Source organism: Mustela nigripes, chromosome 14 (assembly GCF_022355385.1).
Source record: "Mustela nigripes isolate SB6536 chromosome 14, MUSNIG.SB6536, whole genome shotgun sequence".
NCBI classification, from domain to species: Eukaryota; Metazoa; Chordata; class Mammalia; order Carnivora; family Mustelidae; genus Mustela; species Mustela nigripes.
In genome coordinates, this window is record NC_081570.1 from 100,488,424 (window position 1) to 100,614,668 (window position 126,245).

The 126,245-nt window shown below is 43.5% G+C and overlaps 1 protein-coding gene across 1 annotated transcript; it reads right to left on the reverse strand.

The window, feature by feature from the left end:
• Nucleotides 1-17,066: 17,066 nt before the first annotated feature.
• On the reverse strand, nt 17,067-74,546 carry VTCN1 (V-set domain containing T cell activation inhibitor 1). The gene is made up of 6 exons (XM_059375856.1): nt 74,400-74,546; nt 41,473-41,537; nt 29,627-29,974; nt 26,353-26,631; nt 21,109-21,278; nt 17,067-17,944 (listed from the first exon to the last, which is right to left on the reverse strand). Exons 1-5 carry the CDS (start codon nt 74,429-74,431, stop codon nt 21,154-21,156), a joined length of 849 nt encoding a protein of 282 aa, XP_059231839.1. The 5' UTR covers nt 74,432-74,546; the 3' UTR covers nt 17,067-17,944; nt 21,109-21,153.
• Nucleotides 74,547-126,245: the final 51,699 nt, after the last annotated feature.

The window sequence follows — 126,245 nt, forward strand, 5'->3', positions numbered from 1 at the left end:
TTTTTTTTCCCCCCCCCCCCCCCCTTTTTTTTTTTTTTTTTTTTTTTGACTGCCCCATCCAGGCTTTTTTTTTTTTTTTTTTTTTTGAAAGAGCCTGATTCCTGAAAGATTCTTTAGTGCCATCTAGTGGAAGTAGCTGCAAAATAGAAGTGTGCACGGTCCAAGCTCTCTAAGTAGTATAGCAGCTACACTACTAAGAGAGCTTGGACCGTGCACACTTCTATTTTGCTTGTGTTGAACTGAGATGGACAGGAGAAAACTTGGTTATGTTGCATTATGGCTGCTTTGCGTTTTATCTAGGAATTCACTGTACCTTGAGATGTTTCTAATTGTGAGATCTAACAAGTATAAGTAGTTCCTTAGAAGTGGTATTTTATGTTAAGTGGGCAACTCTTCAGCCTTGAGAAGGTGTAGGATGAAATGGCTAGACTGATCTGAGGTTTGGAACTCTCCTTGTGTAACTTCTTTCAGGTTAAACTGGAACTAAATAAGATATAAGTTCCATTATTACTTAACTCCTCACACTTTCAGAAAGAATTCTTTCTTTAAGATCTTCTAGCTCTTCTCACTTGACTCCTTGTCTGACCAGAGGCTCTGTCCTGACCCCCAGCATTCCAGAATTGATAGAGTCAAAAAGCTGCACCCAATATTAGCTAGTTTAGCCTAAATATAAGCTATTCTTAGGCCATACTTTATTACATACTTTATTTATCTTTTTCTGTGAATTCCCTTTTTATGTTTATCAAATAATAAAGCTCATTATTAACCTTTTTTGAAATAGATGTTTCATAAAGCGCCTGATATATTAACATATTTACTAAAAAATTAATGTGGATAAATGCTTTGTGATTACATTATCTTTTATATAAATTTATCTTCCACATAAAATATACATAAGCTGGGTAATATAAAGAAAATGGCACATTCAGAGATTGGATTTTGTATGGCATATGGTGATAATTCTTGTGATTAAAATTAGAGCAGCAGTTGTGGAGTGCTCATACTGGTGTATTAGAGAACAGATATTAAAAGGCATGTTTTAAATGAATAAACAAGCAAAAAGCAGAATCACACTTGTACTCACACAGAACAAACTGGTGATTGCCAGAAAAGTGGGGGGTAGGAGGTAGGCAAAATAGGGGAAGGGGAGTGGGAGCTACAGGCTTCCAGTCATGGAGGGAATAAGTCTCAGCAATAAAAGGCACAGCATAAGGAATGTAGTCAATGGTTTTGTAATAGTGTTGTATGGTGACAGATGGTAGCTACACTTGTGGTGAGCACAGCTTAATAGTTAAACTTATCAAATGGCTATGTTGTACCCCAAACTAACATAACATGTGTCAATTACACTAAAAAAAATTAAAAAACAACAACAAAAACGGGGCTTCTGGGTGACTCAGCCAAGCGTCTGTCTTTAGCTCAGGTTGTAATCCCAGGGTCCTGGAGTAGAGCCCCACTTTGGGCTCCCTGCCCAGTGGGGAGTCTGCTTCTCCCTCTGTCCTTCCCCTCCCACTTGTGCTTGCTCTCTCACTAGCTCTCCTGCCCCCTCTCTCTTGTAAATAAATAAAATCTTAAAAAAATTTTTTTTAAAGGTTAATAAAAAGGAAGAAAAAAGACGTTTTGCACTCTTTATAATATTGCATTATAATTTAACTTATGCTATGTTTTTCTGATTTGTGTTTTCTTATTTCTTATTTGTGCTTAATGAACATGTCAACTTGCAAGATTAATCAGGAAAATTTAATTTAGGGGAGACCCTTTGTCTGGAATACATTTGCCTCAGATATCTTAGCTTGTTCATATGGTAAGTCTCTGAAGGCAAGGCCTATTATCTCTTGTATACTCTACGTATTCATGGTATCTAGATGCATGCCTAGCCCATAGTTGGAGCCCAATAAATATTTATTACATGGATATATGAGAAAATTGAGGCACAGCTAGGTAGAGACATGGCCTGAGGTCACATGGAATTTCTGGAAGAACTGGGGCATGAACCCATGTGTTCTGACTGCTGTTCTGTTGAGTGGTTTGGTGTAACACCTGGTCTCTAATCAGTACAGGTTTTAGTCCTGGCCACTGCCCTGAGCTCTTTGTTTTGGAAGGACCTACTTAGGCCCCTCTTCAGTCACATCCTCACCCAGGGACAAGGAATACTAAGTACATTATCCCACTCCACCCCCTTCACTTTGGCCTCAGAAGTGGTCAAAGGGCAGCTGTTGGGGGTGGTGGAGCTTGATGGAGTTTGTTGGGGTGTCCTCTCTTGGGTGGAAAAGAAAAGAAAAACAATATGGGCATATGACTTTTTTTCCTTTTGCTCATGACCCCTCAAACGTTAGGCGTGGCCATATCTCCATAGTAAATCTAGTTCTCCCTATGTGTTTAATGTTGTTTAAACACCTATATTGTACCTGACACTGTGCTGGGTATTTTCAAATATATTTTTTCATTTAAATTTGTTCTTAATAAGTCTCAGAAGTAACATGCTTAAGGACCCACAACTAATCAGGTGCAAAGCTAAATGCGTAACCAGTTTCTTCAGGAAGTGTAGAGTACTCTACACTTAACAAAACACTAATGTGTGTGCGAATATGTGTGTGTGCATATGAGTTTATATAGGTTTTTTAATTGAGAAAATAATGTTTGATAAAAAGGTGACTAATTTAAAAGAACATAAGTAAATAGTAAATCTCCTGTGCCATGCCCTGAGTCAGAAATAACCAGGTAACAATTTCTTTTGTTAAAGGTATCTACATATTTGGGACCCCTGGGTAGTTCAGTCGTTAAGCATCTGCCTTCGGCCTCAGGTCATGTCTCCAGGGTCCTGGGAACGAGCCCCTCTTTGGGCTCTCCCCACTCAGCAGGAAGCCTGCTTCTACCAGCCCCCCTGCTTGTATTCTGCCTCTTGCTGTCTCTCTCTCTCTCTCAAATAAATAAATAAAATCTTAAAAAAAAATATATTTACATATTTTAAAACTTATCACCAATAATTTTGAACTGTTTTATTTGGAAAACTTTAGACATAAGCCACACACATCGCAGAGAGTATAATGAATCTCCACTTATCTCTCATTCAGTATCATTTTTATTTCAGGTATTTCCCCCAACTTTTATTTACTTATTTAAAGATTTTATTTATTTGTCAGAGAGAGAGCAGAAGCATGGAAAGCTGCAGGCAGAACAGGCAGAGCAGGCAGAGGGAGAAGCAGGTTCCCTGCTAAGCAAGGAGCCCGATGTGGGACTCGATCCCAGGACCCTGAGATCATGACCTGAGCCAAAGGCAGACGCTCAGCTGACTGAGCCACCCAGGCCTCCCTCCCCCAACTTTTATTATCATTTTTCTTTGTTCGAATATTTCCAATTGAATCCCAGATATCATATCCTTTTATTAAATTTTATTAAGATTATATTGATACCTATTTGAAAACATTTAGCTGTCACGATAGAAAATATTTTGACTTTTCATGTAGAAGTCTTAATTTTAAGAATACCACACACAGGGGCACCTGGGTGGCTCAGTTGGTTAAAACCTCTGCTTTCGACTTGGGTCATGGTCTTGGGGTCCTGGCATCAAGCCCCACATCTGGCTCTCTGCTCAGCAGAGAGCCAGCTTCTCCCCTCTCTCTCTGCCTGCTTCTCTGCCTACTTGTGATCTCTGTCAAATAAATAAACAAAATATTAAAAAGAATACCGTACACTGTGCAATGCCGATTTTATTTGTTTTATTTTAAAATTCCCTCTTTCATTTCAAAGAGGACTGAGATGGGGGCTGGGCATTTAATAATGACTTCTGTGACTATAAATAAAACGTATACATATGCAGCTCGTGTTATAGCACTTGGTTTGCTTCTCAGGATTCTGTGGGACCACACGGGCCACTTTCTATTTTTTTTTTCTTTTCCCCTCTTTTGGAAGAGCTGTTCAAAATGATAAGGAAATAAATACCTTTTTTTCTCCCTTCTCTGAGTGACAGAACCTGAAAATGATTAATATAAAAGGGCAGACTGTGATTTAATGTAGTGCCTTTTTAATTCAAATGACAGCTAACTTTTCTGAGCTGAAGTGCACCCACATCTTGGTAATAGCATTTAGAGCATGAGCAGTTTATAATATACCATGGCTTATAGAGAAGTCTATACATTAATGCTCCTAGTTTTATAGAAATATATATAATCCCCACCAGATGAGACAAAGCCAAGTTATTTATTTCTACATTGACAGCAACTCTTTCTTTCTTAAGTACCTATTTTCTAGGTAGCACTTAAATCTGCACTCCATTTTAATAAATTCTTCTTCTTCTTTTTTTTTTTCTTTTGCACAGTGTGCAGAACCTGAAAGCTTTTCCTCCTTTTACTAATGAGAGGAGTACATGGTGTTTTCAGGAAACTCTGATGTGATAAATCCTTTATATTCTTCAGTGTTCAGTGCCTCTCTTTTAGACAGAGTCCCATCAGGAAGATCTCTAGAGTGATACTATCTGGAGGGCTGGCCTGCTTGTAAATAGCTATAAGAGGGGAGCTGTGAGGGGGCAATCGGGGTGGAAAGAGGATTCAGAGGCTTCATTGGAAACTGTACTTGCAGAGCAAATCTAAGTATCGTGTAAGTATCCAGTGGGGCTTGGTGCTGCCCCTGCTCTAGACTTGTGCTGTCCCACATGTGGCTTTTGAGCACTTGAGATGCGGTTAATTCAAAGTAGAAATGGTGAAATGTAAAATACATGTGGGTTGTAAAAGATTTGTAATGCGAAAAGGAAGGTAAATCATCTCATTAGTAATATTTTATATTGATTGCATGTTAAAATGATACATATTATAAATATATGTGTGTGTATATATATATATATATTTTTCTTTTTTTAATACAGACTTTATTTTTTAGAGTAGTCTTAGGTTCACATCAAACCTGAGTGGAAAGTGCAGAGAGTTCCCATATATCCCGTCTCCACACACATGCATGGCTCCCCACCATCAACATCCTGCACCAGGGAGTTAGATTTGGTATGCTCTAACCAGTACTGATACATCATTATCACCGAAGTCCACAGTTTTTATTAAGGGTCACTCTTGGTGTTGTTCATTCTGTAGGTTTTGACAAATATATAATGACATGTATCCACCATTTTAGGATAGTTTTACTCTCCTAAAATCCCCCATGCTTTATTTACTCACCTGTTCCTCTCCTCAAACTCCTGGCAATCCCTGATCTTTTTACTGTCTATCATCTTGTCCTTTCCAGAATGTCATATCATGGGAATCATACAGTATGTAGCCTTTTCAGATTGGCTTCTTTCACTTAGAAATAGACATTTAAGCTTCCTTCACATCTTTTCATGGCTTGATAGCCTATTTCTTTTTCACACTGGATGCTATTCCAAAGTGAATCTGCTACAGTTTATTTATCTAAAAGTGATAATATTTTAATAAAAATCTATAAAATAAAATCTACTATTAAAATTATTTTTACTCGTTCCTTTTTACTTTTGTAATATGGTTTCTAAAATAAAGTTGTATACAATGTTTACTTTAGATTTCTTCTGGACAGAGCTGCTGTGACCTTGGTAAAATGATGCTGTTGGTAGTTTATCTTCAAAACAGTCTTCTTATTCCAACATCTGCCTGAGTTTTGCTGCCTCCTACAAAGAGCATTCTCCTTCTCTAGGACTTGTCTGCTTTGGGTTGGTTCCTCCACTGACCCCAAGCTACTTGGGATTGCCATGGTCCTCCCCCTACCTTTCCCAACAGAGACTTACGCTATTTAACTCATTTTGTCAGTAAGGTGACAATTGACGAATTGGGTCCTTTATCACTGCACTAGGTTCTTTGGAGCATATTAATTATGATGTCTGTGGTTTATAATAAAAAAGTTTTTGTAGAAGATCTGACACAAAGCCTTAGGAATTAACTTATTTTTTGTTAGATATCTTTGAATTTATCTTGCTTTACATGTATTTAAGTGACTAATACATTAATAATTGTTTACAAAAACTAATTGGAATGGAAATTCATTCTATTATAATCTGATTTATGCCTCTCTATGTTGGATCTGTTTATATCATGCATTCTCAGTAGGAGTGTTAATGCCCACAAGTGGGCAAAAATTGGTTCTTGAGGTATGGAAATATCTTACTCCTTTTTTTTTTTTTTTTTTTAAAGACTTATTTATTTTAGAGAGAGAGAGAGCAGGGGTGGGTGGGGCAGGAGAAGAGGGAGAGAGAGAGAATCTCAAGAAAACTCACCATTGAGCAGGGAGCCCAAAGCAGGGCTCGATTTCAAGACCCTGAGATCATGACCTGAGCTGAAACCATGACACTTGCCAGATACTTAACCAACTGAGCACCCAGGTGCCCCCCAAATCTTACTCTTTTAAGTATATAAGCATATATATTACTTAGACATAATATATGTAACGTGTATATAATAAACACACACACACATTACAAAGCCAAATATACAGTATATCTGCATATATAGTTTCCTAAGAGGCAGTTAGAAAAGAAGTCTGAAAATGTTCCTTAGGGTTTGGTTATGAAACATGTTGAGAAATACTGGTTTATCTGGATAAGAAATTACTGCAGCTTTCACATTACAGCAGAATGTTTTTATGAACAGTTAGTTAACAGTTAAGTTAGTCTTCAAAGTTTCCAAAGTAGGGAGAGAAGGAAAAAAACTGCGGAAAGCTGTAGGAAGATTAGAAAACTGAGGAAAGCTGTAGGAAGATTTACCTTTACAGATTGGGAGAGAGGGAGCATCTGAAGAGTGTTAGAAATCTCTACCACCAGTTGATCACCAATTATGAACATTTTGCCTCTTCATTTGTTCATTCATTCATTCATTCATTTAATCTCTCCTCCCCACCAACCCTCAACACTCCCTGGATTATTTAGGTGAAAGTATATAGATATTCACTGCACTATTATTATTATTATTATTTTGGCTAAAGATTTTATTTATTTATTTGACAGATGGAGATCCCAAGTAGGCAGAGAGGCAGGCAGAGAGAGAGGGAAGCAGGCTCCCTGCTGAGCAGAGAGTCCGATGTGGGGCTCGATCCCAGGACCCTGGGATCATGACCTAAGCTGAAGGCAGAGGCTTTAACTCACTGAGACACCCAGGTGCCCCAGGTGTGAAAAATTTTCAAAATAAAAGCCAGGGTAAAATGCCATCCTAATCTTTACCCCCTCCTATACCCTGATTCTACACAAGGGGCCCTGTTGAACCAAAATTTCTTGGTGACATGTTTGTGACCTTTGATCTTGTGCATATATTGCTCCCTCTGCCTGGAAATACTGTGTGGCCTCCGTTTCTTCCTTTACACCCAGCCTTTGCCTGGATAACTCCCAGAAGTCTTTTAAGGTTTTACTTCCTCCAGGAAGCCTTTCGTAACCGCCCAGCCCCACTTGTCTAGGTTGACCATCCTGCATTTCCCTTTATTGTGATTGTCCTTGTTATTGTGCTTGTTGTATAATATACTTGCACATTGAACTTGTCTGCCCTCACTGGATTGTGACGTCCATAAAGGCGAGGGTTCTTTTATTCGTCTTTTTTTCCTTGGCAGTTACCACAGGTCCTCACACAATATTTACTAAATAAAGCAACAATTAATTTTTCTATGAGATGCATATTTGTTTTATAAAATTCCATTTACAAGGGAAAACAAGAAAAATTAGGGAAGATGCTGGTGTTTTATTTAGCTTGTAAAGCTTTACTGCTGATAACAGTATAATATCAGGTTAGACTTATATAAATACTAAAAATAACTCCCAGATCCCTATTATTACCCCTGTAAAACTCTTGGTGAGATGTCCCTGAGAATTCTGAGAAAAATTGTTTCTCTGAGCCCCAGTAGAGCTCAGTTTCTGCTACAATAGCATTCTGAGGGGTGGAGAGGGGAGATACACAAAGATAGGAAGTAAGGGTATCATTTCTTAAGGAATTTGGAGTTTAGTGAGAGATACAGACTTAGGAGTGATACTAATAGTTTTTCCTTACATTTGTATCATTTTTTAATAGCTTACAATGTAATTTCACATAATTTATTCTTCACAAAAGCCCTGGAAAATAGGTATTATTATTTTTTAAAAGATTTTATTTATTTGAGAGAGAAAGAGCATGAAGCGGGGGAGGGTCAGAGGGAAAAGTAGACTCCCTGCTTAGCAGAGAGCCTGATGTGGGACTTGATCCTAGAACTCCAGGATCTTGACTTGAGCTGAAGGAGGTTGGTTAACCAACTGAGCCACCAAAATACCCAGAAAGTAGGTATTAACCCCATTTTAAAGATGCTGCCAGTAAGAGCCAGAATGTGCTATGAAGCTAGGAGATTCTCTTGTTTATATCCTAGACATTAGGCATTTTCCCCCATATCTGGGGTCCAGTGATATTAAGTGGCTAGAACTTTACCAAATTCTGCACTATTCCTTTTGAGTAAAATTGTGTAGGTACAACCAGGCTCCAACGTCACCCTTCACAGTTAGGAGTTACTCTCTAATGAGCAATATACACCAAATTGAAAAGTCCTCAAGTGAAATGCATGAAATTAGGTAAGGTCAGGTTTATTTATTTTAGTAATCTCTAAACCCAATGTGGGGCTTGAGCTTACCACCCTGGGATCAAGGGTGGCATGCTCTTCTGACTGAGCCAGCCAGGTGTCCCAGGTCAATTGTTTTTTATAACTTACCACATCTTTAGATACATAATTCTATATATTTACCCAAGATAAAGACTGTGATTACAGCTAGATAAAATATGTATGCAGTGGGAAGAGACTAGAAGGGCATATACAGACATGGTAGTCATTACCAGGGGGTAGATTTAGAAGTAATTTTTTTCTTTAAAAATTAAAATTTGCCTATAATTTTTAGAGTGTGTACATAAGCAAGTTCTTTTGCGTATTACTTAAGGAAAGCTAAGGGTCTCCTGTCTTGAGTCCTAATAGATTCTTGGCTAATTTAACCGCTCAGTTGAGTAGCCATTTTTCCTCTGTCTTCCCTTCTTTCATCAAGAACATCTTCCCGTCTCCTCTCAAGAAAATACCTAGAACTCTGCCAGAATCATTGGGTCAAACCCCAGCAGCATGCGACATTGATCGGGAAAGACTTGTTCCTTTGTTTCTCAGCTCTGTCACTCTTCTGCTTTGAGTTGGATCTAAAGAAGTCTTGCTTTTTCCCTCTTGTTCAGGAGAGGTTAAGCTTTTATTCCCATCTACCATGTCTCAAAGGGTTGGTTCTCAGATCAAAATTCAAAAATCAAAATGAAACTGTAGGCAGAAAGATTAGTTGAGAGGCTGAGCAATTGTTCACTTGAGAAAAGATACTGAACTGAGGAACAATATGGATAAAGAACAGTGGAACAGGGGCGCCTGGGTGGCTCAGTGGGTTAAGCCGCTGCCTTCGGCTCAGGTCATGATCTCAGGGTCCTGGGATCGAGTTCCGCATCGGGCTCTCTGCTCAGCGGGGAGCCTGCTTCCCTTCCCCTCTCTCTGCCTGCCTCTCTACCTACTGTGATCTCTCTCTGTCAAATAAATAAATAAAATCTTAAAAAAAAAAAAAAAGAACAGTGGAACAGTAAGGATATAGAAGCATTTGAGCAGTATAATTGATAAAAAGTGAGGACCAATTAAGACTTAAGGGTCAAAGCTTTCAAAGACTGAAATCTCTAACTTGGATGACTTAAGTAGATAGTCTCTCACAAAAATGATCTTGTTTTGGGTATGTTTAGAAGGAGGTAGCATCAGCTGGAGGTGGCTGGTCAGTATTTGGGAACATGTCTGGATTGGGGGAGAGTGATGATAGCTGGAGATACAAATTTGAGAATCATCAGATTTTTGTTTGTTTGGTAACTACCAAAAATGTATGCAATCTTTTGGCTAAAGAGACCCTCTTCTTTTGGTGTGAATCACATCTGATCTACAATATATGTTTGAGACATTTTTACTATTTTCATAGTGTTAATGATAACATTTGGACCACCGTTTCTCCAGGGAGCAAATGAGCACATGAAGCAGAGAGGAAAGTCCAAGAAAAGACTTCATCCCTTGGTGAACTCAGAGGGCTATCTGAGTGTGCTCTGGGGATAAAAGATTTTGATGGCCTTCAAATGACACAAAGGAATTTAGAGATCCCATATTCATGATACTTTCTAGCAGTGTAACTCCAGAGGGTAATTCGTGTGGTTGGTGGTTTTAAAATCACCATTTGGGCCCTAATGCAAAAATAACCCAAGAGTCCTGCAGAGTCCTGGCTCTTAAAAGACCACATCTATGTGTGGCCACACCTACCTAGGAATTCTTAAAAGAAAATCAGTTCCACTTCATGCTGCTATTTCAACGGACCAGTGGTCTGATGACATTTATATGTAGCGAGGATCACCCTCCCTACAATGGCTCATACATATTCCTTTCCCTTGACTGGGCAGATGTGCCTCTGGAGGGTTCTGAAAGCCCTTGGGTGGAGAATGACCGAATACTAGCTCCTGCAGAGGCACCTTGGGAGCGCAGTAGGTTAAGCAGCTGACCCTTGTTTTCGGCTCAGGTCGTGATCTCAGGATTCTGCAATTGAGCCCCATGTCGGGCTCTGTACTCTGCTTGGAGTCTGCTTAACACTCTCTTTCCCTTTGCCCCTCCCCTCCATGCTCTCTCTTTCTTTCTCAAAACAAAACAAGTAAATCTTAAAAAGAAATATTAGCTCCTGAGCTTTGGGTGACCCCCTTTTTAACAAGGCCATTTCCTTAATTGGGGGCTCCCATGGCATTAGAGTTACCTACTGCTCTCTTGAGGAGGAGGGTCACTTTGCACTGTCATGGCCTTGGCCCTGCTGGGTCTCGGGCAGCTACGCCCTGCCTAAGCGGGCCACTCTTATAAGGGTGCAGAGGCTCGCTGTGCTCCTTCAAATCTGCTTGGAAGGTTTCTCCCCAAATAAGCCCTCCCCTCTTTTATGTTTACATTAAGTAGCACTAGGGGTAAGTGTATTTGTGTCCCTTTTGCAGGATTTTGGCTAGCACACAGCCCTTTTCCATCTTCAAGGATTGCAAAAAGGATTTTAGTGAAAAGGGAAGAAAAAGGGAAAAGGCTATTTTCTGTCCCGAGAGCCCCAGGACAGAAGAGATGGTGATCTCCCTCTAGCCCCCAGACAGCTTAGTACTCAGCAATTTAGTTTAGTGTCATGCAGCCAAACTGCCCCTATCACTCAGTTCTCCTCCTTTGAAGACTGGACCCACACTGGTTTTCTTTTTCATCTTTTCATGCTCTACGGTCTTTTGTAACATTTAAAATAGTAACCTATGGTTTTGGGGAGGCCATTAGCCAATTCAGTTCCCTTTGCTGCATCCCCCTGCTGAGCCATTGTGCTCTAGCCTTCAAGTATCCTCTGACCTGGTTGGAATCAGTAGCTCTTTGGACAAGGCTTTCTGTTGTTCCCGAGCTGCTCAAGCATTAGACATCTATTTTTGGTCAGAAAGCTCTTCACATGTTTCCTGTTATGGTTGCATCGATGTTTATTTGCCTTGCACAACACATGGACTTACGGATAGCTCGTTTTTATGAGTTCTTTCATACATGCCAGTGTCACTGTGTGAATTTATCCCCCCAAATTCACATATTGCAGTCCAAACCCCCAGTATTCCTTGGAATGTGACTCGTCAGAGATAGGGCCTTTGAAGTGGTAATTAAGGTTAAGTGAAGTCATATGAATAGGCCCTAACCCAATATGACTGGTCCTTATAAGAAGAGGGAGAGACACCGGGGATGCACATGTACTGAGAAAAGGCTTGTAAGGACACAGCGAGAAGGTGCCATCTGCAAGCGAAGAAGACAAACCTTGGGAGAAATGAAACCTGCTGACGCTTTGATCTGGGATTGCCAGCCCTCAGAATTGTGAGGAAACTAATATCTGTTGTTTAAGCGCCCCCAGTCTATAGTATTTTGTTATGGCAGCAGAGTCCTACAGCCAGGCAATGTAGTAACTGCTTTTCATGAATTATCTCTTTAATAGTTGCACTTACCAAATGGAGTAGGTCCTGTTGAGACAGGGACTCCCAATATAATTTTTGCCCACAGCAGGATCTCTGTTCACAGCAGGCTTGGCCCTGACCCTGAAGGTAGCTAAGTAAGTAGAATACTTTGGCTCATAAATGGGTGAGGTGGGGAGAGCAATTAAATGGAGCCAAGCTTTTTTTCTGACAGGTATATCTCTACCCTGAGTTTGTTTCCTCCTTGCTCACTCCATTAAGCGAGAGTGCCAACACCTTCCTTTACACCTGGGCAGATTCTTACAAGGGTTTAGTTACCGAACTGATAAGTCCCTTCTGATCATTCACTATTCATTTCTAATTTTCCCCTCTGTTTTGGTCTCTTTCTTACCCCTCTCCAGGGAACAGCTGGGAAGACTGTATTTGCATGTAACTATCTATTCGTTCTTTTTTCCTGTATAGACTTATTAAAATGGTAGGTCTCAAAGGTTTTTAAAAGTTTAAGAACAAGGGCGCCTGGGTGGCTCAGTCGTTAAGCATCTGCCTTTGGCTCAGTTCATGATGCCAGGGTCTTGGGATTGGCCCTGCGTTGGACTCTCTGCTTGGCGGGGAGCCTGCTTCTCCCTCCCCAACTCCCCCTGCTTGTGTTCCCTCTCTCGCTGTCTCTCTCTCAAATAAAATATTTTTAAAAAAAGAAAGAAATTTTAAAAAAAAGTTCAAGAACAGACACAAATACGTATAGGAACGTAATCTTTTAAAAACTTGGAGGTAAGGATTAATTCATAAATAGTATTGGAGAATTTGAAAAAACAGTGGTTAACTCCCTTACTTCACAGATTATACCAAAAATTAAGTTAAGATGGAGTAAATTTTTTTTTTTAAAAGATTTTATTTATTTATTTGACAGGCAGAGAGCACGAGGAGGCAGAGAGGCAGGCAAAGAGAGAGAGGGAAGCAGGCTCTCTGCTGAGCAGACAACCCGATGCGGGACTCAATCCCAGGACTCTGAGATCATGAACTGAGCCGAAGGCAGTGGCTTAACCCACTGAGCCACCCAGGAGCCCAAGATGGAGTAAAGTTTTAAATGTTAAAAATAAAAACATAGAAGTATTATAAAGATGGATACCTTGACATAATCCAGGGTTGCAGAAGGTTATATTTAAAATACAGAAACAGAAGTACTAAAAGAAGAAATGGAAGTTGTGGTGCCTGGGTGGCTCAGTGGGTTAAAGCCTCTTCTTTTGGCTCAGGTCATGATCCCAGGGTCCTGGGATCGAGCCTTGAATCCGGCTCTCTGCTCAGCAGGGAGCCTGCTTTCCTTCCTCTCTGTCTGCCTGCCTCTCTGCCTACTTGTGATCTCTGTCTGCCAAATAAATTAAAAAACAAAAATAAAAATAAAAAAAAAAAGAAGAAACAGAAGTGGAAAAACTGATAGATTTGATTATGTAAAAGCAGAGGAGAAGGGATCATGCGTGATCCAGTGCTCAACATTAGAGGATTTAAGGGAGAATTTACAGTAATTAAATGTGTTCTTTCCAGGTGTACTTGAGGCTGGACAAGAAAGAACATATAAACTGGTCTCAGAAGACATTTTGTATATGTGCTGCCGAAGCGAGCACTCAGAAGACATTTTGGATCAACTGTGAAAGACTTCACCTCAGCAGATTACAGTCCTCTTCTGAAGTCTCAGACGTAGTCCCGGAAGGACTGTTGAGAACACACAAGGTGGTGTCGCCAGAACCGGTTAGGAGAGGCTTGAGATTCCACTGCTAGACCCTCCATGACCCAGGGAGGGGCTGCGGTGGGAAATGGCCCCAAGTGTAACTGAGGCAACATCCCAGTCTCCCTCAGGCAGAAGAGCCGGCCGTCGTCACACGTAGCAGCGAATCCGCAGGAGCAAAGAAGCTGAAAGCTTCCAATGCCTCCTCATATTTTAATACATATAATTACATGGTGGCCAATATTTATATAATATTTTAAGCCTCTGATAGCACTTTTACACATGACCAGACTCTTTCAGAAGTAGTATGGGTTGGGATGACAGATTTGAGCTTAAATTCTGGTTCAACTTGCTGGTTGTGTGATCTTAAGTACGTTACTTAACCTCTCAGGACCTGTTTTCTCCTCTGTAAAATGGTGATGGTGATGGTGATGGGGCAAGGTGATACCCGCCACATAGGATAAGGCTTGAATGAGAAAAATATCTAGTATGATGTCTGACACATAGGAGGCACTCAATTTCCTTTCCTTCTCTAAAGGTAGCTATTTGCATCAGTTGACCTCAAACTTCCAGAGTAGTCAAATGTGTAGAAAGGTAACATAGTCTCTTCAGATCTGTCTCATGTCACACAGTGATTCTTCACTGCAGTGATGGGGGTGGGGGGAGTGATGTCTGTCTGGTTAAAAAGCCCCTGCATCCCCTGCCCCCAGACTTCCTGCTGAGAATCACTGGGCTACACTTTGATATACCAAGTATCTCTCAGTAATTTAATATTGTTGTTTGATATTTTCACTCATGGCTTTATTTCAATAAAGACTTGCCTTCATGGGAGGGTAAGACATGAAGCTAATGAAAAAGGTGGTCCATTATTTTTTTTTTAATTTTTAATTTTTTAAAAAGATTTATTTATTTGACAGACAGAAATCACAAGTAGGCAGAGAGGCAGGCACAGAGAGAGGGGAGGCAGGCTCCCTGCCGAGCAGAGAACCCAATTCAGGGCTCGATCCCAGAACCCCGGGATCATGACCTGAGCCGAAAGCAGAGGCTTTAACCCACTGAGCCACCCAGACGCCCCAAGGTTGTCCATTATTACCTTCTCATGTGTAGCTAGAGGCTGGGAAGCACTTTTTTTTTTCCTCCTTGGGCAGTGGAGGTGAGGCAGTTAATGGAAAGAATGGTGGAAACACAAAGAGTTGATTGGGCCATGTGGGGAAAATGGAAAAAGGGGAGGGAGAGGAAACTGAAGACAATTATTATTTTTCTCCTAGATCCTCATTTAGCAGGCTGTGACTTGGCTCCTTCTGGGGCACCACTCCCTCTCAATAGAAACTCTTACCTGTATGCGATAACACTATCATACTTCTAGTCTTACCTACCCTGGGTATGAGGCCTGGATCCACCACTGGAGTCCTGTATGGCTAACCTGAACCAATTAATTGAAGTCCTATTAAGTACCATAAAGTCCTGGAATTGTATCCGTCAGAACCTAAATTGTTCTCGCTAGAATGACACATGAGTAGTCATAGTGTTTGGTAACTGCAAATATAGAGGGCAAAGAGAAGGGAAATGGCCTCCGTCTGCTATGAACTGCTCACAGACCATATTAACGGAGCATCACTTTTGGCTTGTTATGAAGAAGGGATATAGGACCAAGGTATTCATAAATTTCCTATTTGAAATGTTGTTTAGAGTTTGGGGTAAGGGACCTTCTAAGTGAACCTCCTAAGGATACTCTTTAGGCCAGAAGGTTAGATTTGAACCGAAGCGGTAAAATAACACTGAAGGTCAAGTTATGACTTTTAGAAGATGCAGACATACAATTTTCTGGGGGAGCCAAACCCTTCAGTACACATAGGGGCTTCTGTAGCGATAAGTGCAGGGCCCCCTTCCAAGCTGCGATCTAACTGCTTTGCCTCAGGAAACAAGGCTTCCTGCGAGTATCTGTTTGACCCTCTTCTAAGAGCAGACTTCCAAGGGCTGCCTGCCTGGACCCCCGTCCTTATTTTGTCATCATCTTCAAGGGAGTCCAAGTACACAGCAGTGAAAACCAATAGACAAAACAGTGTGCGATTTGGTGCTAAATTGCGTGAATAGACCAAAAACCAAGAGTAAAATCATGTTGTATAAAACTGCTCAGAAACAGCTTCACGGGGAAAGAATTTTTGCTGGAGGGGAGGTAGAATGCGAAAAAAAAAAAAAAAAAGACAGTAGAGAGCATTGCTAAGGCTCTGTTTCTGTGACAGTTAATTCTCACTCATGGCTTTCATACTGAAACTCCTGGAGATGACTGATGTGAAAGAGGAAACAAGACAAAGTCAGAAGAAGCAGGAGCTCAGGCACCTTTTAAGACAGTCTGAATTAGAGCAGCCGGTGGGATGTGTGGAGACTTCCCCAGCCGGAGGGAGATTGGGAATTCCGTTTCATCAATAGAACCGAAGCATACCATGTATGCTGTGAAGCAGAAGCTTTATTATGCAGTATTGAACTGTGCACACCCTTTCCCTCTATTAATAGTGCACAGATTGAGGTCACTGTGCACTTAAAACAAATCTTCAAACAACCTGGGGATAGCTGGGAGCTGATACTTCACCTTGAAATTTGACTTGTTTGGTCAAATGTGCCTCTGGCATCAGATTTGAGCTTCTCCAGATGTTTGTGGTGTGTCATATTCTGGTTCTTGCACTTTAGCTGATACAATATGGTTGTCTAATGAATCTGCCATGTGCTCGTGGACAAGGCCAAAGAATGAACCTGGGTTGGGAATGTTTATTCTCTCACAGTTTGCTTTTTCAGTTTGGTTCAGCACTGGTCCCTTCTTGCAAAAGGCTGATTGGGACCAAGCTGGAAATACAGCAGGGAAGAGTTGTTCTGAAAGTCCCCTGAGAATTGGCCCTTTGCCAATTAAATTTTCTATAGATTTTATCCCTCTGCCAACTGTCAGTGCAATTTTTGGCAAGTCACATAATCTGAGGACTGCAAGTTACACACACTTCACCCTGGGCCTCTGGATCATCTGAAAAGTGAAAGGACTAGGAAAGATGATTTTGAGGTCCTTCGCCTCTAAGATTTGAGAATTTCTTAATTCCTGAATAGCAAACATCAGGTTTTTTGACACCAGAGCAATGGGTTTGTTTACCTGTATGTGTTCTCCCAAATGTTACCTGCCTCAAGCCACTGAGATCTTTCCCAGATGGACACACAGCAGGCTGGCAAAGCCTGTGGAGTTTCCATAAGAAAGTAGGCCCAGCCACTCCTATTTATTATCTTTTCATTCAACAAACATTTATTGAAGGTCTGTTACATGCTAGTTGCTAATCTTTAGAACTTGACCCATGGCTTTTTATCCATCTTATGTTTGCTTTCTTTGACAAACCAGGCAGACAACAGTATAGGAAATGTGCATTTAATCATTCTCTTGAATGGTCAGAACTCAGAAATCTTAAGTTTTCTATAACAAAATGTAATACAGTCATGGTGGGTCCAAAGTGCCAGGGAGGCAGACCTCAACATGTGAAAAGTATGGAAAGGGGGAGGGGTGTGAGCAATACATTCTTTTTGATCAAAGCTTTATTCCCCGGTCCCATTTCAAAGGTCCATTGTCCCTGCTTTCAGAAGTCTCTGTGTGTTTCAAGGAGGGGCCACGTTTTGATTTCCTTCATTGGAATTGTGACTGGGTCCTGAGATCAGAATTTGGAGCGAGAGACATTGAGATAGAACTCAGGCAGCTCTCACAGAACCTAATTTGTACCTTAGAATGAAGGGAAAGGAACCTGCTAGAGATGACTCCGTCAGGAATTCCTGGCTTCCTGAGCTCTGGCTCTCTGTGCTGAGACAATAGCCAAAGAGGCAGAGGAGAGTGCCTATCTGTAGGAAGCAAACCGGTTTTGTTAGTTCCCTCTTTTCTAGATCCTTTTGGAGGACTGACATTTGGGGCTGGGTAATTCTTTGTTGTGGGTGGATAATGCTGTACATTGTAGGATTTTGAGCAGCATCTCTGGGTTCTATCCATAACATTAGCACCCTCCCCTCTCCCCTGAGTTGTGCCAACTAAAATTGTCTCCAAACATTTTCAGATGTCCGCTTTGTGTGGGGAGGAGTGTGAAAAATCACACTGGGTGAGTCCCACCACTCTAGATGTTGTTGAAAGCTGAGGTTATCGCTGTCCGTGCAAGATAGAAAGTCGGAGCCTGACACTTCATGTTGACATAATGCCGTATACAGCGATGACGAGAGGTCCTTTCCCGGACCATTCAAGGATGCACGTCATCTGAGAAATCAAATGGCATTGGTTTGTTTAAAAAAGAAGATATTTGGATAATTTGGAAACCAGGGTGTCCCAACTACATGTTTTAAGTTACAATTATGACCGTGCCCACATTTCTTTAACATTTGTCAAGTGGGAGGAGATTCCAAGGCACTTTTGGCAGCATCCTAAGGACAGGTGAGTTATTTGACCCATCACTACCTCTAAATTGTGACGTGGCAACTAATTAGCAGCTTCTTACTATATATACTGAGGTTTAATTTATGGATTATAAAATGTGGAGGTATTGCAAGTCAAAACTTTCTGGGAACTTAGAGCAATATTATAGCAATATAAAGATGCAGAGACAAGTCAGAGGCAATATCCCATCCTCTCACTCCCTGGATGTTGCTGGCGGGGGTTGCTGGTTAGTAAGGGGAGGTCCCTGAGGTACAGAGATCCACTTGTCTCCACTTGCAATTGACTTAGTCCTAACACATATCCAGTTCAGATGAGTTATGTTCCCAGCTTTTAATATATGTCTTTGAAGGGAGATTTATCTGGTTCATATTGGAGTCTTCTGTGGGTTGCTTTTGACTTTTTTTTTTTTGCTTCTTGATCTTATTTGTTCATTCCAAACCTCTAGACATGAATTCATTTCCCCCCAGAAATACAAAACTAGGTCAGATCTTACTGTGAAATAGTTCTGCAGATTCCTGGGATTCTGAAAATAACACAAATAGGATGTCCTTACAACCATTCAGTAAACATTTATGGAGAACCAGTTGTCTCTGTGCCTGTATGAGGGTATCTCTTGTTCAGAGATGGGCTCATTTTTCTGTTATTTTGATGATGTTCTATCAAGACCACTTGCTACCATGGGTTGCTGGGGGATGAGATGGCTTGAGTCTCTTTTTCAGGAAGGGGATCATGCTTAGAGCAAACAGGAACAGAGAGATGAGCCAGGAGCAGTCTCCTGGGTAGAAGTAGAAAGATGACTTCTGCTTGAGTGTCCAACCAAAGAATGTATGTGACCTAAAATGTTGTGCTAAGCATCGGTTTGATGTGCAACCCTCCCAGGAGCTCCCTGGGAGTAGTCTGAGACCACACCCCCTTACTTGTAGGGCAGAGAGAGACAGAAGAAAGAGGCAGGCCACTCCAGGCCACTCCAGGTTGGTGGGTGGCAGTTTCAGTAAGCAAAGGTCATTTATACACGAGGCTTGTCCTGGGTACCAAGAAGACGAGTAGATCCTTGCAAGTCGTAAAAGTTAATATAGAGGTCATTACTAGGTTCGGTCACATATACTGTGCAAGGTGTTCTCAGCGCCACAATATTATCTCAAGGCTGTGTCCTTGGAGCAGCCTCTGGGAGCAAGACAGACAAGTGGGATCCTTGTCCCAAGGACAGGGGTGGAGGTGAAGAGCCCCTGATCACCTGGGTCTAGCTCATGAGCCAACTGACAGTCACATCTTTTCAATGACCTTCCCCCACAGTTCCTTATGGTTTTACAAGTAATGATAATGATCTACTTATTTATTTCTTAAAAATTGATTTAAGGTTATGCCTCTGTAGTTGTATGGAGAAAGACTTGGGGTTGTAGCTAATCTGATAATCGTATATAACCTATGTATGCTGTGAGTGAACATTCTTTACATGCACGTCATGGCTTTTAAAAAAGGCTGCCAATTACTGCTCGAAGGGAATACAAGATAGAGATGAATAAGCCATACTTTGTAGGTCAGATTATCTAGTTGCAGAATGTTAAAAATTCATTTATAGTGTCGTGGGGAATCAAGGAAAGAAGAACGTGTTCCTTTTCTGCTAGTGAGATCCTCAAGGGAGCGTTTCCACAGGGAAATCTCTCTCCGCTGAAAACCGTGGAGGTGGGAACCGGTGGGTTTCCTTATAAAGAATCCATTTTCTGTGCTGCACTGTTGTGTTTGGAGAAGAGAAAGAAGGAAACGCGGTCAACAGATCTTTGCCTGCCCTACTTAACAATCTGGGCAAGGATTATACGTGCCTTCGAGAGTGTAAGATATCATGAATTATTCATGCATGCCAAGGGGATATGGAAGAAACAGACCACTGGGAAAGTGGGCTATAAGCTGGGAAGCACTTAATTGAAATGGGTGAAGGAAGTGTGGCTTTGAACTGCCAGCAGTCTAGGAGACTTCCAGGAAGGGCAGTGAGAGAGGGAGCAAGGCCAGAGAGCGGAGCAGGCAGCTGACAGAAGCAGGAAGCGCAAGGAAAGAAACTCAAAGAGAGCTGTGACCACATGGCTGAGGACTTTGACACAAGAGTGCCCAGAGAGTCACCTTGGGTTCCAGAGCAAAGGAATGCTGTGATGAAAATAGCATTGGAATATATATATATATATATATATATATATATATATATTTGGCATCTTATTTCCTATCAGTGGATGCAGGGAGAGGAAGAAGCAAGTATAGGGTTTTAGAACTAGGCTGGTGTATGAAATAATGGAGGCTGGAATAGGGTCGGTCAGAGGGACAACCCAGGAAAATGCCATGCGGCCTTGAATGTCAAGGATAGAGGGGGATGGAAATAGCTCTAAGCTTGCGAGCCCGGATGCCTTGTGGTGATGCCGCTGAGTCATGGGGCAGTGCTGGCTGGAGCTTCATGAACTCAGCCACACAGACTCCGTACAAGACTATTCAGGGAGCAATATCCTACCAATAATTGGAGCCAGAGGACTGAAGTGACAGGCAGAAGTCTCAACACGGGGAGCCAGCTGGGGAGTCCTTTGTCAAACTTCTGGTCAGTAGGAGCTTTGTTGAGGGGCTAGGAGGAAGTCACTTGTGTGAGTGAGTGTATGCGTGTCCTGAGGCTTTATAAGATAACCGTGAAATCCAGAGGAACTCTCAGGGCCAAACATCTCTTTCTCTTTCTCTTTTTGCCTTGTGGCTAGATAACTTGGTAAAAGAAAAGATGTTTGAATTTGCACAAATATTTGACTTGCAGAGTTGTTTTTGCTGTAAGTGTATCGATGAGATCTACACTCTTTGTTCACACATATTTACCTTTCACAAGACTAGTAGGAACAGTGCCCACTGCCCTGGCATTGTCAAATGTTTCTTTCTGAGGCTGTTGCTGGAGGTTGCTTGACTCTTGTTAGGAACACAGCACACACAGATCCAATCCCCACACCATTCGTGATTCATCTCACCTGTCATACCAATGACTTTGCATGTTTCTGTGTGGCCAGAGGACATTATTTTAGCATCAGGTAAGGGGAGAGAGGCAGGAGTACCCAGCTGATGGCAAAGAAAGAAGAGACACCCAGGGACGCCTTTGAGTTCAGCAGCTGTAGGTGACTCCGCCTTTTAATCTCAGAGTCTGCAAAGGGAGAGAAAAAAGTTCAGGGTCACAGAGGAAAAGCTGGATGTCTTCTTCGCGTGGCTGCTTGGCAAAGAAAAGTTCCTGAAGAATAGAGTAAGTTGTTTCTAATACAACTTTTTACCCCCCATTTGGGGGCAGTTTTGTACCCTATTCTCTACCTTTCTGTAACTGGCTTAAAATCAGAGCTTTCTCTTTCTTCAAAAGAAGTTCCATTCTGTTATCCACTCCCATGAACACTCAGCCAAATGAGAAACTAGACCAATAAAGAGATTGTTACTGCTTACCAAAAAAAGAATAGGATAAGGGGTCATGGCCAGTCCTTGGTTTCAGACACATTTTTTTTTTTTCCTGTAGGCAGTGACCTTAACATTTCCTTCACACTACTACAAGGCCATGTGAAAGTATTGTTCCCATTTTGAAGCCAAGAAAGGGAGAAGTGAAGGAATGAGACTACTCTTCTTTTACTGTATTTGCTCCTTAGGCAATCTAATCTCATTTAATTCATTTCATTCATTGACTTTTATTAGGCAGGTTATTCAACTTAAACATGCCTCATTTTCTTTACCTAGAAAATAAGGCTAAGATGGTAATGGGCTTCACAGAGTTGTTTTGAGGATGTAAAGCCTGAGATACAACGGGAACTCGCATGTAATAAGCACCCAACAGGTATCACCTGTAACACTAAGAGGGCCCCCACTCGAGCCCAATAAGCATGACTTCCATTAAGCTGAGCATCTCCAAACCCGCCTTCTTAGTCTGAGCTCTGTCCTGAGTTCCACATCTAGATTTGTGGTTGCCACTGAATATGTCCATTAAAAATTTAATTACTCAGTAAATATTTTGGGGGCAACTGCTGTTGGGGTTCAAAAGAGTCCAGTAAGTGATACCCTTTTCCCCACCTGAGTTCTCAACCAATTAAAGGGTAAGACAAAACGAATGAGGCAATTGGAAGGCCAAAATATCACCTTTATCACTGGTTAAGTGTGATAATAAAAGCTGCAGCTTTATCTGCAGGTAGATGGGCTGCAGCCCAGACCTTCCCAGTGACGGGCAGCACCACACGGGGGCAGGCTTCCTGCTGCAAGGACAGATTCTGCTTCTAGGAACTCATGGCTTGGGGGAGCAGACTTTCTGAGGGTTAGCTGGAGAGAAAAGGTAAAAGAAAGAGCCAAAATCTTTGCGTCTAACTTTTACTAAGGTCACGAATCAGATAAATTAACTCCTCCCGCTCTGGAGAGGAGGGGAAGAAGGGAGACGAGAAAGCCTAGAAGGGTTACATGGATGAGAATCCTTTCTCGTGGAGGGAAGTATGTAGAGGAGGGTTGACGTTTATGCTGTCATATGCTGGGTAACGTGTTGTAAGCGTTGGACATCTCTGCCTGCGTGCACGATGGACGCCTCCAACTTCTCAGCAAATCCTCAACTTCATGTTGCTTCTCCTATTTTAATTTCGTTTGCTAGCATCACTAACCTCCTAAGCACCCGGGGTAGAAACATCAGACCCATTTTGACTTCCTCTTTCTCTTCTCCTTCATATTTGCGTCCTGAAGATGACTTTTTTCATCAGCTTTTGATTCTTCCTCTTTCTTTTCTATTGCCGTTCAGTTAAAGCCCTCATAGTTTCTCCCCCGGACCACTCACATAGGCTCCTGACTTCATACCTTCCTATTCTAACAAAACCATTCTCTTCTCCAAAGCCCACCTTGAACTCTGCCTCCTCTACTCAGCCAGTCATAATTAACTATTCTTTCCCCTAGACACCACATCTACACTGGAATCCGTTCCTCTTAGGACATTTATGCTATTATGCTATTCACCTCCGTACCATCGGACTTAAAAATTGCCTTGCACGTATTTGGCACACAATAGATACTTGCTGAATGAATGACCTAAATTAGAAGTAGAGTCCAAGAACATAGGATGTAAACTCTGCCATCTTATCCAATTGTTTAAAAAATACACTTACTTTGTATGTGGCAAAGCTAAATAAGTCGGAGTTGGACCCTAAGACTTTCAGTCTTTGGATTGAAAAGTCTTCTCAAAGCCAGGCTGGAACCAAATATTTTCTGAAATTTGAGCTATGTCTTGCTACCACATTGTATTTAGTCCTAGCACTGATACATGGGACACTTGTCCTGATGTATTCGATAAGCAGGTATGGAAAAAGAATCTGCTCACTGAATCAAAGATGTGCTCAATTTCTTTGGTTTGTTCAGTTATTGTCCTTTCCATTGGAAGGCATTAGTTATACAGTTTGGGGATACTTATTGAGATCTGAACTGAGACACTGCTGTTAACACCTATCCTTCTAAATGCCCAATGCTTCATTTCCCCCTTTTCTTCAGGGAAGGTCTTCCATCAGGTACTGCCTCATTGATCTATGTGTGGGCAACTGACCCAAGTGGAGCCTTTCTGAGAATGTGGAATAGGACTGTGGAATTAAGGCTCACTCTGGTTACTCTATTGAGTGAGAGAGACTATTAAAACTAGGAACTCTTCGGAATCACGTTCTGCCCTATAGACTAAAACAGAAGAAATTAAATTAGTAACAAGAGAATAAAGTAGAGGGTTGAAAAGCCCAGTGGAATTTAAATTCCTGGTTCCAGCAGGTCCTGAAACCAAATTGTGCTTCCTGTTCTTAGTTTCATGAAATGTACTAATTCTCTTTTATTGAATTCTCCATTTAGCTTAGGGTTATTTGAGTTGGTTTTTTGTTACAGTCAACTAAAAGCATTCTATTCACTAGTCAACAATTTGTTCCTTAGGATAGTGGAAGAGCTCTCTTTTTCTCATATGTATGATTTTTTTAATAGATACTTTTTTATTGTGATAAAAACATAAAATTTACCATATTTACCATTTTAAGTGTACAGTTTAATAGTTTTAACCATATTCACATTATTATGAAACATTTTCAAAATTTTTTCATTTTAATCTGAAACTCTATACCCATTAAACAACTCCCTTTGCTTTTCCCTCCCTCCCCCACAAGCTGCTGGTAACCACCATTCTACTTTCTGTTCCTATGAATTTGACGGCTACTTTTAGAGATCTCATGTAAGTAGAATCATACAGTATTTGTCTACCACTGGCTTATTTCACTTAGCATGATACCCTGAAAATTTATTCATGTTGTAGCATGTGAAAGAATTTCGTTCCTTTTTAAGGGTGAATAATATTCCATTGTATGTATATACCACGTTTTTTTTTTTTTTTTTTAAGAGAGAGTGTGTGTCTGAGTTGGGGTGGGGCTGGGGAGGGAAAGAGAGGAGAGCACAGAGGGAATCTCAAGCAGGCTCCCCACCCAACGTGGAGCTTGACCTGAGGCTCTATCTCACAACCCTGAGATCATGACCTGAGCTGAAATGGAGCCACCAACTGAGCCACCCAGATGCCCCAATATATCACTTTTATTTTATTCATTAATCTGCTACAGACATTTTGGGTTGGTTCTATCTCTTGGCTATTGTGACTCATGCTGCTATGAACATGGGTGTATGATTATCTCTTTGAGAACGTGCTGTGCTTTCCATTCTTTGGGTACTGTTAGATCATATGGTAGTTCTATTTTTTTTTTTTTAATTTTATTTATTTATCAGAGAGAGAGGCGGGGAGAGAGCAAGCACAGGCAGACAGAATGGCAGGCAGAGGCAGAGGGAGAAGCAGGCTCCCTGCTGAGCAAGGAGCCCGATGTGGGACTCGATCCCAGGACGCTGGGATCATGACCTGAGCCGAAGGCAGCTGCTCAACCAACTGAGCCACCCAGGCGTCCCGGTAGTTCTATTTTTAATTCTTTGAGAAATTTCCATACTATTTTCCATAGCAGTTGCAACATTTTACAATCTCATCAACACATGCAAAATGTTCCAATTTCTTCATATCCTCACCAATACTTGTTATTTTCTGTTTTGTTGTTGTTGTTGTTGTTGTTTTTGTTTTTTAGTAGTAGCTATCCTAACGCTTGTGAGGTGATACTGTGATTTGGATTTGCATTTCTCTGATGATTAGTGATATCAAACATCTTTTCATATGTTTGTTGGGCCATTTGTTTATCTTCTTGGAGAAATGTCTATTCAAGGCCTTTGTGCATTTTTTAATTGGGTTATTTGATTTTTTGTAGTTAAGTTGTAAGAATTTTTCATGTATTCTGGATATATGATATGATTTGCAAATACTTTCTCTCATTTCATAGGTTGCCTTTTCATATACATACTTTTAAATTAAAAAGTAAGCTGACAAAAATATGATTTATTCAGTTAAACTCAGCAAATATTTATAGGGCACTTAAATGTTCAAGGTATTCCGCCTGGTTCTGGGCTTGATATAAAACAGCAGTTCTCCTGACACACTCCCTCCACTATAGACTGAATTTAATTCAGCTGCAGTAGAGATGGTCTTAAAAGTCATAATCCTATCTGTACATTTTTTTGACACTAGCTCAACCCTAGCTTTTTTATACACTGAAGCAGAGAAACTAGGGTGCTGGGCCTCATGGAGCCCTAATCTTTTAGTATGGGAGGCCAGTTCAATCTGGAGCTTTCTTATTAATGCTGGGCCAATATTAATGGGATCGTGAGCCAGTCCTAGATGGGCTGAGTAAGTTGGAGTTGGAGCCCAAGATTTTTAGTCTTCAGATCAAAAGTCTTCTCAAAGGCAGGCTAGAACCAAATCAGTTTTGGGTGGGGGACTTGGGACATAGATCACTAACTGAATATATCAAAGATGTCAAATGATTGTCATTTCCCCCATTGCTTCACCAAAGCAGTCCTTTTGAGTTAGACAGGGCCACAGAATCCTAAGCACTGGTCTCTAGGCATCCATCCCCACCCAGTCAATGAGAAGGCTTACAAGATGAAGCCTCATTGTGATTTTTGACCTGTATTCCATAAATATTGTTTCGTGTTAGTCTTATGTATATCAGTCCCAACTGTAATTGTGATCAAGTTCTCCATGAAGAGGACTCTCAAGCTTTCTATGACCCAATACATAATATATCTGTTAAACCAATTAGATTTTAATTTGTATTTGATTTTAGCCCAATAAACCATGCAAAAATTGTGGAGAAACCCACCTGTCACTTTGATATCACCTGTGGCTTTGGCAATGTTGTTCTCAATCATACAGGAGTATGTGTTGTTGATTGTGACATTGTAGAGTACAGACACAACCTTCATGGTCACATTCTCAGGGTTCAGCTCAAAGCTGGTATTGGAGACCTCTGAGAAGTTGGCTCCCTGGTCAACTTGGGATGCCCAGACCACTGTAGGCTGGGGGAACCATCGGGGAGCCTCACACCGTAAGCTCTCTGAGCTGGCATTATAGTCCACATTCACCTCTGGGATGCTGAAGGCTGCAGGGATGAAAGTCAAAAGGGACAGATGTCAAGGTCATACAGATAAAATAATATGGCCTTTGAAGAGCTAGGTCTTAAAAACAGTCATTTCTACCACTGAAGTGACTCAGTACTTCCCAAATGGGCTGCCTGTGTATGGCCCATTGTATTATAGATGCAAATAATGACTTACACAACCCTTTGACAAAAATCACAAACTCCAAGGACCTAAGTTCTAGGTATAATTGTTATAACAAATTCCTCCAACTAAGAGGAGTTCCAATTCGTCCCTTAAAGATAAGGGATAAAGCTGATCACAGAATGTTTATGCCTTAAGGATTTGGGGCATTTTCTCAGGCACCTGAGAAGCTTCTTGGATGTTATGTATTTCTCTGCCTGGAGGATAAAGTTAGGGTGGGGAGGCAGAGGGAGAAGGAAAAAACAAACAGCATTCACTCGTCACCCACAGAAATTCCATACACGGGACTTGTCATCACGGGGGTTTGGATTTTGCTTGGGTGGAAGACGCTCCAGTCCTGGTATCCAGGGGTAGAGACAGTCATTTGTTTTCTTCTAAGATAATCCTCCTTACTGGGGAGGTACGTGAACTTTGAAATTGAGACTATTTTCCTCTGATATCCAGGCAATGAGACATTTGTGGGAAAATGTTAAGACCCGGACTTTTGACTATAAAATGCTTATTATGCCAAATGGCAAGATCCAAGTTATTAATTTATTTGGCACTTTTGTTTGCCTGGGACTGTGCTGGGACTGAGTGACTGGTGAAAGGAAAGCCCTGATTGCCCTTAGAGAATCTTCCATGTAGCAGGGGAGAGGAGACTCATCTGCTCACAGCAGGCAGGGAATGAACTCCTGGGAGATGATGTAAGTTGCTGAGAGTACATGATAATGAACCACCATTTATTGAGGGTGCATTCCTTGCCAGGTGCCAAATTCCAGACATTATTTCATTTGATCCTCACTACAGTTCTAGAGATCTGTCTTATTATTAGCATTTACAAAAACAAGCTTTTAATTTTGGAATGATTTTAGATTTACAGAAACATTGCCAAGATAGCACAGAGAGTTCTTATATATACCTCACTGTTTTCCCTAATGTTAATATCTTAACCATGGTATATTTGTCAAAACCTAGAAACCATCACTGACCTATAACTACTAACTCATCTCCAGACTTCATCTATATTTTACCAGTTTTTCCACTCACGTCCTTTTTCTTCCCAGGATCCCATATTGCATTTAATTGGCATGTCCTCTTAGGTTCCTCTGGTCTGTGTCAGTTTCTCAGTCTTTCTGTGTTTTTCATGATCTTGACAGTCTGAGTGGTCCAGTTCAGGTATTTTGTCGTTACCCCAACCTCTATTGGAATTTGTCTGGGGGTTTTCTCATGAGGCTATGGGTTTTGGAGAGAAGGCCATAGAAGGAAAAGTGCCCTTCTCATCATATCACATAAGAATGCATACTGTTGACATGACATTGATGATGTTAACTTTGATCACCTGGCTGAGGCAGTATTTGCCAGGTTTCTCTGGAAGCTGGACCTCACTAAGAAAAACACACCCGAAGTGTGGTCAAGGGGGAGGGAGGTTGTACTAAGCTCCACCTCCTGGAGTGGGGAGATCTAAATACATTATTTGGAATTCATCTGTAAGGAAGATTTGGGTCATCTCCCTCATGTTTATGGAAGTTGATAAAGTTGTTCACAAAATGTTCATGTGGGGGCGCCTGGGTGGCTCAGTGGTTAGGCCGCTGCCTTCGGCTCAGGTCATGATCTCGGGGTCCTGGGATCAAGTCCCGCATCGGGCTCTCTGCTCGGCGGGGAGCCTGCTTCCTCCTCTCTCTCTCTGCCTGCCTCTCTGCCTGCTTGTGATTTCTCTCTGTCGAGTAAATAAATAAAATCTTTAAAAAAAAAAAAATGTTCATGTGTATTTGTTGAATACTTGGAGTTCTCATTTACTACCATGCTGTTTGTTTTGTTGCTCAGATTGTTCCAGCTTTGCCATTGGAAGCCCTTTGAGTTGGCTCCAGTGTCCCTTTGACATGACCCTATTAATCCCCATTTTAAGATGAATAAACTGAAGGTCAGTGAATTTGCCTTGCCCAGGTCCCAGTACTTGCCCAGGTCTGGCTCTACATCTGTAGAAACACATGTCAGGAAGTGTCCAAGGAAGGCCTGTGTAGACTAGTGTAGGCCAGGAGGCCTCAGGTTACTTTCTGCCCATTTTGTAAGTCCTTTCTTAAATGCCAGATTCTCCATGGGGGCTCTCCAATCCCTACCCTCCCTATGCATCTGGATGTGATCCCTCTCCCCCTGCATCCCCAAATTACTCTGTATTTCTCTTAAAGCATTTGATAGACTTTACCGATTATAATAAGTATTTACCTATTTTTCTTATCTCTGCCCCAGCCCTCAACTCTATAGGCTGTGGCTTAACCCACTGAGCCACCCAGGCGCCCCAACCTGAGTTTCTTATACATAAATTCACCAAGCTGAGTTGATAAGGAAGGGTGAATTTCACTGGGGGAGGATTAGTGAGTTTCTAGAACAATATTGGTTTTGGTTAGTTCCCTTTGAACTTCTCCTAAAATGGGTTCCATTGCCATGAGTCCCTGGAGGTACTGATTTCAGACTTGGGCTAGGGCCTGCTTAGCGTAGAACAGTGTCAGGCCAGATCACAGGTTTCTCTTACCAGCAACAACAAAGGTGGTATACCATAAAGGAGACCACATTTATTTTGGTAAGATATTTCAGAGAATATACCTGAAAATCCAGAGAAGACTAGAATGCAGAACAGAAGATTTTAAGCCTAATCTTACAAGGGGGCTATTTTGGGAGTGGGTGTGGGTCTTGGACAGCAAGGATGGCTGCTGGCAAGGAAGGTCTTTGTCTTCTTGGTCGCTCATGAGCATAACATATTTCAGCAGCAACCCATTGTCTTTAGCCCCAAATACCTTTGGGCGCTCTCTTTCCCCCTTTCCAAAAGTAACTCACCTCCAGTTTTATACTCAAGATTAGCATTCCCCTTGCCTTTGGAGGTGATGATGTAACATTGGTAGGTGCCAGCATCTGTGAGTTGCACGTTCTTCAGCCTCAGAGAGGCATTGCCTCCTATCACTTGATCAGCAAACACTGCTGTCCGGCCTCTGAACATTTCATCTTGGTCTGACAGGTCGTCTTTGCCTTCTTTGAACTCATGTACCAAGCCTATAACACCTTCCTTCAGCCACTGTATCACGATATCAGAAAGTTTGATGTCAGGTTCAAAAGTGCAACTCAGGATTCCATCCTCCCCGATGTTTCCTGCTGAGGTCAGAGTAGTGACTGTAATGGAGTGTCTCCCTGCAATTCAGGAAGCAAGAGTCAATGCCCAGGGAAGTTTTTGAATGTCTACAGCCAAACCCTTCATTACCAAAGGCCAAACAGAGACTTCTGTAATAAACTGGAAATATAGAAGAACAGGAGAGGCATACCCCTCCTCTTCTTCACTGCATATCCAATCACAGAAGGAGCCTCTCAAGAAGATTCAGTTAATTGAATCACCCTCCTACAGGCATCCCCAGCCAGCAGTGTCCAGTGAGGAGAGAACAGTTGGCCGAGAGGCATAAAAAAAAGAAGACATAAGAACAGAAAGAACAGGAAGACAGTAATCTTGAGTCTACAGCAGATCTGCTCCTTGAGAACAAGCAACCCAACCCTTGAGAGGCACCAAGGAGAGAACATATTGAACTTGGAGTTTGAAGATGAGAATTCAAGTCCTGGCTTTGTCATCTGATAGCTGTGTGGCCTTGAAAAAGTCATGTAACCTATCTGGGTCTCAGAGAGATGGAGGCGGTATTATCTGTCTTACCTATCTTAAAGGGTTCTCGTGAGGATCAAATCAAATGGATGTGAACTTGATTTGCAAACTGTAATTACACACATAAGGTATTATTATTCTTAGTTAACCAGAAGTGGCCCAGAAGTGAAATCCCATGTTAACTAAATGTGGCTAGCAATTTGGAAGAATGCTAAATTCTAAAGGGCTGTTACTTATATCTCCATTTAAATGGTGAAGAAACCAACGACAAGATAAGTGTCTTGGTCAAGAGTATATTAAGAGTGAGGTGCCTGGGTGGCTCAGTTGGTTGAGCTACTGTCTTCAGCTCAGGTCATGATCCTGGAGTTCTGGGAGAGAGCCCCCCATTGGGCCCCCTGCTCAGCAGGAGATCTGCTTCTCCCTCTGCCCTTCCCCCTCTCATGCTCTCTCTCAAATAAATAAATAAATAAAATCTTTAAAAAATAAAAGGGTATATAGAAAGAGTGATGGCATAATGCAGAATGGTACTTAATTAAATTGATTTTTGGCTTAAGATAGAAGTCACTTCCTCCTCTCCAAACATACCACCAGGAAAAATATTAATTACGATGCCAGCCATGTCCACGACCTCTCCCTCAATTGCCCAGTGGATGGCCTGGATAGTCTGAGAAGCATCGGCCAACTGTTCTCTCCTCACTGGACACTGCTGGCTGGGGATGCCTGTAGGAGGGTGATTCAATTAACTAAATCTTCTTGAGAGGCTCCTTCTGTGATTGGATATGCAGTGAAGAAGAGGAGGGGTATTGGATGCCAAGACGAGAGTGGAGCAGTTAGAAAGAAGTATGGCGGAGAGAACATGAGAGAGAAAGATGAAGAGAGTCTTCCATCCCTGGAGCTGTCTTAGATCCCGAGGATTTTCAAGTCTAGTTCCTGTCCCAATTTCTGAGTATCCTTTATGCAAACACTTTCTATTAAAACAGTCTGCACAAACTTCTCTTTCTTACAACCCCAAAAGTCCAAATTGATGGGTCCTGAGTACTTCTCAACTGCACTTCTTAGCTTCCTTATTGCTATTCCTGCCTCTGATCTTTGCCTCCATCCAATCTCTTTTGTAAAATTGCATTAATCTTACAGGTAGACCATAAAATACAATCTGGACATGTCCGTTTTATAATCACTAATCTTCCACGGTTCCCAAGGGCTGGGGACTGAAGTTCAGACGCTAGCATGGCCCTCAAAGCTAAATGCGTCATGGCACAAATAGTGCAGGGCACATAGTGAATGCCGCATAGACATTAGTTCTTACTGTTACCTTTCCAGCCCCATTTCCTACCACATCCTTTCATAGTCTCTACTGCTTATAGATATCAAGTGATTTATTGATTTTCTGCTTTCACTGGAAAGAAACATAAGCAAAGCGTACCTGCTATTTTTCAGATTTCAGAGATAAACTTTATGAACATAACGATATTCTTGGGGTTTCACCCCAAGGGACTGGAGTTAATTGGCTCCCAGGCCTTTGTAAAGTAGGTGAAGGTAATGGATGAGGGACAGAGCTGGAGAAGCTAAGCCGGATGGATTTATTTGAGAAAGAACAGAGAGTTGTTAATGGGAGAAAAATTATAGGTTAAAAAAGAGGCAGAGGAAACAAAACCTGTGCATACGGTGGATTGGGAGAATGTTTTAGGGGCTTCAGAGCGTGGGGGAAGAGGGACTTTGGAGCAGCGGCCGTGCACGGTGGCTATGCACATGGGAGATTTGGGAGAGAAATTATGAAAGAGGCTAGGATGAGGTTTTGCTGTGTAATATGAATGCAACACACCCCATCCTCTGCCTTGGCATTTTTCTGAACATGCTTTAAAGATTGAATTTGCTTTTCAATTATTTTTACTTGACAGGCTAATATCCACGACATTCCAGGCTAGTACTGGTTATACAATTATACTATGCTTCTTCACACCCCTGTTCATCCTGCACCTACAATTTATAGTTCCCTCCTCTCCTTTATCACCAGTTATCCAAATTCTACTTATATTCAAGGCTGTTCAGATGGCAGCCCTTGCATGAAACCCTCTTTTGATCTGCCAAGACAGAATTAATAGATTTTCTACTCTCCCGTAACACTTTCCCTTGCCTTTATTATAGCAGCGGTCTCCTTCTACCTTGTGTCTAGTCTGGCCCTGGCACAAATTTGTAAGCTTTTCAAGGACAGAAACTGTCTTAATGATTTTTGTAAGTCATCTAATGCTACGCTGGTTCACTGTATATGTCAACTTGACTGAGGCCCTGGGATGCCCAGACATTTGGTCAAACCTTCAGAGGTATCTGTGAGGATGTTTCTGGATAAGATTAACCCTTGAAGCCATAGACTGAGTAAAGGAGATCATCCTCCTTAATATGGGGGAGGGGCTTATCCAATCAGTGGAAGACCTGAATAGAACAGAAAAGCCTGAGTGAGAGGGAACTCCTACTTCCTGACTGCTTTCAGCTGGGGTGTTAGTCTTTTTCTGCCTTTGGACTGGAACTGAATCTGTCTTCTTGGATCTTGAGCCTGCCAGTTTGGGGACTGGAGCTACACCCTTGGCTTTCCTGGTTCTCAAGCCTTTGGACTCAGATTGGAACTAGACCATCTGGGTCTCCAGCTTGCAGGCAGCAGATCTTGGGATTGTCAGCCTCCATAATCATGTGAGCCAATTCTTTCTAAATCTGTATTTCTCTCATATCACACACACACACACACACACACACACACACACACACACACAATCCTATTGGTTCTGCTTCTTTGGATAAGCCTGACTAATATGAATTTCAGTACTGAGAAGTGGGGTGCTGGTGTAAGAGATACCTAAGCATGTTGAAGAAGCTTTGCAGCTGGGTAATGGGTAGCAGCTGGAAAAGTCTTAAGGTGCATGCTAGAGCTAGGGATGTTAGGGGTGATTCTGGTGAGGTCTTAGGTGGAAATGAGGAACATGTTATTGGAAACTGGAGGAAAGGCCAATCTCTTATAAAGTGGCAAAGAACTTGGCTGAACTATGTTCTAGTTTTTGTGGAAGGTGGAATTTACAAGTGATGGAATTGGATATTTAGCTGAGGAGGGTCCTGCAAAGGTTGGAAGGAGTATCTTGGTTACCCCCGACTGCTTCTAGTAAAGTGTGGGAAAGGAGAGAGATGAATTGAAGAAGGAATTGTTAAGTAAAAAAGAACCAGGGATGCCTGGGTGGCTCAGTTGGTTAAAGAGCTGCCTCTTGGCTTTGGCTCAGGCCGTTATCTCAGGGTCCTGAGATTGAGCCCTGAGAAGAGCTCTGGGCTCAGTGTGGAGTCAGTTTAGGGATTTCTCTCCCTCCTCTTTGCTTCTCCCCCATACTCCCTCACACAAGTGCTCTCTCTCTCCCTGTCTTAATAAGTAAATAAATAAGTCTTAAAAGAAAAGAACCATAACTTGAAGATTTGGAAAATTCTCAGCCTATCCATATTGCAAAAAAGAGAAAGAGAGAAATCTGTTCTGGAGAGAATACTTGGAATGTGGCTGTACAGCCATTTGTTAAGGAGAGCACAGGTGCTACTCCTGGGCTTAATCAGCTACCTCAGCAGAAGCCAGGAATAGAGGTGGGGATTATACCAGCAGCAACACTACCAATGGGGGTCAGAAAAACTAAAAGGGATAGAACAAATGAAACAAAATGAAGGAAGCCTATCAGGTTTCTTAGATCCTGCAGGACAGAACAATAGAGCTATTCAGCCATAAGTGTATGCTATTCTTCCAGAAAAGGGAAGAATAACCCTAAAGATGATTCAGAGATCATTAGGGCTCCTGGAAACCTCCTTGGTTTCAAAGGACGGGGGCCACCGCTTCTGTTCAACAGGCCAGACAGAGGGCCACTGATGGTAGCCTTAGAGATGGGGCTCTCTGAAGGCTGGGAAGGACTTTCCAGCCTCCAGAACTGTGAGAAAATAAATTCCTGTGTTTTAAAAGTTTTTTTAATTTTTTAATTTTAAAGATTTTATTTATTTGACAGACAGAGATCACAAGTAGGCAGAGAGGCGGGCAGAGAAAGGGGGTGGGAAGCAGGCTCCCAGGACCCTGGGATCATGACCTGAGCTGAAGGCAGAGGCTTTAATCCACTGAGCCACCCAGGCGCCCCTTAATTTCTGTTTTTTAAGCCACCCAGTCTATGATCTTTTGTTATGGCAGCCTGAGCAAAGTAAGACAAGTGCCTCGTGCTCCATTTCTTCAAGGAAAAACAGTATTTGTTGAGTGAATGAATAAATGAAAGAATGCATGGAAATCAGTAGAAATCAAAGCACTATTTGAGATAACAGTTCTATCCAAAATGATTGTAGGCATAAGGAACATTCAGCAGGATTACCACAGCTAAATTTTGGGGAAATGTGAGCCTGTGAAAAGAAAGGCAATGAAAATAACAGAGATTCTCAATAAAATCATGGAGCAAACGTAACTGTGTTAGAGCAAGAATAAATTTGATCATAGTTTATAAAGTGCCATTAAAGTCGAATTGAAAAATTACTTTTCAGAAAAAAAAATACGTGATTAAAGCAGTTTATGGGAGGAATGAAATGGTAATGACATACCTTAGTTTGGTAATTTTGCTACCGAATTAATTTTAATGTGTTGGCCCTGAGCCCAAAGGTAGAGAATTTGCTGAAATATCTCTTCGAGAACTTAATGATTGAAAGTAGGCAAGTGTGGAGTGCCCCAGGGACATGCTGCAGGCTTGAGCCCATTTAAGGTTGCATTAAAGATGTGGCAGATGGAAGGAGTACCAAGTTGATTAAATCCTCTCCTCCCTTATCAAATCAAAAGGAGGAATAAAAGCCAGTGAGAACTGAAAAAACCAGGAGGACCCAGCCATTGCTTTGCACCCAGAAAGCAATCAATAAATGCTTGTTAGGTGAATAAATGATGATCAGGAGTGATTAAATGAAATGTAATTAGCAAACAGCAGCAAGTATAATTGCTTCTCAAAAAAAAAAAAAAAAAAAAAAAAGAAAGAAAGAAAGAAAAGAAAAAAGAAATCTGTGTTCAAACTTGCAAACAAATAGGCTCAAAGAACTATGTTCTAGGAAACAGAATCTGGCCTGGTAGGATCCTTCAGGCCTCTTAACCACCAGTGGCTCTTGTTTGATTTGGTGAGCCAAAGGGTTTGGTTTTGAGCCAAAAGAACCCTTTTAAAGGCTCTAGGAAAGGGGCGCCTGGATGGCTCAGTCAGAAGTAGACACTTCTTTGGCTCAGATCATGATCCTAGGGTCCTGGGATTGGGCTCTCTGCTCAGCGGGGAGCCTGCTTCTCCCTCTCCCTCTGCTGCTCCCCCTGCTTGTGTGCTCTCTGGCACGCGCTCGCTGTCTGTCAAATAAAATCTTAAAAAAAAAAGAAAGGCTCTAGGAGGTGAGTTCAAGGCAGTTACCTCATGACAGAATTCTGTTAATTGAAACAGGCACAGATTTGAACTTTCAAGTCGGAAGACCCACCTATTTACTGAAAATGTATTCTCTAGTCCTGGAGGGCTAATTAGTATGACAGCTCCAGTTTGCATGGGAAAAGAGGAGCAAGCAAAAATCCAGAGTGTTCTGTTTTCACAGGAGCTGAACGCTGGAGTTGCCCTGTGCTGTAGGAGCAGAAATCTCTTGGAAAGTGAGGTTACAGATAATACAAGGCAAGAATTCTAAAGAGATTATGAATCTGGGATGTCCCAGTAGCACGGGATAAAACCTGGGAAATGGGGGCGCCTGGGTGGCTCAGTGGGTTAAAGCCTCTGCTTTCTGCTCCGGTCGTGATCCCAGTGTCCTGGGATCGAGCCCCGAATCGGGATCTCTGCTTAGCAGGGAGTCTGCTTCCCCGCCCCCCACCTTTGCCTGCATCTCTGCCTACTTGTGATCTCTGTCTGTCAAACAAATAAATCAAATCTTTTAAAAAAAAAACAAAAAACTGGGAAATGAACTCTTCTGAGAGACTGAAGTTGCATAAGACAAGTCCTGTCTCCCGCGGCCTACAGAACATACTGGGCATGCTCAACAGTGGGCACTCAGCACCTGCTGCTCTGTACGATGCTGGACATCATAGCACAAGGCTTAACAGGGGTCCCATGGAGGCTTAAGCTGGCACTAGTGTGAGTGCCGCACCTCCCCAAGAAGAGAGCAGGTTTGGGGGTAGTAGTTGCTTCCTTGAGAAGAAATGAGGAAGGATGCTGGGCCAGGCTCGAGGAGGGAACAATGTGGGAAGCAGCTGGTGTTTGAGAACAGGTGTCAGGCCCTCTGGGTTCAAGTTTCAGCTGTGCCACTCCCTGGATTTGTGACCTTGGGCACGTTTTCTAACTTCATTTTGTAGTAGAGGGAGCCTCTACTATCATTAACATCTTCATTTTACAGATGTTAATGATAGTAGAGGCTCCCTCAGTCGGTCCCTGAAAGGACTAAACGCTACAACACAGGTAAAGAGCTTAACATAGTACCTGACTTACCATATGTTAAATCTTAATGGTATCAAGGACTGTTGCTATCTAGAATTATTTGGAAAGATTGCAGATCAGAGCAGTAGGAGGGAAGGAACAACTTTAGTAAGTGCTTCAGTTAAAGTGACTCGTTTTCAGGCTGGTAAAAACCATGAGAGGTGAGAATTATCATTCTACCCATTTTATAAATGGTATAAAGAGGCTCCGTGGGAGTAATGGCCACCTACAGCCCCATATCTAGCAAGTACCAGATCCAGTATTGAACACGATCTTGTCTGGAACTAAGCTTGTCCTCTTTCTCCCACGTTTGGCTGATAACCATGACCAGACTAAAATATGTAGAGATTGGTATCCCCACCTATGTAAAAATGAAAACAACTGAAGACCATAAAATAAAACAGCTGTTTCTCAGATGACTACAATTTTAAAAAATCTCTCTCTCTCTCTCAAATACTTTTCGAACAATTTGTTCAGTTTCCTATTTTGTTCAGTCTCCTATTTTGGTGCCATAAACACATGCCTGCTTGGCTTATCCAGTGTCCAAAGACACAGCATCTATTATGAGGAGTTTCCTGTGGCCTCCTACCCTGGCCTCTCTAACTTCAAAGGGAGTCGGCCCTGGTATGTCCAGGATATTGTGCAAGTTTTAGGAAGTGCTATATAAATGCGCTAATCATCACAAATTATCATTAATGGCACAGATGCTATTAATATAAAGAACAGTGGCAGCCATTTTCTCCGCTCATGCGGCAGGTACTTCACACATGCTTTTCTCATTTAATTCCCACAACGGCTCTATTTTACCAGTGAGGAAACTTTTCTGGAAAGTTGTGTCCCAAAGGACACATAATTAGTGTCAGACCTGAGATTAGAATGTCTCTGTCTGATTCTTAAACTCTTCCCTTACACAGAGCCATTTGAAGTCATGGACTGGGCTAAGTAGGGTCGGGGGCCTCTCCACGTGTCTCCCACCCTTCTCGAAGGGTCATTCACAAATGCTGTCCTATGAGCAGGGTTTAACGGGAGCCTCTCAACCTCTCTTCCAAATAGTCACCTCAAATGTATTTTATGTTTTATAGGGTCTATATTTAGTACTTCTAAGGGGTAGGATGGCTATGAGGAGGTGGTATATATGGCCTGAGGAGAGTTTCAAAGAAATTGAATGTTTTTTTTCTGTATTTAGGAATATCTCTTTAAAAGCTGTGGTCTCAGGCATAATGCCTACAAAGCAAATCAGAAAACACCCTTCTCTGCCACAACCCTCTATGAATGTTACTATTGGCACAGGGTGGTGGGGAGGAGTGTGGGTTCTGGAAGCAAATTACCAGGGCTTGGTACTACTGTCCCACCTGCTAGCTGTGTGCAACCTTGTACTTACCAGGTTGTAGTAATAATACTTATCTATTTGTTGTGAATAGTAAATCAGATAACGTATGCCGAGTTATTTAGTACAATGAAGTGCACATTGGAAGGATTCAAAAGATATCATCATCATCACTTATGTAATATCATTTCCTTAATTTCACTGTCTTGTGTATTAAGCCAGCTAACATTTTATTGAATTTATATGAATTGTGATAATATGATGCTCTTAGGTAAGGGTTATGGTCTTTTTAATAAAAGCAGTTGGGAAAAATCCAACTAAAGAGTGTTGAATTTAAATAAACAGCCCATTTTATCCCAAACAACTAGCTTTTACCCCATGAAATAGGAAGGAGGTGGAAAAACTCTTTATTGGTGGTAGGGTTTTCATATTATGGGGGGAATATTGCTGCACTGAATAGACTAGCTTTTAACTGTGTATTTACCTCTCCAAACATCCATCCACTAGTCCATTCAAAAGGCACTTAGGGAGTACCCTCTGAGCATTGTCTTCAGGAAACTGAGCTAAGTACCTGAGGTCACTATAGTTATTCAACAGGGAAAAGTGTGACTGGCAAAGTGTTGACTTTCACAGGGAAGCTGGGACAATGTGAAAATTCTTGCTAGGGTAGTCAACGCCCCTGACAAGCAAAACATAATTCCAGAGGGGCCCTGGTGCCAAAGCATTTAGCCCTAGGCCCCCAAAAAGTTAGTCACTAAGATTTAGAATGAAAGACAAACACTGGGGTTTTAATTCAAGGTGGTATAGAAGATGCAGAATAGGGTAAATTATAACTAAGGAAGAGTTAAGCATTAATGAGGAAGGCACTGAAATGTATGCACTGATATCTTTAAAAGTTAGCCCCAAATATTTGCTTTATCAATATATTACTGCTAAAAATATATACACACATACTTTCTATATTTGTAATATGTGTGTATATATGAGTGTATTAAAGTATAACATACATAAAAAATGTACACATCGTAACTGTGTAGTTGGAAGAATTATCACAATTTCATCCCATATAACTACCACCCACACCAAGAACTAGAACTTTATCTTACCCCGGATGTCCCCTCGCACTCCCTTCTAACTGGCTACCCCTCAGGCTTTCCCTGCCTTTCTGAGAGCACAGATTCTTTTGCCTGTTTTTGAACTATAAATACATGGAATTATACAGAATGGACTGTTTTGTGTCTGGCTCCATCACTCCACATTATGTTTTTCATATGAACATGTACTCACTCTCCTCAGTCCCCAAGAAACAGAAATTAAGCCAAAACAAGATTCCACAATATCAAGTGTTGGTGAGGACACAGAGCACAGAGGGTGAGGACACAGAGCTCTCTCATATGCTTCTGGTGAAGAGTAAATTGGTAAATCATTTTGGAAAACGGAATGACGGTATCTACTAAAAGCTGTTTATTGCCTTCCTTGGCATATTCTTTTCCAAAGTGCTTGTTTTAAGGTTTTAGAAAAAGAAAAGACAGCAAAACAAAGCAGAAAGTGGGACGTTAATAAAGATAAAAGGCAAAATTAATAGGAAAACAATCAGAGAAAGTAAAAATCAAACATAAACCCTGTTCTTTCAAAACTACTGTTCTGTTGACTTCAAACCTGCTTTATGATGAGACACACACACACACACAAACACACACACACCCATGCCCAAGATTAGCAATAGGTAAAGAGATAACAAAAAGGAAAATGAACTATAAAGGAATATTAGAATGAAACAGGCTAGTACATTCAGAAACAGATCCATATACATTTGGATACTTGATTTCCGACAAAAATGGCACTTGGCGAGAAGTTGGGGGAAGGGCAGTGGTTTTAACAAATGGCGCTGGGTCAACTGGAGAGCCACGTGGAACATGTGCATTTTGACCACTATCTTGCACCATGCCCCAAATTAATTCTGGATGCTAAACAGATACAAACGTGAGAGGTAAAACAATAAGGCTTCTACAAGATAATCTAGAAAAAAAATCTTCATGACCTTGGGATAGGCAAACACTTCTTAACCTAACAGGTTATAAAAAGTTCCCATATAATGGAAAAGATGGATAAAATGGACTAGATTGAAATTAAGATCTTCTGTCGCTTGAAAGACATCAACATCACTAAGAGAGTGAAAAAGCCATAGAGAAGAGATTTTACATTGTATATAACCAAACTGCTTCCAAAATATATAAAGAATTCCTACAATCAAAAAGAAAAAGATAACCCAATTGAAAATGAATGAAAGACAAAATAACTTTTTAAAAAAGATCTTATTTTTTTAAGAAACCTCTACAACCAATGTGAGGCTCAAACTTACCACCCCGAGATCAAGAGTCATATGCTATACTGACTGAGCCAGCCAGGTGCCCTGAAATACCTATTTTTGATAAAGTGAAGAAGGGGACTAATGCCTTTTCCAGGCAAGCACATCTACCATGTGTTTTCTTCATTCAGGCTTTGTGACCACGATTTGGTGGCGTCACATCCACGGCAGAGGAGAGGAACAGAGAGAAAAGGCAGATTATAAAAACTAAAGTTATAGAGTGACAGGGCCACAGACTAAGTTAAAATAGAAATGTCAGGTAGTTTAAGGGAAATGGAGCAAACAGGTTGCCTCAGTGAAGACAGCTGCTGGCCTAACTCAATGTGTCTTACTGGAGGTGGCTTCCGTAACAGATGCTTCCAAGACAAGGTCCACACAGACAAGGAAAGATAAGACTCTTCCTGTCGCTGACATCAGCTGTGCTCAGAAACTCACCATCCACGCACGGCGGCACCTGTTCCCTCCACTGGTCACAGCCGGTATTCTCTTTCCCTGAGGCCCCTGTGTGCAAAGACCTGATGCTTCACTGCATGGGAATCATCCCTCTGGGCCAACCACAGGTAGGATGGCTCAGCTGCAGCCCTTTCTCTGGGTCGCCAGAGTGACCTCCGCAGCGCTGACTGGTAGGCAGAACTCTCTGATAAACAGCCCGTGGGGTTCTCTCAACTACCTGGTCACATGGACATTATTTCCCCGCCTTATCACTGAGGAAACGGAGTCCCAGGGGGGGAAATGTAATTCAAAGAGAGCAGAGCCAATGAGCAGAAGAACCAGTGTTCTGAGATTTTCTGCACTCTTTCCATTTGGGCCCATCAAGTGGTTGGGACGTAACGGCGAGGGGTGAGTGAGTGAGTCACAGGAACGCGAGAAATCACATACCTGAAATACCAAAACCGATGATAAGGGCAATGGCTCCAGCCAAAATAATGATGATGCTAATAACACTATGGAGAGACAGAGAAACAGGAAATTACTCTTCATTGTACTCGACATGCTGCTTTGCAACTGGGGTTTCTGTGTGTTATCTATTAGAGGTGCTCCTAAAAGCATCTTGACCTCTGTCTGCACCATGAGCCCTTTCCTAGAAAGCAGTGCCTTAGGCAGGATTCTCAACAATCCCCATCTCCCCGGGGTGCTGGGAGAGATGACAGGAGTTCATGACATGACGTATGTCATCTTGACTATTTCCAGATCGGGAAAGACTCTGTACAAAGATCGTTGGGGCAAAACTGATGATACCTCTGCAGTGCCAGGCGTGACTTGAGGGGGATGGGTCCCGTACTCAGTCCGCACGGAGCATGAATGCCCATCATTGACCTACCTGTCTTGTCTCCTTCCATAGACTTTACACTGAGGACGACGGTTATGTCTTTGTCCATACCCACTCATCCCTAGTTCTCCGAACCCTCTCGATTCTCAATGGAACTTTGCTTTCTCTTATTAAGAAAGTAATACAAGGGCGCCTGGGTGGCTCAGTTGGTTAGGCGTCTGCCTTCAGCTCAGGTCATGATCCTGGGGTCCGGGGATTGAGTCCCGCATCAGCCACTCTCCCTACCTGTGCTCTCTCTTTGTCAAATAAATAAAATCTTTAAAAAAAAAGTAATACATATTTCTTACAGAGAGTTTAGAAAATACAAATAGGTTAAAAAAAAAAAAAAGGACGCTAAAATAACTTGCAATTCCATCACCCAGACACAACCACAGTTAGCTTCTTGAGATGTATCCTGCCCTTTCTCAATGAACAGATTAACAAATGACATTTGGGGGAAAAAAATAAGGAAGTAGTGTTTACATTTGCTGAGTTCTAGAATTACTTGGCAGACATGTTCTAGGCACCGTTTATGGATTATATCATTTATCTATTTAGTAACCTTACGAGGCAAACACATTTATCATCCCCGTTTTACAGATGAGGAGATGACACAGGAGGTTAAGCATCTTCCCTACATGCGTATTGTTGGTCAGTGGCCCAGCTGGGAATAGAATCTGTGTCTGGAACCTGCACTCATCTTCTCCCTGCACTGCCTCCCAAGAGTTGGGGGCTCGCACATGGGGCACAGGGGTCCTCTCCAGGGGGACCCATGCTCCTTGAAGGGCACCAGCTCTAGCTGCTGAGAGTGACTCAGAAACAGAAGGCCCACGTCGGTGCTGTGGGGTTGGCAGAGCAGTTCCTGGGAAGCCGGCCCACTGCTGCCCGCCCTTGCACGCAGGTCCTCAGGCGAGTGTCCTGGGCCACACTCTCTCCCTGCTGGCAATTCACACAGTCCCCACACCCACACTGATGTTACTCAATAGCAGGACAAAAGAGAGGCACAGGGAGGCAAAGAATGATACCACACAGAGAAAAGGGAAGCACAGGACATTTTCCTTTCTGCCCTGAATAGGCTCATTGTACCCAGCTCCCCCTGGCCCAGGGATGGGCCCACCGGAGAAAAAACAACAGACGTCCAAGAAACCATTTGAGTCAACAGTTTCCCTGGAGGTCAAGCCCTTGCGAGTGTAGCTGTAGGGGCAGCGAGTGAATTAGCCTAATGCTGCTTCTAATGATGATCGGGTACCTGCCACTGATTCTAAGAGGAGACTGTATCTGACCCTTTCCCCTCTCTCTATACCTCGGGGCACCCTCAGTTCTCACTGCTCCAAGTGTGTGAGAACAGCTACACCATCTCAGCAAGAGGTACCGACCACTGAGCCGGAGAGCGGACTTGACTTTGGGACCCCGGCTCTCGCTTATCTTCAATTACTTCATGTCTCTGAGACTCAGTTTCTTTATCTTTAAAATGGGAGTAAGAGGGGACGCCTGGGTGGCTCAGGTGGTTGAGCAGCTGCCTTTGGCTCAGGTCATGATCCCAGCGTCCTGGGATCGAGTCCCGAGTCGGGCTCCTTGCTCGGCAGGGAGCCTGCTTCTCCCTCTGCCTCTGCCTGCCATTCTGTATGCCTGTGCTCGCTCTCTCTCCCTCTCTCTCTCTGACAAATAAATAAAATAAAAAAAAAAAAATGGGAGTAAGAGTAATTCCTGCTTTACGTGCTCTAGGGGTTAGGGGTTGAAGTGTGTCCCCCCCCACCACCAAATTTACATTTGGAAATCCAAACCCCGAGTCCTTCAGAATGTCACTTGATTTGGAAATAGGGTCTTTGCAGATGTAATTCATTCGATGGGATCATATCGGAGTAGTCCAATAGGACTGGTGTCCTCATAGCAAGGGGAAATTTAGCCACAGACATGCAAGCACACTCAGGGAAAACACTGCATGAAGATGAAAGCCGAGATTCAAGCGAGGAACATCAAAGATGGCCCACAAACCACCAGGAGATGGCAGGGAGGCCTGGAGCGGACTCCCCTTCCCCCTCCAAAGGAAGTGACCCCACCGACCTAGGAGCAGACTGCTCATGTCGGAGCTGTGAGAGAGCACGTTTCTGGTTAGACCACGTTTCTGGTTAGGCCACCTGGTCAGTGGGTCTTTGTTATGGCAGCCAGAACAATGAATATGAAAGGGTTGTTTTCAGGTCAAAGTAGATAGCAGCTATGTCATAATCTGTAAGGGGCTATTTATATATTGCTTTTTACCATCAAAAAGTTTACCTGCAGCTGTTTGCAATACATTTGTTATTAAAAGCTGATTTGGGACACCTGGGTGGCTCAGTCGGTTGATCATCTGCTTTCAGTTCAGGTCGTGATCCCAGGGTCCTGGGATCGAGTCCACATCAGGCTCTCTGCCCAGCAGGGAGCCTGCTTCTGCCTCTGCCTGCTGCTCTCCCTGCGTGCGCACGTGAGCACGCTCTCTCTCTTTCTCTGAGAAATAAATAAGATCTTAAAAAAAAAATAACAAAAGCTATGACTTAATCCTGGGGACTGGTAATATTAGAAACGTTACAGTATTTTGACACATCAAAAATACCACCCACCGGGCTCGGGGCTGATGCCCAATGAGCACTTTCTCCTTTGAGTTACCAAGTCCTGCTGAGTAGCTCCTTCATGTCTCTCACACCTCTTCATTCCTGTCCTCACTGTCCCCCATCGCCACCATGTCACCCCAGCATTTTTCCAGTGCCCTCCTCACAGTTTTCCCTGTTTGCAGCCTGGACGTCTCCCACCCAGTCCTCCCACTGCCAGCATTAGTGTGACTTTGGAGGGACCACCTAGTGGCAAGATGGGGAGAAGAGACAGGCTGAGGTCCCGAGCCTGGCTCCCAGAGTGAGCCCACATGGGTTTGAGCCTCAGCGCCCCCGGGGTTCCAGCTGTGTTTCAAGTTCCTGTTCCTTCTTTTCAGATTAAATGAGCTTCCACAGCGTTACCCCAGGTTGGGTGATTTGTAAAATCACTTAGGAGAGTGCCTGGTGGGGCGCCTGGGTGGCTCAGTGGGTTAAGCCGCTGCCTTCGGCTCAGGTCATGATCTCAGGGTCCTGGATCGAGCCCCGCATCGGGCTCTCTGCTCGGCAGGGGGCCTGCTTCCTCCTCTCTCTCTCTGCTGCCTCTCTGCCTACTTGTGATCTATCTGTCAAATAAATAAATAAAATATTTAAAAAAAAAAAAAAAAAAAGATCGCCTGGCACCTGGGAAGCTTCAGTAAGTACTAGCTATTCCCCGTCTTATTTTTCTGCTGTGGTGAGGTAACAAACATGTTTCTAAGTTAGAATATGTGTTTCCTTGCTGGTGCCCATGGTGTGGGGATGAGCCCCCCAGCCAGCTACTGAGCTCTTTGTGAGAAAGCCTACAAAACTGTAACAGAGTCAGCCCAGTCCTCTGCTTAAAACGGAGCGCCCTTCCATCTCCCCTGGGATAATGACTCACAGAGCCTCTCAAAGGGGCACCTTCCCTTGTCCGCAGTCTTTGCCTCTCCCCATGTTTCCCCTGCCACAGGCCTTCACGTATGCCATCCTCCACCCTCTCTCAGAAAAAGCAAAGACACAGAACAGATACCTGGCCACACACCCAACAGGAGGGGGACAATGGAGCTTGTGTGGACCCATCAGAACGGCCTCGCCCAGCTCTGTCCCCACAGACCCACATGCTTCCCTAATTGTGGAAGCGGAACCCTCCTGGCTACCAGCCCTTTCTCTAAGTGGGAATCACCTTGAGGTTTGTTCGGAGCTGCTGTTCCCTTGGGAAATAGCTCACCCTCTAGAGCCTTGGAAAGAGAAGCAGGAACTCTCGGAGCAGCCAAATTAAATCGTTCCTGTTTTGCTGCTTATTAATTTTTTAAAAAGCTGAATAAAATATTCACATAAGGTGTACTTACAATGGTTTTTGGTTTTTACTTTTCCAGGATAATTTCCGGTAATGATGCTGCAGGAAATTGTTAATGTGAAACTGTCTTTTAACCACTACACTGGAATTCACAGGGCACATTTATTAGACACTCCCTACAAAGGGGCCCAGATGCAAATCAGTGCTTTTGGAAGATTTGCTCATTTAGGAAACATTTATGAAGTATTTATCACGTGAAAGATATTGTTGGGAGGACATTATAGAGATTAATTGTCAGCCCTCAAGGAGCTTTTTTTTTTTTTTTTAAATATTTTATTTATTAAAGAGAATGAACAGGGGGGAGAGCGAGAAGCAGACTCCCCGCTGAGCAGGGAGCCCAATGAGGGACTTGATCCCAGGACCCTGGGATCATGACCTGAGCCGCAGACGCTTAACTGACTGAGCCACCCAGCTGCCCACCTCTAGGAGCTTATAGTGCATCTGAGGTAAAACACACACACATGCATGTATAACATGCACAGACATGCAGACACACACACACGCACACACACACATAGTAATAACACAAGACACATGTGGTCAGGGCTTCAGTAAAGAGAGGAATAACTTCTCACAGGAATTCTATGGAGAAGGAGGTATTTTAAAACAGAGAATTAGGGAGAATCAAAGTGTATTTCCATGGACAAATTTCAAATAAAGAGAAAGTCTTCACTGAGAAATATGTTTGGCTAATTCATGCTGCTACATGCTCTCTAAGGCAGAAACCCAAAGAAAAGTGGCATTTTCTGCCACATGGACAGGGTTAGGACCCAAGCATCCTGTCAGGGCTCTGGGCTCGGAGAAGGGGCCTTCAGGGGCTGCAAGACTCAGAGCCTTGCAGGGGATGGACTTGGATTCCACCTAACACATAGTATGGACTCCCTGAGGGTGGCCTTGTTCAGTTCCCTCCGTGTCTTCGCCTCTATTGCTGCTGCCTTGAAAGAAATCAGGCGTTTGTGAAGATATGTGAAGACATGTCTGTGAAGACACGTAGGTATGTTCTAGAAAAGACTCATGCTGTAGTAAATCACACAGTAAAGGAGCTGGGCTTATGGGGGAAAAACAGGGTTAAGGACAGACCACTCATGACCTAGGTGACTTTGTAATTGGTCTACTAACAGAAACAATACTGGGAGGTAACTCGGACCTCCAAAGTGGGCATCTCAGTAGGGCCAGAAGCTGCTTCAGGGGATATTAAAAATGCACAGAAACAACTGAGCAGACACTGACTGAGGGTACTGTGAGTCTGAGTTTTCTGGAAAGGTGGATGTATGGGAAGGTGAGCCTAGGATGGGCTTCTCTGGGGAGGGAGCTCCAAGGGCAGATGTTTATTTAAAATTTAAAAAAAAACCCAAAACCTGAAAGCCACACCGAGCCACAAAATTCCCATGTGGCAGGAAGCCACAAGGTCAGAAGCCTCCCCTCATCCCCACCGCTGCATATCTCCTCTAGATCTGTTTCCAAAAACAAGGGCTTTCTGGATCTGCTATGCCATGTGTAGAGCACTATGTCTGGAAGACATAAAGCGCTCTTTGTTTTATCCAAACATTAATGGTTTCTATGTTCTCTAATTTCTGCCTCCTGCCCCAATGCTAGCAGAACCGAGAGATGCCACATTCCTTCAGATTATCAGCTTACCTTCACTTGAATAAACAATAAATGATTAAGACTCTGAAAAGAAGATTGTTAGCACACGTATGATTAACCTGAATAAATTATACTTTTAAAGTAAATATACTTTTTAAAATGAAATATTTAAATTTATAATATAAATATAGAAATATAAACATTTTATATATTAAATAAACATATATACTATATACTATATATACTATATAAAAATAAATAAAAAATTTAAATTAAATATACCAAGCTTACTTAAATACCAGAATATTTGAGTAAATCAAGTAAATATTTGAATAAATCAAACATATTACTTTGTTCATAAACTAACCAAGCCACTGAGTTTATAAAGAACGCTGACACTGGAGACGTTTACTTCAGCCTATCCAACACGTTTCTCTTTTTTCACCCCATCAAAGGTGAAAAGAAATTATTTTGAAATACTATGTGGAACAGAGCATTGGGCTTAAAGGCAAAATTATCTATTTTCTGGATATTGATTAGTACAGGTTTTAAGTTTCTGAGAGGCTTAGATTATTGTCTCCTCAACACTTTTCCTCCATCTCTACAGTCCCCTGCTTTATCTCTTTATATTGGTAAAATCAAGGCCAGTATTGATCCAGGGAACTGCTAGCATGAGCGTTTGCGAGTGGTAAATGGAGGGTCAGGAAGCAATTGGCAAGGGGGAGACTGTTATATGGAGCTTATGTAAGTGTGTGTGTGCGCATGCACGCACACATGTGGGTGACCTTCCGGGCAGCCCTGCCCTGTCACGCTGCTCTCACAGTAGTGGACAGCATAACTTTCACTTTGGGGAAGACATTTTAGAAAATTGCATGGGAGAGACTCAGGTGCTTTTGAGTATCATGTTGAGACATCCTGTCTTCCTTCAAGCTGCCGCTAAGAAACATGACACGATATTCTGGGGGTCCTCCAAAACATAGGCCCCACGATTCCATCCTATCTGGGCCTCAATGCCACAAAAGGAGATATGGCCAGCAAATGGATTACCTCTCGCTTGCCAGCTGCTTCTGAGTGATCGATCGTAATGGCCTTGGGTATTGCGTGGGAGAAGATTGCAAGGCTGCCTCAGGGCTCAGCGGCGGAGAGTGCCCCCATGATGAGAGACTTCTGAGTGAGTATGTGCGCCCCGTGAGTGCCTTCTCTGGGCCAACAGCAACACATGAAAGGCGGCTTGAACTGGCCACTTGCCACCAACTACCACAGTCCTAGGCTAAGTTTACGGAAAAGTAATGACGGTAAAATGGCAGTGTTAGCGGACTCTCGTCTGTGCACGTTTTTGGCCTGCCCTTTAAGAACAGCGATGAATGTGCTTGCTTAGGACAGGGCTCCTCGGGCTCAGCACTATGACTATCTGGGCCACATAATTCTTTGCTGCTGCAGACTGTAGGATCCCTGGCCTCTGTCTTTTCGATGCCAGCAATAGTCCTGCCCCTCTTGGGGCAACCTAAAATGTCTCTAGACAGGTCGCTTCTGCTGAGAACCATTGATCTAAGAGAAGGGGGACTGGCGACGGTGATGTGATTAGAAGTCATTGCTTTTGAAGGGAAGTTGAAGGAACGGGGGTAGTTTAACTTAGAGGAGTCGAAATGTAGTAACGATCATTTCAGAAACTGAAAGGTGCCTTAGGGGCCTCTTCTCTATCACCCTAGAAGAAACAGAGGCAATAGGTCAAAGTTCTAGGAGGTTAGATTGAGATTCAGCATGCAGAGGAACCTTCCAGCAGAGCTCCCTGGTCCTGGCTGGAGGCTGCGAGTTTCCACGGGACATGTGCGTACGGGCACATGAGTAACTACTTAGGGACAGAAGTGGGGAAGGAAGTTTGGGGGCACTAGTTAGGGAGTGGAAGAGTTTTGACAGCCCCTATCAAACAGTGGGATGATTCCGTAATTCGATGTTCCTCGGCCTTGCTCTTGCCACAGTTGCGTATTCTGTCTCTGCCTCCTAAAACCTTTATTAATAACATAGAAATGACAGCTGATACTTCATGAGTGCATGGCCTCATTGATCTCACTTAATTCCCACAACAACCCTATTATCTTTCTTTTTAGTGTTAAGGAACTCATCCAAGGGCTCACCCCTAGATTATTAAATTAGAGCAAGATTAGACTTCAGTCTAATACTCCATGGCCTTAATTATTAAACTCTATGTTATATAAATCCAAAGTTCTCTAAATCTCAGGGTTCAAATCCGTTTCCAGGCTCATGTTTTGTGCAGCTGTAACCTCTGGACGGACACCATGCCCGATCTTCCTTAGACTGAGGAAGCTCACCTCTCTACGGGGTATCTTTGCATTGAGACTCTGGAAGGAAAGCCAAAAGGCAGAGTCATAACTCTGGAAAAGTTACTACTTTCCACTACAGGTGGAAAAATACCGAATGTGAACACATAGACACCTTTCCCTAAAGAATATTTGAATTTGCAGCAAACCATTCTATTTTATTCTTCGGCCCACTCTATTTATAACCGTTCCCTGACTGCCCATGAAGCACGCGCTAGCATTTCATCAGCCTTGCGCACGCTGCTTTCCAGTGGTGCAAGCAGAGCAAGACAAAAGTCAATATAAGGTTGATTGCTGGTCTTTTTTTAATCATACCTGTGTTTCCCATTCTTCCCTATTCTCACTGCAGAGGGGGGAGAAAAAAACCTTTCCAGAGGAGGTCTCCCGCCTTATAACCGATCCCATTCTGTTTAATAACAAACACACTTGAGACTGTTGAGGAACCGCCCATGAATGTCTGTCTATATGGTCAGAAAAGCCGGGCAGCCCTTGAGCAGTCTGTGTGGTCTCAATGGAAACAGCCTAATTGGAAGTCTTCCAAACCGTAGCTTGGGAGAGATTTGCAGGGGTGCTCACAGCACCCACAGTGAGATTGGGCCGCTAATAAGGACATCCTTGCCGCGACGGGCGGTTGTTTTCAGGCTGCTGTGCTCCCACACACGGCCTCCGTCCCGCCTCGCCCCTCCTGCTCCAGCCGGATCCAGAGGAGAGCAGGAGCACTGCTCCGTGACAGCCTGGTCATTTCTGAAATGGATGGGACAAAGAGAAGGTGCTTCTGTGCGTCTCCCCTTATCAACTCCACGGAGAACCTGGTGTTCTGTTCCTAATGAAGCCTTCATGGGAGCAGGGGGCTCGTATAATTGAGCGACACTGCAATTCATCCTCCATGTCCACATTAAGCACTACTATGTCCACAGAATCACTGTTAGGGTCAAAGAAACAACTATGCTTTCTATAGATATTAATTATTGTTTTTAAATTATTAATGTTAATTCTTATTTTTAGCCCTTCTCTGTATCCTCCAATTTAAGTGCTTTCTCATTGCTTGTAGATCAAGTTCAGATTTTATCCTAAAAGGCCCCATATAATCTAAGCGACGCCTCTCTCCTTCTGGAGCCGTGAATTCTCAGCAAACGGATCTGTTCGTTGCCCCCTGTTGCCCTCTGCCTATAACATTTTTCTACCACTTCTCTAGCTGTGAAAGGCAGGCCCCATTCAGAGCCCGGGTCAGCTCTGCCTTGTCTCTGACCCCTTTCCCGAAGTCCCAACCCAGAGTGTGCTCTTCTTTCTCTTTCCTTAGTGGATTTCAGGGGGTAAGGCAAGGAGGGGAGCCTCAGAGGGCAGGGACAGAGAGAGAGGAGGAGGGCCAGGCACTGGGGTTCAGGAGGCGAGGACGCAGGAGCTGGAACCGAGAAGCTGGATAGGGGAGGGCAGGGCAGTCTCTCTCTGGGGCAAGCACGTTTCCTGTAAGCCTCTCCCATAGTCATGGTGACCTGGGCTCTGACGGATGGAGCACAGACGGAATGATCTGGAGTCTAGCTTCCCTTTTCAATAGCTGAAAGCCACAACGACTGTGGTGACTTTTCATTCCTTTCTTGCCTTCAGGAAACCCGCACTGTCACGGAAGAGATTCAGAGAAGTACTTGGGCTGTCTTCTCTCAGAGATCCTAGTCCGGGGATCGGCTCATTGTCATTAGGAAAGCCGGAAACAAGTCTATCTGTTATCCTCAGAACTTTACTGGAACACGTACCTGTCAGGTGGTCTGACGTCTCTGTGTTCTGCAGTGGGATCTAATGTCATATTTGTAGCCCCCAAGGCGTCTCTCATTCACTCTCTTTTAGTCATACCAGGAAAGTCCCCAGTGAAAAGCAGACCAGTGTATGCCGGAAATCAAAAGGGATACGTTGTTCTTTCTTCCCAAAGTCCGACCCTGAGTTCCACCACAAATCCTCCCCCTAGGACCCACATCTCCTTGTGTAGGTGCGGGTGGTCCTGCAGGTGTGGCCCTAGGAAGCTCGGGAGGTGGGCGTGTGGCAGTTAGCTTGACCCATTCCTTGAGGGCCTGGCCTGCCAGAGCCATGCCCCTCAGCCACTGACCCTGGGCTGTTCTCTCTCACACACGACAGGCTTTGGCTGCTCACTCCAAGGATGGGAGGGAGACACACGCTGCCCCAGGTTCCACAGTCATCTTTGAGTTAAACTCCTCTGTGAGACAAAGACCATTATCACATGATCTCACTGATATGTGGAATTTAAGCAACAAAACAGAGGAACACAGGGGAAGAGAAGAAAAAAATGAAACGAGGAAACCAGAGAGGGAGATAAACCACAGGAGACTCTTAATCTCAGGAAAGAAACTGAGTATTGCTGGAGGGGAGAAGGGTCGGAAGGGGTTAACTGGGGGGCAGGCATGAAGCACGGCACTGACAGAATGAGCACTGGGTGTTATATGCAACTGATGAATCACTGACTACCTCTGAAACTAATAATACATTCTATGCTAATTATCAAATTCAAAAAGATTATAAATCCCTCTGTGCGCCTGTTCATCTGTAACAAACACAAAGTTTCCCTGGTCTTCCAGCCTAGAATCTGTACCCAGCCTGTGTCCTGGAGCTGGGCTTGAACTCAAGGCCTCCTCGTGATTGTGGACCAGGCTGCTTGGTCGTTTTCCCCTGCTCCAGCCTGACTTCCCGGGCATTAGTCTCAGCTTTCTCCTGTAGATTCACAGTTCCCGCATTCCCCCAGGTCAGGACTCCCAGCCAGATACTCTGTGCAAGAAGGTTCTGCTGTGTTCTCCCGTATCCACCCCTAACTCCCACCCCAGACCCTGTGGGCCACCCTAACCCATGGCTGGCCCAGGGCTTGGCACTAACCCAGGGATTAATTGGTTACAGAACTACTAGGAGACACAAAATTTCTGTTTTATCTTCTGATGTAGACTTCTACATATTCAAATACCATATTTTAGTAAAAGCTTAAAATTTAAATCTAAATATAAAATATTGATTTGAACATAAAAAGTAAGGAACGTGTATGAATTCTGAAAGTTTAAACAGTTCCAACACAAATACAAGCTAGAGAAGAATTTACATAAATGTGTGGATACGTCTTTCCATTTCTTGCCCCATTTCTGGCCCCCTACTTCCATGTTTCAACTCTTCTAAACTACTCTGGGCCTCTAAAGATGCCAGGCTGTTTCTTACCTCTGCGTTTTATTCCTGCTGTTCTTCCAGTTCTTAGAACATGGTAGGGACTTAATAAATGTTTGTTGAATAAATGCTTTGCCTTGGAGAAGGCCTCCCTCAGAGTACCTAGCGCATAGTATTTAAAAGTTGTTAAATTAATGAATAAATCAAATATCCATGCTGTGTTACTAAGGGAAACTAATGCAGTTTTAGCTTTCGAGGAGCCTTTTATGGGAGAAATTATCATTTATATTCCTCTCTAAAGGAAGATAATCTTTTTAAAAATTAGGGTCTATGAAATCTTGCTGGTGCCATGAATTCTAACGCACTGCCTGGGAGGGCTGGGAATAGAAGACCTAGCTGGTGGGATGTGGGGAGAGGACAGGAAGCGAACCTGGAGGTGGAATTAATCGGTAACAGCTGTGCGTGATAACTTGTTGAACTTGGGTCCTTTCCGTCATCTCTTTCTGCGAGTGACTTACAAAATAGAGGTGTCCCTCTAATAAGAAAACGGAACTTGTTGGGAAAGGAAAATGTAAATTTCCAGCAACAGTGGCTAGAAATATCCTTTAAAAAAGAACAATCTTACTTTAAAAATGCTCTGCATGCTGAATCAAACCAAAAAACGCCCACGTGTTTTTTGAACACTGGTTTTGCTGGCAAGAGAGTAGAAGTTTGCAGAGTCAAAGGCTAAAAACGAAGGAAACTCCTGAATCCAGACAGGTAGGAGGCAGCACTGCACTGCGCACAGTGGTTGTCCATGACTTCCAGTGGCCAAAAGTTACCAACCTAAGAGTGTGCAGAAGATAGTGACAAAGCTAAGGGGCCACAGAAGCTGGGGACTCTGAATTGGAGATTCACATAATCCAGGACCCCTGTTCCTCCAAAGCATGACCACCTCATCTGGTCTCGGTTTTCGGGGGAAGAGAAAGCAACCCTACCCTGAGATGGTGTGTATACCAGCCAGTTGTCAAGCAGGTCTGCGTCCTGATTTCACAAGGCCTCCAGTTCCCAAGGAACCTAAACTAAAGAATCAAGTGGAAAGGGTTCCTCATTGCTAATGGACCAAGTCTTCATAGAAACAATGGCAAACCTTCTCTGAAGATATATGCTCTCAGTCCAAGCCTCAACGGATTTCATCTACTGAAATTCCCCCAACTATATAAGCTTGTAATGAAAAATCACAAGGAAGAGGTGCCTGGGTGGCTCAGTCGTTAAGCATCTGCTTTCAGCTCAGGTCATGATCCTGGAGCCGTGGGATCGAGTCCCACATCAGGCTCCCTGCTCACGGGAAGGCTGCGTCTCCCTCTCTCACTCCTCCTGCTTGTGTTCCCTCTCTTGCTGTGTCTCTCTCTGTCAAATAAATCAATAAATTTTTTTTAAAAATCACAAGGAGAAAGTTACCATGAATAAAAACTGGTAGAAACAAGCAGCAGATTTGGAGTGAAAGATGTCAGATACTGAAAACACGGAGTACAGAATATAAAATAAGGCTTTTCAGTGTGTTCAAATGAAGGAAGGAGGGAATGAGATGCTTGAGGAAGGAGCAAGAGATGCAATCTGACCGGATAAAGGTTTGAAAGACAGCCATACAGAGTGTCTAGAAACGAAAAACAAATCACTGAAGCTTCTTAAGTTACGACTGCATACAACTAGAGGGGAGACTCGGTTAAGCACGAGTGAGAATTGAAGAATTGTCACATGAGGCGGTAGAGGGAAACAACAAGATGAAAAATGTGCAAAAGAGGGTAAGACACTCCAAGGCCAAAATGAGAAATTTTAAGATATATCTGATCGGAGGTAAAGAAAGGGAGAGAGAGGCAATACCCGAGGAGAAGACTGAGTATTTTTTTAGTATTGATGTAAGATGCCAATTTGAGGATTCAGGAAGCTCAGTGAAGCTCAAGTAGGGCTAATAAAAGCTACCGGTGACTTCATAATGCCTCTGATGAGCAAAGACCAAAATGGTCCTAGAAGCGAGAAGAGAGAAAAGACATTTACCCGGAAAGGAATGACAAACTAATAGCTTGCTTTCTGAAGCCACAAGGGATGCCAGAAAAAAATGATGGAATGATATCTTCAGTGTGCTGAGAGAACAGGAAACGCAGGATGGGAAGAATAGCTCTAGTGCCCAGCGGATATTACAGACACGGATATGACTTGGAGGGAATATGGCACCCAACATGAAGGCTTCGTGCCCGATTGACAGATTAGTAGATGATGCCACGAAAATGGAAAAATAAGATTTATACTTCCGCTGCGGGGTAGAATCAGTCTTCATGGTCATCCAGAGAATTCGTGTCGGGCAACATTGAACTAGTTAGAGAAACAAGTGACAGGGGTCCAAGCTAGCAGAACGTCCAGAGATGGGCCAAAGCAATCTTTATTGGGCAGCGCCTAAAGCCCAGGCAGTCCTGGGTTCTTTGTGAGCATGACCTTGTGGCATCAGCACAGCCGGAAGGGCAACCCGTCCCTCCTACCCCTAACCAACACTCACAATGGGACCAGAGATCAGTTAAGTTTCAGTGTGTCCTTCAACCAGGAACGCTGGAGGGAAGTGGTTTAATTTTAACTTGTATATACATTTGTGTGTGTGTGTGTGTTAAGGTTTTGTACCTTTGGTACTTTGAATTACTTGCTGGTTGGTGGGGCATTAGTGGGTACCATTACCATCTTTTTAATGCTCTGAATTCAGGGGAGAAATAGTTGAAGGCCAGGGAGGGAATGACCTTCTTCCCTTGGTGACTTTCTTCGTAGTATATATAACACCTATAGGATAGAGTCTGGCCTGTAAGAGCAGAGGATCTAAAAATATTATAATCCTTTCCTCTCCCATGAGGCCAGGGCCCACGTGCAGAAGAGGGTGATGGTGATTACAAACTGGGTTGTTCTCCAGGTCAAAGGGGTGGAGGGTGGAGTCAGGAGAGGAAGGTCTCCTGCGGGGACAGTTAGAAGCAGATTCTGTTGAAGACCAAGAATCCTACCAGGCCTGGGGGAAATGCCTCCCCGATTTATCCCTTGGTCTAGAAACTGATTAGCTTTGTTTCTCAGGAGGCTAGATGGAGATGAGAAAAGGAAGTGATGTCAGATTCCTTAAAGCTGCACCAGCCACATCGACCTTGACTTAGATTTCAGAAGTCAGGATAAGAAACTAGCCTTGTTTGTTTCATATTTATAATAGCTTCTTAGTTTCTTCCCCCTTTCTAGGCATCTCTGCCCCAAATCAAGGATGGAAGATCACATTTCAGTCAAATAGGACCATTCCGGTGGCCACCAGAGCTGAGAAGAAACTCAGGATGGCCTTGGGGATGGGGCAGTGCAGACCGGGGTGGGAAGGGGCTGCAGAAGACAAGAGGCAGGGATGACTGGTGGAGATGTAGGAACTTCTCCATCCGGCCGGGTTTCCTACTACGCAGTGAAAGCCAGCACCATTCTCCCAGAGGAGGTTTCCAGAGGCTGCCAGAGGAGTCCGAGTCTAACGGGGTTGGGGATACCCTGGACATGACATTCTGCTTCACTTCTTCTAAATGGTCTCGGGTTGTGGGGGCGATCCTTCCTAAAATGGGAACAGTGGTTTGACATGTATGAGAGGTCTGAAAGGGGTAGTATGGATTCATAAGGACTTGAATTTCTGGGCTGTCAATGGCTCGGAGGGACAAGAGTTAAAATAACTAAAAACATAACTGGCCTGTGGACGTGTGGCCATGGTGGGGTGTTCTCAGTGTGGGAAGTGGATTGGACCTGTTTGGACAGCTGAATGGGACGTTTCCGGGGTTCTGGACTCAGAAGCATAAGCTTCAGTGGAGGCCCGAACTGCTCACAGCATCCTTTCCTCTTGCCTCAGCAGCCTTGGACAAGCAAGCTCATTCTTAGCTGTTCAGTATTTTCCTGAGAATTGTGTATCGCCAGGTTTTGGGTTGGGGTTGGGGGCTGAGAAAGTTCGATGAGCTATTTATTGCGAAGGAAAAGAAAGAATTGGAGGGGAGAGAATGTGCAGAGAATGAGAAGGTAGATTCAGAGGACAAGGGTGTTTATTGGCCTTCTCTACCGCTGGCAGCCGGGGCTGTGCGTGGGGAGACATCTCCTTTGCGTTCACAGATGTCACGGAGCCGCCTTGGCCCCAGAACCTGCCCCGTGTCTCCACTATCTCAAGGCAGATTCCGAGAGGATTACTATTTTTACATTGGGCTGCCATGATTTCTGGGCCTCCTTTCAAACACTTAGAAAAGGATCCTCTTCCTAGCTACTTTAACCAATTACACGCTATTTCTGCAAACCTGTCATCTTTTTCATTTCGCCAGGCACTTGGGCAATGGGAGGACACCTCAGTAGCTTTTGTTGTGAAGCATGAGGTTCCCAGGCGAACACTACGTTCTTTGAGCTCCCATGTAAGCCACATGGACTCCTCATTCTTTTGCGTATGGCTTTCCTCCAGATAATGTTTGAGGGAAAGTGGCGACCATTTGTATCAGAAGCTGTCTCCGTGTCCTTGCTGTCCCCAGTACACGTTTCTGTCCCGATGCTTGTCACATCACATTGAAATGATCTGTTTACACATTTGTGTCTCCTCTGGCCTCCACCAAACTTCTCAATAGCAGGCACTGTCTCTGGTCCTTTTTGCATCATAGGACGTTGAGTTGAAAGTTTCAGCTGGGGCTCCAAGATACAATAGAGACAGAATACCAAAGCAAGATCCCACGCCTCTCTGCAGATTTTTAAAAGGGGAGCATTGATAGCCAGTTCCATGATTCTGAGACACCTCAATCAGATGAAGGATATAAAAGGGGCTCAGATTCGTGAGGTTGTTTCTGAGGACATAACTCCTGTGCATCATCAATGCACCAAGCACACAGTTGGTGTGTGCTGGAGACACCATGAGCTAGACCCTAAATCACACTTGAGAAATTTAATGTGGTCTAGAACAGGTCAGTGAGGGAGAAAGAGACAGAGACAGGGGTTCACATAGGGAACATAGGGGGCAGAAGGAACACAGGGCTGCATTTGGAGGTCATTTGCCCTTGTGTGAGGCAAGGCCTACATACGTAAGTTTGTCCATCAGGCCAGATACCCTGGAGTCATGACGAGCCCTCACCGGTAGAATACTTGGAGGAGGGCAGGGGAGGGGACCTGAGCATTGAGTCATGTGAGAAGTGCCCCTTCCCAGGACCGGGGGGCTGCGGGCACATCAGCCCACTGGGGAAGAGGCCAAGTTTTCATCGGAGCGCTCGGAAATTTCGTCATGTATTTCCCTACTGAGTGCACTTTAAAAGGTCAGAGAGAGAGAAAAATAAAATTTCGCTTTGATTAGAACCTACTGGTCATGCTGAATCAATATATCAGTCACATTTATTCCCCTAAGTGTCAGACACAGGGCCTGACTCATCGTAAGCATTTGATAAATACCAGACTGAGCTGTTCTGATTTTGGAATGTATTTTTCTTCTACCGAGCCAAAATACGTCCAGGAGGCAGCCCAACTGAATGGCAGTCCATATTTTATTTCAGGGTTATCTCTCCTTAAATAACTTTTTGGGAAAGATTTTATATGAATAATTAAAATGAGTAGCTAAATATAAATGCACATTCAGAAAGCAGCTTTTCATTATTACGCATAAATATTGTCTCATTCCAAAGACACGAAATTTTTTCATCTTTTTTTAAAAGCAGGCTCCTCTTGGAGCCTCACATGGGGCTCGATCTCACAACCCTGAGATCAAGACCCCAGCTGAGATCAAGAGTCAGACACTTAACTGACTGAGCCACCCAGGTGCCCCCAAAGACATGATCTCATTATAACCTATGGAAAGCCCAAATATCCTGTGATCCAGTTTTTGGCAGTGTCACCATCAAAGAAATACCAACCCAATGGAAAACTTTCACTGAAACCATTGGACATCCAGGAAAACATCAAGGGCATTACATGGACAATGCATAGCAAAACTTCTTTTAAAAAATCCTCTTTTGCAACTTCTATCCTCTTTATGAGCTAACCCAAGCTCTTCCTTCTTGAAATTTCCCTGAAACTCTCTGAAGTCCACTCCCTGGTCTCTTGTCCCTCATTACTTTAAGTCTATTCTCACCAGCAAATCCTCCCTCCTCTCTCTTAGACCTTTCTCAGTGTTCTCTGCAGGGTTGACTCCACTGAATTCTTCATGAGCTGGAGGGTTGGGGGAGACTCAGCAGAAAACACCCAAGATTTTCCTGAGGGGTTGGGTCGAGAAGGAAGAGGCTGTGAGTATTTCATGGTTTCCTCTGTCACTCCACATGAGAGACTTGGCAAAGGGCAGCCCTGGGGGGTTAGGGGAACAGCTGACCCTCTGTTTTACCACCTCTAGGGCTTTCTCTACTCCACAGTCTGTGCCATCAGTAGCTTGATAATAAAGTGAAACCCTATAAGAAATTTAGCCCTTTGGTTTTGTGCCTGATTAAAATGTATAGTATAATATTTTATCTCATTAGTCACTGAGACCTGGGTGTAAATGAGTATTAGATATTTTATTGACAGTAGGGTCGGCCAGTAAATTAAGAAGGCGGGTAAGGCATGAAAAAGAAAGCCTCAGAAATGGGAAAAAGTGGGAACATTAGATACAAAATTTGACATTTTCTTTTTCAAAACATTGGCAAGTGTTAGTGCTGGTCCTAGAAAAGGCCTAGGCAGACATTATTATTTTGGGGAATCTAGATGGCTGGCAGGGGTGTGAGTTGATGCACACTTTAGGGTGAGGAGGGGGATAATTTGTTCACGTGTATCAAAAGCCTTACAATGTACCTAGCAAGCTTCCATCCAGTAATTCAACTTCTTTTTTTTTTTTTTTTTTTTTTAAAGATTTTCTTTATTTGACAGAGAAAGAGACAGTGGGAGAGGGAACACAAGCAGGGGAAGGGGAGGATTCCAGCCCCCACTTCCCCAGCAGAGAGCCCCATGTGGGGCTCAATCCCAGGACCCTGGGATCATGACCTGAGCCGAAGGCAGACACTTAGTGACTGTGCCACCCAGACGCCCCCAGTAATTCTACTTCTAAGAACTCATTCTAAAGAACGAAAAAGATGCATTCTTAGAGATGGCAACTAAAAGGTTAGTTAAAATTAACACAGTAATTGCAGGCTAGTCATTGAAAACAACCTACATGTCCGAGAACAGAGAACTGAGTGAATGAATTAATTTTCATTATTAGAGGCGATATTATGTAGTTGTGAAGAATCACATCACCCAAGAATATTTATTTATATGAGACATATTCCCAAAGCCAGTAAATAGAAAGTAGTTTTCTTGGGGTGCCTGGGTGGCTCAGTGGGTTGGGCCTCTGCCTTCAGCTCAGGTCATGATCTCTGGGTCCTGGGATAGAGCCCCACATCGGGCTCTCTGCTCAGCGGGGAGCGTGCTCGTGCTTCCCCTTCTCTCTCTGTCTGCCTCTCTGCCTACTTGTGATCCCTCTCTGTCAAATAAATAAATACAATCTTTTAAAAAAGGAAAAAAAGAAAGTAATTTCTTTTTTAAGATTTCATGTTCTTTATGTAATCTCCACACCTGGCGTGGGGCTTCTACTCATGACCTTGAGGTCAAGGGTCGGATCTCCACCCATCGCACCAAGCAGGCGTCCTGAAAGTTTCTAAGATAATATGCACTGTATGATATCATTTATTAAATACAAATAATGAGGAAAGAGACTGGAAGGACACAATAACATTGATTATCCCTCAGTTAGAGAGGATACGGATTTTGATATTTTTTTCTTCCATGCTTTTCTGTATTTCCCAAAGTTTCCACACTAATCCCACATTGCATAAGTAAAACAAATAAGGAAAACACGTTTTGCAAAGAAACCACTATTTTCTTCAGGTTTGACCTGTCTTTCCGACAGTGAGTGAACAGTCTTTCAATGTGATGCCATTAAAACAGAAACAGTTAAAACAGTTTCATGGGTCAGTGGTTTACACTGGCAGAGTCAGAGAGGGGACCCAGTGCATACGGGCTAGTTACCCACAACTGGTTTGCCTTCATTTTAAGTGAGCAGATGTGTTCCTAACATGATCGGCTGTTCACACCTGCCGGGCACGATGGCTCGAGAACAGCCTCAGTTCTAGGAAGCCCAGGTGGGCAGCAGCACCAGGAGCCCCCAGAATTTTCAGATAAATAAAAAACACTTCCTTCACAGTTTGGCCTCTTTGGGGAATTGCCAGAGAAAACCCAGCATCTTGCAACCTACTACTTTACAATTGTACTTGCCTTAAGGGTAGGAAGCTAGCAAGATCCTCTATACACGTATCAAACAGATTCTCTCATAGACCCCATATTTTTTGCCTTGGAAAATTAGCATTTACATTCAGGTAACACTTTTATTAGAATAAATGGAATACGTTGGGGTCAGTATTAGGGCAACGACAATTACCTATTTGCTAAATCTATGAAAGTCGAGCATTTTGTTGATCTAGGAATTTGTCTATGAGAAAATGACAACCTGGAAACATGAGAAAACAGCCAGATTTATCTTTTCTTTTCTTTTTAATTAACACATAATATATTATTTGTTTCAGGGGTACAGGTCTGTGAATCATCCTGCTTACACACTTCACAGCACTCACCATAGCACATACCCTCCCCAATGTCCGTAATCCAATATCTTTTTCTTTTTTCCCCCAGTTTTGGTCATGGTCAAAAGCTTTTGAAGTTTTTTTTTCAAGATTTTATTTTTAAGTATCTCTACACCCAGTGTGGGACTTGAACCCACAACCCTAGAATCAAGAGTCACACGTTCCACCAACGAAGACAACCAGGCACCCCAAAACTTTTAAAATTTTAATCTTCTCCTACAGTTTAAGCACAGAAGTTTGGGGGGACCTGTTTAAGGAAAAAAGTACAAAAGGACCAAGAACCTGATAGCTTTACAGTATCAAAACACCTCTTCTCATACCAATATCCCTCATTGCTGACATAGTTTTATTTCGAAGGACTTTTAAAGAAAGACAGCGGAACATGGCTTTTGAGGTTTTGACATTGAGGCTCCTGGGGAGCTGGGCTCTGACACAGTATAGCCATCAAGTCTTTGGACCTAAAGGGACTGACCTCATCAGAGTCACCTGGCCACCGGCCCGGGGCACCCTGACTTCTCCAGTTGCTCCAACCGCTTATTCTTAGCATTAACAATAAAATAAAATTTCTTTCTAAATTAGGAAAGGGTATAGACTTCGGAGACAGATAGATCTAGAATCTGCTTTCAACTCCCTTTGTGTATATTATATTCAACAGTTGTGATAATGGTTAAGTAGTGAAATTCACGGTCCCTTGCAGAAAGGATCAGTAACGGGCCTCAAACAGTCCTGCCGTTAACCAGGGGCTTCCTGACCTCATGCTGTCTTCTCACTCATTTGAAAACCGTTCTCATAGGTGATTTGATCTCCTCTGCTGGTTTTGCACATCTTCTAGCCTTTCCCCCAAACCTCTCCCTTTACTTTCTCACAGCACCCTAAGCCTGAATTTACTCAGCTGCAGAATGGGAGGATAAAAGCCAACCTCTTCATTTGTTGAGGTTAGATCTAGCCCGCGCTGGTCTCTCCAGGGGCCGCTCTGGCCCCGGCTCTCCCTTCCCACTCGCCTTCCCACCTGCTTCACCCCGTGGACCTTGCACTTGGCCTGGATGTTCTTCCCACTTCTCCTTGCTTCACTAATACCCATTCAGAAGCCACGTTCTGATGCTCTCTAATAACCAACACTGGATTAGAAGTCGATTTCAAAGCGTTCTGAAACTGGTCTGCAATGGCATGTCGAGTACTGTATTTAATTATGTGCTTATCTATCTGTCTCTTCTCATCTGTACTCTGAGTGATGCTGGTACATAACTGTAACCCTAGGGTCTCTGGCACCAAGTACAAAAAAGATGATCAATAAATACTTGTTAAATTAATCAGTAATGTATGCAGAACTTGTAGAACTGTATTGACACAGGAAGAACCCAACACAGGAGGCCATGATTATAAGGTTGTGGGAGTGTAAGGTGATCCCACAAGAAGGCTGCCACCGGAATTGACATAGTTGTCTGAGAGAGCCACAGTGTGGGGCTACATCCCTAACATGGACAGACTCTTTGAAGGCTGGATCCAAAAGGAAATGAACGGTAAGTCCTGTATGACCGTTGCTGTTAATATTTCTGCCTATTTTAAAGTCCCCGGTATATGGGTCTTGGTGCTTTTTAACAGTTATCTTCTTGGGGCGCCTGGGTGGTTCAGTTGGTTAAGCATCTGCCTTCAACTCAGGTCATGATCCAGGGTCCTGGGATCAGCTGAGCTGGGAGCCCACTTCTCCCACTCCCTCTGCCTGCCCCTCTCTGCCTACGTATGCTTGCTCTGTCAAGTAAATTAAAAAAAAAAAAAAAAAACTAATAAAAAATAAAAGTTATCTTCTTCAAATGGGTGAGGCAACTTCTAATGAAAGATGTAGACATGTAAGTAATGCAAGAGAGCTATGTGTTGCGGTCAATGTCACTGTTATGATAATCTATTGTGCCTAATTACCTTTGATCCCCAAGGAGGTTTGGGGCTGTCCATTTGTTGTCCTTACTTAACAGGGGAAATTAAGTGACCGGCATATTGCACAGTATAGATTTGGAAAGGGGAGCCGAGTCAGGTCCCTCTGGTTCTAATCCCACCCTCTTCCTTTCTATCATGCAGCCGAAGAGAAGTGGCAGCATCCGTGCCCCTTCCCATCCTGCCGCTCCCAGAGCTCCCCAAATATTACGAAGGTCATTTGACTTCTACGGGTAGAAGACAAATGAGATGTGAGGATCTGAGAGACCATGTGGCCTGTTCAAGCCTTACCCGTGTTTGCTCTTTCAGCATCCTTAAATCAAAGGCTTTTGTTTTGAGTTACATCATGAGAAATCCAAAAGGCTGGTTTTTACCCTTCCTGGCGACCAAATGTTTGTAGTGATGCCCCCGACAGGCTAAGCACTGCTTTTGTAAGCATGCCCACTGTGGGCCGTGTCTTCCATCACAGGACACAAAACCGTCAGGGCCCCATTTAAGGTCACTTAAGTCCCGCCAGGCTACAATTAATAACTTTAATGAACTCTCTCCTCTCCTAGGGAAGCAACACCCTACTATCAACTCTCCTCCTCTTCCCCAGAATATTAGATAATACCTGCCTGCCCCTAACACCTGCTAGATGACCGCAGGGGCTGACAAATGTCCAGAAACCTCGTCACTCCACGGAGGGTTGGTCACCGTGATGGCCATTAGGTAGCATACAAATGACTCAGGGGAAGAACTCCAGACAGTGGGACAGGGGTTGGGGAGGATGGAAGCCCCTGAGGATTTAGTCCTGGCCAAGCCCGTGTACCCTTTTCTACCCGAATCTGCCCTGTCCAGGGAGTTCATCCTCTGTCAGGGGCATTTGGCTCTGGCGCCCAGAGAGCAAAAAATTCAAACCTGGCTAAGTGCCCACTTTCTTTCTAGAGCGTATGTGAGATGCTCCCTGGGGCACCAGCTGCCGGGCTGAGACTCATTCCCGTGTCCAGATTAGCTGAACTCACCTCACTGTTGTAAGCAAATTAGATGAACACTCCTGAGCCAGGACGATGATATACCCGGAAAAGATGAACTAATTAATAATTATAGTAATGAGAGGGCAGTCAAAATAATACCCATGATTATTTAGTATCTGTCACTTGAGGAATATGGGGTGAGCCATTGATGTCACCTCATGAGTCCTCCCTCTACTTTAGGAGGAAGCAAAGGGCAGGTGTCAGTTACAAACAAGTCTATTTGGAAGAAGGTTCATCAGGGAAGAATTAATGTATAAGGGGAAGGTCTGAAAAATAGGACTTTGAATATCAAAGCTGGGCGGGCATTCCCGGGATGGAAAATACCAGCCTATTCTTTTCCTCTTGTGCATTTGCTCAGCCCTGATGCTGCTCCCTAGCTCCCACGTTAATGTGCTTTTTTCTATTCATGACTTCTGTTCTTTCCTAATTACTCTGGCCCCTAGACTCCCAAAGTGTGTCCTGATGTTTATTAATAAGTATTATTTTCAGAAGGATTACAATTTCATAACATTGCATCAATCATAATCAAACAGATTTCTTTACCTTTAGGACTTTAATGTGCTACTATGCCTAAATGAATGTCCCAGAAGAGTACATTTTAGGTTGAGCCTTTTGAAATTACCATTTCATGTAGATCAGAAACAATGGAACATTGACAATTTCATATGATCCAGCCTAATAAGATTCAGCACTTCCAAACTTGCTGGACTACAAAACTCTTCGGGGGAAAATTTTGTTGCTGTATCAGTGTCCTTTGGCCTCACTTTGGGAATCACTGTATTAGGTACTTAAACACAGAGATTATGAGGTGTTTGAGTCGTGCATGTTGCTTGGATTCCATCTTGCTCTGATGCGACAGGATAATAGGTTGAGCAGAATGAGAAGCAGGCATATGGGGGAATCCTGCTAGGCACTGAGGCTATTTCCAGGAAGGGTGGCCCATTATGGCCATCTTCCTACAGAGCACTTGCTAGTACACGACTTACCTTAGCATCTTTATGGGACTCTACCCCAATCCCGAAGCTGATGCCAGCCCCTTTAAAGGATGATTGTCCCTATACCATTATATTTTGTTCCTGGACCCTGAGGCTTTTTAGCAGAGTAGAACCAATCATCAAGTATCAGAAATGACTGAAAGTCCTCATACCAGAGCAGGTTCCCGGAGGAAGATCCTGGTTGATTTCCAGTTGCATGGGGCAGCAGAGGAACTTGTAACCATCCCAAACCAGGACTAGGCATTGAAAAGCAGAGGTGAACCCCAAGAGACCACACCAGTATCACAGAGGAAGGAGGGTGTGAAATCAGGAAAGTGTAGTATCATGGAAACCAAGAAAAGAAATCCAAAAGTAGGTAGTGGGACATCTGCATTGAATGCTGTTGCGAAAATAGGTACAGAGAAGTCCACATTAGGTTTGGCACTAACAGAAGCAATACCTTGGTATAGAGGGGACAAAATCGTGGTTTACAGTAAGGGTCTGCTAAGTGCTCTATACGTATTAATTCACAAAGTTCTCAGGTCGTTTTATGCAGATTCTAACATCACCCTCGTTTTACAGAGGAGGAACCCAGACACCGAGAGAGAGAATCAATAACCCGCCCAAGGCCACATTGCTAGAAAGTGGCAGCCGGGCTTTAAGTTGTGCTGGGAACCACATCGTATTCCTTTCGTGACACCGCAAATCTCAGATCAGTAACTCCAGACAGTGCTTCCGGCAAGATTGCTAAGAAGGGAAAACAGACCTGGGGTGGGAGCTGGAGAGGCTGTAAGGCTGAGAGAGGCTTTCCCCTCGAAAGTAGCAAACGCTGCCTGTGGGCTGCATGCTGACAGGGATAAAAGAAGCGGGGAAGGAGGGGCTGGGGGGTGGAGGACAGTGGATGCTGGCTGGCAGAGGCATTCTCGAGCAGCAGGCGAGATCCAGATGGATCCCATGGACCCAGGGCACAGAGGGGTTGCCCTTTGATAGGAGCTGAGGGCACAGAGGGGTTGCCCTTTGATGGGAGCTGGGCTCATCCTCCGTATCAGGAAGGGAGGCAGAGAAAAAGGGCACAAGTGAGTATAGCCTGTAGTTTTGGGAATGGAAAGATGAGTACTATCTGCTGACTCCTATTTTCTCTGAAGGATACAGCAAGATAATCATCTGAGACTGGGGCAGGAGGTGGCGGGGAGGAGGGGACCTGCAGGAGGACTGAAGAGAAGAGAGGTATGAAATGGCCATTCTGGGTTAGGGGTAGGAGACAGCACAATGAGGAGCCCTTAGGAAGCTAAAAGAGACAATTCAATACCCTTAAATTTTACGGATGCTTCTCTCTCCCTTTCTTAAATCTTTCATGGTTTTTATTCTATGAAATTTTTCATTTTAAATCTGCGGAAAAAGAAAGAGGGGAAACCGTCTGCCCTTTCTCCCATTACTGCTGTGCTGGGAGTAGTAGGAATACATTTGGAAGTGATGGGCTAGTAAATCCGAGATGGTCCGGGCAGATGGTTTGGGATTGCGGAAAGCTAATATAAAGAGAAATATGACCTGGGTTTCTTACCTGCAGAAACTTCATGTTTTTCCCTTTGTTTTCATCAAGGCCCATCTGTCCCTCTTTAGGACCTTTCTTAAGGAGGAATGTGGGATGATAAATGATTGCAGGTGAAATTTATCTCTGCCTGGGTTAAATCCTCGTGCTTTCCCCGAGGGATCAAGGAGCACAGACAGAACGCTATTACAGCTTCTAGAGCTGATCAACATCAGCTGGGTGGCTTGTTACTCCACATTGCTGGGGCCCCACCCCCAGGCTGTGAATCAATAGGTCTTGGGGGAGCGCTACCGAAAATAATTTGCATTTCTAACAGGCTCAGGTGGTGTTCCCACCACTGCTGTCTGGAGATTGATTTGGAGTGTTTTGTAGAGTGTGTTGTCACTGGGGTGGCCAGGGATGTTCCCATATTCTCACAAAACAAGGACTAGGAAAGAAGGTATCTCCAGTTGACTCAAACCCCAGAACAATTCAGATGCTGAGGTCCCTTAAACCCATCTGCTACTGCCGGACGTGTCCTTCCTTTCCCTCCCTCCAAATCACTTTGTTATTCTGTAAAAAGAGTAGCAGGGAATAATTGAGTAAGAGTAACTCCTACATAAAGCGCTAACCCTTCCAGGGGTTAGCACAACTGTGTGAGGTAGGTACTGTTATTAACCTCAGTTGAATGGGGAGGAAATGAAGACACAGAGGGGTTAAGTGACATAACTTGAGGTCACACAGCTAAGAAGTGGAGAGCTGAATATGAACACACATTAGCTTAATTCTAGTACCAACATTATTTCTACTCCTTCCATATGTCAAAGGTAAATGTGGAGGAAGCTTTGGTCCCCCCAGTTCGGGGAGCCTTGCTGTTTGTGTAAATCGTGGTTGGCTGCCATCCAACCTAGGGACACTGAGCAATACAGGATTGTTGAAAGAGCTCTGTTGTACTCACTTTTCTAAAACTGCATAACCCTTGGGCAAGTCACGCAATTTATTTTCATTGTCTCGACAATAAAATAAGGGGGTGTATTGTCTGAATTTTCAAGTTCTGAAAGCATGAAATTCTCCCTGAGTTTTAGTCACGTTTTCCTCCTCAGCTCATTCATCTAGAGCTCAGGTAGATGTGTGCTACTTGAAATAACACAAACCAGGGACGCATAATCCATGGGCGCCAGCCTGCTCTGAGGACAGCTCCTTCCTCCATGGTTAAGAACCCTGGCAGTCTCTTGTCCCAGAGGAAGTGAGCTTTGCAGTACGAGATGGGTTTTGCTTCAAGTGGCAGAAGAGTAAGTGCTAATTATAAAGATACTCTTCTAAAAACAGTCAGTATGGAGGTCCAGTGGGAACCAGTTGGTTCCTGCCATTGGCTGGCTGGGAGACACTGAGCAAGTCGTCTTGCCTCAACATTTGGATCTGTGAAATGGAGATAATTAGGAGTGTGAGGTGGTTTAGCTAGTTAACCATTACCTAGTGCTTAGTCAGATCTCCATAGCCAGACATTCTCAGGTTGAAAGACGGATTATGTATCAGTCTCATAAACAATAGAAGGCGAGGTGGTCTTGGTTTTTTTTTTTTTTTTTTTTTCAAAACAAGAATCTAGAAAACTCTGACCATTCTCTAGAGTGTTGTTAGAGTTAACTGTCTTTGGAGGATCCCATTCATGATTTAGCCAAAGTATAATCTTACAAGAACATCTATTCAAGGGACAGGAGGGCCAGTGGGGGTCATGGAGTTGAGGTTAATAAGGTCTTACAGAGAGCTAGTCATGTATTGAGCATTGTGGAATTGCAAGTAATGATTCTAGCAATAGCTAAGATTTATAGAGCTCTTAGGATGTGCCAGACATACAATCATCACATGTCATTCACATAGCCCTAGGAGTTAGGTCCTACTGCCATCCCATCTTACAGATAGGGAAATTGAGATTTATAGAGGCTAGTTAGTCAGACTAATTCCAGTGGGATAAGCATTCAAGGTGATAGGATTTGAACCCAGATTCATGAGGGAGCAGGAGGCTGGCTGAAGACAAAGCAAAAGCTGGCGCCTTGCACCCCTCTCCACCAGCTCCCCTCCATATGTGTAGCATTCCTCAGGCACCCCTGACTGCCATAAAACGATAAATAGTTAACTTGCAGGGATCGCAATCCTGCAGAACAGGAATCTCCCTTGCTCTACCGATGTCCTAGAGACCTAAACAGGGAGGTTACCTTATCAATAGCACAAATTTCCAGAGGCAAATAACTCTCAGTTCCTGAAGCCCTAATGTCTCCCTCCCCACCATAAACTGGAGGAGGCTGAGATAGAAGGGAATGTAAATGACAGCAGGATCATAACACCCCACCAAGAATCTCCCATCCATTCACACCCCCGAACGGCAACCTGCCATCCCTCAAAACCCGGGGCAGCAGCTCTTCCTGCCCATGGGTCCTGTCCCTGTGCTTTAATAAACCACCATTTTGCACCAAAGATGTCTCAAGAATTCTTTCTTGGTCATCAGCTCCGGACCTCAGCCCACCGAACCTCACCTAGGTTCTAGAACTTCATCAAGATGGTCTGATCCCAGAGCCCAGATATGTAGCCATGGTGTTACATTGCCTTCATACAATGGTGAACAAGACAAAGGCCAGACCCTCAAGGGGCCAACCGTATGGAGCGAAACAGATGAGCACCAGGAATAGAAATCCATCAACATGGCCAACCACGAACATAAAAGGAGCAATTGACTGCAACCTGAAAGATCCAGAAAGACTTCAAAGTGGAAATACCACTTGAGCTGGACACTGAAGGAGAGGGGTGTTGAAGAGGTGGAGATAGGGAAAGAGGGCCGGCTCAAAAGCATGTACTTCTGATAGGGGCAGGAATACAGGTGCCTGTTTAAGTCTTTCTTCTAATGTGCAGTTTTATCTCATTTTGTAACTTCCTGTTCTGTTCATGGGGGTTGGGGCCTGAAGCCTTAGATTTTGTAGGCTCAGAGAGTCTGAAAGTTGGGCCCATCTCATCCCTCAGTGGGGTTTCAAGTATCATCATGCCCTGTGCTGAGATCTTCCCCAAGCCAGACCTTTCACGATTTTCTCATCAGGCAAACTTTCATTGTGCTGCCAAACGCTGTTTTCTCTGGCCATTAACGTCTGGTATGTTTGAGCCAACCACCAGCTTGAAAACTCAGGGACAATGGGAAACCAAGACTAGAGAGCAAAGCTGCTTGGGCTCTCTTATTCTAGCCTCCCTCATTTTGTGTTTCATGCACCTTTCTCTGGTAAAAAGATTCCTGCTCTTTCTCCATTAGTAACTTCCTTCCTTTGACAGGTCTTCATTAATCCAATTGTTGCTGGTGATTTCCCCCAGTCTTCTAACGGAAGAGTCAGAATAAGACTAGATGAAGAATCCAGGGAAAAGTAAAGAAGGCAAGGAGGGAGGAGAGGGGAGGATGGCGGGAGGGAAAGCAAAACAAAAATGTGAACTTTGTCCAGCTGAGCCGCATTGCTGCTACAGTTGTGTCTCTGATTTCAGGAAGGACAGCTATCACATGCTCCAGCTATCTGGTGTTCTCTGCTGACTGGGCACCCATGAGCTCTTCTTCAGGCTAGACTGAGAGCCGTTCCCGCCCCTTCTTGGCCTCGTTGGGGTGCAGGGTCTGCTTGGCAGTGTGTTCTCTTCATTGTCTGAGCATACCCATGTGCGTTTTGCCGAAATGTTGCATAGGCCGTATTTTTATCAGGATTGGATCTCTATCAGCACCAGACCTTACTGAGCCTAAAGGACACCCCTTCCAGCCCCGGGACCTCTATGAAACTTTTCTCCGTTGACATCCCTGAGACTTATCTATCCTGGTCTCTTCTCTACCTTTCCCACCATGGACTCCCAGTTCTTTCTTTGACTCCTCTTCCTCTGCCCACCCTTAAAATTTGGTTTTCTTTAGTTTCCCATCCCTGCCTCCTTACCCCTCTCTATGTGCTTTCCTTAGAAGACATGCCAGGTGATCGATCATTCCCTGCCTGGGAGTCCTTGACTCTCACTTGCTATCTCCAGGCCTGGCTTCTCTTGGTTTCAGCTGCATGCCTTCCACTGCCTGTTGAACATCTCCAGCTAGAGGTCCCAGGGGAACTTCAGATTCATCATATACCCGAGTTAGCTAACTCTCATCTCTCCTCACTCTTCTCTATTCACTCTGTGCAGTACAAAAACGGGGGCGGGGGGCATTCCAGACTCCGCACTTTGCCTCACCTACTCCTACTCTGCACCACCCTACTTGTCCCTCCATTCATTTATCATATATCACTGATTTTAAGTTCTAAACCTTCCTGGAATTGATCTTCCCCTGTAGCTCCCCGCTATCATTCTCTACTTGAAGTCCTCATTATTTCTTATACTTTGGACCACAACTGTTTCTCCTGGCCTCCAGGCTCAAGGCCTTCATATCCATTCTCCTACCACAGAGGTATCTGGAGTAGCCCACCTAAGAGGAAACCCACCAAGATTCTCCTGCTTGAGAGCCTTCATTGGCTCCTCATCACAACAACAAATTCCTAACTTTGAGCCTGGCAGATAAGGCCTAAACATGACCTGGATCTGCCTCTCCTGTTTCATCCCAGAGCTCCCTGCCTCATGCTTTATACACTAATGATGATGCTAGGAGAGTAGCTTGTAGCTTTCCAACACCCCATGCTGGCTCATGAGTTCTATTCTATTCTATTCTTTCCTCTGCACAGTGTTCTTCCCACCCTTCTTCATCTGGATCACACTAACTCATCCTTTAAGACTTAATCCAGCCATCACCTGGCTTAGGAAACCTTCTCCCAAACCTCAGGTTAGTGAATTTCTGCTGTTGCCTCCTGCTCTTATTATCTCTTGACCTATGAAGAGCAGGTTGGAATGATCTGTCTGGGAATCCTTCTCCTCATTAGGCTATAATCTCATCAAGGTCTTAGCTCCTTTTTCCCCAGTCCCTAGTCCAACACCCCACATATAGTAGGTACTCAGTTAATGTTGTTGATCAGAACATAACCTCAGTGAGCAGGGGTCATGAATTTTCCACCCTTGGACTCCTAGCAGGTACTCAACAACTGTCCCATGGGCAAATGCTGTTCCTGTTGACAGCTATAATGGGAAGAGGGGAGGAAAATTCTGATCACATAGTGCTTAAATATACTAAGGAGGTCAGGCATAATAGAAACCGCACATCGGTATTTCATCCCAGAGTGGCATTCATCTTTGAGCCCGAGATTTGAAGGTATTAGGCTCTCCGGTAATTATTTAAGAGAGTAATCTACCATCAAGCCCTCTCATAAGCTCTCCCACATCACCAACGGTCATGATTGCCTCAGCAAAAGGAATTATTATGAATTAAGAAAATTGTGGCAAAGAAAGAGGGTTTGCGGGCCAAGAGTAGACCCTGGGTTCCCTCAAGTGGGCTCCCATGGTTCCCTGGGATGAATTCTCCAGACCCTGCTTCCCACCAAGCCCACCCATTGACCCTCTTCCCAGTAGCCTCTTTGCACAAAAGCTCTGCTGCTCCATGGCTTGTCATTGCTCTTGCAATTGCAGAGCATAAATAGCTAATGAGGCATGCTGGGGCCAACAAGAGGAGCCTCTGTGGATTCCATTTGGTCTCTGAAGGGTGGGGGAATATGCATTTTGAACACCCACTTCCTGCTAATCCTCCCACCAAACCAGTCAGGCTGGTTGTAATGTATTATTAGAAAGCCCACACATCCATCTTTAGAACAACAGAGTCACTTGTTGCATGAGGAGTGTTTCACATCTATAGAACCAGAATGGAGGAATGGGGGTGGGGGGTGGGGGAAGCTGGGACAGGCAGGTCAGGGACGGGGGTGGGGACAAGCATGGCCCAGAGGACAGAGCTTGGGTTTCAGAATTAGGTAGAGTGGATTTAAATGCTGCCCTGTCCCCTGCACGCTGTGTGGCCTCAAGCCCATGACTTAACTTCTCTGAGGCAATGATGAACTCTCATGGGCTCTGGTGAGGATTAAAGGAGGCTTCTGTATGGCACCTAGCCCAGGGCATGGAGAAAAAAGGTGCTGGCAAAATACCAGTTCCTCTGACGTCAGTGCTTCCTGGGGTGTTCTTGCAGGGCAGAAAAGCCCCAATGGATGCCCTCCACGACCTGCTGCTTCTCCTGGGAGCAGAGTGTTCTTACCAGCCACAAGAAGGGAAGTACTGCCCAGCACCCTTACTGGCCACACAGAGCCCCCCAGCCCCAACCCCTGTTGCAGGACTAGCTATTCCAGATAGACACAAGGGATGGAGCTGCCATTCTGTTTGAAGGGAGAGAATTTTCCAGGCTGCACTGCAAAACAATATTCCTTCAACATCTCGACAAACTTTACTGTTCATCTGAGCTTTCCTTTCCTCCTTCCCTCTGTTCTTTTCCCTCTCACTAGAAAAAACACCACGAAATGAGAGGACTGGTCTCTCTAACAATGCCCAGAACCAACAGGTACCAGCCTTCCTGTCTTCCCAAACACCATCATGAGTTGTGACGAACAATGAATCACCAACCCTCTCAGGAAAACCCTTCCTTCACTTTCCATCTCTTTCTTTGCAGAAAAGGAAGTGATGTCCTGAGGGGAAAAGAAGCAGCTAGAGGTAGCTAAGTGAGAGGAGCAAAACATAAGGGACAGGCTTTCTCCTTTCTTCATGATGGGGGTCTAGGCTCGCCCCTGCTCTCAGCTTTGGATTCTCCAGTCCATCAGCTCTACTGCCTTCTGCATTTGTGCCTCCAATGCTCTTTCTTCCTGTGTCCTGCCTTGCTCCGCCCCAGCCCCCAGGGTGAGCAGACTCTGGGGCCTTAACAAAGGCCTGCATTCTCAGCAGCAGCTGCAGGGGTCTCCTCCCCAAGGAGTCCCCAAAGAACTAGGGACCCCATCCTGGAGCTGGGGGTGGAGGGAGGGTGTTGGTGCAGGTTACGCAGCAGTACTGGGAAGTCACACCCCCAGAGGAGGTCAGAGAATGCTCACCTGCTTCATCCCAGGGACCGCATAGTGAGCTCCCCTACATCCCTCCCATCATTAGTCACTGGTGTCCTTCCCTCCCAGCACGCAGCCCCATGCCACCCTGCTCAGTGCCCCCCACCCCCACCAAGAGCCTCGATGTCTCAAGGAGCGCTTAGCCCGAGAGCTGCTCGGGTTCCCTGATCCAGAGCTGCCTGCGCAGGCGCCAGCTCTCCATGGCAGAAAACCAGCCTACCCCTGAATAAGTGCCCTGAGTGGTTGGGGTGTGATGCTCAATCAAGTCCGGTGAGGCTCAGGTCTGGCCAGGCTTCTTGCCAGCCCAATGCTGGGTCGGATAAGGGTACAGGTAGCCCAGGAGTCCTCAGCAACCCTGCTAAAGACCTCAGCCCTATTCCCTTCACCAGCTAAGCTAGAGAAGAGTACACTACCTCCAGAAGATGATCTGCCCCAGGGAAGCCATGGTGAGGGGAAGGGTCCCTTCCCTCGGTGTGCTGGCTGCTGGGGGACGTGGAGCTGCTGCTGCTCTCCCGGAGCTGTGACTCACAGCCAGCTCTCGTGTGCTGGCCTTAAATAGTGTGCTCAGGCCGGGAGTGGTGCGTGGCGGCAGACGGCTCAGGTATGAGGAAACAGGGCTGCCGGGCAGAAGTCCCCGCAGGCGCAGAGACTGCCTGCTCCCAGCCAGCCTGGGGAGGCTGAGCTTGCAGAGCTGCCTCTCTGGGCCCTGACCTGGCCGGAGGGGAAGAGGCAACAGCTGTCTGGACCCCCGGCTTCAGGGTCTTTATGCAGCACACGTCTTCTCCTCCTGACTCTGGAAGGGAGCAGTAGGGGTAATTTAATCTCCAAATAAGAACGGCCTGGAATAGCTCAAAGTGTCAGGCCGTGCCAGGAATCAGGGAGGATGGAGTCCCTCTCCTTGGGGGCAGTGGATGATTAGAAAGAGGCTGGTCACAACCGGTGTGGTATCTCCAGGAGGGAATTCATGCCAAGAGACTGCAGGAGGGCTGTGAGTGGGGATGACAAGAGGGCTGAGTTTGTTGCCGAGGACGGAGTTCCCCCTCGGCCCCTGAGACAGCCCAGCTGGGATGGCAGACGTCTTTAGGCTTCTTCTCAGCAAAAGGGGGAGAGGACCTGCCCTGTCCACCTCACCGTGACTTTCACACTCCCAAGAGACGCTGACTGACATTCCCCAGAACCTAGTGCTGTTGGGAGAGTGGGTGAGAAAAACTGATCTCCGACATTTAATCTAGCCCTCAGATTTGCAAGGAGGCAGGAAGTTCTTAAGGCATAAAGCCCTTTCTCTTCCTCTTGTCCTATTGTTTCATCCATACCCTGAGTACCCTGGAGAGTAAACACCCACTGCCTACCTGACTGCTGATTTCAGGGTAAATCACCCCGGGATTTCAGTGTTGATGCACTGGCTGCTGGAACAAGCATGGAGGATGCCGGGAAAGGAAGGCAGAACCAGACAGGAGGTTGGGGGGAGACAACAAGGAAGGGGGTCGTTTAACAGTGGAGAGATTTTTTTTTTTTTTTAAAGATTTTATTTATTTATTTGACAGACAGAGAACACAAGTAGGCAGGCAGGCAGAGAGAGAGAGGAGGAAGCAGGCTCCCTGCTGAGCAGAGAGCCCGATGCGGGACTCGATCCCAGGACCCTGAGATCATGACCTGAGCCGAAGGCAGCGGCTTAACCCACTGAACCACCCAGGCGCCCCAACAGTGGAGAGATCTTAAGAGTCACCCAGAGCCAGGTCCAATTTACTTTTAGTAATCTCTACACCCAGTGTGGGGCTTGAACTCATGACCCCGAGATCAAGAGTTGTGTGCTCTTCCAACTAAACCAGCCTGGTGCCCCCGCCTCCCAAATTCTTCATTAATCATGCAACTCTGGGCAAATTAGCTTTCTTCAAGGCATCTTGAAATCCATGAGAGGAGGTCCATGTGTCTTCCCTTTCCCCAGAGGAAGTAAAGGGAATGCCTGGAACCAAGGAATTGTCCGGGCTAATTGGATTTTCCCCAGTCTGGGCGGCTGAGGTAAGGGGGAACGGTGATTTCCACAATTCCTAGACATCTGAGCCCACCCCGGAGGCATAAGTTTTCTGCCCAATTCCTCAAAAAGCCTTAAAAACAGCAGCGTCACCTCCAACACCCTGGAGAAGGGCCACTGAGTCTGTGTCCCCTAGTCACCCATCATCACTATGGGACTGACCGTAAGAAGGCCCTGAAGGGAAAACCAAGAAGGCGTGCTGAGATGCCCCTGCAGGAGAGAGCGTGATGAAGAGGCAGCTTCCATTTGGGGGCTGGCTGGAGGAGCATCCCTGCCACCAGGGCAAGCACTAGCAGGCAGGGGGCTGGAGCTAAAGGCGTTCTGCTGCCTCTGGAGAAGCAGACAGACATTGCTTTGACTCTGACTCGAAAACCTGGAAAGCAATGCACATAAAATAATGGAAAAATCACTGCAAAGCAACAGACCAATATTGCAAGACAGTAGAACAACATAAACGTGTGTGTGTGTGTGTGTGTGTGTGTGTGTGTGTGTTGTGCGCGCGCGTGCGGTGTGAAGGAGTAAGAGACAGAGACTTTGAGACATTGATCTCTCCAGGATTCCAGAGCCTCTCTTGACATTTTCTTCTCCTGGAAATACAGAAGCCTCTCTCTCTGTCCTGTGCCCAGGCCATCCTTCTTCCTGTAAGGGGTGGGGTTCTCTGTGATTCTGGCCTCTGCCTTCTCTTCTCAGAGCTCACATGTTCCCTGGAGGACCTCAGCTGTCCTCTGCTTCCGCTGCCCCTGTGTCTGAAGATCCCATCGTCTGGACCCCCTCACCACCCCCACCCCCGCTCCTGTGTGAGCCCAGCCCCACACGTCCAGGCGCTTAGTGGGCATCTCCATGCATTGCTCTATAGGGACCACGAACACATCCCAGCCAGAACCGAATAAGTCCCAGCTGGAATGCTTCATCTTCCATCCTCAACCCCACTGCTCCACCTCTGTTAGAGCTCTTGGAAAGTGGTGGCATCATCTGCCAGGTGGCCAAGGCAGAAACCTGAAAACCACCCTCTCCTCTCTTCACTGAAGCCCTACATCCATGTCCCCACTCCCCCACCCCCACCAGGTCTCCCAAGGCTTCCTGCCTGTAATTGTTTGCTCGGGTTGCCATAGTGAAGTACTACAGATGGGGTAGCTGAAACCATAGAAATTGATCATCTCATAATTCTGGAGGCTGGAAGTCTGAGCTACTGTAGCAGCAGTAGCTCTTCTTCTGAGACCTCTCCCCTTGGTCTGTAGAGAGCTGTCTTCTCCTTTGTGTCTTCACGTGGTCTTCCTTCTGCGTGTCTCCACGTTCTAATCTCACAAGCACCACAATTGGGTAGGATTCGAGCTCACATTATGGCCATGACCTTTAACTTTATCATGTCTTTGAAGACCTTCTCCCCAAACACAGTCACATTCTGAGGCACCAGAGGCTAGGACTTCCACACATGAATTTTTCCAGGGGAGAACCGAATTTAGCCCATCACCTTGTATGGCTTCCAATCCACCCCCTTCTCTCTCTTCCCAGTAGTATTACCTAAATTCAATCCCTCATAATTTCTCATTCGAAGTGAACTTTAAATAGTTTCTTATGTCACTGTCTTGCCCCCAGACTGCCCCTGTATGTGCTGATTTACCCACCTCTGCTGGAATGACCTTTCTTTCTTTCTTTTTTTCTTTCTAAATTTTATTTATTTATTTGAGAGAGAGAGAGAGAGTGCGTGAGAGAGAGCATGAGTGGGCAGAAGGAGAGGGAGAAGCAGGCTCCCCACTGAGCAAAGAGTCTGATGTGGGGCTCAATCCCAGGACCCTGGGATTATGACCTAAGCCGAAGGCAGATGCTTAACTGACTGAGCCACCCAGGCAATCCTGGAATGATCTTCATAAAATGCAAATCCAACCAGACCACTTGCCAGGTTAAAATGATCAATGGTTCCCCAGTACCTGGGGTCTGGCCTCTGCCTACCTCTCCAGACTTTGCTACTTAACTCTTGCCTTCTCCCTGCTCGCTCTGGGTACCAGGCATGCTGAGCTGCTTTGGGTTTCCCCAAAATGCCACATTCTCCCAAGCCACCCTGCCTTTGTGTGTGCTGCTCTGTCTGCCTGGAATCCACACCTTGCTTTTCCTTGTTGGATATAAATACTCCGGGAAACTTTCCCCGACTGCTTCAATCTGGCAGGTGCCAGACCCTGGGCTCCCATGTGAACCTCGTGCTTGCTTCTGTGTTCCAGAATGGTGACTGTTGACTCATCTGACTCCTGAGCTAGACACCCCTTAAAAATAGAAAAGGCATTCTTATTCTTTTTTTTTTTTTTTTTTTTTGCATTTCACCCCAGTATCAGGCATGCACCACAGAAAGGATCATTATGTGTTTGTTGAAAAATGCACATTTTTCTTCCACAGCACACAATGATAGTGCTATTTCCTGTTTATGCATCTATCTCATCGCTAGTCTGTGAGCAGCTAGGGGATAAAAACTATGCCTCATTCATCTTTGTGTCACCGGGTCCTAGCACCGTGCCAGACACATAAAAAGGACGTGGTAATGTTTGATGGATGGGTGAGCAGGGATCAACCTGAGGTGTGATCCGTCAAACACTTTCTGGAGATGTCTTATGAGCTGGATCGACACTATCCAAGCAGGAGAGAACACGTTGCATTTGAGCTAGAGGAACAATTTAGAATTAGCACAAAAGGAAAGCAGATGTGTGAAACAACAGACAGCCTCTGTTTTCTCCTTGTCTATCTTGGGGAGGGAGACACAGAGACCAAGGCCAACTTAATGTCTCTCGAAGATTCTCGTGAATTTTTTAAAAAATTCATTCAACAACCCAGTCTCCCAGACCTCTCTTTTGTCATTGAGTATCTGCACATTTCCCTGGGTACCAGCTTAGAGTTTTTCCCTCATAGCCTCTCCTGGCTGACAGACTACCCACAGATGACTTTGTACTTTATGAGCTCGTGGGAGCCTTACCATAACACTATGGGGTGAGTTTTACAAATGGGAAGCTGAGGCCCAGGGATTTGACCAAAGTCCATAATTTGGGTTTCCCCAGGCCGACTCAGCTGTGTGTATAGGTGGGACCACCGCAATAAAAGTAATAAAGGGATCGTTACCTTCTACGACAGAAGCTCTGGATGTCTGCAAGGGTTATCTTGGAAAATTTCTGCACCTTTTACAAAGGTTCTCAGGAAAGCAAACTGTGGCAGATTCTTACACTGAAAGGTCCCCAAGGAACCAGGTGTTGGTGCATCTAAGCCCTTGTGCAAGCCCCTCCCACACAGGCTTTGGGCATGGCCACCGTGTGATGTAAGCAGAGGTCGGAGAAGGGCTATTGCAGCGGCGCTTGCCCTCTCTGGCTGCCAAAGACTCTTCTGCCACCTTGTGATAAAGTCTGTGGAACAGAGGAGAGCCAAACCAGCAGACATTCCCGAACATCAACCAGCCCCCACTGACCGACCAGCTGGCCACTGCCACGTGAATAACCTTGGGTGACTAGAAGAATCACTCAGCTGAGCCCAGCCCAAATTATTGACCCCCATAATCATGAACAAATAACATGGTGGTTTCAAGCCACAGTTTAGGGGGTGGTTTGTTACATCAGCAATAGACAGGCTCTTCTTTCTTCTTCTTCTGCTCCGGGTTTCTTTCTGGCGATGGCTGCCTTTGGAGTCCCTTCTGATGTCATCTCACCATTTACTACTGCCGGGACCTGTGGAGTCAACAGCAAAAGGGGCGTCTTGCTTCCAAATTGGAATGGTGTTTCATGGAGCACCCGGTATGCTGAGCCATGTCACACACGTGTGCACACACACACACACACACGCCTCAGATTTAACATACAAGAGTTTGCTGTTGAATGTACCATCAGGAAAGAAAGAAAGAGGGGCCCTCAGCTACTCCACCCACACCTCTGGGCCTATTCACACCTATTTCCCCGATACTACACTAGCACGCGCCAAGACCTGTTCTGAGAGATACTTTATGGCTAGTGGGGCTTTGGAATCTTACGATACTCAGCTGGAGGCAAAGAGATCTCATAATACTCCACAGAGCTGGGGAGAGCAGATATTGTCATCTTAATGCAGAACACTTCAAAAAGGATAATTGAAGGGGATGCTGCCATCTGGTAAAATATTAAGGAGTTATCATTTTGTTGGAGACCTGGACTTTCTCTTGCTAGTTGCTAGTGCTGTCTTATTAGTAAAGAGTTGGTTACTTTCTCACTGGGCAGGCTAGGGGCCAGTATTCCCGCAGATGCCATGCTAGCTCTCGGTGCTCCCTCCTTTATCTTTCAGCAAAGCCCCTGTTTTCATGGCCAAGGCTCAATGTGCCGGAGCCTGGATGCATTTCCTGACCAGCTGACTCCAAATTCAGCACCATTCCCCCCTCCACGTTCACAGACAGCCTTGCTAGATTAGCGTTGCTAGTCTCGTGTGGCTCCAGAAACCCTTCCAAGACAGCATAGAGGAGGCCCCTCCCAAGCAAATGGAGATCTTCCTTGAGTTTGTTTGCTCGGGCTGCCATCACCAAGAACTGTATTATGCAGCAGATACGAATCATCTCATGATCCTGTAGGCCGGAAGTCTGACACTAAGGTATTGGTTGGGTCGGTTCCTTTTGTGGGTTCTGAAAAAAGGGTTTGTTCCAGGCCTCCCTCCTTGGCTTGTGGATGGCTGTCTTTTCCCTGTGTATTCATATCATCTTTCCTTGTTACAGGTGTGTGTCCAAATGTCCCTTTTTGTAAAAATACCAGCCATATTGGATCGAGACTCATCTTACTGAGCTCATTTTAACTCGAGCATCTCTGTAAAGAACCCCTTCTCCGAATAAGGGCTGGAGTCAGCACTCCAATATATCTTTTTAGGGAGGACTTACAACGGTCCCCTAGGTTAGGCCCCCTCGACCTCCTTTCTGTCCTCTGCTGCTCTAGACTATACTCGTGCCTTCCTATCTGAGCAGATACAAGATCTGGGGACCAGATGTTGGGATGGGGCTCGTTTGCCTCTGGGAGGTGTAACAAGAGACTAGCAACCATGTTCCTTCACTAGCTGGTGAGATGCGGTCCCCAGCCTGCTTCGGGTTCCATGGGTGTTTCTTTCCAAATCTGCGCATTAGCCAAAAACACAATTCTGAAATACTGAAATGTTGTTCCCAAATATTTACTGTCCCTCCTCAGGAGAGGATCCCATTGACATCAAGATTGGTTGTGCAACTTGTGTGAGCCAATGAAACAAGAGTGGAAGGGATGTGTGTGACCTCCGAGAGGAAGCTGGGAGAGGCCGTCTGTGTTGGATCATGGTCTCTCTCCTGCGCAAGACTGGGAGTATTCTAGATGGTGGACGGTTCATCAGTCTGGGCCCATGTGAGCAAAGTTGGTGTGGAGCAGAGCTTATGCCAAACCCTGACGGACATCTAACATGAAATAAATTTTTCTTGTTAAAAGCCGCCAAGATTAAGATTTGTTTGTAATTGGGTACGACTTGGTCTATCCTGACTGATACAGCAACCTTCCCAAATAGAAGAGGACTATTTGTTAGTTAGGAATATAAATGTGGAGGCCTTGGCTGGCTCAGTCAGTTAAGCACCCAACTCTTGATTTCAGTTAAGATCTCCATCTCAGGATTGTGAGATCGAGCCCCACGTTGAGCCTTGCACTGGGCGTGGAGCCTGCTTGAGATTCTCTCTCCCTCTCTCCCTCACCCCCACTTATACTCTCTCTCTTTAAAAAAATACATATATAGGGGCACCGGGGTGGCTCAGTGGGTTGGGCCTCTGCCTTTGGCTCAGGTCATGATCTCAGGGTCCTTTGGATCAAGCCCTGCTTTGGGCTCTCTGCTCGGCGGGGACCTTGCCTCCCCCTCCCTTTCTGCCTGCCTCTCTGTCTACTTGTGATCTCTCTCTCTCTGTCAAACAAATAAATAAAATCTTTTTAAAAATACATGTGTATATTATATGCATTATATATATGTAAAAATGTGGAGTGAACACAAGGATAAATTTCAAGTGAATCAAAGTTTAAATGTAAGCAATGAAGTCATAAAAGAAGAAAATAAGAATTAACCTTAGAGTGGGGAAGGACTTTCTACCAATGACTCAAGATTCAGAATCCATGAAATTGTATTATATAAAAATTTAAAACTGTGTAGAAAAACAAACTGACAAGTAGTAACACCAAGATAAAGAACCAAAACCCCAAACAAACAAATCCCATAAGTGTGGTAGATTATTTGCAAAAATGGTCACAACTTTCTTCCTTTTATTTGTTTTTAAAGATATATTATTATTTTCAAAAGATTTTATTTATTTAATTGAGAGAGCGAGAGAGAGTGAGCGGGGGAGAAGGGGCAAGGGGAGAGGGAGAAGCAGGCTCCCTGCTGAGCAAGGAGCCCAATGTGGGGCTCGATCCCAGGATCCTGGGATCATGACCTGAGCCGAAGGCAGAAGCTTAACCGATTGAGCCACCCAGGTGCCCCTCTTTTTAAATATTTGTTTTATTTATTTTAGAAGAGAGAGAGAGAGAAAGAGTACAGGTGGAAGGGAGAGAGGGAAAGGGAGATAGAATCTCAAGCAGACATCACACTGGGCATGGACCCTTTCACAGGGCTCCATCCCAAGACTCTGAGATCAGGACCTGAGCCGAAACCAAGAGTTGGACACTTAACTGACTGTGCCACCCAGATGCCCCAAATTTCTTGCCTTTATTCATACCCATGGCTATTCCTTTCCTACCTTGACTCTAGCCTTAGCCATGTCACTTGCTTTGGCCATCAGGACAATAACAAATATGACACAAGTAGAAGCTTCAAAATACCTGGGCATTGGTGCTTTACTCTCTTGCTATGTTTTGGAACCTGTGACCACCATGAATACTAAGTTAGCTTGCTGAATGGCTAGTGATCTCCATTAGCTCTACAGATAGTCAGTCAATCACCAGACCTGTGAATGAGGGCATCAACCATTGGGTGACTTCAGAGCATAGGTGAGTCCAGCTGACACCTGATCCAGCTACAGAGATCAGTGGTTTCAGTGGAGGCCAGACCTTAGCATTATGAGAAAATAACTGCTTGTTGTATTAAGTCAACATGTTTTGGGATGGTTTCTCTCTCTCTCTCTCTCTCTCTCTCTCACACACACACACACAAACACACACACACAACTGATGCTACAAGCAAGATCAAAAGGCAAATGACAAATTGAGAGTTATTTGCAACTCATACTACAAATGAAGGGCTTCTACTTCTAACATAAAATTTTCCTTACAGAAATGTCCTTATTATAAATATCAAAGTTCAACAACCCAATGGAAAAGGGGCAAAGGATATGAACATACAGTTTATAGTAAATAAAAGACAAATAGCCTTTTAAAATTATAAATGCCTAAAAAAAATAAAATTTTGAATGCCTGCTTAAACTCATTTATACTAAGATAAATTCAAAGCACAGCTACAGTGAGATGCTATTTTCATCTGTCAGCTTGGCAACAACCCACGGGTTTGACAACAATGGTTGTCGAGGGTTTGGGTGAACAGGCACCCCCAGGCATTGCAAGCAGGAGGATAACTCATCAGAGGGCAGTTCAGCAGGTTGCCCTTCAGGTTGATTCGCTTAGGCAAATGGAAATTGGTTAACTTGAGGGCAAACCCAAAGTCAAGTTGGAACCTCAAGCTGAAACCATGGTTTCAAGTGACTATTTGTCACTCTCTGAAATCACAACCTTAGAGCATTTTCTTTTGTCCATCACAGCTGAGACTAATGACCTCTGCTGGAACCTTGTAAATTGTTTTCTTACTTCAACAATAATGCCCGTAGTTGGTTTCTCAGCCTGCCGTTCATGAGCTACAGGAAAACAGACTCCAAGCTGACTCGCATGATGTCATTCCTCCTCACAGTGGTAACAGTTAGGTAAGAGTGTCTGCTTGACCCAGCAGCTAGGTTGGCTAGTGACTCTCATCTCCTATTAATTAAAGAAGGGTGAAAGCAGGCATCACATAAAGGGCTCTGGCAATATTTACTCAGATGTTAAAGAGGCAAGGGGTTGTGTGTTTATCATTAGGTTTTACTTCTGACGCTGATCTGCTGCATGACTCTGAGGAAGTCCCTTCAACTTTCTGGGTCAGTTTCTTCATCTGTAAGGTTATCCTAGTGAAGATCATTACATCCATCACCCTCCTCCTCTTTTCCCACTATGAGCACCAGTCTGTGCTACACATGGAAGTTAAAATACACTGCTTGGTGCCATGTATGTTTGTGCTTTTGTTTCTTTCTTTTTCTCAAGGGCAGGGATCACGTTGCTTTTAACATTATATCCCACAGAGCGTCAGCACAAGGTATTCCTCACTGTAGGCAAATGGAGGACTTTAGGCATTGGCCTGGTTTTCCTTTCTTTCCTTTTTTACATGTCATGAACTCTCACCCCATCTATTCTTTTCTTGGATCTCAATGACTTTATTTGTTCAGTTCACTGAGTCTTATAGTGGGTATTGCAATATGCCTCCCAGATCTTCCTTCAGAAGTGAAGGAATTATATCCTCAGCTCCCGAGAGTGTTACTGGTACTAGACACTCAGCTGTCAGCCCGCAACTCAATTGCTTAGCTGAAGAGCCCTTCCTCCAAGGTCATGCCCCCTTCCTAGGGCAACCCCATGAATGACTGATCTATAGGGGCTTACACAGACCCAGGCTTGTAATTTTGTACAATTTAGTACAACTCTGAAAGACTGTCCCAGCTTGAGAGTTTCACACTGGGTTGACTAAAGAACCTTCTCCCTCTGACCAACTCTGTTTCTTTCTTTTCCCTTTTATAGCTGTTCATCCCAAGAATACTCCCTCATAGAAGTCATGCACAGCAAACCCTATCTCAGAGTCTGCTTCCCAGGGACCCCAGCCTATAACAAGCACCAGATATTGTTCTAGGTAGTGGGTTTAGAGTGGTGAACATGACCAGGCCTCTGTCCCCATAGAGCATTCACTCTATGGGAACAAGACAGATGATAAACAAACATGCATATAAGAAGTTAGATGTCATGAATAGAATAAGGGAGTTGGAAAATGACTTGGGAAGTGGATGAGGAATACCATTCCTGAAAACTAAGGAGTAACTGGTGAGCAACAATCTGAATAAAATAAGAGAAAGGAACAAGATATTTTGGGAAAGAGTACTCTAGGCAGTTGGAAGAGCAACTTCCAAGACTTTAGGCCAAAGGAGCAGTGAGGAGGATGATAGCAGATGAGAACCAAGAGTCAGGTCAAATATGTCCTGATAATTCATTGTAAGGATTTTGGATTTTACCCTGCATGAGATGGGAAGACATTGGAAGTTATGAAGAGAGAATTTATGTGAGCTGACCAAGAAGAATCACCCCAGATGCAATGAAAATAATTGATTGGCTGGGATATGAAAGAAGAAGCCAGGAGATCAGTTAGAAGACTACTTTTTAAGTCCAGGAGACAGCTGATGGTGTATGGGACAATTATAGTGACGGAGATGGTAATGGGGGTTCAAGGGGAGTGCGGCGGTACAAGGATGGGATGGATGAAGACCACAGAGGATGATTTACATTATTGTCAACATTCTATTTTCTGTATTGGGCTGTGGGTTCAGAAGTAGTTATTATATTATTTAAAACAATTAATAAAAATTTTAATGAAGGCCAAGCATTGACAAAACATGAGTGTGTCATCAACCCAAAGGTTATGATTAATTCATTTCTATGCCCTTGACATTTAAAAGAAAAAAGAGAGAGAAAGAGAAATGTCCATTTGAAATCCAAGAGGAGATGTTGAATACATGAGTCTCAAATTGAGAGCCTGGATATAAATTTTAGTCATCAGCATATAGATGGGATGTAAAATGTGGGAGTCAGTATGACAGAAAAGAGATGTTTGAAAGCAGAAGTGGGAATATTCCGAAAATAATTGCTGATTAAGAACCAGCAAATGTGATTGAAAGGAGGGGCTGAGAAGGTAAAGGGAAGGAGGCATGATTCCCTGGGTCAAATGACTGCTTGACAGGTCAAGTAAGATGAGGTCTAAGAATTGAATTTGGCAAATTGGAGGTCATGAGTGATCTCAAAATTGCAGTAGAGTGGTAGAGATGAAAGTATGATTGGAGTGAGAGCAAGAGAGACAAAGAGGATAAGAAGTGGAGACAGTTAGTATAGAAACAATGCTTCTCTGGATTTGGCTATAAAAGGGTGATGAGGAATGGGGTGATAGCTGGAGGGATTATAGCCAAAAGAGGGACAATTTGAGTTGGGAGATATTATCCATTCCTCAATGAATATTTATTAAATACCTGCTAAGTGTCAGATACAAAATTATGCATTAGAAAATTTGTACTCAGCTCCTTCAGCAGATGCTTTGGCCACACAAAGGCCACCCAAAGGCTGTTCTGTTGGATGGCACTGTGCAGGTTGCCAGCACCCAAGCACATGCCAAAGCATCTCTTTGCTTTCCTGCTTAGAGCTTTCTCCTAACCCAATCTGAATGCTGCTGGGAACCATCCAGTTGAGAGGAAAAACTGGTGATGCAGGAGAGGAGTCAACTGCAGGAGTAAAGTCTATGCTAGGGGCTGGGATACCATGTACATTTGGAAGAGTCAGCCTTGGATAGAAGCTGAGAGAAATTGTCCTTTGTGATCGTGGAAAGGAACAAATATGGGTAAGTTTACAAGGGTGTGGCTGCCTTTGCTATAGGAGTAAGTGGATATTCTCTTCAGATTAATTGTATTTTCTCTTTTTTAAAATTTTATTTATTTATTTGAAAAAGAGCACGAGCAGGGGCAGAGGGAGAAGGAGAAACAGACTCCCCTGCTGAGCAGGGAGTCTGCCGTGGGGCTCAATCCCAGGACCTTGAGATCGTGACCTGAGCCGAAGGCAGATGCTTAACCTACTGAGCCACCCAGGTGTCCCAATTCTCGTTTCTCAGTGAACTAGAAAGTTGAGTGTGAATTACAGTGAGAGAGTCTGAGGACTTTGGTATGAGGAAAAAGTGTGAAATACTTGTCCATAACATTCACTGTACATGCTATGTACCAGACTCTGTTCTGGGCTCCTGGGATATACCAGTGAATAGAACAGAAATCCTTGCCTACTTAGAGCTCACACTCCAGTAAACTTACTAGAGAAATGTATTCAGACTGTCAGTTGGCACTTAGAATCCACCTGAGATTTGGCATCAGACTATAAATAAAAGAGGTCACATGATTGATTATTGGTTAGTTGTTCAAGGGCATTGTTGAATGGTCAGTGTAAGGGGCAAAAGGACTTCCTTTACCCTCTTAGGTTCTGTTCCCAGAACCTACAAATTAAAATGACAAAGACAGATTAACAGGAGAAAGGTTTATTTAGTCAGCACATGGGGTTTTCCAGAAAAGAAGTGAAAGCCCAAAGAAGGGGTTAGACCCAGGGGTTTATATACCACTTTAGCAAAGGGTGATAAATGGTGGTAAAGTGACTAGACAAAGGAAAGAAGGGGGCAGTTTGGGCTTCTCGGGGCAGTAAATTGTGGGAAGTTAACTAGGAAATGTGTGGTAGATAAAGGCTGTTTACTCAATAAGGTTTGTTATGAAGACTGAAGTTAGTGTTGTCTTCAGTGATAAGAGTCATCTCCAGTGATTAAAAGTATCCTCCTCTTCCTGGTGCTAACAGGGGAGACATCTTTACAAATGGAAATTTGTGCTTCCTTTACAAAGAAAAATTTATCCCCTCCTGTTAGCCAGTAAAGGGAAGGCAGAGAGTTCCTCCTGTGTCTGCAATTTTTTAATTGCCTTCAGCTGAAGGCAAATCCTGAAGCCAAAGTGGCATATTTTGGGGTGTCGTATTCTGAACTCCACCATCAGCTAAGGAGGTCCTGATTTCCAACACAGTGGTGTGTGGAAACTATAAAGTAGGAATAGATAAATTAAACATAAAATGAATACTTTTTAATGTCTGTCTAAATGGAAGAAAACCCAGTTTTATTTATGACTCTACCTCCTACTCCCACCCTTCTTTATATCTCCGTTGCTACTGCTCTAGTTCAAATTATCCATTCTTGCCTGGACTATTTCAAGAGTTTCTTGACTTATTTCTCATTTCCATTATTTCTCCCTTCAAGCCAGTCTACAAAACCTCATTAGATTACTTTTCTGTAAATATAACCATCAATGTGTCAGTCTCCTGCTCGGAAGCCAAACGCTTCTCTATCACTACAGGATAAAGTCTACACTTATTTTTATTTTCAAGGCTCTTTTCAGTCTGACTCCCAATTTATCCATGCTATTCCTGCTTCCCCTATTCCCATATCCACATATCCTGCTCCATTAGACTAATTGGCTCAGGGGCTCTTAAACATTGCATGATCTTGACACATACCATGCTCTTTAGTTGGAAAACACAACCTCTCTGTCTACCTTAAGCACATCTCCACACTTCATGGACTGCTCAAATAGCATTTTCTCTTACCCCTCCGTCCCGCCTCACCTAATATTGCCAAGTGTTTATATCACTCTTGCAGCTCCTACATGTTACCTAACTTGCTAATTATCTTTTATGCATCTATTTCTCACCTCTCCAGCTAGATTATAAATTCTTAGTAAGAAGAAGCCGTGCCTCATACTTCTCTGTCTGACCCTGGGTACTTTTGCTCTTGGAAAAAGTCAACCCTTTTTCAGCATTTAATGTTGAATGCTGATCCAGAGACAAAAAAGCCTTCCATTAAGGAGCCCTCATGCGACACCTCTGATTGGTGGTTCCAATTACAGGAAGATCGCATGAGAAGCCACCCCCCATTTGTTTTCACTCCATTAGGAAATTCTTTGTGTTAATTCAACATTTTGTCCTATGACCCATTAAAAAAAGTTACTTTGAAAGCAATTTAATTAAAACCCTTGTGATTTTGCAAGATTGCCAAAAATGCTAGTAGCTCTGGGCAGACCTATGACTTATAAAATGCAGCATTTTAGTTGTCAGCATAGCGGTGGAGGAGCCTCGCAAATCAGACTTGTTCAAAGATGAAGTTCTGAGAAGTTCCTCCTACATCAGTTGAGGTCATTGGCTGGTAGAGAGCTTTTGCAAATGTAGCTCACTGTCAAAAAGCTGCAACATCGAAAATATAGCCTCTTCTTCCCCACACATATACACACATACGCCCTCTCTTTCTTTGCCTAAATAAATATAATAGCAACCCGGGTGTGCCATCACAGCCCAAGCAATTATAGTTAAAAACAGCAATTACCACTTTATAGCATCTAAAGTTCTTGGTGCTCCAAGTGAAAAGTCATGCCATTGGAAGCGAAGTTTTTTCTGCACCCAGAAAATAGTCATTTTCCCAGCAAAGATCAAAAGTTTATAATTCACCGAAGGTAAATGGAGTTACGGTAAGCAATGCAAAGAAAAATAAGACCTGGGTTCTGCGCTCAGGAGTTTATAATCTACTAACGGAAGGCAGGAAATATAAGATTGTTAAACTCAAATTCAGGTGCTGAACTTCAGGTATTACAGTGGTCATACACAGAAGGAAGGATAACTTGGGTGGAAGGGGCAAGACAGGTCCAGAGAGACTTCAGAGGGGATTTCTTAAAAATGCTCAACCCACTGTTAAACAAAAAATTACCATAGGGTTCAGCAATTCCTCTCCTGGTTTCATAACCCCCCAAACTGATAACAGGTGCAAACAAAAACCTGTGCACAAATATTCATACTAGCACTATTCACGAGAGCCAAAATGTAGAAAAAACACAAATGTCCATCAACAGATGAGTGGGTAAATAAAACATTGTCTGTTCATACAGTGGAATATGATTTACCCATAAAATGTGTTGATACACTCTATGACATGGATGAACCTTGAAAACATTATGCCAAGTAAATGAAGCCAGATACAAAGGTAACAGATGGCATGATTCCATCGATATGAAATATCTATAATAGGCAAATCTCTAAAGACAGGAAGCTTAATGGATTCCAGGGGATGGGGCTGTTGGTGGAAATGGAGAGTAACTGCTTAATGGGCACCAGGTTTCCTCTTGGGGTGATGAAAATGTTCCGGAACTAGGTAGTGATAACAGTTGCACAATTAGTCAATAATAAACACACTCCTACAGTTGATGCAGGGATGGGGAAGGATGTTGCAGGAAGAGGGAGTAACACACAAATACATGCGGGTCTGAAACGGCCTGGTAGGAGCTTTCAGGAGACTGGATGTGACTAGTGCCAATAGCGTCTCCCAGTCATCATGACAACCAAAAGTATCTCTGTGAATTTCCATCCCTCACCGCCATCCCAACGGACTGTGTCTGTAGTCAAGAACTGCTGATTTAAAGTTGGTAAGAACTTTCTAAATTAACTGCAAATATGCCCTTCTTGATTAACAGTGTATTTAAATTAGAACTGCTTTCCAAAGGAGGATTGTAGCTTGTTGGCTCAAGGTCATTAAAAACAGACAGGGCATTACTCTAGCGTGGTATTAGCTGTGCCATTGTAAGTCTGCATAGAACAGGCAGATTGACTGCTTAGGAATTATTACTCTATTAGGTATGGCATGTACTAAAATTCAGGAAATTGTATGAAAATATGGGTGGAAGGTAGTTTGTTATGTCAAGATAAAACATCTTTATGATATTTTATTTAAAGATAATCTTATGACAACACAAAATTGGAATGTGTCCCGTTTTATGAGATGCTTAAAACTAATTTCATGGGCCACTCTGAAAAAGATTAAATGTTACACATATTGAACTACTTCTTCTTTTTAAAAATTTATTTATTTATTTATCTGACAGAGAGAGAGAGAGAGAGCGAGCACAAGTAGGCAGAGTAGCAGACAGAGGGAGAGGGAGAAGCAGGCTCCCTGCTGAGTAAGGAGCCTGACACGGGACTCAATCCCAGGACCCTGGGATCATGACCTGAGCTGAAGGCCTTTGCTTAACCAACTGAGCCACCCAGGCACCCCATATTGAGCTACTTCTTTAAGGTTCTATCCATCAAGTGTTAATGGATCCTGTCAGTTGGAATGCGGCAAGCCTTTCACAACCACTTTTTGGACCAAAATAGTTCAAAGAGGGCACAGATGGGTGGAAACATAAGGCTCACCTCCACCTAGAAACACACTTGTGAGAAGGGCAGTCCACCAACATCTCAGTTAGGAAGTAGCCTCAAGCTCTTCTGAAATACACTTTATATCACAGGAAAGGTAATGTCCACTTTCATTTGTTAAGGCATGACATGGGTCAGAATTCCTTTATTCCGTTCTTGATTACCAGGACATTTAAATTAGAATCATTTTTCAAGAAAGTATCTCAGCTCATCGATTCAAGGTCTTTAACAACCTGCCTCGAAGAACGGGAGAAAGCACGGAATGAGAGAAGGAAGAAGAGAGCGACAGGAGGAGGGGAGAGAGGGAATAAGGGAGACCATGGCTTTAGCAACTGTGATTTGCTGGCATAATTATGTGTCCCTGCAGATATGAACATGTTTTCTTCCTAACAGATGCTACTCTTGTGAATCCAAACCCCCACAACTGTGTAAGCACGAACACTCACCTACACATATTCACACACATCCCTAGAGGAGGTTGAAAAAGAATCATTTAGCATGTAATTATGACACTTCTTCCAGTTGTCAGTCCTTATTCAATTGTCTTGGAACCACCCAAGACATAAGCTCCTCCCGTCTGTCATCTGTGTTGGCTCAGCCCTACCAAGTCCATTCTGCACAATTGACCTTCCCGGTTGCCTCCATCCACTGTCATTTCCTGGCCCCCAAACTGCAATTTCCTCTATGTCCATCACCTGGTTAGTAATCCACCATCCCACTGCCTTCCAGCAAACTCTTAACTCTACCATCTAGTGGCTTTTTCTAGTCCTCATCTTCTTAGCTTTTCTGCAGCAGTGAGTCTTTCAGTAATTCAAGAAATCTTTTTAAAAAGATTTTATTGATGGGTTGATTGATTGAGAGGGCGCAGGGGTAGAGGCAGAGGGAGAGAGAGAATCTCCAGCAGACTCTGCGCTAAGTGTGGAGCCTGATGCTGGGCTCTATCTCACAACCCTGAGATCACAACCTGAGCTGAAACCAGAGCCAGACACTTAACTGACTGAGCCACCCTGGTGCCCCTCATTCAAGAAACATTCGTTAAGCTCTTACAGCGTGTTGTGATGGTTCAAGGCATTAGGGATACCAAAACCAAAAAGACCTGGCAGCCCAGTTCCTTTTTATTTTCATACTATGTCATCTTCATCACTTAAATTTTAATTGTTTCTTCTACCAAAAACCAAGTAAAAACCCCCACACCTAGAAATTTCCCTCAGATCTCACAGCTAATCCATCAGCAAGTTATGTCATTTCTACCTTATGACATGTGTCAGGTTTGCCCTCCTCTCACCATATCCGCTGCCACCATCCATGTCCCCACCACCATAACTGCCACCTGGACCCCTTCAGTAGCCTCCTTGCTGGGCTCTCGCTTCCACACCTGCTCTCTACACTTCACAGCAGGCAGAGTGAGACTTCCAGAAAGCCAGTCAGCTGCTGTCATTCTCCTATTCGAAGCTTCCAGGGATTTCCCCCCGACACACTCTGAACTCCCAAATCCTAGCCCTGGTCTACAAGGGCATGACCCAGCTCCTGCTTGCTTCTCCATCCTCATCTGCTACTACTCCCCCACTCACTCACTCTGTGCCAGCCCCACTGTACCCTGGCCCCACAGCCATGCTCTGAACACACCGAGCTGCTCCCAGCTCCTAAACTTGACACATCTGCATTGCACATTGTAAGCTTGACACACGTGCCTATAATGCTCTCCTCCCAGAGCATCTCAGGGCCACCTCTTCTCCTCAGCTTTCCACTTAGGTGTCACTTTCTGAGAGCTTTTCCTTATTGAATCAGAGTTCTTCCCACACTATTCTTCCCGCCTCCCTTCACTCCCCCCAACCTCATCACTCTCTAGCTCTTATTCTGCTTCATTTTCTCTATGGCTCTACTTAAAACCATTTAATTTCTGTGTATGTATTCTTTTACTTTAGAAGCTCCAAGAAGGCCCACCTTTGATCCCAGGACATGGAGAAACAAGTGGCATGTGGTAGGAGCTCCAGTGGGCAGATTCTCCAGCTCATTTCCTTAAATAGCCATTCTCAGCCGCCTTTTATTCAGTGCACACTCTCCAGGAAGTCCCTAAGTCCACAGCACTGTTTCCTCAAGTGTGATCAGTACACCACACGCATCCAAATCGTCTAGGATGTGACTTGAAAAACACAGATTGTTGAGTCCGAACTTAAATCTTCCTCAATTTCTATATCCACGGGGCAGAGCCAGAAATAATAAGCTTTCCGAGTAATTCTTCTGCTTAGTAAGCTTGAGAACCACTATTCTATAATTTCAATAATTACCTGCACTGACTTCCAAATCTGTGTTTCCACTCTTGTCTCTAAAGGATCCCCTGGGCTTGTTGACTTGGCTTTCTTAGCATCTCTTGAATCTGTGTGCTCTATTCACACCAGTCTCTTATGGTTCAGGCATGTAAAGTTCATTTGAATCACTGTAGTCATTGTTGAACTGGTGTTTGTCTGCTTTCTAAACCACTCAGCTAACCCGTGTCACGTCCCCTTTTCTAAAACCATCAGTGGTTTTCCATTCCCTCCTCCTTGGGACCCCTTCCCATCACTTTCTGCGTCTTGATTCTCCAACAAGGAACAGCTCATGCACCAAAATCTCCAAGAAACTTCTCTTGTCTCAGATGAATATCTATCTTTTCCCCCTCCTTTGTTGCCCGAAGGACCCATCATCTCTCATATTACTCATTCATTCTACCTTTAGTAGGGTTGTTTATTTATCTATTCTATTTGCTGCATCTCATAAGGTCCATGAATGCAGGAAAGGTGGTTTATTCATCTTAGTATACTCCAGAGGATTCAGCCCAAAAGTCGGTACACAATAAATGTTTGTTGAATGAATGAGCTCGTGTGTGGTTCAGTGTATGTGCTGCCGAAGTGAGCGCTCATGTTCAAGTAATTAAAAAGGAAACCCACAACATAGTAATTCAAAAAATTTGTATCATTCATTTCTGTTAGAAGAAAAACACTGACAGCCAAATACCGACATCCATTTGTGACAATGATCAGTTTAGGTATTACAATGAAATTCAAAAACAAATTTATTATAATCAAGGTACATAAAACCAGTTACTAATTATAACAAAGAGCAAAAAAACCTTGGAGTTCTCAATCATGGTCCCCAAACGGGATTCTGAAACAAAGCAAAGACAAGCAGTCTGTTGTGAATATTCAGTTTATAGAATAATTTAAAAAATAAGAATGGGGGGAGTTGACATTCACAACTCCACCCTTCTAGGTAGCTTTTCCTTGTTCCCTAGCTTGGAACAACTTTGCCTCCTCTTAGGCAGATGTCAAGACGGAATGAACTTGGGGTGGCTGGTACCACCTGTCCCCAACTGTCCCCACTGCAGCAGATCTGTGTCTCCTGCTGGTCTGAGGGATGTACGTCCATGGTGTCCTATCAAGGAACACAGGATGGATTTTTTTTTCCCCTAAGAAAATGGTTCTATAAATGAGGATAAGCATATCAAAATAATGCTGTTATTTGTCTTTTTATATTATATTTTGGGTTAAATAGCTTTGAGGATCTAGCCTGAGAAACAACCATATAATGCTTTGGGCAAATGGATTTTGAATTCCAACCAACATATCCACTTTTGCAATACTCTCTTTCTTCACATTTTTAAGCAGATGAAAAGTCTTCTCCTCTCTTTAGTCCTATTGACCTTGCAAAATGTCTCTAGAGCTTGTGGCCTCTACCCTCGGGGTGTGGGAGATATACACAAATACACACATCATGTGCTGAATGACAACTGACACTTCATACAAGTGGCATTGCTTAGAAAGTAAGAAAAGTAAGACAAAAATGAAACTGCACATATAATGAGGTGCTGAAGATAATTTTTGGAATGTTCTTTCTGAGATTTATTGCCATTGTATGCTATTTGTGCAATGAACAATTGATTTCTTACACAGTTCACTTGAAACCTATGTTGTTGTTCTCGTCTGCCCAGAAGTCATAAACTCACAGGTTGGAGGAACCCTCAGAGATCATCAGGTCCAATGCCTTCACTTTGCCTACAAACAATGAAATTGCTTTGGTTTTATCTTTATCATAAATTCTATATGCCACGGGGCGCCTGGGTGGCTCAGTGAGTTAAGCCGCTGCCTTCGGCTCAGGTCATGATCTCAGGGTCCTGGGATCGAGTCCCGCATCGGGCTCTCTGCTCAGCAGGGAGCCTGCTTCCTTCTCTCTCTCTCTGCCTGCCTCAGTGTACTTGTAATTTCTCTCTGTCAAATAAATAAATAAAATCTTTAAAAAAAAAATTCTATATGCCACAAATGTTCTGAATACTTCCTCCAAGTTCCAAATGTAGTCTACTGGTTTTTGTATTGAATCAGCTTTGTTTATAAAACTGTGTGTGTGGCGGGGATCAAAACATGGTAACTCTTTGGGTTCTACTAGACAAAAAATGGTATGAGAATCAACTATATAAATTGAAATTCTGGAAATAAAAGACCAGAGACCCAAAATTTTAAACGAAGACTCTGCTTGCTGGAAGAATAAATGGGAGGTGACCCAATAGCAATGGCTTATTTCCCAGACTCCTTGGCACTTTGGAGATGCACTTACAATTTCATGTAACTTTTTGGAAACTAGCAAACAGCCAGAGGCCACTCTATAAGAATTGTCTTTGTGGTTAGGAAAGTAGGAAAGTATTCCACTTTGTATTTCCTCTCTTTCACCCCACTCTGCCTCTCCTCACCCTCCTTCTCTTGGCACTGACTGATTTAAGTTCTGTCACTCCAGATTAGTTTACATTTTTAAGAGTTTTGTGTAAACAGAATCCTATAGAATGTTCTGATTTTTGTCTAGCTTCTTTCACTCAAGTTGGTTCATGCTGTTGTGTACTCCTATAGTTCATTCCTTTTTATTGCTGAGTAGTATTCCATCATCTCTGCCCTTTTGCTTTGTGTAATTTTTACTCTTTCACTACTATCTTGTTATCTCCAGTAGAAAAAAGCCTGGCCTATGGAAGTCCCAGGATTTACCTTTAATGTCTATCTCCTCTAAGAACTGCCTGGTTCTTGTTCTGGTCCCAAGTTGAGATATGCCTAAGAAGGGCTTGGACTGACCAGTATTGGGTGAGATACTTAGCTCTGGGCCAAAGAACTATGATTGGAAGGTCAGGGACACATGAAAAACATGGCAAGGCTATGAGAATCTTCTGGATGTTTTTGATTACAGCTTTCAGCCCACATGGGACCATCCTTCCTTGTCCTTCAGGGTCACACTGAATTTGTAAAATAAATTATACTAGGATCCATACCAAATGAATCAAATATTGAATGTAAAAAAATAAATCCTAAAAGGAAAGTTCCTGTATAAACTTAGAGAAGACCTGTCTAACTATGTTACAAAATCTAGAAGGCATAAAGTAAAGTATTTAAAAATTAAATTTCATAAAAATAAAAATCTTTGCTTAGCAGAAAAATCCTTGAACAGAGTCAAAATACAGATAATAAATTGGGAGTGAATTATTTGCAACTCATTTCACAGACAAATTTTGATGTCCTTCATATTTTGAGACAAGCTCAAGTTCAAACTACAATGGAATACCATTTTTTACTACCAACTTAGTAAAAATCTATGTGTATTCATGCATGGTATTAGCAAGAAAAGGGGAAATGGGCATTCTCCCATGCTGTTCCTGCAAACAACAGTTGGTACCACCAATAGGTGGGCAATTTGGTAAGAACCATCAGAACTGGTTATTCATTGTAGTACTCTTTGCTATGGCAAGAAATTGGCAACAGCGTAAATGTCCACCAGTAGGGGATTGGTTATATCCACTATAGTGGGTCCTTGTAGTAGAATACTATGTAGTTGTAAAAAGAGAATGCGGGTAGTTCTTATGAATTGAATTCAAAGATTTCCAAAACGGATTCTGAAGTGAAAAAAAAAAAGTAAGCTACAAAATAACACATAGAGCACGCTTTCATTTGTGTAGAAAGAAAGAGAATGCATTGTCAATTTGTATTTGCTTGTGCATGTATTTAAAATCTCTGGAAGAATGCATAGGAAATACTGACATGATTACCAGTTTGGGAAGATGGGATGGAACTGGATACATTGAGGACAGAGATAGAAAACAGACTTTGATGTATATATATTTATTTAAATTTGAATTCTATAAATGTATTATCTACTTACAAGATTAAGTGGTTTTTGAAAAATTCTATTGCTTGTCTTAAACTGAACCAAGCTATTTTCTCCTAAGTTGCCTTCTAAGAAATATTTAACCTTCATATTTGCCTTAGTTGAGGAAGCCAACATGCTTCTTTTAGGTTTGGCTTCACGACTTCGGTGTAAGTCCCTGATAGCTATACTTCTAGAAAATACAGATAATTCATATTAACAAGCAAAATGGGGGTAGACACTATTCATCGACATGTGTCGACACTATGCGTCAACACATGCCGATACTCATCTAGGTCGCATATACAGAACTCCAAAAATAGAGTTGAATGAGTGGACATCTCTATAGAGGAAGAATGTGGGTCTCAGGAAGTGTGCTTTGGGAGGCTACTGGAGGGGGAAGAGAAGGTAAAGAGGCCGAGGGAGGAAGGGGTACAATAGAAATGGGATTCTGTCCCTTCCGGTCTGTTGTCATGATCGCTACAGGTGCCTGCAAGCGGACGGTCTTCTCTGACTCAGCAGATCTCAGAGCTGAGTCACCTGGTTCTGCATCATCGTGGGGCTCCTCCAGGAGTGCCCAGCCGGCTCCACCCTGATGAGTCCACATTCTGCATGCTCTTTAATTTCATGCACATCTTCAGAGCTCCGAGGACAGCCAAAAACCTTCTGGGCACATTAAGACCTATGAGGACCACTCCACCGCCTGCTCCTGATAACCAGAGCTAAGACCAGAAGAGAATGTCCACTTCAATGATCCCATTTCCGGGGCTGAAGGGATCACCGTGGCACTGGGTCAGATTCAAAAGGACTCCTCCCTTCAGATTTCCTTTGTTGGCTTTATGGCCTCGGGGGCTAGAATCTTCATTCCTGGCTCAGGCACAGGGTGTGTCTCTTTGAAGCTTCCGCCTCATTTTCTGAAACACCTCCCTTGTGTCACCACTGGAAAATGTTCTCAGCCAGGGGCTCTGCTCGCCTTGGAGTGGGATCTCAGTCCTGTTCTGGAATGCTTTCAGCTAAACAGGAGAGACTCTGACATACAGACTTTTAGGTTCCTGATACTAGAGCTGTTAGGAGGAGAAATAGGGTCCTAAGTACTTGCTAACACTTACTGAGCACTTAGTGTGTGCTGAGCAACTTACCTCCATTATTTAACCTCCCCTCCACTACCCGCTTATACTCCTCAAATACCGCTATTATCCCATTTTATAGATGAGGACACAGAGGCTCAGAGGTTAACTGAATCCCCTGTGTTTGGAAAGTTGGTGAGGAGGAAACCAGTATTTGAACTCACATTCGTATGAGCCCATGTATGAGCCCATTTTCAGCACCATGCTTCGCCCAGAACATACATGTGGAAATACTTGGCAAACGCAGGTTCTGCACCCTTGACTTCTTGTTTTTCCTGTGGAACATGATAACAGCTAGTGATCATTGAGTTCTTGCCACATACTACATATTTCATGTATCTTATCTCATTTAATCTTAACAGTAGCCCTTTGACTTCCTTACTGCCCACGTAGGGTCTCCTTATCCAGGTTAACACACACAATGCACTTTCAGCCCTGGTAGCCTGACACCAACACCCGCTCTTCTTACCACTGCACTATGCCGTCACCTCCAAAACTCAAACATTCATGAAAAATATTCAAGGAGATGTTATTATTTCTGATTGGAAACAGATGGAGAATAGCAACATCCCTGGCTTCTTGTAGTTCAGGACTTTGGCACCTGTGCAGATCTGCTTGGAGAAAGACAAGAGGGGTGTGTAGTCCAAATTCTGGCCAAGTACCTTTCTAATTCCACCGCAGTTATGACACCTAGTTATCATTGCTCTATACCCTTTCCATAAGACTGTTAAGAATCAGGTAACCAACACGATTGTTCATTTAAATACTCCTCTCTTTTCCTCTCCCCCAGATAGGTCATTTGTCCCATCAAACAGGTTGACATGTCTTTTTCTGGTGGGGTTTTCTTCTGACTTCCCATGGAAGAGATTTAAAGTAAGTGAAGGAATTGGGGCACCTGGGTGGCTCAGTGGGTTAAGCCTCTGCCTTCGGCTCAGGTCATGATCCCAGGGTCCTGGGATCAAGCCTCGAATCAGGCTCTCTGCTCCACGGGGAGCCTGCTTCCTCCTCTCTCTGCCTGCCTCTCTGCTTACTTGTGATCTGTCTCTGTCAAATAAATAAATAAAATCTTAAAAAAAAAAAAAAAAAAGTAAGTGAAGGAATTGATTGCCGGCAAATTGAAAGGCTTCATCTGCCGTTTCTCTGCAAGTGGATCTTCTGCCTTCTGCCCAGAGCAATAACAAGGGCGTTGTTGAGTTCAAGTGTGGAGGGCTGGCGCTCCTTTTCCAAGCTGCCTGGTTTAGCAGTTTGTGCTTACACACCTGGGGACCTGGAAATGTGATAATGGATTCTACTCTCCAGAAGCACCTCGATTTCTTTCTTTTCTTTCTTTTTTTTTTTTTTTTAAAGATTTTATTTATTTATTTGACAGAGAGAGATCACAAGTAGGCATAGAGGCAGGCAGAGAGAGAGAGAGGAGGAAGCGGGCTCCCTGCTGAGCAGAGAGCCCGATGCGGGACTTGATCCCAGGACCCTGAGATCATGACCTGAGCCGAAGGCAGCGGCTTAACCCACTGAGCCACACAGGTGCCCAGCACCTCGATTTCTTACGGGACTCCCCCACTGGGGAAAAAGGCTACCGCATACACTATGGGGTCCTGGAATAGAGGAAGTAGATTTCCTCCTGTTTGTATCGTCAGCAGCTGGAATAGTGCCAGTTTATGTGCACACCTAGCCTCAACTCAATTGTGCATCGATCAGCTTCCACCCTGCCAGGAAACCACATTCCATTGTCCTAGGGAAATGGTTCTATTTGTTCTCCTTCTGCCACAAACCCTTCAGTTTAGGCACCTATAGGCATAGCCCACACAATGACTCTGGTATAATAGCTAAGATTAGAGATGGACGGATGGGGAGGAAGGAGGGAAGAGCGAGAGATATGCTGTTTTTCCTTGACGTCAGATTTACAAAATTCTTCTCCTTAATTCTACAGTTACAGAGCTGACGTAGTGTATATATCTCTCAAGCTCTCCTATAAGCTCCTTGAAGACTGGGATTATTTTGTATTCACTTGAATCTGCCACAGGGCTTTGCGAATAGTACACGCTTAGTTATCTATTTGCTGAATGAATGTAATTTGTAAATTCAGAAAACGCTATGTCAATTAAGGAGTGTTTATTATCTTTCTTAGAACTTCCTCTATACCATCAAAATTTCTATGGATCTGACAGTACTGATAGCCGGTTCTACGCAAAGCTCCTCCTATGTGCTGGGCACTCTCCCAGCTGCTGAGGGTACAAATGGGAGGAAATCTACCTCCTCTGTTCCAGGAACTCATTGTCTATACTTTAGCCTTTTTCTTGGGGGAGGAGTCTCAATCACCCCTCAAGGAATCGAGGTGCTTCTGGAGAGCAGAATTCATTATCACATTTCCAGGTCCCCAGGTGTGTAAGCACAAACTGCTAAACCAGTCAGCTTGGAAAAGGAGCGCCAGCCCTCCACACTTGAACTTAACAACGCCCTTGTTATTGTTCTGGGCGGAAGGCAGAAGACCAAGGAGCAGAGAAATGGCAGAAGAAGCCTTTTAATTTGCCGGCAATTAATTCTTTCACTTACTTTAAATTAAAATGTTCAGCCTTTCCCAGCCACTCATCAACAACGGTTAACATCAGTGTCTTTTCAGCATTGGAAGGCTCTGAGTATAAACAGCCCATTACCTTGCAATGAAAGATAAATTGTAGAACCTTGATTAAGCAGAATGCTCTGGGAATGAGTTTTACTGGTTCATTGATTCTTCTGCTTATCAAAGACTTAGCCAGAAAACTTTTTTTTTTTTTTTTTTTTACTTTTAGCATGCATGCATGCATTCATTCATTCATTCCACTGATTAATCAATGTACAGTGGGGGTAAGAGCAGTCTCTAGGTCAAACTGCTTAGATGCAGCCCCAGCTCCATCACTTGGTTACTTTGGGCAGCTTGCTTACCCTCTCTGTGCATCTGCCTTCTATAAAATGGTAATGGTAATGGTACTTATTTCATAGCATACTTATGAAAATTCGATAGACTTACATATGTAAAGTTCAAAGGACAGTGCCTAGCACACTGTTAATATTATTATTGTTAATTTTATTATTATTAATATTGTTGATAATATTAATTATTAATATCATCACTGTATTATTTATTGTTAATATTATTGTTGTTGATTGTTCCCTTATTTTATTCATCAAAGGGAAATCAGCAGGATAAGATGATCCCTGCCTCACAGTAGATTCCTATGGTCACAAAAAAACTCAAACAGTATAGAATTCCATAGAATAAAATATGGAAACCTACCCCTACCTCCCTTAATTCTATTTCCCAGAGGCAATCATTGTCAATTATTTCATATGTATCCTTCCAGACTATTTTTCTAGGCAGTTTTTCACTTTTATAAAATACCAGTTTTTCACTTTTATAAAAAATACAATCTTGCTAACCATGTATCATGTACATTTTTACAGGTTGATCCATACAGACCCATCTCCTTTGAAGTGGCTGCCTTTGCCTTCTACAGTATGAAAAGCTATATATTTTTTATTTCACTCTTTTCCTATTGCTGCATGTTAGGTGGTTTCCAATTTTATTACTGATGCAAACAAAAAGAACATCCTTGTGCCCATAGCTTTGCACATCTATAGACTATTTATTTAGCAAAAGTTCCTTAAAATGGACATTTTAGTCCATTTGCCCTTAATATGAAAGCATCCACTTTGATGAAGTTGATCGGACGGCCTCAGACCCATTATGAACGACCCACGCCACCACACCTGGCTGTGGATGCCCTTGAGAGAGCAGCCAGTGGGCTGACACTGTCGGGGGCTTCGGAAATTGATTTTTTGAGTGAATCCATCATGACACCTTATTTGGTTGCAGTTTTCTTCTTTCTAAAGATGTGGTAGAACATTCTCAGTAATAGAGCTGTGATTAGTCAAGCTGCAGGTAATTAAGGTCTTCCTCTTAAGCTCAGAATCTCATTCACATCCCTTCTCTCTCCTAGCCCACCCGCCCGCAGGCACTGTACCTGGCAAGGAAACCCATGACTCCATGACTTCCATTCTTCTCCAAATATTTGGAGCGCCTGCACCGTGAAAAAAGAAGCAAGTGAGCAGAGAAGGAGGGGTGGGAGAGTTAAGAGAAATGACAGCCAGAGAGGGATCATGATATCCTTAAACTGGAAAATCACTCAAGAGAAACTCATGTTGGAACTATGTATAGATTAGAACAAACAGGAAATGCCTCTGTGGTCCTGAGCTAAGCTAAAGACAGGCCAAGGGGTGAACCCTGGGCATGTGAGTTAGGTTATGGGTTTAAGTGTCCTGAAATAAAATCCAAAAACACGGGGACTTCACAAGACAGAAGTTGAACATTCCTGTTGGAAGTGTCTGCCGATAGACTGGCGATGCAGAACAGACATACAGCCCTGTTCCCTAAGGTCATCCGAGGGGTAGGCGCTGGGACAGCTCTTCCATCCTCAGTGATGGTTCCCACCTTTGTTTTAAGGTGGCCGCTGCGATTGCTGTGATGTAATCCCATGTCCCTCCTAGCTGCAAGAGGCACTGGGAGATGTGATTGTTATCTGTGTGACCATTTGCCCAGATAAATCTTGGCATTTTATTAGAGGAGGGAAAGGTGGGGGAGGAGGAATGAGAGGAGAAGGAGAAAAAGAAGGAGGAAAGGCTAAACATGGGGGTTGTTGTAGGATTTGGAGCTAGAAGGTAGACAAGAAAACATGGCATCAAGGAGGAGAACTAGCCAGCCGAACCAGTAACCACCATGATTCATCAAGGTCTAGCTCCAACCTGCTTGTTCAAAGTGCTTTCACATAATAATTGTATTTGACCTTGCCAGAAATTCTATCAGACAGGCAGAGAAGATACAGGCATAGAAAGAGAAGATGAGTTGCTCCGGAGCGCTTAGCAAGGTTCGGTGGAGCAAGGGGTTGGGGGTGGAAGCCAACATTCTCTAAGAAAGGGACAACAGATGGAAGAAAGCCACCAAAAGGTCAATTTTCACTCAATTCAAGGGGAAGGTTCCTGCTCAAGAGGCAGGAAGGAACTGCCCCCGAGATGATAGTTATTGGTGGGCTGCAAGGCAAGAAAGCTCTAGAGGTCACTGAAGGACAAGAATGGGAGTTTTTATACACAATGACCTTAGGTTTCTTCCATCTCTCATGTTTCTGATTCTAGGAAGAAATTTTATCAACTTCTCCTAAAAGAATCTGAGGCTAAGAAACAACTGGTCCTTAGCTTATCTACAAATCCCAAGGCAAGGAATGGGGCTGTGAGTTTCTCCCTTGCTCTGCAGGTGAATGCTAGCTGCCTAGCCTCCCCGATGTCCCGCCACCCTCACCCCATCCCCACTCTGCAGCCCCAGTTCTCAGTAGAGCCTGATCTCACCTGAACGCTACTGTGTGCTGCTGGAAAACCACCCAGCACTCTCTCTCGAGAACTTGTGCCACTAGGAGCACCCTGGCCAGTTTGCCCTGGGTTCATGGGTGCTCCTCCACCCCAGATCTCCTGACTCAAACCTGCATTTAACACTGACAGGTTGGGGCACCTGGTGGCTCAGTCGGTTGGGCTGACTTCAGCTTAGGTCATGATCCCAGGGTCCTGGGATCGAGCCCCATGTAGGGCTCCTTGCTCAGCAGGGAACCTGCTTCTCCCTCTGCCTGCTGCTCCCCCTGCTTTTGCGTTCTCTCTCCTTCTGTCTCTGACAAATAAAAGAATAACATCTTAGGGAAAAAAAAACCAACCCAACACTGACGTGTATGCACAGTCAAGACTGAGATGCCTGCTCTAGGAGACCCACTGCTCTCACACAAGCCGCACACTCAGCTAACCCCAGATACAGAGGCAATCTAGGCTCAGTCTGGGTTGACTTGGTTACCTCAGAGGGGCTCAGAGAACCTCTGTTGGTATCCCGCTCTCTCCTATTGGTGCTCATACCCACCCTCAAACCTGCCCAGGCTTGTGGGATGCTAGGAAGTCATAGTTGAGATCAGATTTTCACACAAGCAACTAAACTTCGGAGTGTACATACTGCTTTTGCCAAAGAGCAAGTAAGGCTTACTCTAAGACCCCAGCGAATCCTATGCTCACAGAGAGATGATGGGCCCGAGGGAATGGTGAAACCCACAGACCTACGAAAACGTATGTTTTTCTTGGACCCGTGTGTCATCTTTTGACTTACACGTTGATTTTCTTTAGGGCAGTCTTTTGGATATTTATTTTCATGGCTCCTCTAATTTGAGAAACAGGTTCGCTTTGTTCTGGTAAGGTCTGTGCTTGAGAGGGAGAGTAGAAAATAATGCAGTTCCTACAGGTTCCTCTGAATGCTCTGCAAGCTCAGCTGTTAAGCTTCTGCCTTCAGCTCTGGTCATGATTCCAGGGTGCTGGATCAGGCCCCACATGGGCTCCCTGCTTGGCGGGAAGCCTCCTTCTCCCTCTGCCCCTGCTTGTGTTCCCTCTCTCGCTGCCTCTCTCTATGTCAAATAAATACAATAAAATCTTTAAAAAAAAAAAAAAAAGATTGTGAAATTCTCTCTAATAGAGTTCCCAGTGATTTTGTTGGGGTTGAGATGTTTGCCCTGGCAAGGACAGGGTTCAGTGGTTGTTATTATGTTTTGTTAAATAAAGAACCGAGCATCCATGTGACTCCTGAATGAACTTAAAGGATTTTGGCCCCCAAAATGGACACAAGGACCCCAGCCACGGCCCTCCTCATGGCTGCTCTGAACCTTGGCCAGCCAGAGCTCTTTGCTCCTTACCTGTTCCTTTGTAGCTATTGAGGGCAATTGACAAAAGACTCGTCCATGTCCCAAAGTCAGTCCCTCTTAGGTGAAAATCTGACTTACAAGCAGGAGCTCAGAAGAGTTTTAGAGCTGACATCTGCCTTCCAACCAGCCCACTTCACTCTCGCCCTCTCATAGGTGCAGAGAAAGACTCAGCCTGCCTCACACAATTTGTTTGCAGCAGAACACGGAACTTGGAGTGAATTCCAGGTTCAAAGTCACTTCTCAGCATTTTCCAAACTGCCTCTTCATCCTGCCATTCCTCCCACTCCAGGGGGGGACCAACCCTCCAGGGGCTGGGAGCCTTTGGGAGGGCCCGATATTCTGGAACATATCTATTCATAAAGAGTTACTAGAATTTTTTATGTATTTCTAAGTGAAGTCACTTGCATGTTACATACTGGCTTACATTTTTAAATGTTTTTTAAAACACCGGCAGACTGACCACTGTCCAGTTCCCGGACAGCCCCTGCAGCTTAGCAGAGGGTCAAAGGCAGATAGACCAGTGGGGATTCTGGCTCAGCCCCCGCCTGTGACCTTGGGTGAGGCACTTCTCCCACCTTCAGTCTCCTCATCTATAAAGCAAGGGTAACGTTGGGCCTATCGCCCAGCATTCTTGGAGAGATTAAGTGACATAATGTAGCTGAAGCACTTAGAATGCTGCCAGGCACATAATCAATAGTCGATAAAAGTTAGCACTGCCATTACAACATCACTAAATCAAGTAGACCTGAAGCCTTGGTAGGAGCTCCACCCAGAAGGGTCTAAGGCAGAGCCAGCACTCCTCATCCCTCATGGCCAGTGTCTGGAACAGCCCCCTCAATGGCTGAACTGTGCCTGCTCAGTGTTCTGTGTTAGGGTACCACAGCGCACCGACCTATCCCTGGGGGAATGGACGGATGGAAAGAATGGAGGCAGCAGGCAGCTCAAACCACTCTGGAGAGTCTGGGAAGGGGCCAGGTCCTGGCGGGGGCTTTGAGCATACACAGAGGAAAGCACGGCCTCAGCTATGAGACCAGTGGTGTTTGGTCTGGGAGATAAACACTCTTCCAGAACCAGCTCTGGTTATCAGATACAAGAATGTGGGCTGTGACCTGAGGGAATTTTGTTCTGTTTCTTCTCAGCCAGTCAGGCGTACGTGAGTGATGTGGCTGAGATTGAGATCTGGCCGGCAGTGCCTGGTGGGGAACGTGAGGCATTCAAGGGGGTTGACAGCACTTTGGAAAGATGCTAACTGGTGTGTTGGCTGTTACATTCCCAGCAAGTTTGGGAAGGAATTGAGAACAAGAGATACTAATCTGACCACGGGCTTGGTTTAATGAGGGGTTGGTGCTCTTGTGGAAATCTGCTTCTGCTTACTGAAGAGTCAGAGATGGGTTCTTTGGTGGACACGACAGCTGTAAGAGCAGGTGGGCCTTCCCAGGGCATTGCCCATGGTGGAGGGATGCAGGCAAGGCTCAGGCAGGAGGAACTGAAACACCAAAAATGGCCTAGAGAGAATGACCTGTCTTCTGAAGAGGTTAAAAAAAATTCACTGTAAGTTATTTTGCTTAACACTGTCTGCATAAATCCCAGAGGTCATTGAAATTGCAGATAGCCCCCCATCTCTTGGACAGCAGATGAGGTCTCTTTTCAAGATGCATTGTTCTGTGGATACTCCTGTGCTGAAAAGCTGACTAATTCTGACGTATTTAAGTAGTGAGAAATGCATCTTAGTCTATTTCTAGTTCTTTTCATGGACATGGAAGAGAGACCCAGAGAAAAGATTTAATATTTATGCAGTGCATAGAGTTCCTTTTTTTCTAGAAAACAGAGTATGTCTCCTCCCCCACTCCAGCTCTTTTTGCAAACCCAATTCTCTTCTTGGTGCCAGAAAAGAATTTATTATTTACAGGAATTATAGGGAAACGTGCTGTAGCACAGTTTCAAGAAGTGGTATTGAGTGTTTGTGAATTAGCCTGTTTTTTGGACTCAGACAGAATTGAATTTGAAACCCACCGCTTCCTAGATGTGAACTTGGGCAAATTACTTAACCTTTCTAAGCCGAGCTCCCCACAACTCTAAAATGAAACTCATATTAGTATCTGCATCAGAAGATTGTTCTGAGAATCAAATGGGCTGATGGACAGAAAGCACTTAGCAGAATCTGACACGTAGTAAGTGTAAATGAATGGTAGCTATTGTGAAAATTGCCCTTCAATTGGACTTAAAAAAAAAAAAAAATCCGTGCCTACAAAAAAGGTTTTTTCTTAAAGCTGGATGTACCTACACTTGGGATCTATTTGTATTTCTGGAGAAAGAACGATGAAAAAACCATTCCCTCCTACTCTGCATGGCTCATGTTGGAGCTGGGCTCACCCTGAAAGGGGTCTAGCCATGCTGTCTCAGTGAAGGTCTCCAAAGATTCTTCCAGAAGCTCTGGGCTGAACCTCAGGGTTTCCTAGGTTGGAGCAAAGTGGCATGAACTTTATACACTCTCCTGACCAGTCTTGGGCCGTGGGCCACCCTGAGACAGGGCTCTCCTGGGTGGGGAGGCTCCCTATAGAGGGAGAGTGGAGGGTCAGCTGCCAACAGCATTCCCAGCAGTGGGGACAGCCAGCCCCTCACTGAAATGGAAGTGGCCTCTGGTGGCAGATCCCAGTTTGATAGTTCAGTAGTACTATTTTATCTTTTTTTTTTTTTTTTTTTAACTGTAGTTTGCTTCCAGACAGCTCAGAACACGTTGCAAACTAGAACATTTTTCTCATCTATTTACAGAAGGTTCTAGAGGAGGGAAGTGCTCCCTTTCTCTGCTCTGGCCCATTTTTCACGTAACAAAAAGTGCCCTATGCCGAGTGAGTGACAGGGACAGGGACTCACACACAGCTCTGCTGTCATTCAGCCTGGACTCAGCTACCCCATCATTGCCTACTTCTTATTTGGCCACCATAGCCAGCGGATGCACAGCCAAAGCTGAGCATCATTTTTGGTTGCATTTCCTGGAATGTGATGCCTTTGTGGACTCTGCCTCCCCGCAAGGGCTTCCTGAATGTTCTCCGGCATCTCTCACTCCCACATCTCAGTAGCAGAATGAGGTTTAGGTGGGAGTGAATGAGGATGTCTCAACCATGGCCAACCAATGAATGAGGATGTCTCAACCATGGCCAACCAATGAATGAGGATGTCTCAACCATGGTCAACCAATGAATGAGGATGTCTCAACCATGGCCAACCAAACCAAGCAAGGAGTCTCAGGGAAATGGATGGCCGGGAACTTTGCACACTTGACACCTTCCATACCCTGCTCTCTGAGCTCTGTCTAGGAACCTGCCTGGCTATTGCCAATTACAGTTGGCTCCAGGGTTATCTTCACAAAAGAGGCAAATACATAGTCCAGGGTGAATCCCAAGTGCAAAGCCTTTGGAGACCCTTAAAAAAAAAAAAAAAAAGTAAATAATTCCTTTTATTTCATAAATCTTTCCATACTAAAATCATTGTTTTCAAAGAAGTGAATGTTATTGCTAACATTAACCAGTTTTCACATCCTTGTTGTAGGTTGGGTATCCCAGCTGTGCCGTCTTTAGAAGTAGTGTGAGGCTGCCTCTTTGCTAGGACAGCATGTTTTGGAGAGAACTCAAGGCAAACTGCCTTTGGGAGGTGGAAGGAGTACAGTATTTCCTTGTTAATGGCATTAATAATATTTATTTTTTCTCCATTGCCCCAGGCAAAAAGGTGTCATCTCTGCTAAAGGTACAGACTTTGCAACTTTTCCCCAGATTCCCCTGGAAACGACGTGCTTTCTATAAAATGTGGTGGTCCATTCTCCTTGTGCCAGCCTTCTGATCCTCTGTCAGGAGCGGCAAGGAGAGTGCCATCTTGTTCTGGAAGACCAGGTGGTCTTGGGACCTCATGACATCAAAGGCGGGACATTGCTAAACTAGTCGACGGGTATGCAATTTCTGGCTCTGGTAAAGTTGTAATTTCAGCACTCCTGGAAAAGTCAGCAATAGATGCTCTCTTTTTCCTACAAGGGAAACATTTCAAACATACAGGGCATTAAATTCCCCTTCAAATTGAGCTGGCCTTTGGGGTGTTGTTTTAACCTTTTGTTGCACATAAGGAAAGGGCTCTGGGAGCCATCAGAGTTTTAGGCCAGAATTTCCCAGATTCTCTCTTCAAACAAACACAAACAAAAAGAGAGCAGGCAATGGCTTATTTCAGACTAATAGACTTCATGTCAAAAAGCATTAAATGGGTCAAAGAAAAACATTTTATACCTTTAACCAAAGGTACAATCTACAGTGAAGATCTAACCACTGGAAACTTTCTGTGACAGTAACAAAGTATGTTAGAAATGTCAGAAAAAAAGTGCTTGAAATACAATATTTGTAGGAGATTTAAACACACGTATCTCAAATGTTGACAGCTGAAATAAACAAAAACTGTCAAAAACATAAAAAATTTGGATCACAGAATTTTTCTTTTACAAAGAGAAAATATGCCATCTTTTTAAGCTTCTGAGGAACATTTACTAAAAGCCATCATAAATAACATACAAAGATGAACTCGATACATTTCAAAACACGAAATTCATCTGAGCCATTTTATCATATAAGAATGTAATAAAACTAGAAATTATATAAGCAAATAAACCACGTACTTGAGGCAGAGGGCAAACTTCCAAACAGAATGACAAAATGAAATTATTAAAAATTAATAATTATAAAAATTTATTTTTTTTTAAATTTAAGAATTTTTTAAATTAAAATTTAAATTTTTAAAATTTAAACTGAGCCTGAGTGGCTCAGTGGGTTAAGCCTCTGGCCTACAGGTCAGGTTGTGATCTCAGGATCCTGAGATCGAGCCCCGAATCGGGCTCTCTGTTCAGCAGGGAACCTGCTTCCCTCTCTCTCTCTGCCTGCCGCTCTGCCTACTTGTGATCTCTGTCTGTCAAATAAATAAATACAAATCTTCTAAAGAATCTAAATTGAGGCATAATTGAGATATAACATTATACTAGGCTATTATGGAAATCATGAAATGCAACCACTTTGAATGCATTCATGCAATTAATACTTATTGACCACCTACTGGATACGAGACATTGTTCTACCAGCAGGATATATAGCACTGGAAAGGCAAACTCTGTTCTCATGGTCTTACATTCTACCCCTAGAGTGGGGGAAACAGCTAATAAATGAGAACATGAATAAAGCAAGAAAACGTCAAGGGATGACACTTGCTTTATAAAGATAAAAAAGAATAATGCGGCTGCCATGGGGGTGGGACTACTTTTGGTTGGCATAACCTCCTTGAGATGGCATTTAAGTTGAGACCTGAACATCAGGAAGCATTCACCACATGAAGTTGTGGGAAAAGAACATTCCAGCAGAGAGACAACCTCCACTATGTGTTAGAGAATTGGATGCAGCGAATGCAAAAACCGATAACTCTCAATAGTCCAGTAATTGAAGAAAGAATGGAAATAATTACATTGTTAATTCAATTCAAGAGGTTAGAAGAAGGGTAAAAAATTCTTTAAAAAAGAGAAAGGAAAAATAAAAATAACAACCAAAATAACTAATATGAAAACAAAAACAAACACAAAAGCAAAGGGGCGCCTGGGTGGCTCAGTGGGTTAAGCCGCTGCCTTTGGCTCATGTCATGATCTCAGGGTCCTGGAATTGAGTCCCGCATCGGGCTCTCTGCTCAGCAGGGAGCTTCCTCTTCTCTTTCTCTCTGCCTGCTTCTCTGCCTACTTGTGATCTCTCTCTGTTGAATAAATAAATAAAATCTTAAAAAACACACACACACAAAAGCAAGATTTATTTTTAAAAATCTGAGATTTATTATTTTGGAGGAAACGTATAGAAGATAAGCATCTAATTAAAACTCTAAAACATAGATAAAAAAAAATATATCAAAAGTCACCTGGCAGGATGCCTAGGTAGCTCCATCAGTTGAGCGTCTGCCTTTGGCTGAGGTCACGGTCCCAGGATCCTGGAATCGAGTCCCGCATCTAGCCTCTTGCTCAGTGGGGAACCTGCTTCTACCTCTGCCTGCTTCTTCCCCTGCTTATGCTCTCTCTCTCGCTTTCTCTCTCTTTGACAAATAAATAAAATCTTTTTTAAAAAAAGAAAAAGAAAAAGAGAATTAATCAGGTTTTCCAAGTGGTTCATTCAGTTAAGCATCAGACTCTTTTTTTTTTTTTTTTTTTTTATTATTTAGCATCAGACTCTTGATTTTGGTCTAGGTCATGATCTCAGAGTTGTGGGATTGAGCTCTGTGACAAGCTCCCTGTGCTTAGCACGGAGTCCGCTTGGGATTCTCTCTCTCCCCCTACCCCTCTATGTGTCCTCACTCTCTCTCTCTCCCTCCCTCAAAAAAGACGAAGAAGAAGGAGAAGGAGAAGATGAAGGAAGCTACCCAATTTTTTAACAGAATTAAGACATCTGTAATACAAAATCTGAACCCCTCTTCCCCCCCAAAAAAAAGAAAGAAAGAAAGAGAAGAGCATATCAAACTTTAGAGCAATTTGATTTATGCTTCTGGATTTATGAACCTACTAAATTGAATTTGCAGTATGTTAAATGTCTCAAGCATCACAGCCCAGAAAACTTTATTGCAGAAATGAAAGAATAACTTAGAATTAGAAAAAAGTTAATATAATATGACGCATCTTTTTCAGTGAGTAAGACCTATTTTATAATCACAGTGGATGTAGTAAGGCTTTTGATAAACTTCAACACTCTCTGTGATTAAGAGTTAAGCTGGCAACTTGGGAAAATAAGCAACCTTGGATCTCTTTCTTCACTCAACATGGAGCAATGGGAGGTAGTATATGATACATACAATTAAAACACTGTAGGGCTCCAAAGAAAGAAAAAGTTAGGTACATAAACAAGGAAGGAACTTAAGCCAGAATTATAAGCTAATGTAATGATGACTTAGGAGATAAGGGGTTAGAGGTACCAAATCTCAATATTGCCTCTAACAGTCAAAAGTCAGCATTTTTTTTGTCCATGAAGGGGTAAGATAATGGTTTGGGTCCTGCATAAAATGGGAGGCTAGGACTCAGATCACTGCATAAAATTGAAACCTTTACCGGTGTGCACCCCACCAGTGAACTAGGAACAAAACCACTTAACTCTCTGGACCAGAGACGTGATAAGGAAATTTGAATCTGCCTCGAACCCTGATTAGAGGAAAAATTCTTCCAGTAGAAACCAAACTATGGGGCCTTGGCATGAGTGTGGAGCCCAAATGTATATTCCCCAGAAGGTGTACTCATCCCCAAGTCAAGAAATTAATAAAAACTCGTTTGGGGCTAGCAAATCCCTGGGACCCCCAGCAGACGGAAGCACATGCTCCCAATATCAATTATGGGAGTGGGCACACAAGGCTTGGAGCACATTCGGCCCATATTCGGCCCATATTCTGTTTCTGTGTGACGGCTTGTTAAGAACGGTGTTTGCACTATCAAAGGGAAGAAGAAAAAGAAGGAGGACAAGGAGGAGGGGGAGGAGGAAAAGGAGAGAGAGTGACTTTATGTCTGTCTGTGACCTACAAGGTCTAAAATACAGTTCCCTCCCTCCCACCCACGGTTTTGTTTTCCACGGCTTCAGTTACCCACGGTGAATCACCGTCTGGAAGCAAATGATCCTTCTGAAGTGTTCAGAATGTCAGTGTCAGCCTAATGTCTATGTCATTCACCCCACTATATCTCATCACTAGGCATTTTATCAGCCTACATCATCACAAGAAGCCCGAATACAGTACAGTAAGATATTCAAGAGAGAGAGAGACCACATTCACATAACTTTAATTACAGTATTTGCTATAATTGTTCTATTCTTTATTGTTGTTGTTAATTCATTACTGTGTCCAGTATAGAAATTAAACTTTATCATAGGTATGTATGTATAGGAAAAAACAGGGTTCAGTACTGTCCATGGTTTCAGGCACTGACTGGGAGTCTTAAAACATATACTCTCTGGATAAAGGGGGCTACTGTATATGTTGTCTGTTTCTTTATAGAGAAAGTACATCAACCTCAGCTCCAGAGCACAAAAAAAGCCCAAGGGGGCAAAATATTCCCCATTAAAAATCAACTTACAACCCAAAACTACTGTGTGACAAAAAAAAAAAAAAAAAGAGAGAGAGAGAAAAAAAGAATAAAATATGATAACGTCCTCCACGACTTAAGAAAGTCAGTAAACTAAATAAATAGTAGGATAAGCAGTCTTGCAAGTTTTAGGCAAAAGTACAACCTGAGGTTGTATAAAATACATATATTTTTTAAAGATTTTATTTATTTATTTGACAGAGAGAGATCACAAGCAGGCAGAGAGGCAGGCAGAGAGAGAGGGGGAAGCAGGCTCCCTGCTGAGCAGAGAGCCCGACGCGGGGCTCAATACCAGGACCCCAAGATCATGACCCGAGCCGAAGGCAGCGGCTTAACCACTGAGCCACCCAGGCGCCCCTAAAATACATATTTTTAAATGATTAGGAGATAAAGGGGTAGATTTTTACAGGAACTTCTATATAAGAAAAATCCTAGCAATTGGAATTAAATTCAGAGGAAAAAAAAAAAAAACAACAACTAACAGATTAAAACACAACTAAAGAAGTAAGGGAAATCTAGGGAAATGAACCAGAATGTAATTTAAGGTGATAAAGGGGTAGAAAATATAAAAAAGAAGTTAAGAATCAGGAAAGATATACTGAGAAGGAGCAATTTAGTTCCAAAAGGAAAGATTAAAGAAAATGACAGAAAAAAGTTTTGAAGAGAAAATTATTGTGAAACTTTCAGAATTGATAAAAACATAAATCTTCGATTCAAGAAGCATGCTGTCTTCAATGTGATGAAAAATATATGTCTACAGCTAAACACATTTTCATGAATTATAAAACACAAAAGAAAAAGAGGAAAAATTAAAAGTACAGAGAAAATACAAAGAATTGCTGTGACAGCGTTTGCTATACGTCCACCTAAACATATTCTAAATCTTCTGAAAAAACAGAGTTGTAATTGGACATATGGATGTTAATGATAGAATTCTTTTTTTTTTTAAGATTTTTTTTACTTATTTATCAGAGAGAGAGGGGGAGAGAGCGAGCACAGGCAAACAGAATGGCAGGCAGAGGCAGAGGGAGAAGCAGGCTCCCTGCTGAGCAAGGAGTCTGATGTGGGACTCGATCCCAGGACGCTGGGATCATGACCTGAGCCGAAGGCAGCTGCTTAACCAACTGAGCCACCCAGGCGTCCCTAATGATAGAATTCTATAAATAAAAGATGCTTTGCAGATTTGACTTCAGAATCATGTAATATTTTACATAATTATAAAATAAATTTAAAAATTTAAAAAGCCATCCCTTAAAGTGAAAAGGAAAAGGAAACAATCCTAACTTGTATTTAAGTGATGACATAACCGCGGTGCCTGAGTGGCTCAGTGGGTTAAGTGTCTGCCTTTGGTCAGGTCACGGTCTCCAGTCCTGGGATCGAGCCCCACATCGGGCTCCCTGCTCAGCAGGGAACTGTTTTTCCCTCTCCCTCTGCTCCCTCCTGTTCTCTCTATCTCAAGTAAATAAATAAAAAGCTTTCAAAATTAATTAATTAATTAATGGCAGCATAACCACATGGGAAGAAACTAATCAGAGTGACTGACTAGTCACTAAGGACAAAAAATTACATGAAGCATTTTTAAACTTTTTACAAAAATCATATTAGTAGTGGTAACAATGGTATTATTGTGGGTATATTGTGAGATAAAGCAAATGAGTTACAGTGGTACTGTATTAGTCTCCTAGGGCTGCCATAACAAAGTACCATAGCCTGGGTATGAAGTCCAAAATCAAGGTTCCATTATGTTGGCTTCTAGTGAGGTCTCTTCTTGGCTTGGAGACAGCTGCCATCTTTCTGTGTTTTCACATGGCCTATCCTCTGTGCTCATGAAGAGAGAGAGAGAGGTAGGGAGAGAGAAAGAGAATCTTCTGTCTCCTACTCTTCTGATGAGGACACCAGTCCTATCAGATTAAGGTGCCACTCTTATAAGCTCATTTAACCTTAGTCACATCCCTAAAGATCTTATCTCCAAATACATCACATTGGGGTTACAGTTTCAACATATAAATTTGGAAGGGACACAATTCTGTCCATAACAGGTACCACCAAGAACTGAATTTTATCATATGGGAGAAAGGAGACATGGATGCAAGACGAATAAGGCTAAATAAAAACTCTGTGGTCCTGGATTTGAATGAAACTACCAGTATGAGCTCATGTTATATTTTATATTCATAATTCATAATTAACATTATTTTAATATAATACATGATATATATTATGTACAATGTAACGTCTGTGTTGCATAAATATGTATTCCATATTTATACTCTATCTGCTGAAAAGGCTAGAAAAAAGACCAATTCATTAGCAAGGAGACCACTTGTGCCCAGAGTATAGTCTCTAAATACCATTTCCTACAAAAACAAACCAGAACTCCTTCAAGAATGTCCGATTCCAGGCTTGACAAGGAAATGTACGAGCTGGGCATAAAATATCTTGTCATCCCATATAGCAAAGAAGTTATTGAAGTTATCAGTTCAAAGGACTCAGATGCTAACTTGAATAGTTTTTCCCTAGCCAAAGACAAAATCATTTGAATTTTGGAATTGATTTTGGCTACTGAATGTCTGAGCCTGCTTGCCCATTCTGACTAGCAATTCCACAAATGATCCAGTATCTTTTAAACAAATTTCTCTTCTGCTTAAATAGGTAAGCATTGCTTTTTTTCTTTCTTCCTTTTTTTTTTTTTTTATTATTTTTTGTTACTTGCAAATAAAGAAAGCTGACAGCTACTCTGAGGAACCTTCCTTGCACAATGTAAATCACGATAGATGTTCAGTAGATGTTTGTTCCATTCTCAGGATTCAAAAATCTATAATGACTTCTTTTCAGATATTAAAACTGTATAGGAAATTTCCTTTCCTTATATGAAAGAGATTCTGCCTCTGCTCATATCCCCTGTGGAGCTCCCCAATCTCCCCAGCTTGAGGGAAGAGAATCTGTACACGAACTGGTCACAGTCCAAGGTTTGAACTGGCCTCCATTTATTAGCAAGAACCACTATGTTGAAATGTCAGTCTCCATGCTCTGTTCTTACACTTTCTGCTTCTTATCTTCCTGGGATAGACATAGATCCTTTATCTCTTCCTCAATATGGTGCTAGAAGGGTAAGTGAATTTAATTTAGTTCTTGTAGGGCCTGGATTTCTCTAACCACCAACATGCCTTAGATTTCAAACTGAAGAGAAGTGAAAGATCCTACACAGACATCAAAGCTGAAGCCATGTACCCAAGCGTTTACCAGAAAACTCTGCACTGACAATTATCCGGTGCTGGCCTAGCTATTGTTTTGTATCTGCTACTGTTCCTTGCCTTGCACAGAAGTCCCTTGTGAACCTGCTAGCATGAAGGGACACTGAAAGGCAGGGCTCATGTATTCCTGGGTTCTCTAAGTGGGGGGAAGAAGACAGGTCTCAGCATCGAGTAACATCATACATCAAGTAATTCTCATTCTTACAGAACCACCAAGAAATGAGAGCAGGAAGTACAAGAGAACACAGCATGGGTGTTGACATTTCAGTACAATAATCCCCAAGTTTATAATTAGGGACTCTGACGAGTGGGAATAGGGTAGAAAGCCGGAGAAGAGGAGGTGAGTGGGAGGAGAAAGGAGAAGAAGAACATAGCTTCCTCTGTGTTTCCCACTCCATTTTCCTAACTTTACTCTTCCTCCATTAATTCCCACCCACACACCCAAGGCAGAGAGTGATAAAAAGGGTAATGAGGATGAGTCAAGTTCATAGGTATTTTATTGGCCACATCATTCTTTTGAATGTACGTCTTGGGAATTTCTCATTCGTACCTTTGGTGTGCTAAGAAGGGTTGTAGTCAATAACGTATGCCATCTGGATTCCAGATCTTCAGAAGAAACGCATTTCTTTCTCTTTTCCTTGACATGCTATCCTTGGACTCATCTTTTTTTGCCATCAGAAAGTTAAAGTATGGAAGTCGGAGAAAGGTATATGTGAAGGAGGTGTAAACATAGGTGAAAAGATGCTGAGGAGGTCATCTGGTCTACTTTTAACGAAGAATTTCACCTTTAGGTTATGCATAAAGAATACTTAAGTGGTTACCCTCAGCTTCTCAATGGCCCAGCGTGGTGTTTGAGGACAAAATACCATGATAAAAGGCACATGTTTTCCTGGCCCTGCCCTCTGAGTATGTCTCTCTTGTGGACCCCATGGGTGAGGGCACATAGGTCTGGGAAGAGTGGCTCTGGGGTTTGGAAACTTGGGCCCAACCCCAATACTGCCCCCAAAGGAATAGCATGTCACCTGAAACAAGCAACATAAGTGATAATAGATTTGCCATTTTGTGACCATTTGTGGCTAATGCCATGGCAGGTGACTGCCTGCTCAGAGGGATCAGAGGGAGCAAACCCACAACTTCGAGGAGGTCCTTCTCTTGAGAATTGTTGCTCTGATCCCATGTCTGCCTCTTTGCAGGCCATGCTTCATTGTTCTCTGCAGTCTCCTTCAGTATTTTCCTGATGGGTCTCCAGGATCTCCCCCAACCTGTTTCCCGTGGGAGCGCTGGGAAATTCATATGGGCTTGAGATGATGGCTTCCAATAATGGGACCTCCCGTTCTGCAGGTGATATGGTCGAAATGTGAATGGGTCATTCTGCTTGGGAGATGATGCTCTCCAGGCAAGCCTCTAGATGAAGCTGCCTTATCTTAGGTGCTTGTTCCCAAGTCACCACAGGGGCTTGAGATGCCATCCCAGGTCCTCTGCTTCCCTCTTCTGGTCAATTGAAGGGAATCTTAATAGCCATTTAGAGTTGGGAAAGGAGTAATAATGATGGGAGCCCCTAATCAAATCAAATCATAATCTCCAAACAAACACTTTTCAGTTCACAAAAAGCTACAGCCAGGATTGTTAAAGATAACATTATTACATTTCAAATACGCTCACAGCAAGGCGGTCCTGACATTTACTGTACCATATAGACATGGAGGGAAGATGTTTGTTAAACCAACGGTTCCTACATGTGATGCCAAGGTGCATTTAAATCTTAGGTAGGTGAAGTAAGTTACACAGGTTTCTTTACTACAAAACTCCCCAGGACCTCTAAGTTGGTGGTGTCCATTGGGAATCCCTGAGGGGGAGAGATCTTACAGTTTTTGATCATTGAGTCCTTGATTAAGGAGCATCCCAAGGGCTAGTGATCCATCCTGCAGAATGCCCTTGGGGAAATGCAACACCAGATATCAAAGAGGTGAGCTAAGGAAGAGCAATCTTCACAGTGGAAAATGACAGGTATTATCTCACCCAAGCCAACCGATGAAGCCAATGACCAATTCTTCGTGGGCCATTGTAAGACTCTGTTTCAGTCCCCAAGTTCAAAGTTGGAAAAGGATCCCAAAGGGCCTAGAGATCCCTTGAGGTCCAAACCCTTCAGTCTGTAGATAAGAAGACAGACTCAGAGCACTAGAGAAAATGTATGGCGTCAAAATCCATGAAGAAACACAGTAATAATATCTGTTTGTGGGAGTCCAGGACTTAGGACCATTTTGTCCAGAGGAACCATCCATTGCAAAGAGTCTGCATTTTTGCATATTGGATTAGTAGGTAGAAAAAAATTACATAGTTTAGAAGAGCATCTATCAGGCCATTCCCTTCATTGGAAAGATTCTGCAGCATTGACAAAACAAGATCAGATTTATTGTTCATTTATAAACTCAGAGGGTGCCCTTTCATAAAAGTCATCATCCTCATGCAAACATCGAATGGAAAGCCAGGAAATGGAGTTTGTGTTAAATTCCAAAGCGCTTTGATGCTTTTTCATAAATATTAGCGCATTTGGGAGAGCACCGTGCCTTCTATATTAGCTAAGAGTATTCTGGTTGCTAGTGACAAGAACCCAGATGCAACTGGCTTAAGCAGAACAAAAAGGAGTAAGCAGAACAAAAAGGAGTGAAAGGAGTAATTTTTTGGAAAGCTCTCATCACAAAAGGAAGAGCGGCAGTGTAGGCGAACGAGCCAGCAGGATTCTTCCTCTTTCTCTCGGAATGTGCTTTTCTGTTGGTCAATTTACTCTCCTCTACTGTGGATGGGATCTGCCACCCCATGGGGCTTATGGCCAACATAGGCTCATAGCCTCATGTCTTCCTCCAGAAAGGAGGAGTTTGTGCTTGGGAAATGCTCAAAAGTCCTGGAGAAGGGCTGTGACCGGCATTAGGTGTTGAGATGTTCCTTTTGAGACAAGGGCCAGAGGACCTTCTAGGCAGATACCATGGTAGGTGAGAGGTCCAAATACTGACTCCCTTGCCTTCTAGCTGTATGATCTCGGGCAAGTTACTTCAGCTCTTTACCTCAGTTTCTTTATCTGTAAAATAGAGATAATAAGGGCATCTACTTAATGGGCTTTATGTGATAATTAAATGAGATAAAACACATAAAGAATTTTATGTGGTACCTGCCACAAGGTAAGCAATCAACAATTCCTGGTTCCTCTGGGAGTATTAGGAGGTCATGTCACTTATTTAACTGCTCTGTGTCTCTGGTTTCTTCATCTATAAAATGGGGGCAATGGTAGTTCTTGCCCTGTCAGGGGATTTCAAGGAATAAAAGGGATGAGAAAGGCCAATCATTTGGCATCTTGCCTGGCCCATAGTAAGCATGCAACAAGAGATCTCATGAGGCTATGGAGGTGATCTGTGAAAAGATCATAGCTCCCATTTGGATCCATGATATTGGAGGAGGATTTCATTCATTCAACAGATATTACTGAGTATTTCTGCTGTGCTGGGCACTGTACAAATTTGAAGAATGCAGAGTGTTGAACAAGACCCTGATCTCAGGAAGCATATATTGTAATAAGGCTTTTAGAAGATGGCTATTGTTTTAGACAGAAGAAACAATAGATGTGCATGATGCCTGACTTATGCCAAAAACTATTAGACGAAGTATTAGAAACTGACTTCTTTTTTTTTTTTTAACATTTATTTATTTGAGAGAGAGAGAGAGAGTGTGTGTGTGTGTGTGTGTGCATGAGTAAGGGTAGGGGCAGAGGGAGAGAGAATCTCGTGCAGATTCTGCACCAAGTGCAGAGCCTGCTGTGGGGCTCAGTCTCATGACCCAGCAGATCCTGATCTAAGCTGAAATCATGAGTAGGATGGTTAACCAACTGAGTCATACAGAAGCCCCCTAGACACTGACTTCTCTCAATAACCAGTCCTTTATATTTCTTGTCTTTTGCTTCTCTCAAAGCATAGTCACCTTTACCATCATATCTCTGACTCCTTGCAAAGGGATACCTTTTTCTGTTCTTGGTAGATGTTTATCACTGTTATTTTTTGTATACGTGTGTGTTGCACATATGAATTGTATTATATGTATACATTCTTTCTAGCATTTTAAAGAGCTGGTACTATCTAGGTATTTGGTAGACTTGACATCTTGATTAGCCTCAAATTTGGAGTATGTAGTATGTAGAAATGTGCAGAAGCTCAGATTCACCAAAAGACAGAAGAATCATTTTTAAAAGTGATCAATAAAGTATACACAAAAATCATTTCCAGCTGGATCACAGATCAAATGGGATAAACAAAAACTGCAAGGCTAACAATTTTAGGGAATATCTTTATGATTTCTGGATCAGGAGTGGTTTCTTATACATGGTACCAAAGCATTTGCCATTAAAAAAAAAAAAGTTTGAAAAAGTTGACTGTGCTAGGAACTTCCATTCATTCAAGCGTACCACCAAAAGAATGAGCGGCAAATCAAAGGGGGAACATTTTGCAATGAGTCTAATCAACAAGGGGTTTATATCCAGCATATATAAAGAATTCCTGCAAATGTGTAAATAAAAAACAAACACAGATGATGCACAAGGGAAATGGCCAGAAGATGTGAACAGGCACTCCACAAAAGAGATACCCAAAGAGACAAACATGAAAGGGTGACCAGCCTCATTAGTTAACAGGGAAATGTGCACCAAAATCACACTGATACAGCACTACGTGCTCACTAGAGAGCCGACACCAAGTGTTGCGAAGATATTGAACACCAAGAACTCTGATACATGGGCGGTAGAAGTGTAAACTGGCACATCACTATGGAAAGCAGATTGACGTCATCTAGCAAAATGGAAGATATGAATAATTTATGATCCAGCAATTCCTCTCCAAATCATACGTCCCCATAAAACATATGCTTATGTGTGTCAATATACATATTTATGAATGTTCATAGTAGTATTGAATAATAGCTCCAAACTGGAAAGAACCTAAATGTCTATTAAGAGTGTAGTAAACAAGAAATTGTGTTATATTCATATTGTGAAATACTACACCATGAGAGATGGGCAGGAACTATATGACATATAGAAGACAAATCTTAAAAGACGATGTTGAGGGAAAAGAGCCAAACGGTATAAATCACTGTATAATGGAGTATATATAAACACTTTTAAAGGAAAAATTAAATAATTTTTAGTAGTAAAACTATAAGGAAAAGTAAAGAAGGAAAGATTACAAAAATCAAGGGAGTATTTAGCCCTGAGGGGAGGGAGGGGAAATACCCAGGAGAGGTTTTTAGGGTGTCAGTAATGCTCTATGTCCTTTCACAAGTAGGTTCCACAGGGATTTGTTTTACACATTGTTAAGTCCTTTATTTATTTATTTATTTATTTAATTTGACAGACAGATCACAAGTAGGCAGAGAGGCAGGCAGAGAGAGAGGAGGAAGCAGGCTCCCTGATGAGCACAGAGCCTGATATGGGGCTCAATCCCAGGATCCTGGGATCATGACCTGAGCCGAAGGTAGAGGCTTTAATCCACTGAGCCCCAAGTCCTTTATTTTTAAAGCTTTCTATATGTTTGTTATATTAGACACACTCACACATAAGTAAGTATCCTGCAGATATACTGGACAGAGACAGAAATTAACACAGCAAGATCAGGAGTAGCATCATTCAAGTCCAAAGTCACAGATCTCTCTCTCTCTCTCTCTTTTTAAAAAAGATTATATTTATTTATTTGACAGAGATCTTAAGTAGGTGGAAAGGCAGGCAGAGAGAGAGAGAGGAGGAGGAAGCAGGCTCCCCACTGAGCAGAGAGCCTGATACAGGGCTCAATCCCAGGACCCTGGGATCATGACCTGAGCCAAAGACAGAAGCTTTAACCCACTGAGCCATCTAGGAGCCCCAGAAGTCACAGAGATCTCTAAGAGAGGCCGTCAGTTTGAGGATGATCACCATCCTGGAGCAAACACTGATGAGACTTGCTTCTAAATGGGGCCAGTGATGTCTTGCCCAACCACATTACACATTCCATTACTATAACTATAGAAAAGGGTTTAGTTTTAAAGAAAACACAGAGCAAACATTAAATCCATAGGTTACAAATTATCAAGGCTAACAGTCCCCTAGAACCTCCATCTGGAAGTGGATGTCCTTGCTCCACAAATTTAAAGTTGGTGGAGGGGAAACTCAAGGGATGCATGGGGAGTACTGATCATCAGAGTCTCTGCTGACTGGACACACTCAGTTCCTAGCACTGTCCCCGAGCAACTGACCTTCTCCCCAGCTGCCGTAGCTGGTCCAGTGGGAACTGAAATCATTTCTGCCTTGAGCTAGCCCCTTCCACACTCTGGTGAGGCTGCCCTTTCTCATCCTCCGTATCCTCCCCACAACTTTCATGCTACAAAGGGGGTTTGATGGTTGGTTGGTTGGTTTGGCTTTCACTAGAAAGGGGAACGTTCCTATCATAGGCACGCTCCTCACGTCTTCCCCATGATGCTCAGACCACGGACTCCTCCTGCGTCATACTCATACTGTCCTTCCACACCTCCCCAGTGCCAGCAAGCAGGGGATTCTCCAGTGATTTATTGGGCTGTTCGCATTTTTAACCTTCATAATGACCGATAAGGCTGGTGCATTTTTATCTCCAAATGGGCTAAAGAAAGTGATGGACCTCACTTTCATGTCTCTGCTTCCCTGCCCCCACCCGGACATGCCCACTAATTTTTAAATTATCTATTCTTAATTTTCACGAAATAACATCATAAAAGTATTAAAAGTAACTTTGAAAGTAAATTTAATCTCTAATCTTATCATTCTAGCCTTTAAAAATGTTTTTCCAAGGTTTTGCCACATATACGTAAAATTATTCTGAGCAGTAATCATAATATATATATATATGCACATTTGTGTTTTTTATGTATCAGAAATAATTTTCTGGTGCTTAAAAAACCTTCAACATTTTCATTTGAGGATGATATTCAGTATTCCATTGAGAAGATAAATAATAACTTACTTAACCATTTCCATATTATTGGGTATTTATATCTTTTTCCAGTGTTAACTGATAATGTGTGCAATGATACATTCATTAAAGCTAAATGTAAAACTGTACATTTATCCCTGTTACATTTAACTTCATTAGTTTTGGCCTGTTATTGCAACACATTAATAGCTTTTTAATTTTTGACTTTGCTAACTTACTAATGCAATGCATGGATTTGATGTTTATTAATTAAAGCATTGAAATGGCAGACTCTAGGACAGAAAAGCTTTAAGAGGTTTGTGCCTGGGGCGCCTGGGTGGCTCAGTGGGTGAAGCCTCTGCCTTTGGCTCAGGTCATGATCTCAGGGTCCTGGGATGGAGTCCCACATCAGGCTCTCTGCTCAGCAGGGAGCCTACTTCCCCCCATCTCTCTGCCTGCCTCTCTGCCTACTTGTGATCTCTCTCTCTCTGTCAAATAAATAAATAAAATCTTAGAAAAAAAAAAGAGGTATATGTGCCACAAGATATGCACTAGAATGTAAAGTGGCATTAGCCATGGTCTTTTCAATCTAGTAACAGCCCAGATGTCCATCAGTTATAGAATGGACAAATTAATCATGACATATTTACATCATGGAGGACTATACAGGAAGGAAAATAAGTGAATTAAACTAGAGCAATTACTCCGGTGAATCTCACAAACTGGTTGTTAAGCCAAAGAAGCCAGACACAGAGAATGTATACTGTATTTTTATAGAGTTAAAAAAAAAACAGATGAAACTAATTTATGATATTAGGTATCAATAAGACGGTTATCTTTAGGCAGAGTTAGTGGTTGGGAAAGCGTACAAGGTACACTTGAGGCACTGAGGAGTGTTTTCACTTCTGATGATTACATGCGTGCTTTTGGGTGTTGATAATTCGTCAGGATGAGCACTCAGGGCTTGTGAATTATTCTGTACAGATCTTACACGTCAATAAAAAGTTTATTTTTTAAAAAAAGATTTACTTATCTGAGAGAGAGAAAGAGAGCAGGAGGAGAGGGGCAGAGAGAGAAAGGAGAGAGAGAATCCTGCAGCAGACTCCCCACTGAGTGCAGAGCCCAACAACGGGCTCATCTCACAACCCTGAGGGCATGACCTGAGCCGAAATCAAGAGTCAGCTGCTTAACCAACTGAGCCACACAGCGCCTTAAAAGTTTATTTTTATTTATTTTTACTTTTTTAATGATTTTATTTATTTATTTGACAGAAAGAGATCACAAGTAGGCAGAGAGGCAGGCAGAGAGAGAGAGGAGGAAGCAGGCTCCCTGCTGAGCAGAGAGCCCGATGCGGGATTCAATCCCAGAACCCTGAGATCATGACCTGAGCCAAAGGCAGCGGCTTAACCCACTGAGCCACCCAGGCACCCAAAAAGTTTAGTTTTAAAAATAGTGATAAGAATCGTAAATTCAAGAATTCATAGTGATGCTAATGAGTATATATAAATCAATAAAATATACAGGATTAGAGCTATGTTGAGGTGGTAGACACTGCGTTCAGTCTTAATATATTGAAATCGGAAGGATACAAGGTACGGATGTTCAGTAAATAGTCGTATACATGGGTCCTGGGATCAAGGGAGGGAGCTGGGCTGAAGAGAGATATTTGGGAATCATAAGTGTATTTATAGTGATTGAAGCCATGGGGGTGGATGACGTCATCCATGGACAGGTACATAGTGGTGTGATGAGAGGACTGGAGGATTGCCAAGATTTATAGAAAGAAAGCTCATGATGGAGGTGCAAGCATCCTAAAAGCATTGGTAGGGAAAGCATGGAAAGAGACTTTCAGAGGTGGGAATGGATCACAGAGTTGGAGAGCCAGAAAAACCTAGTTAAGGCCTCAGAAGTCTCCATTGGGTATGAGAACTGAGTCACAAGTGACTTTGCTGAGAGCAGAATCAATGGCCCCCTCAGGTCTGAGATGGGTTGTCCACAAGGATAGCATCTAGGAAAATGGCAGAGTTTGGAGAAGATAAAAAAATAAAAGGCAATACAAAAAATATTTTGGTGGGTGGGGGTAGTGGTAAGGAATGGGGGAGAACAGTATAGCCAAAGGGCATGAACATAGAGTAGTTCTGGTCTGGGAGAGGACTGACCACCCACCTTCCAGCTCTACGGTACATGAGGCTCAGAAAAATTCTCAGCCTCTCTTCAGGAGGTCATAGAAGTCCAAATGCATGTCAAGAGAAAGTGCGGTTTCACGCCAAATCAGGTGGAGGAAACATTATATGAACTGGTCCAGAGAGTCTTCTTATCATGAAGGTAATTCTGCTTGAAACGGAAGAACAGACAGCAGTTCTCTTCACTTGGCTGCCTAAGCTTACCTCTTGCGGTCTAAATGGCTGTCTTTGTGTGCCCAGTTATCCTTGGGCCCTTAGGCAACATACTACTCTCCTCTCCCCTCTGTCTGGTAACTTACCCTACCCCTTGTCATCCAGTAGCTCTGAATTCTTGTTATTCCCAGTCTTTCTCTCATCCTAAACGTTTTCTTCCTCCAGCCCCGAATTTCAGATTCTCCTTGGACTTTTCAGTACCTTCCAAAGCCAAAGCTAGAACCTCCCCCAGGAGAGAGAGGTTCAGGTGCATTCTGTTGAATGACATATTTATATCATGGAGGACTATACAGGAAGGAAAATAAGTGAATTAAACTAGAGCAATTACTCCGGTGAATCTCACAAACTGGTTGTTAAGCCAAAGAAGCCAGACACAGAGAATGTATACTGTATTTTTATAGAGTT

Bases quoted from the DNA above. Each gene is read 5' to 3' on its own strand.
- VTCN1 (XM_059375856.1), bottom strand. From the start codon at position 74,431: ATGGCTTCCCTGGGGCAGATCATCTTCTGGAG. The intron at 41,538-74,399 runs GTAGTGTACTCT...GTCTCTCCATAG, and splicing joins GGGCAGATCATCTTCTGGAG to TGTTATTAGCATCATCATTA. The intron at 26,632-29,626 runs GTGAGTTACTTT...TCATCCCTGCAG, and splicing joins TCTTGAGTATAAAACTGGAG to CCTTCAGCATCCCAGAGGTG.